At 39.2% G+C, this 119,744-nt stretch overlaps 3 protein-coding genes across 4 annotated transcripts; all 3 read left to right on the top strand.

The window, feature by feature from the left end:
- Positions 1-2,945: 2,945 nt before the first annotated feature.
- On the top strand, positions 2,946-22,650 carry LOC132765621 (protein SSUH2 homolog). The gene is made up of 12 exons (XM_067464780.1): positions 2,946-3,042; positions 3,520-3,598; positions 4,280-4,409; positions 5,780-5,840; positions 6,624-6,748; positions 10,122-10,184; positions 11,552-11,589; positions 14,017-14,112; positions 14,715-14,820; positions 15,689-15,790; positions 18,622-18,711; positions 21,243-22,650. Exons 1-12 carry the CDS (start codon positions 2,946-2,948, stop codon positions 21,381-21,383), a joined length of 1,128 nt encoding a protein of 375 aa, XP_067320881.1. The 3' UTR covers positions 21,384-22,650.
- Positions 22,651-27,615: 4,965 nt separating this feature from the next.
- LOC132769377 (protein SSUH2 homolog) lies at positions 27,616-62,597 on the top strand. Of its 2 annotated transcripts, none has more exons than XM_060766294.2 (13): positions 27,616-28,072; positions 30,616-30,671; positions 39,261-39,362; positions 41,060-41,123; positions 43,856-43,985; positions 45,426-45,486; positions 47,770-47,894; positions 49,731-49,793; positions 52,984-53,072; positions 54,253-54,345; positions 57,555-57,660; positions 58,432-58,545; positions 61,991-62,597. In XM_060766294.2, exons 1-13 carry the CDS (start codon positions 28,050-28,052, stop codon positions 62,129-62,131), a joined length of 1,167 nt encoding a protein of 388 aa, XP_060622277.2. In that variant the 5' UTR covers positions 27,616-28,049; the 3' UTR covers positions 62,132-62,597. The 2 variants fall into 2 exon arrangements, with proteins under 2 accessions (XP_060622277.2, XP_060622278.2); XM_060766295.2 differs by lacking the exon at positions 27,616-28,072 and adding an exon at positions 36,271-36,406.
- A 9,862-nt stretch (positions 62,598-72,459) lies between these two features.
- On the top strand, positions 72,460-117,827 carry LOC132766699 (protein SSUH2 homolog). The gene is made up of 12 exons (XM_060761010.2): positions 72,460-72,622; positions 80,352-80,450; positions 82,737-82,818; positions 85,621-85,750; positions 87,325-87,385; positions 92,846-92,970; positions 96,790-96,852; positions 97,840-97,940; positions 100,775-100,867; positions 102,215-102,320; positions 107,110-107,217; positions 116,087-117,827. The coding sequence occupies exons 1-12, from the start codon at positions 72,586-72,588 to the stop codon at positions 116,231-116,233; spliced, it is 1,152 nt and encodes a 383-aa protein (XP_060616993.2). The 5' UTR covers positions 72,460-72,585; the 3' UTR covers positions 116,234-117,827.
- Positions 117,828-119,744: the final 1,917 nt, after the last annotated feature.

Raw genomic sequence — 119,744 nt, 5'->3', positions numbered from 1 at the left:
CACACAAAATTGCTAGATAAACTAAGAAATATATAATGAACAAACACCAAAAACTGATAAGAACAATCAGTCTGCAAATATGAATTTGACTGTTTATGTGTTCTTCGCATACAACATCTTGTTCGATAGTTTTCATCTTAGAATCATAGAATCATAGAATCAAAGAGACCTCATGGGCCATCAAATCACCCCTGACAAATGGCCATCCAGCCTCTGCTTAAAAGCTTCCAAAGAAGGAGCCTCCACCACACTCCGGGGCAGAGAGTTCCACTGCTGAACGGCTCTCACAGTCAGGAAGTTCTTCCTAATGTTCAGATGGAATCTCCTCTCTTGTAGTTTGAAGCCATTGTTCCGCGTCCTAGTCTCCAGGGAAGCAGAAAACAAGCTTGCTCCCTCCTCCCTGTGGCTTCCTCTCACATATTTATACATGGCTATCATATCTCCTCTCAGCCTTCTCTTCTTCAGGCTAAACATGCCCAGCTCCTTAAGCCGCTCCTCATAGGGCTTGTTCTCCAGACCCTTGATCATTTTAGTCGCCCTCCTCTGGACACATTCCAGCTTGTCAATATCTCTCTTGAATTGTGGTGCCCAGAATTGAACACAATATTCCAGGTGTGGTCTAACCAAAGCAGAATAGAGGGGTAGCATTACTTCCCTGGACCTAGACACTATGCTCCTATTGATGCAGGCCAAAATCCCATTGGCTTTTTTTGCCGCCACATCACATTGTTGGCTCATGTTTAACTTGTTATCCACGAGGACTCCAAGATCTTTTTCACACGTACTGCTCTCGAGCCAGGCATCACCCATTCTGTATCTTTGCATTTCATTTTTTCTGCCAAAGTGGAGTATCTTGCATTTGTCACTGTTGAACTTCATTTTGTTAGTTTTGGCCCATCTCTCTAATCTGTCAAGATCGTTTTGAATTCTGCTCCTGTCCTCTGGACTATTGGCTATCCCTCCCAATTTGGTGTCGTCTGCAAACTTGATGATCATGCCTTCTAGCCCTTCATCTAAGTCGTTAATAAAGATGTTGAACAGGACCGGGCCCAGGACGGAACCCTGCGGCACTCCGCTCGTCACTTCTTTCCAAGATGAAGAGGAAGCATTAGTGAGCACTCTCTGTGTTCGTCCACTTAACCAATTACAGATCCACCTCACCGTAGTTTTGCCTAGCCCACATTGGACTAGTTTCCTTGCCAGAAGGTCATGGGGGACCTTGTCGAAGGCCTTACTGAAATCCAGGTACGCTACATCCACGGCATTCCCCGCATCTACCCAGCTTGTAGCTCTATCGAAGAAAGAGATCAGATTAGTCTGGCATGACTTGTTTTTGATAAACCCATGTTGACTATTAGCGATGACTGCATTTGTTTCTAAGTGTTTGCAGATCTTGTATGTTTATTTTATTTATTTATTTATTTATTTATTTATTTATTTAAACTTATATGCCGCCACTCCCCTGGGGCTCGGAGCGGCTTACAAGGATAGCTAAAATCTAACAAAGTTTAAGAGCAATTTAAAACAATTTAAAAACGACAGTATCAAACATTAAAAGCCAGTCGGAACAGGTATGTCTTACATGCCCTGCGGAAAGCTGGTAAGTCCCGCAGGGCACAAACTTCAGGTGACAGAGCATTCCAGACTGATGGCGCCACTGCTGTGAAGGCTCTGCGTCTGGTTGCTGTTAGACGCAAGGTCTTGAAACTGGGGACTTCCAATAGATCTTGGTCCTCAGAACGGAGGGATCTCTGGGGTTGGTAGGGGGTGAGACGATCCCTCAGATACATTGGTCCCAGACCATGCAAGGCCTTAAAGGTGAGTACCATCACTTTGAAAGTGATCCGGTGCTCAATTGGTAACCAATGCAGCTGTAGTAAGATTGGTGTTATGTGGCATCTCATCGGAATTCCCGCAAGAAGCCGAGCAGCTGCGTTTTGTACCAACTTGAGCTTCCAAATCACCGACAGAGGGAGGCGTTACAGTAGTCCAGTCTTGAGATGACAGTGGCCTGGATCACCGTAGCTAGGTCATCCCTGGACAGGTAGGGGGCCAGCCGTCTAGCCTGCCGCAGGTGAAAGAAGGCGGTCCTGCTCACGGCGGAGACCTGGGCCTCCATTGTCAGCCTTTTTTATATATCTTCAGGTCTCTTCTTCCATTCTAGTCAATGTATTCTAGTAGGCTTGGTTGATCAAGAAAAAAAATTGGTTCTAAACTCGTTTCGTATCTAGGGGGCGCCCGCATTTCTAATCTGAGAGGATTTCCGAAATTTCAGATTTTAAAATTTCGATATTTACGAAATTTCGTAAATATAAGAATCAATTCGTTAATGGCGGACGCGATTGCGCAATACGCGAAAAAAACCTCCAAACCTCATTGCTTCCACCTTGTTTACTTGTGTTTTCTAACCCTGTGATTTGGAAGCAGTTTGATTATTTCCCAGGATAATCCAGATTATTTTCTAAATTACATTTTTTTGCACTTAAAGAACTTAAAGTCTGTATATAATATAATAATATAATATAATATACAATAATATAATATAATAATATAATAATATAATATAAAATAATAGTATAATATATATAATATAATAATATAGTAATATAATATATAATATAATATACAATATTATAATATTATAATATAATATATATATAATATATATTATATTATTATAATATTATTATATTATATTATTGTATATTATATTATAATATATATTATATATTATACTAGCTGTACCCGGCAGCGCATTGCTGGGCATAGAATGATGGTATGAAAAATAAAGTAATGAGAAATTTTGGGCAAGAAGGATGCCAGGAGAAAGAGGAGGGAGGGGGGAATGTGGGATTTGCCAGCTGGAAGGAAGGAAAGAAGGAAGGAAGAAAAGAAGGAAGGAAGGAAGGAAGCCTAGTGCAGCCCAGAGTGAGGCAAGAAGAAGCATGAGGAAAGAGGAGGGAAGCAGCAGAGCAAAGGTGGCCAGCAGGAGAGGAGAGAGACAGGAAATTCATCGGCTTAAGCTGAGGCCAGGGACCGGGAGTGGGGTAAATGCGCAGCTTGCTACCGGGGAGGGAAGAGAAACTGCGAGATTGTAAAACTTGCACCAGACATCTGAAAATAATTACAAAAAATGGGGAAATTATTTCGATTCTTAATTACTCCTCACACTATTCCTGCATGGCTCAATATTGGATCAAAGCTAATTTAAATAGGAATTCATAATGAGTTTAAAATTAACGAATACAATCAAACAATCAAACAAGCCTATATTCTAGCTATAACTGTAATGGTTTCAGCAAAGACAATCTGCCAGTTCTGTATATTCTACTCCCACTACTTTTCTCCTACTTAAAATACCTTATTTTTTGCCATTGAGAAAACTAAACAATGAATGTTGATTGCATTCTTTACTTTCCCAGTTATTGCTCAGAACCACAGATAAAGTATGTTGCTCCTATTTAGCACGTTGCTCCTCATACCACAGAGTAAATATATTAATGCTTTCTTCCTTTTCAGGTGGAAACCATTTCCATTCTCCACATAACGTGGATCTTGTTCGTGATGGTGAACCACCCACAAGCCAGAGAATCCGGAAGTAAGATAGAAACTGTTCCATTTTCAGTTCCCTGATTTTCCCCATTTTTGCCCTTAGAGAAAGCAAGATTAAGAGACACCGATGTGTGTGTGAGAGAGAATTGGATTCAACCATAGAACCAAGGTTTCCCACCCAGTTTTAAATAATTTCAACCAGAGGATACAAATGCTTTCATGACATATAGCTGAACATCAAGTAGGTTTGCTACAACAGTGATGTGGGCAAACAAATGATACTTCATTTTACAAATGAAATCGTAATACATTCTGCAGATGCAAGCTTAAGAAAATTGCCTTTCCCTCCACATATTATATTAATAGCTTTTACAGTAAAAGTCTGAAGTACACATTAGGGATCAGACAAAGTTGATCTCTTAAATTTGTAATCTATTCATTCTAGCTTTGGGGACTCTTTTAAAAGTATTTGCCATAGTTGGCACGTAGTTGTCCTAATAGAAATATTATGATTATTTGCATTTGTTGATTGTTTGGAATGCGTTGGTAGCCACTTTGAGTGTTATAGGCAAACAGTGGCTTGATAGCATTTCATGCACATGAATAGCATTCAGTGTTCACTTTGCATTTTCATCATACCTGTTACATTCATCAGTGTATGTGTTCTAACATGGTTTGCTTTTTCACTCCCACTTATTTTCCTTTCCAACTCTAATTGCTTTTGCAGTGCCCCTGCCATTTCAGAAGATGTTGCTAAAGAGGTGTTTGCTGAGTATGCAGCAAATCACTGCTGTTACAGCAAAGATCCAGCCAAGGAGATGGTTATTTGTGATTCACAATCATTTGATACATATAGAGTAAGTGAAATCATTCCAAATCCTCTCTATGACCACATAGGTCCTATTTTGTAAAAAGTAAACATAAATTGCATCTGCTTTGCATGTCACCAGTTTTATTTATTTGGATATCCTTTATGCAATATTAGCTTTCACTGCTGATTTTTAAACATCCTGATATTTGAAATAGTTTAAGCCTTATTCTGGTGTTTGATGAGGAAGGACATCCTACATCAGGAATAGTCCCTGAAAACCCCCAACCCTTCTTTTAAAAACAAAGGAGAAAAAAGGGCCCAAACATGGAGCAATTCTCACCCAGAATCAATTCAAAATCCACCTCAAAACATGAAAACATGGGCCCATCAACAATTTTTTTCATCAGACCACTTCATCACATGGGTTTCCCTCTTTCTCCCTTGCAAGTGTTTTTGGACATTTGCATCACAATTGATCTAAGGAGCCCCATGCTGTCCATCACATGATGAACACTCATTTCTGGTGGGGCTCCATAGAACAACTATGGTACAAGTATCCTAGAATGCTTAGCCCAGAACACGGGAGGCTTTATAGGAAGCCGTGGGGCCAGCACAGGGGAATGTGAATCCCCCTACTGCCCCTCCTTAGTGTGATGAGGTCCTTAGAATGGGAGATACTTTGGCCCCAGGAATGGCTATTCTATCCATTGCCATCCTGCTGGGGCTCTGTTGGATAGTCACCCCCTCCTTCTTGGTTGCCATGGAACCTTTGCCAACCCCAGCAATGGCATCCAGTGATGGTCAGTATCTCCCAGCAAAGGTAAGGTAACCATCCAGCAGGGCTGAACTGAATCTACACTCCTCTCCAGATTTTCATGGATCTCTCTTGCTTATGGCAGGGAAAAGAAGATGGTGGTGCTAAATCTTGTGGCCGGTGCACCAGTTCAGATTAGAGCCAGTGCATTTGCCCATAATTATCCTGAAAGGAGGGGCTACTCCCAAGCTTCACAACTTTGTGTAATGTGGAATAAAAGCAGAATAACCCAATTTACTCCATACTATGAACCAGAAGTGTCTGGATGTCATTTGGACACCCAGGAATAATTTTTAATCTAACTGGGATTTGAGCTCAGTACAGACAAGCTCTCAGTATCAAAAAGTCGGCAGAAGTTGACATTACATAATTATATCGGACAGTTTCACTGGGGCTCAGAAACTGAAGTTTGTGGACACACTGTGTGTACAATCTGTGTATCTATAGATGATGGAGTAGTAGGGAAAAAGTAGTCCCTGGTTCATGTGCAGTGTGGAGGGTGCAATTTTTAGGGTAGATATAGACCACATTACACTCCATATGCATAGGGTGATCTATATCTGTCTTCTTTCATGTTCTAATGTTTCAAAATGCTCTCCTAGTATCGTTTGGAGACTTTCAGTGAATCAAGATCTTGTAAATGGAGATCAGAACCATATCGAGGTGAGTGCTATGATACTTTTTCAGAATATGTGTTCTTCTCATAATGTGAACATAAGATCCAATAATTATTTCTGTGTTAATCTGCAATAATCAGCCAGCCATAGAAATGACATTGGAAATGGATAGGGCATATGCTATATCATTCCAGTACAGCAATGCCTATTCCTCAAAGTCATCTTGCATTCAAAGATGTTTTCTAGGCCTTTTGTCTCCTTGTGATTTGCTGTTTGTCTGACTCCTGTTATTAATATCTTTTAAGATTTTTGAAGTATATTTGATAGGCAGATGGGAGAGAATTTTCTTGGTGGATACCCTCAAAGCTTTGGACCTTATTGTCAAGGCATGGGGAGGGGAGACTGGTGTAGCCTCCTCTCTATTGTGTTGTCCACATACAAAAGGTTTTTTTCTTCTCGCAATAAATGCAGGGAATATGCATTTATTTTAGCATGTCGTTTTTTTCTGAGCTGGGTAAAATTGTAGGAGCTTTGAAAATTTCCTTTTTGTTAGAAATATGCCAATCAACAAAGAAGAAAGGGAAGGGGGGAGTACTGCATTTTTTTAAATGCAATTCAGGAAAAATATAGGAATTTTTCATCCCAATGTTTACAAAACTTGGATATTTAAATCTTATTTTTCTGATACTTTGACAGAAAATTTACAAGTATTTTTTACATCTTCACTAAGGTTATAAAATACTGGGCAACATGTGGTCAATAATGCATTCAGTAAAGAGCACAGTAAAGATGAGAAATGCTAGTAAATACAATCCCGTCTTTCTCTCAGGTGAACCTGTCGATCCCAGTCTGCGGGCCTATGCTCCTTACCCTTGGGATGTCCAAGTGGAGGTTTCTCCCATGTTTAAAGAACAGAAAAAGAAAGTCAAGGTGCCCCATACATCATCAGTAAAGGTAATGAACAAACACATGAGGGAAATCTTTGTTTATCTGTGCAGGTGAGATAGCTTGATTTCTCTAAAAAGCAAATTGGGATTAACTTTTAGATGAGGAAGTTAGTGTCACAATAGGATCAATATCTATGTAGCTTAGAAGACTGTTTTTCCCTTATCTTTCTATCTTAATATCACATACCGTATATTTATTTAGTTATAGAATCATAGAATCAAAGAGTTGGAAGAGACCTCATGGGCCATCCAGTCCAACCCCCTGCCAAGAAGTAGGAATATTGCATTCAAATCACCCCTGACAGATGGCCATCCAGCCTCTGTTTAAAAGCTTCCAAAGAAGGAGCCTCCACCACACTTATTATTTACTTCATTTCTACCCCGTCTTTCTCCCTCAAAGGTACTCAAGGTGGCCTAAAACTCCGGCAAAAATTCAATGCTGGTAAAACCCAGCAATAATAATAGAACTTAAACAGTTAAAACTTAGCATTAAATAATAATACAAATAAAACAGTATACACATTTTAAAAGAATATAAAGTGCATTACTGAATTCCTCAAAAACTCTCCTCATAATCTTTAATCCAGACCATGTCAAAACTGTAGAGACTTATGCTTTGAATGCTTGTGCGCAAAGCCAAGTCTTCATCTTTTTTCTTAAACCCAGGAGGGATGGGGCCTGCCTGATGTCACTGGGGAGGGAGTATACTTGAAGATAAGCAAAGCTTTTCAGTCCTTTTTCTGAGTTGAAAAAGCCTCCCTTGGCTTATAATGGGGTCAAGGCCGCGCAGCGGAGGCTGGAGGCCATTGCTTGCAATATGTGATATATTTTTCTCTCCTCTTATCTCCCTTAACAGTGTGTCTTCTTTTCCAGTCAAAAGGAAGGGAAGGAGGGAAAGGAGATATATTTCATATCCTCCTTGTTTGTATGGCTCTTTTTCATAACCCACCCAATTTCCTGGCTTTTGTGTGTGTGTCTAAATGTATGTGTATTTTTGTTCCCTTGGAAGTGTTCACTGGCTTTGTAAGCCCTATTGATCTATAAATAGGTTTCTATATATCAGTTATTCCCAAACTTTGGGCCTCCAGGTGTTTTGGATTTCAACTCCCACAGTTCCTAACAGCTGGTAAACTGGCTGGGATTTCTGGGAGTTGATGTCCAAAACATCTGGAGGCCCAAAGGTTGGGAACCACTGCTATATATGCATGTTTCTCCTGAAGTCTTTGCAAACCATATATATCCATTAATCTTATAAAACATTTTATAAGATTAATGGATATATATGGTTTGCAAAGCCTGAAATATTTGTTAATCTCTCTTACAGATGTATAGGCATTTTCCCCTGCAAGACTTTGCAGCCCCTATGTACCTGTATCTATCTATTTATCTATATACATTAATTTTATATATGAATTTCTCTCACACATGTTTGCAAGTCTCTGCAAATCCTATAAAGATACAGATATCGATAAATATATAGAGGTACCCCTCCCTATCTATCTATCTATCTATCTATCTATCTATCTATCTATCTATCTATCTATATCTGTGTGTATTATATATGAATTTTCCCCTCACATGTTTGAAAGTCTTTGCAAATCTTATATAGATATAATAATCTATATATAGAGAGATGTCTAGATAGATATATATGAATACAGGGCTTGCAAATATTACAGGGGGAAATGCACACACACACACACAGATGTCTAGATACAAACATAGATATATAGGGTTTGCAAATATTGCAGGAGGGAAATGCACATATATAGAGAGGATTTGCAAGCATTTCAGGGGGTAATGCATATGTGAAATTAGTGTATATAACAGATCTATATCTAGCTCTGCATTGTTTATATAGGCATTGAATGTTTGCCTGTTACTATGTTGGAAGCCGGTCTGAGTTCCCATGGGGAGAGAGGGTGGAGTACAAATACATTTATTATTATTATTATTATTATTATTATTATTATTATTATGTTATTGTTTATTCCATATTGCTTTTGTTGACCCTACTTTTCTACTTACAGAGCTAGTTTAATGTTTTCCTTGAAATACGGTAAATATTAAAAAAAATTAACTTACTGATGCCCCAATTAGGTATGCATTTTGAAATTTACCCGTAGTTGCTGCATTTCCTACCCTAGGCTTATACTCGAGTCAATAAGTTTTCCCAGTTTTTATGGTAAAATTAGGTGTCTCGGCATATATTTGGGTCGGGTTATATTCCAGTATATACGGAACATAACAGTGAAAAAGATTGCAGTAGTGGCAGTACATAGCTCTTGAGAATTAGAACTGGAGAAAAGGCAAAATGAATTTGAAAGACAATAACCTCTTTTTAAAAGGAGAAATCTATATTGAAATATTTGATGGACTGCGTATACTCATGTTGACTTCAAGGGCAGGTTTAGAAACCAAAATTATAAGTTGAGGGTCACTCTACAGAAAGGGAAAGGGTCTGCTGCTCCTGGCTACTGCTGCTGTCGTTATCCTCCCCAGGCATTCAAACATCCAGAGGAGAATCAAGAAAGACACCTTTCACCATTCTACTCAGAGATCATTCATTTTTTGGATAATAATTAAAATAAAGTACTAACATTGGCCCATGGAAAAGTCAATCCAGGTTTTGGGTCATTTTTTTCCTAATATTGTCCATGACTATATGTAATAGTTATAGGTTATTAATTTCAGCTATGGTATGCATACTAAATCAATGAACATTTGCTACATCAGCACTGACATAGTTTGTATTCAGTGGGTATAATCTATACAGAAATTAAAAAAAATAGATTCAGTCAATTCACTTTTACGTTAAATGTTGTAATTATCTAGTGTATAAATAAACATTTTATATTTATAGGTGTAGTGGTGTTATAGGTGTTATGGAGAGTTGTGCACCTATAATAACTTTATTTTTGTACCCCACCACCATCTCCCTGAAGGGACTCAGGGCAGCTTACATGGGGCAAAGCCCAATCAACACAGTTAAAAAGTAACACATTAAATGTAAACAACAGTATAAAACAAAATAAAACAACAGCATTATAACAATATATAAAACAGGCATCAAAACAAACAACCAATAACAAATTCAATTAATCATCACAGGTGGGCAGACTGGTGCAACAATAATTTAAAGGATAGGATAGGCTAGTAAGTAAAGTGCATAGGTTATATGGCAGCAACAAGGATAAGAGCAATAATAAAGTGCAAGGTCATGATTTTGGGTCCTAGCTGGGGCCAACTATCTATGGAATTGTCTACTCTAAAGCACAGTGGAACATCCACGTCTTTAACTCTTTGGGAGGGTGTTAGTCTTGTAAATACATATAAAAACAGATGAATCACTTTTGATGTGCTTCTTTCTTTGATTTAAGAAGTGTCCATATTGCAGAGGTTCGGGTGAAACTTCCTGCGGTAGATGTTCTGGATTTGGATCGGTGAGTAGTAGTGCATTAGACAGATGTAACTCTTCACTCATGTTGTTTTCCAAGGAATGGAAAAGTAATTTTAGTTATTTCCAAGCCTCTGCAAGAATGCTCTTGGCATGTTTTTAAAAAATATTCACAATATAGGATTTATTCTGCATGGCTGTTGGGTGCAGAAAGCAGCAACTTTCAAATATAAATATTTCTGTGGAAAAATTATAATTCTCCATTGTAATTAAGGCTTGAGCCTGATCAAGATACCTCTTAGCTCATGAACCTGTTCTTCTGGGTCAGAGGAGCATTATGCACAGTGTTGAGCTTTCAGCCATTAGATTTTTGAAGAAAACTTTAGCTCGGTAATAAAGTCTCTGTGCACATGAGAGAGACTCCAAGTTCAGCCTCTGCTCTTTCTAGAGAATGGATCTCAGTCCTTTATATGAAAAGCCTGACTAAGACAAATATTCTGACTGCAACACTGAAGAGTTGTTGTCAGTTGATGTCATCATCATTGGCTTAGAGGGACCAATCATCTGACTTGATATAAGAGAACTTCCAGTGCCCTTTTAATTTTTCCCAGGACAAGATGGTGTTCAGGACTGACTTCTCCTTTTGATAACTAACATCACCTCTGTTAAATAAGTTGGAAGAAGAAAAAGCTCTCATTCAAAAGAGGGGCAGGGACCTTGGTTTGATATTCAAAATGTCTTCCTTTGTTTCTTATAAGTAGGACACTTAACATCCTGAGATCAGATGGTGCATTAGAGAATGTGTGTGTCTGGAGAAACTGTGAGGTGGGTTTGCTGTTCCAGCTAGAGTGCAACCCACATGGTTGCTCCTGTAGGCATCCACACTAACATCTTAGCATGTGTAGCCTAGAATTCTTTCTTTTTTCATGATGTTGTCTCTGGCTATCTTCCCAAAGTCTGTAGACTTGGGGTGCATCTACACTATAAAATGTATGCAGTTTGACATCACTTTAAACGCCATGGCTCAATTCTGTGGAATCATGGGAGTTATGGTCTTTGACATAGCAGACTAAAGATTTATAACTCTCATGATTCTATATGGCAGTTAAAGTGCCATGGCAGTTAGAGTGATGTGAAATTGTATTCGTTCTTCAATGTAGATGCGCCCTTGGGCTGTGTTTCAGAATTGGTTTTGTGAAGTTTAACATGAACACTTAAACAGATACCTAATATCTAAACTCTCCCATAAGAGTGTTACATTTGACTATTTTTATTAAAGCCACTAGTAACAACAACAAAAAGCCTTTATGAGAGACAGCTTTGTTTCCATCTGTAAAGATTTTTAAACGTTTTGGGTTCAGAACTTAAATAGATTTCATTATCTGCTTTATTTCCCATCAAACATTTTCTCAGGTAACTGAAACCTCTGGAGAAAACAATACTACATCCACGTATGTATCCCTTTCATTACATCCCCTCCAATAAATGGTTTTGTAAGACCAGTTGTCTTTACATGTTGTATAATCTAAATATATGGAAGTATTGTTGTGATGTGCTTTCAAGTTGACTCCAAGTTGCGATGTTCCTGTCATAGGATTATCTTGACAAGATTTATTTGGAGGTGGCTTGCCACTTCCATCCTCTAAGACACAGGGTCATCCAGTGGGTTTCCATGACTGAATGAGGATTTGGAGCCTAGTATTCAGACATTCTACTCCAACATTCAGACTACCACACCAGCTCTTTATGGCAGTTAGACACCACTGATGTATTTTCCCTCATAGTAACCTAGTTGAATATCAGTCCCAGCCTTCTCCACACCTCTGCTTCTCCTTCCATTTGTAAAATAATTCTTTAAATATCTTTTCTCCATACAGATCTCAACCCTATACATGTTCAGTGTATTTGCCATGATGTGTTTTATAAATGAATGAAATCCATTTCCCTTTGAAGATGTAGTTGTACTATTTAAAATGACCTCTTCAAAATAATCTTTTCCCTCTATAAATATACCTCAGATAATAAAGTAAATGGCCCCAGCCACACTGCCATATAATCAAGTTTCTGATCCCAGTTTCTGATCCCACATGCAAGCCCCCTTACCACAACAGGGTGACAATCGATCGAGGGAGATATAAATAAAGATGATGATGGTGATGATGATGTTGATGATTTGAATAGTACAACTATGATGCATGAAGTTTCCACAGCAATAAAGAGTTTAAAAGACAATAAAACTCCAGGACAAGATGGATACATAGCAATATTTTATAAAACATTTGAAGAATATCTCTGTAGATCTTAGGAAGCTGTTTTTTGATTTAAGGCATTGGCATTCTGACTGATATCCGAACAGAGGATGTCAATGCCTTGGTCCTTTCATTGCTGGCTGCTCCTTCCTGGCAGATGTCAGGTGGTGCGATATCAGCTAAACAGTGTAATTTCTCCAGTGGTGTTGGCCATAGACATTCTGTGATAATGTGGCATATCTCATTAAGAACCACATCCACTGTTTTAACGTGGTTGATACTATAGACATATACGTTTATATAAGAAGATTTATTATGTGTAGATCCTATGTGAATGATAATTCTAATACATATTTACATGTATATTACTGATCTACTAACAAAAGAAAATAATACACACACACACAACCCAGGAACAAAAATCATGTTATTTGCTTTGAACTGGGTTAAATGACAGTGTAGACTCATGTAATCCAGTTCTTAGCAGATAATCTGAGGTCAGATACTGGATTATATGACAGTATAGATCCAGTTGATGTCTCCTAGGCATTACTTCCTTAACAGAAAATTTGATACCTGAATCTGAAAGAACATGGAAAGAATAACACCATAATAAAGAGCAGTTTGACATGTTTCCGCAACAAGTTTGTCAAAAATTAACAATATACTCATGTGAAATGAAACAAACACATCAGTTTAACCTTAAATGTTGAACATTCTAGACACACTTGAATTTTTTTCCAAAATGCATCCAAGTTTGATTTGTTTTCTCCAGCTTTCACCTTTTTGGGTCTTTTTCATTTTTCCGGATAAACTATGTTTTTTTTTAATTATTTTAATGTGCCGTGAGTAGCTGGTGTGGCAGGATTATATGTTTTCCCCTTTCCTCTCTTGCATACTCAGAAGAGATTCTGGAGGCAGCTGCAGTTTACCTTGCCTGTTGCAATCAGGCACAGTCTGATAAGGAACAGTTAGTTGGAGTAAAATTCCACTCTTTCATACTCATGCTTTATTATAGCCTGACTACATACATACTGCTGCAGCCTCTCACTGAAAGTTGTATTTCTCTAACTTCCTTCACCATATCCCAGTGATATTTTTTCTAAGAAGTTCCAGCTAGGCAGTTGGAAAGGATTAAAACAAGATCTGGATGAGCATGAAAAGACTTTGTGAAAAGGAGTTTCATTCTCTGAGACTTCATTAACTGGGATATGCTTGTGCTTTTTATTTACCATACATAATGCACTGTGACAGAGAAAGTAGAAGAGTGCTTCCTTTTAAATTCTTGGAACGGACTAAACTCTCATCATTCACAGCAGTACTAAAAAATGATTCCCTTTTTGATAAGAATGAAGGTACAGAATTTATATTGATTTGTGGATAAATCAACCAATGTTTTAGATTTTTTAAATTAGATCTCTACACTTGTAGATGAGTATATACCTAAAAGATTGCAACTTGGTGAATGAAGAATGGTCTTGAATTTGAAGGAAATGCCTTAATTTGTTGTCACATATTCAGTTTACTTTTCAAAATGAAGATCTTAAATCTTGTTTTTCCTGCATCTTTCATGTCTTTGTATATTAATTTAATTCATATTTCATTTATATCCAATTAATTTTTTTCTAGAACATGCTCTTCTTGTGGTGGTTCAGGGAGGGAAACCTGTAGCACGTGCGCAGGAAAAGGAAAGTTGCTGACATTTCTTCAGTTAAAAATTAAATGGTAAGCCACATCAGAAAATGAACTGAATGAAAACAAAGTGTCACATTTGTAAATTTGAAAAAAAAGTGAGTTTTATTGCCAGCATGGCAGCTTAGATTTAATATTTAGCCTTATTGCAAATCTTTTTCTTTTATTGGCGTTGGGAAAGGAAACCAACCCATTCCTGGTGAGATGTAAGACATAAGATGTAAGGAAATGGGCTAAACATGCTAAGATTGCATTAGATCTTTGAAGCTAAGCCTGATCAGTCTTAGCATTTGAATAGGAAATCACCAATGAATAGTAGGTTATATTTCAGAGGAAGGATATAAAGAATCACCTTTGAGTATTACTTGCCTAAGAAAATCTTATGAAATCCAACAGGTGATTTGAAGGAACACATATGCATATATAGATATTTCATGTGTGCAGCATATTTGAGATCTTATTAGAGGCTAGAAAGAGGTTGGGGTGACTTAGGGAAATAAAATTAACATAGCAGCCTTTTTATAGGAAGGAAGAATTAGAATAAGCCTGCGTAGTTTAAGACACTTGTTGGTTTGTGGTGAAAATAAGGCAAAGAACTATTGGGCAGTATATTCTCTGTTTTTTTGCTTTTATAGGAAGAGTCACATGTTTGAATTTGTGATGGATCATGGCATTGGGTTTCCTGTAAAACTCTTCAAGAAAGTTAATGGACAACAAACATTTTTTGATGAGCAACGCATGGTAATAAGAATAAGAATATTCTTATAAAAGTGAAAGAAATCCCAAGGTCTGTGAATGAACCTGAGCTAACTTGAACAGTGATAAGAACAATGTTTTGCTTATATCAGCAATGTACTTTTTTATATAGCTCCAAAACAATATTGTCTTTTGCTGGTTGGTGGAGGGTAGTTGGAACAATTCACCTAGAACAATTCTTCTCCTAGAACAATTCACTCTGTGTCTTGTATGTTTTCTAAAATTGATCACATTAAAATAACTGATAGCACTGGATCTAGCTGGAAACTCAGTGCCTGAGTAAACCACAGTCCTCCAGATATAGAGTTACTATGCCAATGTAGTGGAAATAAATAGCTGATGGACTTCATCCATGATTTGTGTATATACGTACCAAGATATATGATATGCTCAGTAGTGACATAAGGGTCATGTAGTAGCTCATTGTTTTGTGAATCTCCATGTTAAAATATTGAGACATTTCTTTGTAGTGTATGTAATGATATAGTCAGCAGTCAAGAATCTCAATATCCGACCTTTGTGTGTTTCCTGATTGAAATAAGGCACACTCAGGTTTGAATTTTCCCAAATTGGCTTGAAAATGTTGGTGTTTCTACTATTATGGAGACTACTCCATGCCATTTTTTCACGTCAAATTCACAGAGCTTCCTGCAAAACTTTGTTCTGCAAGGTGCTTTAATATCCTTCCTCTTCTAAATGGCAGTTTTTCAGTTGCTACTTCTCTATTTGATGTCTGTCACCTATATTTGTGTGTTCATAATTTCTATTTGCAGAGTTGAGAAATATAATTAGAAGTGCTCTGGTCTGGGCTTTTGTTTTGTATTCAAATCTTCCAATGTTGATATTTTCATAGGTATCGCCAGTGGTGGGTTTCTTGGAAAATGCTATAAATGAAGTCTCTCTGGTTGCTGTTGAAGAACACCGAGCTCAGTTTATGACTCCAATACCAGGAGATGTGAGTTCAGCAAAGACTACATCTCTGCATTCCATTAATACTCAGTGAAATTCCTCCTGGTTTTTGGTCTGAAGTAAAATAAGTATTTATTTATTATTTTTAAATGTATTTAAAAAATTTCTCAGCCAAAGGAGACTCAAAGCAGCTAACAATATGTAAATTAAAACATAACCCATACAAACATTAACATTAGATTAAGTATATCTGATAAGCCAGGTGTATCATGATTTTTCCCAACAAAAGCAAGAGTAGCTTCCTTTCATTTATTTTTTAAAAGAAGCCCCCAGTGGCACAATGGGTTAAACCCTTGTGCCTACAGGACTGAAGAACAACAGGTTGGAGGTTCAAATCCAGGGAGAGCATGGATGAGTTCCCTCTGTCAGCTCCAGCTTCCCATGTGGGGATCTGAGAGAAGCCTTCCACAAGGATGGTAAAACATCTGGGTATCCCCTGGGCAATGTCTTTGCAGACAGCCAATTCTCTCACACCAGAAGCGACTTGCAGTTTCTCAAGTCACTCCTGACATAAAAAAAATACTTTTGAATCTAGTCTTTGCATTTTAGGGATTAGTCATGGTTTGTAAATGTATCATGTAGACATATTTATCAGTCTGGCTTTTTTTTCATAAATCTCAAATTAAATTCATGTCCCTATTTTAGAAAACAAGGTGTGCAGAAATACACCCACTTTTTTTTTCTTGTCCAGCCCAGTTTCTCAAGTGGATTTCTAGGAGGAAATGTTGCTTTTTGACCTTTGAGACCACTTTTTTCCTGATCCTAGTAGAAAGATTTGGGATGCAGTAGTCTATGTAACGATTAGTGGCAGATGGAAAAGACTTTTGCTCCCATCTTTATTTGGAGGTCATTAGAGGGCAGCCCCAGGTTCCTGTGGGCTGAGATATATGGGGATGAGGGAAGTATTCTTTGCATATTCTTTTTATTTACAGATATCATTTCAATCTATAAAATTGCATTTAAGGTATAATTACACAAAACAAACTACGACCTACAGACTAAACTAACGCAACCAACATTATTAACAATATGAATAGAGGTTTTTCATGAAACAAATCAATAAAAATATTCTGAAACTTATTATTTGCCTCAGCTTCTCCAAGAAAAACTTTATTCCCATTCATCTGTCTTCCATTCCTGCATCTCCACTTGAAAACTGGTATCCTCTGAAACTCAAGCCTTTTGAATCTTTAACTCTATGGGTAGTTCCAGTACCCTGAACTCCTATTTCAAGGTCTCTCATCTACCACTTTCCAAATCTTTAAAGTTATGGCTTATCTGATTCAAACCGCATTGAGTCACCTATTATAGGTTGAGAAACGCGGTATAGAAATAAAGCAAATAAATAAATAAATATCCAGTGTCATTGGATAGATATCCATTCCAGTCATTCTTAATTCTTCGATAATTTGTTGCTGGTTGTTCGACAAGGATGTTGCCCAGGGGAAGCCTGGATGATTGATGCTTTACCATCCTGTGGGAGGCTTCTCTCATGTCCCCACATGGGAAACTAGAGCTGAGATCACAAATATTTTGTGTGTAATTTATCTTCATCACTGGATGTTGCTGGTTAACACCTTGTTGCCTTCTAAGATGGAAAGTTTTAACTAATTTGGCCATTAGTTCACTTCCTTTTCCTGTGATAGCATACCACCTTGGGCTTATCAGCTCATATATAAACTTTCTTTCTCTATTTTCTCACAGTTAAATATAAGGAAGTAATATATCCAATGGATATATTAAGGAAATACATAGTAAAAATAAACTCATATTTTATAAATAAGGTTACATTTAGCTATGATTTCCCATTTTTCCTATACAGACAGTCCCCCAGTTATGAACAAGATAGGTAGGTTCTGTGGGTTTGTTTTTAAGCTTAATTTGTTTGTAAGTTAGAACAGGTGCATTTTTTAGTCTAGCTCAAGCCAAAATATATCTTTTAAAGCTTTGGATAACACAGGGAAGGGTTAACACCTTGGTGGTATTTGTTTTAATGTCTGTGCCCCTGTTCAGAAGACCTCATTTTCTGTCCCTGCAATAATTGAAAAATTGGCTGGTTGTGGAAACAAATGTTGGAAAGAAAGCTTCAGTGGAGACACCTTTCCCCCATGACAACACTTTCAGGAGTTAATTTCTCTTCCGAAGGGACTGGTTTCTCTCACTACCTGTTGCCACACACTTGTTCTTAACTGTGAGTAGTTTGTAAGTTGGATGTTTGAAACTCAGGGACTATCTGTATATGAAACCTTTTGGGACACAATATAGTTCTTTTAGTTTAATTGAGCTATGCATCATTCAGATAAATGTATTTTCCCCATTGTTGTACTCATCCTTCGATTGTAGACATGTTGGCATTGTTTACAAGTTTAAGAAAGTTGTCTGGGTGCTGCTGTGACTATCTCTAGCAACTTGATGCAATAGAGCACGATGGTTCTTTCCTCCCTTCTCTTCATTTCTATTGAAGTCCAAACTTACATTTTCGGGATATCAGGAACACAAATTGGACAATATGTCAGGATGGCAGAAACATAAAGCATACATCTTCTGACCCTTGCATGGCAGGGGGACATTTCTTGTCAGTTGGTGGCAAACTTACCAGCAAATATCATGAGTAGCACAGGTCCCTCGTCAGAGCCGATGGGGGACTCAACTACATGGTGCCATTTCCAGCCTGTAAGTCCAAGGAGAGTGCATTTTTGTGGGAGGAAGACTTGGGTATGAGTGTGCATTCCTAAGTTCAGCTCTGTAGCTAATACTGAATGTGATTAAGGGCCCTAAAGGTAGTGCACCCCATTCAGAATTGTATTATGTTGATAGGTGTATCCTTCGGATTCTGGAATTGCTACCTGGAATGCTATTGAAAATCCTAAAGCTCAGTTTCCTCCCACAGTGTGCATCCGGAGGCAGGTGAGTGTCCTAAAAATTGATGAGGTATGCTCTAAAGTTGGGGGTTGTCTACAGTATCATGGGTGTGTGGGAACTTGTAATCTCTTTTGTGAGAAACTGTGGGCCCATCCAGACAGGACCTTTATTGTGGTATCTACCGCAGTAAAGGAGGGGCTGTCCAGACAATTTTCTGGACAGTCCTGACTTAATTTACTACAAACCAGGAAAACCTTGCTTTGTAGCGAATTAACTTGATAGTGGATTTATTCTGCACCTTCTTGGTTTCATATATAAGAGCAAAGGTACAGTACTTCTAGATTTCGTTATGATTATAAAGGATGTATGCTATTCTCATTACATTATTACATGTAGGCCAATAAAATAATTAGCACATAATGTTCTGAATGTATTTGAATATAACACTTAAACCAAACTGATTAAAGCAGATAGCATTCATGATATTTATGGAAAAAAACTGCCCAAGTACTTCTGGAAGCAGTTGGAATCTGGTCAGAAAGCTCTGTAGAGACAGGACAGGATGTCTAAGGCTTAAGACACAGGTGAAGCTGTTCTATAAATAAGAGCAAATTTAGTCAAATGTGGACTGGAACTCCCATTATTTCTCACCTTTAGCTTTTGGCTAAGACTGCCATGGCTGCACTTCAACAATTTCTGATAGGTAAGTATAAGATAAGATTTAAAGCAGGATTGTTGCTGGGGAATCTGACCTGTTCAGAAGTCCCATTAATTCAGTAATACTAACTTGGAAGTATATCTTATGGAATTCAGGGTGCTTCCACATATACTTAAAATCTGCACCAAAATGGGTTAAATTATTTGGATCGCTACTTTGGTGCAGGTTCTAGTCCCCATCTCCTCCCACAACCCTGGCATTTCCCTCCTGGGATGGCTACATGTTATCCTGATTGAAATCAGGATAGCATGAAGCCACCCAGAAACCCCCGATTCACCCCCTATAACTTACTGAAAAGATCCCTGGCTTCCATAGAGCCTCTTCTTGCATCCCCATGGTGCACAAAAATGATGCCCGAAGAGATGGGAGGGGTGAGGAGGACCCCCCCGGTGCCCCCATCTCCTCACATGTCATTTTCTTATGCCATGAGGACGAGAAACTCAATGGTGGCCAGGGACCTTGTCTGTAGGTTTTAGGGGGTAAATTGGGGACTGGGGGAGGGAGTGGGTGACCTCCAGGAGCCCAAAGGTATGGAATGGTTGTGGAGATTGACCTCCCAGGAAATGTGTGATGCATCCCAATAGTCCTCACAAGGCCAGCATCATATTAGACCCCAATCTTTCATAAAGATTCAGATCTAATGAGGTGTTTAATTAATGCAGAATAAACCAGGGAAAACTCAGTTTACTCTGCATTAATTCATTTTTACCAGAGGCATCATTTGGATGCCTCTGGTAAAACTGAGACACCTCCTGCATTTTGGGCCTTTCTGGATGGCCCCACAGTGAAACTGAATGGATAATTCTGAATGGAAAAGCATACACAGGATTATTAATTTAGCAAACACCCTTTCAAAAATACTATTGACTCTCAAATCCAATGTGAGAAAGAATAAGAAAAATAAGCAAAACTCTTATCTGAAACTATAGATTTCTTTCTCTTTTTGTACAAAGAAAGAGAAGTTCTTTGCAAACCAAGCCAAAACCAACCAGGAAAAAGTGAAGAAATGTCACTTGCAAAATGGAAAAAGTGAAGAAATAACACTTTCATACATTAAGCCAAGCACACAATTACAAAAACATGCAAGAGAAACCAATGTATTTACAAAAATAAGTATGGCACAAGCAGGCCCGTAGCCAGGATTTCGATTCAGTGGTGGTGGGGGGGGGGGGGGGTGCTGAGTTTGTTTTTTTTGGGGGGGGGCTGAGTCCAAGTGAAAGAGGGTCTACCCTAGCAAACCTTTTGTATCGTTACCCCAATACCCCCATGCATATGGGATATATTGAGTAGGGTGATCAGATCATGATATGAATAAACATAACAGTTTAAATAATGCACTAGTAAGGCCTTTTCGCAAACCACCATGAGAATTTCGGGGGGGGGGGGTGAAGCCCCTCAAGCCCCCCCCCCCCACGGCTACATGCTTGGGCACAAGCATGGTACAAGTATGGCTGATGTGCCTGCACAGTTATTTCACCTTTTTACTGTAAAATAAGCAGAGAGAGGAAGCAGATGCTGTTCTCATTTCCAGCTATCAATTGATTTCCTCATTTTTTTAAAAAAAATGCTACTGCAGGGGGTTGGCACTATGGCTACTTCTCATTCAGAGCGGTAGTAGATCTGGTTAGAGATCTAGATGATAGTATTTTTATAAATCATGTTTTTTCCACATTATTTATTTATTTATTTATTTATCCCGTTCTTCTGTACCTCCGTGGAGGGACTCAGAATGTCTAACAACAAAAATTCAATGCTAAACAATAAATAACATTTTAAAACAACATATATAAAACAATAGGTTAAAATACATATAAGTTAAAATAACTTAAATAGCACAATGCACTTTTTCTCATTACAGAAGCAAGCCATTGAATTACTGCACCTTACCCGGGTGGAATATGAGTGGCATGGAAAACACTACTCGTACTATGTTTATGGAAATGAACAGAAGATTTATACAGAGTACTATCCTAAAAAGTGCTGCTGCACTGTCATATGATTTGTTGAACTTCCAACTAAAATCCCTTGATCAGAATTTTTGGATGCTTGTTCTTTCCCCTCACTTGCTCATAAGAACTATGGAGGATGCTGTTCCTTCTCAACAGAAATAGTAAATTATTATATTTTTCAAGAAGATGGAAACTCCAAACTTACATGTTGCAAGAGAAGATCAAGCTTTTCTTATAACACAAAGGAAAAAACAAACATTCTCCTATATAATTCCTGTGTTCATTGTCTGAATATTATAAAGTGAAAACATTACTATGGGGTGAATTGTGGCCCCAGAAGCAGCCAGTATATTATGGATTTGGTATATCTATATGTTCATATACATACACTTGGATATGGAACCCAAGTTTAAACTCAAAATTTGTTTGTTTAATTAAAAATATTTTAATTAACCATCAGAAGCCAAAGTTGTCACTATTGCAGTCAAATGAGTCTCAGTTTTCATTTGTGAAATGTTGAAGGGCATGTTAAAGACTATAATATTTCCTTCTTTTTCTAAAGGCTTCCAGTCACTTCTAAAAATCAACGGTTACTATTCAAAGATACTTTTCCAAAATTTCTGCAAGCAGATTTTAAATTTGTTTTATAAACATATTCCAAGCTTGATTTCTAGGCATGTAATTCTGTTTGGGTAATATATTGTCTTTAGATTTTAATGTCATTTATGAGTTAATACTCGTACATGCAAATCTGCATATAATTTTATACATATTGAATTTATGCTTTTATATAACTAATTTATGTGTTTTTTTCTACTAAAAACTAGCTATTTATCTTTCAGATGGAGTACTATATTATTGTCTTATATGGTAAATTTGTAATTGGTATTTTTAGTACGTGGTCTCAATTGGTATTGTCTCAAAATGTGATTAATTCTTTTACACAAAAATCATTGTTGATATATATTTAAAAACCCCATTTTGGTGTGGGTTTGGGTATTGTCTGGAAGTGCCCTCCAAAAGCAAAACAGGGCTGGCCCCAAAGAAGTTGGTGTACTTGTTGGCCCTTGAATTTCAGCAGAGTTTAGTTATGTTATTGAGAAAAATTTTCTTGCCATTATATTGTTTCTCTAAAAGAAAAAGTATGGCATTTAATACAGCATCTGTCACATTAATTATATATTAACACAGTTCAATAGATGACTTGGATTTATGTGTAATGATCATTGGAATGGCCTGACCTTGATTGTGGATAACTTGATTTTATGGCTGTAAGAATATTGTTTATGTTTTAATTGCTTTTAACCTTGTTTAGATTTTTAACTAAATATTGGTGAGGCATAGATAGTAAACAGCCTGGGAGAGGTTAAAAAGGGTTTTTCCTACAGAGAAAGTACAGTTAATCAAAGTCAGGTACCAGTCCATTGAGGACTAGACTAAGAAAGCCTTGAAGTGTTGTTTGAACCATTGAAGATTTGTTGTTTGTTCCATAATAAAGACTTTGTTGTATCATTAAAGACTCTAAAGACCATCACTTCAAAAAAAATCCCTGAGAACCTCTCTTTGAGGCACCCCTGGCTTCCCGCTGGGCTTAAAGTATATGTCCTATAGAAAAGTACAGTTGTTACAGGCCCAGTGTGCGACAGAATAGAATCCTTTGTAGTGGGCCCAAAAGAAAAAAAAAATTAAGAACAGCTATGCAGACATATTTAAACACTAAACAATAGTCAAAAGATGAATTGGAATTTGATCAAAGCACCAGAACATACAAAACAAGTTTGGAAAAACAGTAATGGTGCACAAAATTTGTTTCATTATTTTCATTAAAGAGTTCTAGTTGATTAGGAGACAAACATACACACATGACAGCAATTAGAATATACCACCTTGAGATCTATGTAAAAAAAGTCCAGAAACTATACAATAAAATTGACAGTCCTCTATGGGTTTTTTCTTGTCAACAAAAATAAAATTATGTGTGCTTCTCGCATTCAGTGCTTTTTGAAATGCTTTGTTTAATTGAGATCTGATCATCAAATTTAATTTTAAAAATTCTAGTAATATTTTATGGTGATTTGTCATTGTGGGTTTCTTTGGTCAGTGAAGCCAACGTGATGGGCTGTTGATGGTCCTTTAGCTGTCTGCCTAGAGCTGAATTTCCAGAAAACTAGCAGTTTTAGCCAGCGAGCATAAGCACAGTCTCAGTCCATGGCTTATGGGCATTTCCTGAGCATCAGATATACTGAGAAGTGAGAAGTACTGTCTTAGGCTGTGTATTGCCATCATGTGGCAAAAGGTGGTATAGAATGTACTCTCCCTCCTGCTGTCAACACAGTATTTGCCAAGGTAAAAATGTGAAGCAGATGTTAGCTGAAGAATAAATATTATTGTTATGAGTTTACACTACTTTTGTGACCTTCTAGAGTGCAAGAATGTTTCCATCCTTCTCACTGAAATCCTGTAGTAAGAGTAAGATCAACCCTCCTCCAGAAAAAGTCAAAGAGAGATTGGAAAAGCAAACAAAAGAAATGTAACATACCTACACATTCTAATTTATTGATAATGGGTTAAAGAGACAATGGTTTCTTGGCATGAAGCAAAATAGAAATATTCTAATTAAATGGGCAAACTGTTTGGTTCCAATTATAATTTCAAGATTAATCTAATTTCAGGATTAAATTATCAGTTTAATTGTTAATTAGAGAAATGGAAGACTATGCTAAAGAGGCAATAAATTTCACATTTCCTGTTGCTTATTTACTTATATCTTTGTAAATGATTTTATTTGATGTAAACCATTTTAAATTTTACTTTTGAGGAAATGGTTGATGATAATGATGATAGAGATGATAATGATAGTCATGGGCTACTCAGTAACATCTCCTGGATTGACCCCTCCTTCCCTCAAGCCCACTTTGTTGGCCAACAAAGAGGTATTTTCAGCTGCTAACTGAGGCACAGTAGAAAATGTTTCCTATTGGAAAGCAAGGCTGAGACAAAATGTGACAGAGACCCTGCTTCTGATTGCTACAGGCTTGCTCACGGGCAGGAGGTGGACTGGAAAGATTTTTCCTCATGCCCTGATTGGCAACTGAACAGTCTTCCTTCACTTGATGCAACTGCTGGCTGCTAAAGTGGGATTAGGGCAGGCATGGGCAAACTTTTTTGCCTTGGGGCAACATTGCAGGCCAGGCTAGGAGGGGAAGGGCCTGGCAGGGCCAGGACAGGGCAGGGCCTGGGTCATCCCCAAGTTGTCCTCCTGGTATAAGGATGGGGATGCTCACCCCATCCTTATGCTGGGAAAAAGGCAAGATATGTGATGACTGGCCAGATCTTTATGCCGGGAGGAGGGTGAGACAGGCAGTGGCTGAGAGAGTTGTCTCTCAGCTGCAGCATACCTTCCTTGAGCCTTTTTCCTGGCACAAGGATGGGGCCACTCACACTATCCTTATGCTGGGAGGAGGGCAAAACGTGTGGTGGCTGAGAGTGCTTGGGAGGGCTCTCAGCTGCTGCATGCCTTCCTCCCTCGTCTTTTTGGCATAAGGTTTTGGCAGGGCACTGTGCCCTTATGCCAAGAGGACAAGGAAAATTAGAAGGGCCTGACATAATTGCCCAGGAGGGCTGCATCCGGCCTCCAGGCCTTGTTTTGCCCATGCCTGGATTAGGGGCATTTTAATAATAAATAATAAATAAACTTTATTTATACCTCGCCACCATCTCCCCAATGGGGACTCAGGGTGGCTTACATGAGGCCAAGCCCTACAACACAATACAGTAAAAGAAGTCAAAAACACAAACAATAATGTAATAAATTACATAAAACATAAAAATACAGCAAACAATATAAAATTAAAATAAAATCATTCATAACACAGTAACAGTGAGTGGGCCGCATGTACAGAATAAAATACTAAAGCTAAGAGCTAAGAACAATTTTAAAGATGAATTTTAACTTGCATCTTATGTTTAATCTTTGTTTTGTGTATTTTAATATATATTTTGTGGAAATATGTTTTTATATGTATATTTTAAAGAATGTTTTTAGATGAATGTGTTTTAACAATGTTGTAATCTATCTTCAGCCGTGAGGAGAGATAGGGAACGGTTCTGGTCCAACTTACCTGTTCCAACGCATCTCCTCCTATGTACCAACAAGAACGTTAAGATCAGCTAGGGAGGTCCTGCTCTCGGTCCTATCACCTTCATAAGTGTGACAGGGTCTTCGAAGTGATGGCCCCTTAGCCGTGGAATTCCCTCCCCAGTGACATCAGGCAGACCCCATCTCTTCTGGTTCTCAGAAAAAGTTAAAGACATGGCTCTGTATCATTTGAACAATAAGCTATTGTGGTTTCAACACAGTTGGAATAAGAATTATGAGCAAGGATTATGGATTATGGATGGATGAACACTTTATATGTTTTAATCTGTTATTGTTCTATGTTTTATAATTGCTTGATTGTTTTAATTGTTTTAGTTGACAGGATATGTTTTATGGTTATGTTTTAAATGGCATTGAATCTTGCCGGAGTTGTAAGCCACCTTGAGTCCCCCCCATGAGGATGTTGATGGCAATAGTGACAGGAACATGACTATGTAGTGAGAGCGAATATGGAACAGTTATGCATTTTAGTACCTGAGCACAGAGTTTAGTACAGGAACAGAGCTACAGAGTTTATCACAAACACCTGGATATGAGCACATGCAATGCAACAGTTGAACATCTTTTTAGTCCTTCTAACAAAACATGGAACTAATGGAAGCATTAATTTGGATCTGTGAGTTTGGCAACACAATACATGGTGCTCTAAAATGGCAGCAACATCACACTTACACAGAATGGGTCTAGCTAAAATTACTTTGCCCTGGTCAGCTAGCTGGAAGGATCTGGTAGCTGTAAGGTTTTTAAAAAGGTCACACAGAATAAGTCTCAAATTGAACTCAGTGAGCCTTATTCTGAGCCATTTTCCCCATTAGACTAATGCTTCTTTGGAGCAAGGTGATATGGGGAATCTCCCACAAGTGTTAGGCTACAATTCCTTTTCTTTCCTGGAAACTTTCTAGGAATCTTCACCCAATAGTTCATGGAGCAGCTCTGTTCCATGGCCCATCACTGAGTAGCCCTGGAGTAGAGAATACATAGGAACAGCCTGCCAGTATGCATTAAAATACAGCTATCGCATCTTTGAAAGAACACAGCCATCAATGGAAATTCTCCTTGAATTCAGTGTTTAATATTTAGATAATGCAAGCTAGGAAGGTGATATGCTGCATTTTATCTTTTGTCTAATTTATAGATATTGGATAAAAGACAATGTAATAATGGGGCAAATGTGTTAGGTCTTTTCTCTGGTCAATTTAAGAGCAGACATTTGTTTAACCATTCATCAGTACTGTATTGCCATCTAGTGGCAAGAGCATAATGTTCTCCATATTTTTTACAACTCTTTTTGTTGTAAAAAAGAATAAACAACAAAAAGTGAAAAACGCTGTTGATGTTTTATATATGAGTAGGGTTTTCACAGTTCTCATAGTAAACATGATTTTTGTATTCACACATGAGTCATAAAATTACTTTGTAAGTTTTTGGCAGGGCATGCTGAACTTGTTAAAGGAGGAACTGAGTCCCCCCAGGGGTGAGAAAGGCAATATATAAATACTTTAAATAAAATAAATAAATAAATAAATAGTGTTTGTGCCAGGAAGGAGGAACCATTTTCCCTTTAGATGTTGAGGACTAGCATTCCCACATTCCTTTGTTGTTGTGTGCCATAGCCGTGGCTTCTGAAAGTTAAGAAATATCTGGAGGCCAGGACATTTATTTATAGTAAACTATTGTTATGTTCTGTTGCATTGTGCACATCTTTACATAGAGTTGTTAAAAAACAAAAAATATTTTTATATTATTATGTGAATATTGTTGTTTAAACAATTTTACCGAAGAATACATGTTTGGAAATTTCAGAAGAAATTCCCCTATTCTCACGAGTGAAAATTATGCCATGCAATGCCCTGATTTGTCAGGGTTATTGTCCTATTTTTTCCAGCTTTTTCTAAAATTGTTCTAATTTTTCTCTCTTCTGACTTACCTACTCTGTTTATTTCAACTGCTGCAAAATTGAATTCAAAATACAAAAGTAGCTTGCCCTAAATTAACTCAGCGAGGGGGAGAGGAGTGAAGGGGATGGACTTATGCCCTTCCTAGTAGACTCAGGCAAAAACAATGTGAAATCTCCTTATTTGTCTGTTCTTCCTCATTAATAACTTTTGTTGTTTTGACCACACTCCGATGTGGCTTGGCTACACAAGTCCCAGTTTTCATCTTTGAAACGCTGGGTGTTATTTGATATATTTTACCAGCAGTGATGCAATTGCTCTTAATGTTAGGGGGTGTATCCAAAATGTGTATTGAAAAAGGAATACTTGGAACAAATAGGAACATATGATGTACTGAAAGACCATTTAATTATATACTGATGTTCCAATACAAATGAGGAATTCTTGTTACACAATCAACATCCTGTTTGAAGAATAACAGAACTTTTTTTTCAAAAGAGGAAAAAACTCTCCAGTGTAAAGGAAACTCACAGCATTGCAGCTCAGTCAAGTTTGTAATCGTAGAGGAATTTGGCCAGGCGTCTTTAAAACATACCCGTTTCCTTTTTTAGTGAGGCCCGCTTGGAACGTCTTAACTCGCCATCAAAGGACAACTGACAGCAATGGAAAAAGATTTACTTATTGGGTGAGTTGTGATTTGAACTGATTTTGAAAATTAGTGACTATCATTCATGCTGTGATGTCACTGGGAAAGAAAAGTGATGTGTATGAGGGGAAGGGAGCAAGGAAGGAAGGAGTTACAAAGAGAGCCATGTTGCCATGGAGACATTATAAGGCAGGCCTCATAATGGAGAATTGAGAAAGGGACGGGGAAAGAAAAGAAGAAAGAGGAAAAAGAAAGAAAGGAAAAGAAAAGTAAGGGAAAGAGGGAGGGAGGGAAGAAGAAAGAAAAAGGAGAGAAGGAAGGAGCAGAAAGGAAAAGGAAGGAGGGGAAAAGGTATGAGGGGAGGGCAATGGCTCCTCCAACAACTGGGCAACATTGCATTAAAATTAAAATCCATAGATTCACACAGGGTCCAACAGACATTTTGACTCTCATATTCAGTTTAAGAATATGCCTTCCAGTCTTTCATTTTAAAAGCAAGGGAAGGTTTGCCATCTCAAAAGATCAGTTGCAACATGTACATATATATACACACCAACAGAAGTGTTAAAACTTGATTCTGAATTGTACCATGCTAGACAAGGCCCAACACTACTATTAGGTTTGCTGTAGGGGCCATCTCAGGAGGTAGATGTTATGAGGTATGGACTGGAGTCACTTGAGGGGTGCAGGAGGTGCAGACTGTATTGAAGAAGGAGGAGACACAAAAATGATAGTCAAAAATGTTTGTTCAGTGTTTCAGCAGAAAATTGTGATTTTCATTTTTTAAATCCCTGCAGTTTCAATTGGCGATTGTCTAATTTTCTGGTATTTTAGCTATGATATTGTGGTATGTGGTTTGGTAGGGGAAAAGATCCATGGGGGCAACACCGTGAATCATTACCGCACAACACCAATCCTAGGGACAGCACTGAGGCAAGGTATTGTGGCATAGAGCTATGTGTGCCATATCATCTGTTGTATTGTCCCTCAACCAGCTTTGGTCTCATTTGGTTTAAGGGAGGATTACAGTTTCAAAGAATTGCAAAGATACTAATTCTAAGAATGCCCCAGTGTTACTGACCAGTTGGTGTGTAGAACTGGAAACCTATTGGAGATATAGTTGAAAGGGTAACTTGTCCAAGCTTTGTGCAAAGCTAATCTATCTCTAGGGAACTCTTCACATGGGCCCAAATTCTTCACCGGTGTGGGGGGGGGGGGGGGAGGGAGGGGGTTGTTAGTTTTGCCAAAAAGCCAGATGGCTCCCATCATACCCCAGAGAAGTATTTGCATGGTGACTCCACAGTGAAACTGGCATAAACCCCTGCTGCTGCTCATGACGCAAGGCTCCTTGTCTTTCCATTGAGAAAGATGAGTTGAGCCAGCTTAAAGAGGCTACACCCTATGTGATGAGGTGGGGGGAAGCTGGTACAGTGCAGGTCATGGCGTGACAGGTCCCCACACCCCCTGGGCAGGTACCGCCAGGATCACCACCATTTGCAGCAATATTCAGTAATTCTGGCAGCACGTGTGAAGAAAAAAAATCAGTATTCATCTTGTATCCCACATGTACACCCACACACACCAACAAATACACACGGGTATCCCTCTATACATATAGCAGAGATGGGGGTTATGTGGTCATTCAGATGTTACTGAACAACAATTTGTATCACTGACAGGCTAAAGTTGAAAAGAGAGGCAGTCCAAGGATAAAGGGAGGACTACTTGTTTTCAGTCTCTTTACACATTTGCTTCAAAATATTGGTTTACACACTGGGAACCTAGAGTTTAGGGTACATGTGAACAGCCCCCTGGGCAGAAGTTGCTTTTAATACTATCACAGGTATATTTTATACCTGCCCCCATTTTTTCCAGTTCTGCAGATACAGTCCTGATTAATGCTATGCCCCATTTTGTATCATGGCTTTTAAAAATGCCAATCTGCTCTTTCTCTTTCCCCCCTTTAGTCCTCAGCTTATTTCCTGCTCTTTTGTTGGCTAGCTAAGATCTACATTTTGGACTATTATTTGCCTCTTGCAAAAGGTTTTTTTTATTGTGGTATCTTTATTCTTCTTGTTATGTTTTAAATTCCTTTAAATTGTTCAAAATGAGTACTATTTTAATGGGATAGTTTCTCCCATGTTTTAATTTAGTATTACATTTTTAGTATTACATTTTTGTATTACATTTTTAAATCATCTAAATGGTGAGCTATCTTGAATACTATGTTGGGCAAAATGTGGGCTATTAAATAAATAAATAAATGTTGCAAATTGGATCATGGGAAATTCCAGTCTTTTCCTTCCCTTTCCCCAGTTTGTCCAGCTACATGGGTATATGTGCTCATTTTAACTGTGGAAAATCCCATCTCTTCTTATCTGTACATCTGAGACCTATAACTCTGACAGTCACAGGATAGGAATATCCCAAAGCACATTGTCTGCCTGGTCCAACCCATGCTTCAATGGCTTCACCTTTTCACCTCAGTGAGCACCAAAAGGCTGCATGGACTCATCATGGGCAGTCACACTCTCGCTCAAAAAATGTTTAATGGTGCTCTTTGTTTGTTTTTTCCCCACCAGAGATAAAAGCATTGCAAATTACGGAAGCGATGATCTCTCCCCAGGGATTGCACAAGGTATGACAACAACACAGTGTTTTAGATAGCCTTAGGCTGCGATAAGATCTTGAAGTTGTTTTCAAGTACAATTAGCTAAGGGCCAGAGAATTCAGTCTGTTGGGCTTTTTGTGACAAACGAGAGAGGAAACAATAGGGGGCTCTCGTTATGTACACACTGACTTCAATAGGAACACAGCTGGACTTCATTTTATGTAGCATGTAATTGACAACTGAATAGTTCATGTTGATGTGGTTTTTCCTGGGCGAAGGAAGCAAGGGATGAAAAGAGAATGTCAAATAATATTTCTATCAAACACAAGACACAATGACACATTAATTATGAAAACAGAAGAAAGGTAATTACAATATTTACAACAGGTGTTAAATTGTAGCATTCGAAGGCAGGCACAATAGCCTTGCAGGAGACCACATATACCCCCCCCCCCCCAAACACACACACACCTGTTCTTGCAAAAGATATGCCTTCCAAACAAAGGGACATATGCCCTTTCAATTGTTTTTGAAAACTTTCACAAAATTTTGTTTCGACCCCCTGGGAGTCTCAAGGATGCAGGGAGACTCCAAATAGGGTGGAAATTCATTTCATGCCACTTAGAGATTCTTTTGGGATATTTCAAAAGTTTTTTAAAAAAACAAAAAATACCCTTGAAGGCTTATGAGTATAACAATAATGGCTGTGAGAGAACTTTGTCCATCCCTGTTTTAAAATAATGCTTAACCAAACTTTTATTTAACATTTCACTTAGGCAGAGACTTTATCATCTTGCACTAACAGTTGCATGACTATAAAGATTTTGACCCTTTTTTCTCCCTGAAAAATATTTTGGAGTTTTTCTAAGAAATAAGAAAAGTAGCACAGTCAAATGAAATGTACTAACTGGATCTCATAGGCAATCCATATATGTTGTAGCTAATTTCTTCTATAGTGAGTACACTGATGTAATCTTCATTTGTCCAAACTAACCAAAGCTAGGCCTAATCTGGATGGAAATATTTTTTCAAGACAAGGATCATTGAAACCTTTCAAATTTGTACATAACACAAATTTGACTTTCATAGCCGTGGGACCAGTACCCATGGTTTCACTTACTCATGTCTGAAAAATCTACTCACTCTAGGCATTTTCTAGATCTTCAAGGCCAGATGTTTGCCATAGAGGTGTGCTTGAGTATTTTAGACCTGCTTCGCAAGTGCAGTTGGTGGCGACAAGAGACAGGGCCTTCTCAGTGGTGGCTCCCCAACTCTGGAACTCTCTCCCCAGTGAGAGAGAGACCTCTCTCAGCACCCTCTCTCCTGGTCTTTAGAAAGAGAACAAAGATATGATGGAAACAAACTCTTGACTAGTAAAGTAACGCAGTACAAGATGTAAATATGAAATATGTGTAATCGACATCTGGAATGGCCCAGTCTATGACTTTGGATCATGTTATTTTAATGTTTTTATTAGGTGTTTTCAAGTTTTATACTTCATGTTTAAATGTCCTATTATCTTATGGTGAATTTGTTCTATTGTATTTTATGCTTAGTCATATGCGTTTGATTTATGGTTTGGTTTATATATGTAAGGCATTTAATTTTGCCATTATTTTTTGTAAACCACTTTGAGTCCCCCCAGGGATGAGAAAAGCAGTATATAAATACTGTAAATAAATAAATATGCTAGAAAGATATTCTCTCTATGCATTTTCTAGAGAGAATATCTTTTCTCATACCACTGTGTGATTCTGTGGTATATTACTGCTAGAAGTTGTTCATTTCAATAGGGTTCATTATTATCCACAGTTTTGCATTTCCATGGTAAGTTTAGGATCCCCACACCACACCTCAGGAAACTGGTGGTTATAATATATAAAGCATTTTGGTATATGTTACAAGGTTCCTAAATACAATGTTGTTTAAAAACAAGATGGGTAGAGCAGTTTAACCATGGTTGGAAGAAAGACATTTTACAATATGAATTGCTTCTTCCTATTTAGGTTCCCAGATTTCCAGTCTTGACAGCCTGTTTCCCCAATCACAGAATTAAATGCTTTAAAAATATTCTGCATAATTTGTAAATCTGATTTTTTCTCCTAGCTCTTGGGCCTGTGTAATATTTTACCATGGATACATTTTTTTTATTGTTCAGCAGTGCTTAGTTAATTTTCTTCTCAAAGAAAGTAATGAGTGATTTTAGAAATCTTCCTGATGTAAGGAAACCTTTGAAAACTACAGTTTTGAGAGACTTTTTACAGTTTGGACTTCTTTTGGACAAAATCCATGTCAGATTCCCTCCTCCAAACAGTATTTTAAGTGTAGAATATAATATTTCTAAATTTTTAAAAAATGCTGCTTTTTCTGTATAAAAGTCCAGTGTGAATTTTGCACAGAATAAGTCTCAAACTGCGAAATTTCTCCTGTAGTCAGGATTATCCTCGTTGTATTTCCTGACCCTCAAGGAACATCATTTTCACCTATTTAAAAATATTTTTACAATATTCTTTCATCGCTATTTTTAAGAAAGGGTCCTCTAATTGTCTTTCTGTGGAAAGTTTGGATGAGAATACAAATTGTGCTAGCAAATAACTTTTTTTGCTGTTGATTGTTGTTTGAGAAAATTATTCATTAAATAAAAAAATATCTAAATGTTTGCAATTGGGGTTTTTAATTTGATTTTACTGGCAAATATTTATTTACATTACTGTGGTATGATATTTAAACTCATAACTTTATGTTAACAATGATAGCCATCAATGTGCAGTCATAAATCACAACTTTTTGCAAAAGAACTAAATCAAAGGAATATCCTCTTTTGTTTAATGGTAACTGTAAAGCAACTGTAAAGCAAAACCAATGGGGGGAGGAGAGCAGAAAAGAGAAGAGATTTATGTCACAAGGTTCTATACATTTCATAGAAATAGGACCACTTTGCAGCCCTGTTTTACCTGAATTGCTTGTCTAAAAATACCAATAGGCCTAAGCTTACCTTACCGTACTATTATGACGCAATTTCTGTATGACTCAAAGGAACCCTTTGTCAATATAACCAGCTACCAGTCTGAGGCATAACCACTTTCTGTTTACCAAACTGAAGCTGAGGCAAAATTAAAGAATGCTGAAAATTAAGTGGTTATTTGGATTCTTGGTATAAATGAAAGCCGGAGTGCTTCGTGCACCTCAATTGTACCTCAATCTTTCCTAAAATCAATGTGTTCTTTCTTATTAATTATATATTTTATAATCCTGGAAGTGCAGATCACAAAGTGCACAACTATAAGAAGCCATATCCAGAGGATTATAATTTTTAAGACTAGCACAATAATGCTGGAAGGGCCATCCTTAAAGAAAAATACTAGCTACATTTGCCTATATGAATAATTTGGCTAGAATTTATCTGGAATCCATTTGTCTAAACCTAATTTGTAACACTCAGGAATAACCATATCTTCTTCAACTGATTTTCATCAATCATATGGATAATGTCAAATCTTTAATGTCAACTTTGCAAACAGGTGTCTGCCTAAGGGAGATGAATGACACGAAGTCATTTTCTGTACTAAGGTGCCCTTGAGTCCAAAGATGTGGGGCTAAAATAGCCTCGTTCAAACCATTGTTGGGACCCCTTGAAAAATAATTGTATGATTCTTAACCTAACAAAATAGCCACCCTTGGTTTTTGCATCAGGAGAAATGCAGGATAAAAATAAATGAGAAATAAATTAGCATCCAGAATTCATGTTCATTCCCCACTCCTGACTATCTAATAACTGGATTGGATTTCATGCGTGTGTGTTGGGTCCCTTTGAGTTGTTTCCAACTTATGGGGATCTGAAGGCAAACCTATTGCAGGATTTTCTGAAACTGATATTGTGTGACTAATAATAATAATAATAATAATAATAACAACAACAACAACAACTTTATTCTTATATCCCACCACCATCTCCACTAAGGGACTCGGGGAGGCTTAAATGGGGACCAGCATAAACAAAGAATTAAAAGTTACATAATTAAAAATATAAAAATAAATAATATAATAAAACAATTAAATCCAGAAAAGTGAAAACACCATAAAACATATCAATCAACATCAACCACGAGTAACCAGAAAAAATGGGCATGTTCAAATTTGAGATGACAGGGCAAGGCTTGTGCAAAACACAGAACAATGTCATGGCTGGAAGTAAAGTGCTGGAAAAAAACAAAACAATAAATTATGGCTAGGGAGATCTGATCAGGAGTTAAACCGTTATTCAAAGGCATATTGGAACATCCAAGTTTTCAAGTGTTTACGGAAAGTGGACAGAATAAGGGCTAATGTAATCTCCCTGGGGAGAGAGTTCCAGAGTCGGGGGCACAAAGCAGGACCTGAACCATGAAGGGCTTTATAGGTAATAATCTGTACTTTGAATTGGGACTGGAAAATTATTGGCAGCCAGTGGAGTTGCTTCAGTAGAGGCGCTGTCTGCTCCCTGTAACTAGCCAGTTAACAACCTGGCTGCTGACCTTTGCACCAGTTGCAGTTTCTGGGCCGTCTTCAAAGGCAGCCCTACATAGAGTGTGTTGCAGTAATTCAATCTAGATGTAACCAACGTGTGGACCACTGTGGGCAAGTCAGACATGCCCAGAGTCACCCAGTAGGTTTTCATAGCCAAGAGTTTATTTGGTCTCTAGAATTGAAGTCCAGCCATACATGTATGAGAAGACAGGAAAGCTTAGAGAAGACAATGATGCTGGGGAAAAGTAAGGAAAAAGAAAGAGGGGTCGACCAAGGGCAAGATGGATGGATGGCATCCTTGAAATGACTGGCTTGACTCTGAAGAAGCTGGGGGTGGTAACAGCCAACAGGGAGTTCTGGCGTGGGCTGGTCCATGAGGTCACATAGAGTCAGAAGCAACTGAACAAATAAACAACAACAAAACAACAAAAGATCAAGGCTACCTGACAGAGGTTTCATTTTTATTAGCAACTTACAGCTACATATTTTTATATTTGCTTCCCTAATGAAACCTATTAAAGCAGTGAGAATACTTTTCTTAACTACAGTTAAAACTAGAACAAACCACATTTTCCTGAATTCAAATGTAATAAGTTTCTGTGAAATTGAAAGTGGATGTTTTCAGTTGCTTCCTCACTCCCTCCCCAAATCATCAGGGTGCATTCAAAGGGGCATATTCTCTTAACAGAAAGCCACGATTTCCCATGATTTTTGAATATGAACAGCTTGTACTTCCCAAGCCCTGCCCCCTTCTAGTAGGAGTTCAAATCAAGAGAACCCCTTCTTGCAATGGAGCAGATAATTTAAAGTATAATATCTTCAGAATGAGAAAAATTCTTGGATTCACAAATCGTTTCACCCAACCCATCTGTCATGCACAAGTAACAAAAAGTCACACAAAGAGTTGCATGTAACTTTATCTTGCTCAGCCACATCCTCCCATGCAAGAACAATGTGAGTTGTGAAACGCTGCATACTTCATTGGTTCCCCTTTCTGAATGTTCCTCTAACACATTCCTGTGAATCAGGTGGTGTACCTCACAGAGATGTTTACAGGGAGGTGGAGTTACGTTCAAATATTTACACATCCTCAAACCGGTAAAAATTACTTTGGTCATAGTAACAACAGACTGACTGATTGACTGGCACTCTCTGAGCTCATACGCTAAAGTCCTTTGCAACTGGAGTATTTCAGGAATCTTCCATACATGGAACAGAGTATTCAAGAGGCAGCTGGAACTTAACAGGCATGCGAGGTATGTGAGAAGAGAGCTTAAATTCAAACAACTTTGAATTGTATAAAGATAAATTCATTAGCTGTCTGTGACCAAGCTACATTTTACTCATTTTGGGGTGTTGTTGGCAAGTGCTCACAAATGTGAAACACTGGTCCAGAGAACTCCAGTATTGATAACAGCACAGCATTTTTTCTAAGCACAATGGTTAGTTTAGAATTCTTGAAGAAGTATCATTTTTGTGTCTGAGTAGGCTTACTTGTGTCCCCTTGCCTGTCTTCTTCTCTTTTGTACTTCTAGAACTTCACAGAAATGTGGAAATGAAGCTGCTATAGCTGTATTTCTTTAAGTAATACCGAAGATGCTGCTTACGTCTTGAATCAGTACTGAGCTAGATGAGGGCTAATAAAAGGAGGCTTAATTCTCTGCTTGGGGAAGAGACAACCTCTAGGGACTGAGCCTATTTTTCAGTGCCGTAGCACTTCTGGTACCTAAATAAACTGATTTGCAATTTGGGGTTTTCGTGGGATCAGCTTGTAGCTATAATCATGGAGATTTTATCCCAGATTAGGCTGGTACCACTGCCTGCACCAACTCTACATGGGACTACCTTTAAGGGGCCTTTCTTTGGTCCAGATTCCAGAGAATATAATTCTAATGGCCTTTTGCTATTAACTTGCTTATTTCAACATACCTTTGGTATGCCAGACCCAGGCCCGTAGCCAGGATTTTGATTTGGGAGGGGCTGAGTTTGATTGGGGGGGGGGGCTGAGTGAGTGAAAGAGGGTCTACCCTAGCAAACCTTTTATATTGTTACCCCAATACCCCCATGCATATGGGATATATTGAGCATAGTGATCAGATCATGATATGAATAAACATAACAGTTTAAATAATGTACCAGCAAGGCCTTCTTGCGGACCACCATGAGAATTTGGGGGGGGGGGGGAAGCTGAAGCCCATCAAGCCCCCCCCTCTCCAGCTATATGCCTGGCCAGACCCAATTAGTTACTCCTGGAAGATTGTGAGCAGTCCTTACTAATTTTTTCTCCTTTTATATTGATATTATCACTTTAACTGTTCTTAAATTATATTATGTTAGCTAATTGTCTTAACAAAAACAGATCCTGTCTGGTCATGGAAACTCTGTAGAGTCTGGTTTGGATAGTACTTCTCTGGGAGGATGAAGTAGTGCTTCTTATTGAAGAAACATATCCCCAATATTTTAAGGCATCCCCACATCTCCTCCCCTATCCACTAATATGACGTGAGAGAAAACTGCATCAATGAGATGTTGTGAGGGAAGATGGAACAAAGAGAAAGAAAACGGTCAGATCATGCATAGGATCATGGTCATAAAGCCCCTTTATATACATTTGTTGGATCTACAGTTGGCCAGGGCATGGGAGTTGGAGCTGGGGGTAATTTTATTGTCCCCAATCTACTAACAGTAATGACATCACCACCTGAGATCTTTTGAAGCCCTTTATGGTCAACAGGCACCAAGCTATAAGAGTTACATTGGCAGTTACCTTTCTACAAATGTTGACATCAGTATTGAAATACAATACCATTTGTATTGAATGGAGCAAAAAGTGAGGATTGTGACATTTGCAGGGATACCAAGATACTTGTTAATAAACTCAATTGTACACCTGCAAAACATAGACCATCTACAAATGTCACTCTCAACTTCTGGAATGATTATATCAGTGCTGCCTTCAAAAAATCTTGCCAATCTCTTCAGAAGACAAGTGGACAAACATCAGCATTCTGGGAGAAACATTGAAGCCATGATTCTCCATAATAAACTTTGCTGGACTGGCCACGTTGTGCAAATGCCTGATCACTGTCTCCCAAAGCAGTTACTTTATTCTCAGCTCAAGAATAGAAAATGAAATGTTGATGTACAACAAAAGAGATTTTAAAATGGGTGTAAAGCCAAGCTTTAAAAATGTGAGCTAAATACCAAAAACTGAGAAGTCCTGGCACTTGAGCATTCTGACTGGAAGTAAGCTGCTACCAACAGATGGGCTCAACGCCAACCTTAAAAACTCTGGCATAGACACTGAGAACTGGGAAGCCCTGGCCTGTGAGCGCTCCAGCTGGAGGTCAGCTGTGACCAGCAGTGCTGCAGAATTTGAAGAGGCATGAATGGAGGGTGAAAGAGAGAAACGTGCCAAGAGGAAGGCGCATCAAGCCAACCCCGACTGAGACCGCCTTCCATCTGGAAACCAATGCCCTCACTGCAGGAGAAGATGCAGATCAAGAATAGGGCTCCACAGTCACCTATGGACCCACCAGAATACTGATCCTGGAAGACTATCCCACTCGGCCAATGAGGGATCACTGAAGTAAATAAGCTACCAACAGTGCTGTGGATTTTGAAGAGGCCCAAATAGAGAGCAAAAAGGAGAAAAGGCACGTCAAGTAAGCCCTTCTTGTTACCACCTTCCATCTTGAAATCTGTCCTCAGTGTCACCAGAATAGGTCTTCACATTCATTTATAGATCCACCGCCAAGATTCCAGCTCTGGAAGACAATCATTCTTGGCCTTGAATGGTTGCCCATGATATATTTATTATAAGACCAACTCTGAACTGAGAGAATTATAGGAGTATAGATTTGTAAGAGACACCAAGAATCATCTAGTCCAATCATATTCTGTCATGCAGTAGAATTCTGAAAGATGACTATCCTGTTTCTATTTTAAAACTTCCAAAGAAGGAGACGCCACCATACTTTGAGGCAGTGTATTCAAATACCAAAGCATGTTCCTAATTTACCAATCATAGTGAATAGCATACACAAAGCTTGAAAATGCCATTTTTAATTTAAAAAAACCCTGTTTATTTAAACATCTTTTGTGTTGTAGGTACACTGGGACATTCTTCTCCCTTTGAAGAAGCCTCTGCACCCCCTTATGAGCTGATGGAAGAAACACCTGCAGACGAAAAGAAAAAATCAGAAGATTCTGGTAGGAGATTCTCTGCTTCGCACACCCACACACACTACCAGACCAAGACTCTGGGTGAAATGGATGAAAAGCCATGCAAACACAAGTGAATAAAATTTTCTTGTCAAAATTTGAATTAGTTCTTTGTTAAATTGAGGACTTTATTCCCTGGAGGACCCTACTACACAACATCATGCAAAACCTAATGGACAGGCAAAGCTACTAGATAGCCCCAGATCATGCTATCATTTTGGGACTTACCTGACGCAATGAAGTCAGGACACTTCTGTGGTTGTCTATGTAAAACATTTTTAAGGGAGGGAACTGGCACAGTGGAAGTGTAATTCTTTCTCTTCTTCTCTTCTTCATTTGTACTTGGAACTCCGTGTGCGGCAACTGGAGTAAGCTGAGGAAAAAGGGAAGAAATGGGAGGGGCAGTGAGGAAAGCTGATGAAAAATTGGAATAAATTGGGGATTAATTGGGATGGCCTCTGCCAAACTGGGACAGTTGAAGATATAAAAGATGTGGTCAGTTTGCTTTAATAAGGTCTTCACTATTTGCCAAGTAGGCCATCAGCAGAAGTCCTCTAAGGCATTTTGTGAGAATGATCAGAACATATTCAAAAGGGGAAAAATCAAAGAGAAAATTTTCAAATGCTTGGCTATCTCCTCTTCACACAACCACTTTACCTCCCTTTGCTCCAAGGATTTGAAAGTATGATCTTTACTTTCCTTGCCTCCTTGGCCTATTCATTGTTGTAGCCCAGCTGCCTGCTTGATCCCTTTTTCACACCACACAGATCAACATTAATAATAAGTTTATTAAGAAAAGAGTAATATAAAAACAGTTTCAAAACAGTGTTCAAAATAAGCATACTAAGCATTCACTAAAGTACCAGCAAAACCCTGTATGCAACAGCAGGTTCAAAGTTACATCCGTGAGCTAGATTTCCAGGCGCTTATCAAAAAGCAATGACTAATTTTGAATATAAACCCCAAAGATCACTGAAGGCAAAAAATGAAGCAAGAAACTGTAATCCAATGGTTCTTAAATTAGAATTATATACCAAAGCTTGAAAACATGAACATGACCATAATTCAAAGGCTTGATACTTGAACTGAACTATAACCCCAAAGGCTTAAAACTTGAAACAAACTTTATAATAGAAACAAGAGACCTGGAACTTAAACAGAAAAACAAGATAGAGACCCAAGAAGAGAACTCCTAACTCAGAGTTCCCAAGACAGGCAACTTGACACGTGAAAATCCAACATTGATCCCCCCACTGAACATTGATTCCAATTTCTTAAGAATACTCTGTCTTGTCCATGATGAATTTGTCTCTGTTTTGCACTATCCCTTGTGAGCTGTAAACACTGGGCTACCTGTAACCCTCCTGTCTTCTTCACATTCCTTTCAGTGTTAATCCCTGGACAATTCTCATGAGAATCACTGTCTGAGACATTCCCATTGTCTCGAAAAACACCTTTACTTTCTTCCACAGAAACACCAGGCTCAAACAGAAAATCCACATCCTCATCCTCAGAGGCTTCACAGGCCTCAACACTCATCACCAATTGATTTCTATGCTGAAATATATCACAGTGTTCACTACACAGCTATTCAGTATATGAAAACATTTCATAACTGCATGATCTTGATAAAGGGTAATGATATACAAGTATCAAACATTTTGTTTTTTCCCCTTATAATTCAGGTTCACATAGCCCACGCTCCGGTGAAGAACAGGATGAAATCCCTCCACATCTAAGAGATCTGAAGTAAGATATGTTCTTTAATTCTGTATTTTTGTTTGTTTGCCTATTTGGATAATCTTGTCATAGTTAAATATTGTATTAAACCATCAACTGATCTGACCACCATTGCCCTATCCAGGCATTCTAAGTGGAATTTAACAAAACAAGAGAGGAGAAATGCATGCTAGTCCTTCCCCTTCCATTGCCACTTGCTTACGTGTCATTGTTGTCATGTCCTTTCAAGTCAACATTGACTCATGACCACTCTGTCTTAGGACTTTCTTAGCCAGATTTTTTAGAGAGGAGTTATTATTGCCTCCTTCTTAGATTGTGAAAGCATAACTTTCCCAGTAAAAAACCTGTAAATTTCCATGGCTGAACAGAGATTTAAACTTTGGTCTCCTCTAAGTTCAACATTTAACTCACTACAAGGAGCTGGCTTTTTTTGCACATAGTTTAGGGTTGTGAATTACATAGCAAGTCTCCAAACACATGATACTTTTTGCTTTAGACTATTCATTTTTTTTCTGAGTGGTAAAGAGATGGGAAAGGGGCTGAATGGCTACAACACCTCCCTCTTTTCATGTTTAGTTGACTCCTACATGGAGTACCTAATATGCTTCCTCTATATCACTGAAAATATGTTCTGTAAACTGAATGCATGGAAGTCTAAATAAGACATGGGGATGTGGATATATTTATTAAACACTAATGGCATTGAATTTTTCCACATATGTGGCAGTGTCACAGAAAATTTTGACTTTGGTAAACCCGTTAAAGCAGTGGTTCTCAACCTGTGGGTCCCCAGGTGTTTTGGCCTTCAACTCCCAGAAATCCCAGCTAGTTTACCAGCTGTTAGGATTTCTGGGAGTTGAAGGCCAAAACATCTGGGGACCCACAGGTTGAGAACCACTGCGTTAAAGCAATATTCTGAATTATAGGATCCCTGTGCATTGAGCTGAACTGACAGGGATTCCATAGACACGTGGCTGTCATTCTTGGTGGAACATATTTGTGGGGAAGGGTATATGTACACCCCTATATTTCTACCACCCATTTTCATGTGTGGTTATCCTCTTTTTTTATTATCCTCTTTTTTCCTTAATAGTGGCTCTATGCCTTTAGTAATTTCATGTAACTTGATGATTGTGTCTTTCCCTTTTGCAAGAAAACAACAAAAACCCTGGAGATAGTGCATTTCTCCAGAAAATTCACAATTGACTTATTTGTGCAATTGGCTCACTTTTCACCTTGTTTGTTGTTGGACAGCCTCTGATATCGCCATTAATGGCCAGAGTATCTTCTTGTACTAGAAATCTGTGCTCTTCTGGATGTTGCTGGACTCTACCTCTATCAAACACTACCAATTGCCTAGCATAATGGGAGATGTAGTCCAGCAACATCAAGAAAGCAATAGACTTCCCACTAGTATCCTAAACATTTCTTCCTTGGAGTGTTCCATTATGAAAAACATAATATAAAATCTATGTGAAGAAGTGTACGTACATACGACACCATTTCTACCAACTGGTTTTCTACAATTTCTCGAAGATTCTATGTTATACTGTACATTATATGTGGCTGAACAATTCACTTTGCTTTTAAACTTAATTACGTTTTTGGAAAATGTCTCTGTCACATTTATTTAACATCCTAGTTTACAAGGAGGCTAAATTTAGTATCATAAGAACATTAGAGCAGTTTGAAGTAGTATTTTAACAGACAAAAGCACAATGGCATAGTTAAAACAAAACCCAGAAGCAGCAGAATAATAATAGATTCAAAACTGAGAAAAACAGTGTTTTGGCTTCTTTTTTTCGAAAGGTCACCAGGAGAATGAGGAGGCAAATAGAGCACATGTGTGGACAGATACATGCCCATGATTTCAGGATGCAGGCGAGACAGGGGTTATGGATACAAGAAGATACTGATATTTTAGCTGCAATATTGCAGTATCGTCAAGTATGGGATGACACAACGAATCACTGCATTAAATGACTCCAACTCTAGTGATGTCACTGATGGGGTGAAAGAAGATAACTCTTCAGATATCCTTGGCCCAGCCATTTGGGCCTTTGATAGTAAAGACTGTTATAGAAAATCTCCAAAATGGAAGAGTATTTAAAAATACAAAGCAGGACACTCAACTGAGCAGTTAGCTCACAGCAAGCAGATGTAGTGTAAGGAGGCAAAGATGCAGAGTTCAATCCTTAAAGTTTCTTGATCAAAAAGATCAGGCCTAAGCTTCTCTTTGACTCAATTATTTCTAAAGTTAAAAGGGGGGGGGGGCACTCCAAATATTACATTTTCTCAATCACACAGAGTAGAGAGAGGTGGAAAAAGAAGAAGTGTAACCATGAGGTTTTAAAATGAAAGGGAATGCATCCTAAAGAAATGCAATTCTACATCATCAATTAGTTTGGGAGGAGGGGGAGATACATCAACAGCCATTCAAGAGCCAGTGGGATAGGGATTCTCTCAGCCTACCCTAATGCTATCTGGTTGCTTCTCATTGAGGACTGCAGACTTGAGCAGTGTGTGCTTGAATACCAAAATAGATGAACACTTGGAATATCCAGACACAATCTTTAACTGCTGACCTAGTTAAGAATGCTGGCTATTGGATATGTACTTTTTTTCTCCCTACAAAGGAAATGTTGTGAGAAAAAAATGTATTCCTTCATGAAATGCTTTAAATATTAGGGACATGATCTTCAATATTTACTGATGAAATATGTCTCAATTTCCTTTCCCAGTGTCCTCTCAGCTTCTGAGCAAGACATGAAAGAAGCCTTTCTGAAGTATGCAGCTCGCAAGTGTTGCTATAGGACTGCTCCTGCAAAGCATATGAAAGTCCGGAATCTCACTCCTCTCAACACGTACAGAGTATGTAGTGAAGAACCTTTTAAAAGTGACCAGATAAATTGTTAATTGGCAGACAGAGTAGACAATAGGGATCAAAATTTTCTGGATGGCTGTAATGGCAAGGGTTCAGCCGCCATGTTCCTTTTGCCTGAAACAGCCCACGTGGCTGCCAGGTGCAGCTTCTTCCCTTCTATTTGGGAGCTTCCTTAACCCTGTTGCTCAAACCCAGACTCTCTTGAAAGGAATAAAGATAAGGACCCCAGGAAGGATGTTTCCTTAACCCTGTTCATCAAACCCAGGCTCCCTTGAAAGGAAGAAAGGCAAGTGTCTTAGGAAGGGTGCTTCCTTAAACCCCTTCCTCAAACCCAGGTCCTCTTGAAATGAAGAAAAGAAAGGATCCCAGGAACCATTGCCACCAATGGGTCGGATCTCCCAAGTTCTTTTGGTTTCCTAGCCGAAAACAGATTTTTCCATTAGCCAATTTTCGGGAGGCTTCCGAAAACGGATCTGATTACCCAACAAAATTTGGGTACCAAAAACAGATTGCCATCCAGCCGAATTTTACAAGCCTATTGATAAGTGATAATTGTACAGTCATTAATATTTTGTATATGATTTGCATTAGTTGGCTGATAAATTTCTTGTTAAAATTTTGTTTTATTTTCTATGTATATTTTTTCTTTATTTTTTCTTTTTCTTCTCTTTTTTCTTTAATTTACACAAAAAATATAATTTATCAGTTTAAATTATTTTAAAAATTAAAGTTTTAAGCTGTATAGACTGACCAAAACTGTAAGCAAGGTACATCATTAGTGTTTAAAATCATACACGGTGTGGAGAAACATCCATTAAAGGTGAAGTATAGGAAATCCCAAACAAATGAAAGGAAGTCCTTCTTCAAACACTACACATATAAACTGTGGATTTTGTGACCTTGTCTTGTGCCAGCATCTTGGAACAGCTTGATAAGCATATTAGATAAGCACATGGAGAAAAGGGCTCCTCCTGATGGTTACTAGTCATGTACATTACATATTCATCCATTATCAGAGTCAAACTCCTGCTCTATAATAACTGTTTGGAATATAAGCAGGAAGATACTCATGTCCTAATAATAATAATAATAATAATAATAATAATAATAATAACAATAATACCACCACCACCAACAACTTTATTTTTATACCCCGCCACCATATCCTCGAAAAGACTCGGGGAGCTTTACATGGGAATCAAGCCCAACATACAGCAAAATTTACCATCTAAAACACAGTTAAAAACATAGTAACACAGTTAAAACATAATAATATATAATGTAACATTAATTAAAACAATTGAAAATGGCAAAATATAGAAACATCGTAAAAGTGTATCAAACCAACCTGAACAAACAGATTACTGGGTTCCCATTAATTTTATTTCACTGTAATTAATGTTCTTTTACATTTTTCCCCCTTTCAGTATCGTCTGGAAACTTTTACTGAAACAAGAGAGACATATGTGGCCAGTGGGTTTTATAATGGTGAGTTGTGTGTGAAAAAAATAAATCAGAATCAACTTGAAGGCACACAAAAACTTCTATATACCAAATTAAGAATGATGTAGTGATTGGAGTGTTGAAATGAAGAGACCCAGGCACTTTCCACATTATATAGCTATAGTATCATGATTTAGCTACCATCCTATAGCATCCTGGAGATCTATGGCATTCTGGCTTGAAATTTTAGATGTCTATGTTCCAAATTCTAAATATGAAACCACCAATTTCTGGGTACCACAGGAAGAAACCATGACAGTAGAAGTGGAATCATAGTGATATACTGTGATCCCTGATTTTGATCAATATTATTTTATTTCTCAAATGCAACTTTGCAAAGATGTTTTCTATACACTGTCTGATGTCCTTGAAGGACTTGTAAGTTATGGCAAAATGCAATTAAGTAAAGTTAACAAATTGTTAAATGTATTCAAACTGAGAAAGGAGAATGGCTTGTTCCTAGTAGCAGCCATAGGAGCAGCTGTGAGCTTGTGAACAGCTGCCGACAGGATTCATACTTCCTCATATACAACTAGTTACAATGGAATTTGTTTCCATTCATTTCAGAGTGTAAGAGAATAGGTCATCCTTCCTCTCAGAAATGGAAAAAAATGTTTATATCCTCTATGGAAGGGAGTGAATTATTTCCTATTGCAGGTCATGCATTTGAAAAATTATTCTGTGCCACGCAATTGTAAGGAAGCTACAAACTGCAGGCTTCTTAAGGTGCCACAGGATATGTTGTTTTTCTTATTGTAAGAAAAACACATACCTTTGGAAATTAATCTCATTGTACACTTCCCATAGCATGGGAGTTATATTCAGACATTGCTCCCGCAGGAAGGGCAAAGAAGGGGGAGAAATGGTACTGAAAAACAGAATGAAACAAAACCCACTTAGACTTCTGAATAGAGCAGTTTGATTATTGTTTTAATGTATATCCTGCTTTTCTATGTACAGCTAACAGCATCAAGGTTAAACCTGCAATATAATTATTCAAAGTTTGTTAGTGTGTCCCAGCTGAGATGGACTTTGTGGGAAAGGACAGCTATGTGTATCTTCTTTTCTCTCTTCCATTGTTAGTGGTTTTGTTCCATTCTCTCTCCTCTTGTTCTAAAACAGTAGTTCTCAACCTGGCCTACAACTCCCAGAAATCCCAGCCAGCCCTGTTAGGATTTCTGGGAGTTGAAGGCCAAAACATCTGGGGACCCACAGATTGAGAACCACTGTTCTAAAAGAAATAAAGACACCAAAACATTCTAAGGATGATGTAGGGAAATAATGATAATGAATAATAAACTTTCGTGTATGGCGCAAGACATTTTGCTGCCCAAAATGAAGGAACAAATGCTGCCTCCTGAACAATGTTGTTTAGTAGGAAAGAGACAGACAAATTGTTTATAGGTGGAAGCATGTATTGGCAGCAAAGGACTTAAGTAGGCAGTGGTGGGAGCAAAGAAGCAGATGCCAGTAGTGTGTTCTTGATCATCATTAATTCAAACAAGTATGCTGTGCACTGCTGTAGCCAATAAAAACTGGGAGGCAGAAAGTAAGTTATTCAAATCTTCCAGTCCTCCCCCATTCTTTCATTCAGCCTCATTTTGGTACCAGGTTTGATCTCATATATGTAAGAACAGGTTTGATAGTTTGCACCTAAAGTTAGTAACAGCATAGGAACTAACATAAGTTATAAAGATAATCTTATGTGTTGTAGAATTTCTCAGAGGAGACAGCAGTGATAATTTTAATTTTTATTGCTCTATGGAAAGCAATTTAACTAGAACCTATGGCTACGATAAAACTAATACAGATTGGGTCTTTCTTATTCAGAAACCTGAAATCTAAGAGTCTCCAATATCTGAAACATTTTGCACCAGCTGACCACATCGACCTTCAAGGTGGCAGCTATGGTGCTCTTGCTCCGTCATCTCTCAAATCCTTAGTCTTTTTTCACATTTTATGCACAACACAAGATATGAGACTGGAGAGAGATTCATGCTCTATGAAACAGTAGAATCCAAGCCTGGTGTTTGGTCCATATCCACTCCTTTATACACACGAATGCAATTTGTATTCCAAAATAATAATAAAAATAAATTTCCAAAATATGAAACACTTGGGTCTCAACCATTTTGTATAAGGGATACACAACCTATATTGTGGCTGAAGAAGTTCAGAAATATCTGCCTATTTTGAAAAATAAAATAGATAATTTGAGTTACTTGTGAAACATAAGTTCTCCTGCTTGATGTACACATATTTTTCTAGGTGGATTTGTTGACTCTTCAGCTGTTGCACCACCACCTGCTCCATGGGATGTTATAGTGGATCCACCTCCTCTATTTACAGACTGTGAAATGCATCTCCCAATACCACACTCTTATTCAGTAGAGGTAAAAACAAAACCAAATACGAAACAGCTCATGCTCTGCTCAGGATTTTAAAAGAGATTTGAAGACATTTGCTCTTCATCATTTCCACCATTAAAGTTCTTCAAGTCATTGGGTGGACAAAGGTCAGTTTTTAAAAAGTCTACTGATTTTCAGTTGGTGGCTTGGAACCTATTCATGGGTTACAACCTGACCCAAGTGTAGAATTATATCACTTTGATACCACTTTAACTGCCATTGCTCCATCCTCTGGAATCATGAGATTTACCATTGCTTCATCCTTTGGAATCATGAAACATTTAGTACTCTGCCAAAGAATTCTAGCACCTCGCCAAATTAAAAACCTCAGAATTCCATAGCATACAACTACAGCAGCTAAAGTGGCATTCAAATGTTATAACTGTGTAGCATGAAAGATTCCCAACACAGTACCTGCATGCAAAGAGAGTGCTAATGAAACACTTAGAAATGCAATGAAAACAGAACTGAGTTTTGTGAACCCAGATAGGAGTCTATGAAAGAGAGGCTGTTCTTAAGAGCACCGTACTGTCCAAAAGTGTAAAGATTGGTTCCTTGCTATTAGTTGTCCCTGTTATCAAAACTGAAAGTGAAGCTTCAAATATTGTGTGTTTTTGTCGCATGGCTAACAACGATGAAAATGGAATATAACTCTTAGAGAGCGTAGCCATAGTGCATCTGCACTGTTGAATTATTTATTTATTTATTATAGTTATTTGGATCCAGGCTTAATTCTGTTTGCCTTGTCACTGATAGAGGGCCATGGGGTCCATCTCAGGGCTATCCTTGTGAACAGGGGTAGAGTGGAAGAAGGAGCTGCCATCCTGTAGACAAAAGGACAAACTACTTGTCCATTTTTGGATAGCTCTTGTTTTTCTCCTGTGTCTAGGGGGAGGAACTTCTCCCAGGAGTCTCTGAATAATCAGAGTTAAAGCATTGCACAAAGAGAGATAAGATACTTTCTTCCTTGATGTTTTTAAAGATACCTGGACTGGCAAACCTGGAGATTATGCAACCATAAACCAGCTAGAAGATTCTCAAAGTTACTGTCCCTTGTTTGAAATCAGTCAGTTAAAATGTTCTGAAACAAGCAGTCTCTAGACTGATATCAACTGCTTCATCTTCATCTTCTGGTTCAGGATCTTGGCACAGAACATTGTTTTTACTCTTTGAAACTGTGAGAAAATATTTTAGTAAACATAGGTCCTTAAAATAAACAACATGGTCTTTGGACAAAGAGCTGCTTTTACCGCTTTACATAGGTTGGGTGCACTTCAAGTCAATTGGGCAACCTGCCCTGCAAAAAAAGATTTTGTATCCACCCAACAAAACAAAGAAAGCTACTTCTACACAGGGTGTGTCTCTTTTAAAGCAGGCAGAAATAATACTTTTAGATGGCATTGCTATATACTGCAAAACCCTAGGCTAACTTCTTAGTGCAACCTAAGTCAAACCTATTGCCGTGCGACAAAAAATAAAATTAAAATAAAATAAAAATTTTCTGTTGAAGTGCTACTCCTTTTTTATTTCAATGAGAAGTAAGCACATACTACTTATTCTGAATGATGCTCCATGACTCCATCGGGTTTTTTTATAGAGTGGAAATGAGCAAATGCTAAGCAATTAGTTTAGTGAGGCACTTATGCTAATATTAAGCATTAAGTATATCCATATCAAGGGCCAAAAATGTGGTGTAATGAAGATTGGAATAGTAATACAGGACCCTTCATTTTGTAATGATTTACTGTTTGTATCTGAAAAATTCTCACCATTTTGACTTTATGATTGACTATATGATTAATTCTCTGCCTTTCATTTCAGAACTGCCCAAACTGCAAAGGACGTGGGGCAATTAAGTGCCTATCTTGTGAAGGCACTGGCAAGGTTTGTTGAAAAATTACAGAATGATTATCCATGTTTTTGGTCTGTATTCATTGGAGTAGAAAATGGACACCAAAATTGCTCTTATGAAAAGGCCACATCCTATAGGGTGGCTTAATTCCTAGTAAATAAGAAACAAAAAAGAACAAATGCACATTTTAAAAGACAATTGGAGAAACAGAAATGGGAATTTCCACAAAACAAACAGTTCCTTTTCAGCAGCCATTTTCTCCTCTTAATGATCCTGTGAGTTCTAGAATTCAATTTTATATTTAAAATATTTGTTGTTCTTGTCATTATTATGATATATCTTCAAGATTATTCTGAGGATACCTTTGCCTTGGGAAAGTCATAGGCAACAACAAAGATGGATGGAGGACAAACAATGTCTGGCTCAAGGCGGGGCCATGAGGGGACCAGAGCACACACAAACCCTCATACACAAGGCTGTATATTATATTTTACTTTGCTGCCACCAATTTATTATTTCATAGGCCACCTCCTTCAATAGGGTGTTTAAAAAGTCACACAAACTCTTCAGTTGAAATAAAACAGGAATATGTTGTTTATTTTGTTCTTGAACAGTAAATAAGCGTAATGGTTTCAAATAAATTGTCAGGCTTTACTTTTTGTCAGAGAATATTTTGAATCTTTTGAATCTTCTTTTCTCACCAGCACTCTAATCACTATAGAGGCCTAACATTTCCCAAAACTCTTCCTTCCCTCCTTCCCCTTCAAAACTCCTAACTCTTTTTCAAACACCAAACTCCCAACTGAACTAAACTATGGCTGTCTCAGCTGCTTCCCTTTCCATCGGGCTGCCCATCTCCAGTTGCTAAGAAATTCCCTCCAATTTCATCAGCCAATCAGACTGTGCTTCTGGCTAAGAGGCTGCCCTGCCTGAGCGCTCTCCCCCCCCCTCCTCTCCTTAGCTTTTGCAAGCCAGGCCTGTTTCTTTTAACATATTGCATTGTGTATTTACTTTGTTTTTATTTCATCTTATTTTATTTTTGGTGTTATTATCATCATTATACTTTATTGATGTATTTTTATGTTGTGTGTATTTGTTTTGCTGTAACTGTTGGGCCTGGCCTCATGTAAGCCGCCTCAAGTCCCCTTGGGGAGATGGTGGCGGGGTATAAATAAGGTATTATTATTATTATTATTATTATTATTATTATGTTAAAAGAGTATGAGTTTCAACTACTGGATCAACCACTGATGCTTTGGAGAATTAAATGGTTGAATTATGTAGATCTGTTTCTCTGCCAGGAAATCATTCAAATAGTCATAGGTTACTTGTTTATGTGCTACGGACTGGTTATCCTCTATGCAAATTGGCAAATTAGTGCAAATTAATCTTGGGTCCATTTTGGTCTCCTGTAACAATGAATCAAGAAATACCGAAGCCTTCTACTGATTTTTTGCATCCAGCTTCCATTCTTCTATCTTTCATGGCCTTCCTTGATAAATGTTTAACTAGCATAATTTACCATATTTTTCCTGATTCTCCGAATAAAAAAGCTATGGTTGTCAGCTTCAGAACAAGCTAAGTTCATAAACTATGTTATGTGGATATGTTGAAACTCAATGTATTCTGAAGCTGGTAAACATATTAATTTCCTGCTTTGGCTGAAACCATGTTTTTCATGTAAAGATGTGAAATGCCAAACCATTTGTTATTTTAATGCTAGTTGTCTCCTTATGTGCATTTGTGTTATCTTGACGAAGAACCTCATATATAGAACATGATTTTTTTTTGTTTTCACTAATGCATTTTTCTAATTTTCATAACCTATAGCACATTAAAACTGTTATAGATGTTGGAGGTTGTATATAAATGTTTGCCTCTAATTTATTTAAAATGTATATTTGTAATTACGCCTTTGTTATGGCAAGATAACATTTTGATTTGTAATATTATCATATTTCTGAAACTACCCCTTTATGAATAATGGGATAGCAAATATTAATTTTGTTGCTGTGTGCCTTCAAGTTGTTTCCTACTTATGGAGATCCTAAGATGAACCTATCATGGCAAGATTTCTTCAGAGGAGTTTGTCAAGTATTTCTCTCAAGCTAAAAAGTATAAAACTTGCCTAATGTCACTTACTGGGTTGCCATGGCTAAGCAGGAATTCAAACTCAGGTTTCCAGAGCTATAATCTAACTCTTAAGTCACTACACCAAGCCAACGCTGAGGAAATATCACTATCTTTTCTGATAGTAAATCTTTACAAGTTAGAAGAGCCACTGATAAAATTCAGCTACTAGCAGATTTGTGAGATTCCTTCAAGATTCATAGATATAAAACTTGTATCCCAGAAATAACCCGATGAGGACCAATCACTTAAGTTAGCTGTGACATGCAGACAGACATCTAGAAATGAAATATGGAGCATATTTTATTATGGAGTTATTGCTAGACAGCAGAATGTCCCATTGCTTGGCTGGGACCCTTTATAATCCACTGCAGTGGTTAGTCCAAATGCTTCTTCCAGCATGTTTTGTGAGAACAAGAAATGCAAAAGCTTTGGAAGAAGTTGCTTGATGTTGTTTTGCTATTAGTAAAGAAGAAAGTGTAATAGTGGGGCACTGGGCTGTGTGATGTGGAAGTGCATCTTTGACATTTGGCAGGAAAGAAAGGTGTCCTGCTGGTGCTCCAGGAGAAGTTACAGGGCAAGTTCAGCAAGGGGATACCTTTTGGGGAATTTTTAAAGGATATTTTATTTCTAGAAGAAAAGAAATTCCTAAAAATCAGGTGATGACCCAAACGTTATGAAATTTGGTGGGCTAACAGTGGGTGATGTGTTCTCTAAGTATGCTGATTTTAATCCCAATAGCCCTAAAAATGATGGGAAGGGGAAACCAAGAAGCCCTTCCCCATTGCCACCAAAGGGTTGGATCCAGCCACATTTTTTGGCTACCCACTCATTTTTGGGGGGCATGTGAAAATGGATCCAGGGGTCTACCGAAACTCCGCCAGCAGAAACAGATTGAGGTTCAGCTGAAACGCACAAGCCTAATATCCATGTTTGAACCTGCAGCCAAGTTTCAGTGGATATAAAGGGACTACTATAATTATCTATACAAAAATTTAGTTTGTGCCCTGTGGTGGAAATCATAATAAATAAAATGAAATAAAATGAAATAAAAACCTTTTTTTAGATAATGTTTTGTTTCTTTAAATGTAGAAAAAATGTTCGGCATGCGGTGGGAGTGGAACCAATACACTGGAAGACAACAGCATCTGCTCGTGGTGTTCAGGGACAGGAGACAATTGGTAAGTGAATAGATGGCTAGGCTTCTAACCAAAATCTCATTTGTATTGTTGTAGTATGACAGAAGGCAATATTTGGCAGCTCCTGGTAATTTTTTCAAATATAAATTGATAGATCTAGAATCTTTCAATAGAGGAAATTTATGTTTTCTTTGGGTTTGAAAAGGGATTGTTACATCTGGAGAAGTCAGGGGCTGCCAGGCAGTATTGGGAGCTGTCTAGAGACCCAGGGTATGCTGTGCCCAGCCTCATGGTGACAATTTTTGCAGGTTCTACCAAAATCTCCCATATTCCTGTTTCACAGATGGTCTTTTAAAGCTATGGCTGAGATCCTGGATCAGGGAGATGTAGCACAAAGTTCTGCTAGGTGGAACTATGTCACGTGTTTTTCCTCAGCTCTTCAAGCCTACATTTTCTGAAGGATGGGGTTGGCACTGGACAATTATCTCCTACTCCTTTTAATCAGCCATGTTGGTGTGGGCTGCAGCTGGTAAAAGCTGGGTTTGTGAGGGTATTTTGATTTTAAAGAGCATTGGTGGATAATTCTGACCTCCTTAATGGGCAAAGAAGCAAGGATAAAGAATTACTTGCAACTTCATCACATTAGGGAAGTGTATGGCAAAAATTGTTCTGGCAAAGTAAAAACTCGGTAAGCAAAAGGTAATGCTTTCCCTAACAAGGTTACTTTTGGCTCCTCCCGCAATTTCCCCTTCCACAAATTGGGGAAACATTTCATTGTAAACCTGGGAGCAACTAATGCTATCGCATTACAGAAATGGCCAAACAACCAGATGATTAAAAAATATATACACCTCATGACCACCTAATGAAACATTTTAAAAGAATGCTGGTCCTCACATTTAAAATATGCAAAGAATGTTATATCCTACATTTGAAGCCAAGCTAATGTGATGGCAAGAGTGGCTTCCCAGATTTTAAGTGTAGCACTCAGTGGAATTTAGTAAAGGGATGAAGTGGTTAGACACAATTAGCATGTATGCCTGCATAAAACTTTAACAGCCCAGATTAAAAAGCTTGAGTGTTGGATAGGTTCCAGGACAATATTAAATATCATGGGTTAAAAAAAGAAAATCTAATTATCTGAACACTAAAGAATTATGCTGACTGTGTTTTCTAGGACTTATAAAAGGTATTATTTATTTTAATATCCCCATATATGTAGTTGCTTTAGTTGTCGTAGCAATGGATGGCTGAAGTGTTACCGTTGCAATGGGACTGGTGTCTTGCTATTTCATACGGAACTTACAATCACCTGGTAAGTTGAAAAAGTGAAGCAAGTTAATCAAAACTCTCTAGTCCAGTTACCTGAGCTGTAGCATTTAAAGGTAGAATTCAAAGACATGGGTGTAGAATCAAAAATATAGAGGTGGAAGAGACAACAAGCGCTCTCCAATCCCTCACCTTACCATGTAGGAATGCACAATTGAGGGTTTTAGTCTGGAAGATCAGTATGCAGAGCGATCTTGCCACACCTTAGAGAATAACTGAGAAAATGAAGAACTGAGAACACTTCACCACATGAGTCTGAGAAAATAGACTTGCTTTAGCAGACATTGTTTTACATGTTTTCTCACTTAGGACCTCTTCACATGGCCCTTTCAGGCAGTATAGTTGTGCTGCCAATTGCTGGTGAAAGGGAAGGTGTGTGGGATGGTGTGTGGCATCCCACACACCCTCCCTCCTTCCCCATCACATGGTGGGGACAGAACAGGGTGTGTCTGCACTCTGTCCCCATCTGATGGGAAAAATGGCAGCAGTGCACAGCAACGTGCACCAACGCACATTGCCCCACCATCTTTTCCTCCACCATACGGGGAAAAGGTGAGGAAAGTGCGGGTAGCTCTGTTAGAGCTACCCAAATAAACATTTTCCTCCTTTTAGTGGAGGAGGAAGTGTCTTTTGGCACTTTCACCCCAATTTGGGAGAAATATGGGCTGGGCTTGCCATGCGTCATGTGATGGCACATGTCAGGCTCTGTTTTTGCTGTGCAACAAAGCGGCAAAATGAGGCAAAAATACCCCGTGTGAAGAGGTGGTTAGCCTCTGCCTCACATGTAGCATTTGAGATCTCTGGTAGTGTATGCACTGTGGATTCACAAGATGTACATAAACTTTGTGTGTGTTATTCTTATGAAGGAAAACATTGTATTCTAAAGCACTATTGAGCACACTCTTCCTCCTGGTGACATACTCTCTTCGCAGATTTGCCAAAACATTTAAGGCAAATAGAGTATTTTTAACAGTTCTAATCATAGGTTTCCAGAACTTGAATGCATAGGTCTCAGAAATGTAAGGACTTGAGGGCACAGCTCATTGTAAGAGTAGCAATGTATCATGGGGAGGGGGGTAATAAGTTCTGCAACTGTTGATGTGCCCTGCCATACACATTTTCCCCACTTGCATGATAACAAGGATGTGCTTTCAGCTTAACTCATAATATATTTGGGCATATTATTGGCAGCAACCATTCCTGATTGCATTATAACGCTAAATATTGGCATACTGAGAATATACAATAATATAGATGGGTTCCTGAGTGAAATGTATATAACAAAAATACCACTTGTATAACATAAACAATGATATAATTCAACAACAGTATATAAAATGCTGCACTGTTAACCTCACAGCGACAGCAAACAGTATGGTGCAAACTTTTAGTACAGTCGTATTTTCTTATAAGTAGCTTGAGTAACAGCCTACCACAATTCAACAACAATATATACACATGCTGCACTAGATCTAAACTTTTAAAGGACACAACCAGACCGGAAGTTGATAGATTGATATGGCCACTCACTCTTACAAACATGTCTAATCTGGCCATTAGAACAGTCAGGAAATACTGGAATCTTATTAGAGACATCCCGGTATGCGAGAAACCCCCATTGATAGCACACAAAAGGACTCGAAATATTGGTGATATATTAGTACACTCAGATGTAACCCACAGAACCCCGTCCCCTAGGTCGGTTTTGGTCGGCAACTACCGTTGTGGACACTGTTCAGTTAGTTCGCTACTGGTGGAAACTAAAATTCTCGTACATCCACATCTATCATTTGAGTTCAAATTTTCCCATTTTGCGACCTGCACCTCAAAGGGATTAGTTTATTTACTCATTTATAGTTGCAATCTTTCCTATGTGGGTCAAACTCGCAGAGAGATAAGATCTAGGATTATTGAACATAGGAGTAAAATCAGAAACCATTCCAGGGAGTCTATACTCTACAAACACTTTGATGATTCACACCATAGCCCAGAACACTTTAAGTTCCATATCCTTGAAATGGTCACTCATTCCCAACAAATTGATTTCCACAACAAACTTCTACGGAGAGAAGCATACTGGATTTTTAGATTAAGGACAGAATACCCACATGGTTTGAATGAAACAAATTTGTACAATTGTTACACATAATTTCTGGACCTTTACTGTACTATGCATCCCTTCTTAAATACATGGAGAGCACCCACAGTGCCATCTGGTGGTTGCTGTTCACAACCCTTGCTCCTATGGCTTTAACTGACCTTCACCTGAAGTAGTTCTTCCCCTTTAAATGGAGGAATACCAAAGACCTTTCACATACTCGCAGCCAGAACTAAACTCAAAGCAGAGTATCTCGTGAGTACCCTCTCTTATGTGTAAATACTGGAATATTTCTACAATATAACCATTCTTAACTTAATAATTTACAAAACTTACAGCCACATTACGTTCCTTTTGTATAGATACCAACCCAAAAAGATTTGTATCTCCCATGGAGAACATACTTTCATGTGCATAATTTTGTAAGTATTTAAATGTATTATCAAATGTATTATTTTTCAAGTGTATAACTTTTGGAAATACTAAAGTGTATTGTAACCTATGATGTTTAGTGATACAGATGTTCTATATGTATGCTACTGTAGTTGATTTGTACACTTACAGTCCACCAGAGGAAGGCCTGAGGTAGGCCGAAATTGGTCGTGGTCGGCTGTCCCACAAGCTACTTATAAGAAGACACGACTGTACTAAAAGTTTGCACCACATTGTTTGGTGTCGCTGTGGGGTTAACAGTGCAGCATGTATATATATTGTTGTTGAATTGTGGTAGGCTGTTACTCAAGCTACTTATAAGAAAATACAACTGTACTAAAAGTTTGCACCATACTGTTTGCTGTCGCTGTGAGGTTAACAGTGCAGCATTTTATATACTGTTGTTGAATTATATCATTGTTTATGTTATACAAGTGGTGTTTTTGTTATATACATACTGAGAATATGTCAGTCACTACCATCCAGTAGAGGATTTCCTCACAATTTAGTCCACAAATATAAGGGAATAAGTCTCATTGAAATCAGTGGACCCTTTTTTCAGGACATGTGTATATTTTAGTCATTTAAGTGGGCTGATATGTGTTGTGCACAAATGATATGTGAGCAAAGCTCACATATGACAGAAGTATGTTTTGCGCCACCAGGAAGAACAACATCTTAGAACACATTGCAGATAAGGAATCTGGTCTCCCAATATACCTTTTGCAAGAAGCAACAGGAGAAGAAATACTTTGTGATGAAAATTTTGCGGTAACATACTCTTAACTTAATGACTTCTGTTTTTGTTTTGTTTTGTGTGTACATCTCTCTGTGTGTTCATATACAAAGATTATGGAAGATAGCATCTATACCTTGAACACTGACAAAGACACATTTTCTATGCAATTGAAGACACTCGATCCTTTCCATGACACTATGGGCAACCAACATAGAATACCTTGAGGATCTATTCTTTGGCTTTTCCATATTTTTTCACAGTCTGGAATTGGAACTTTTACCTCTAGATGAATGAAAGATAGTTAACATTTTGAAGGTACAAAATATTTTCATTGTGATTCAAGGTATAGTTACCATATAAGGAGTGTCCCTATGGATGAAAGTCAAGAGAATAAAAGCTGTCTCTCTCATATGCCACCATTGCACACAGGAGACCAGAATTGTTGAAAGACATTCTGATGTCAGAACTATGGACATGTCTCTTGACATTTTTCAGATCACAGGGAAATTAGTGGCATTTGAGATCTGATCCACCATCCCAAATTGGTTTCTCACCACTGTTCTACTAGAGTATGAAGTAGAAAAGAAATATTCTGGACACATTGAAATGCCACACTCCTGAAGCAGGACAAGTTGCACCTACCAAAAGTTCCTCTTCAGCACATATATTTCTAGTACAGAAAGTTTGTCTCCTTTCCTGTACCGTAATTCATAAACAATAGTGCCATCACTTCTTGGTACTTCTGAAGTACTAAAATAGAGATCACAAATGAATGTGTAACAATGTTCCCATTTGTATGCCAGGTATTTCCCATTGTTGATTTCCCAGAGTTATCCATTGAAGACTACTCAAGAGCATGTATTGAACAACATCGAATGCAGTTTTCCTTAGGAGGTGTTCATCATATCCTGAAACAGGTGGGTGAAATTAAATGAATGAAATATTTAAAGGACTGTTTTTTCAAATATTATCTGTAAAACGTTTTTTGATATGTATGAGTCTGAGTATAGATTGGCATTGCTCTATATAAATTAAATACCATTCTGGTGGAAGCAGGCAATAAATAAATAAATGAAATATAATTGGGTAGTGTGAATACTCTCTCTCTCTCTCTCTCTCTCTATATATATATATATATATGCCTTCAAGTCATCTGTCACAATATTATGAATTGCATAGGGTTTTCTTAGGCAAGAAACACTCAGGGATGTTAGTCTTTGCCTTCCTCTGAATATAGCCTACAGCATCTGGAGACCATTCATACTATTCAATTATATTTAATATATTTACTTTCTCCTAGAGTGGTATTCAAATTAATTTATAGTATGTTTTAATTGAAACAGAGCTGTTAAAAACCATATGAAGTTTTAAAGGTATTAAATAGTACCTTTGATTAAAACGGTATTTTAAAACACTAAGCAGTTGAAACACTAATGTACACAATGCATCTAAAAACATAATGCCCAGTTAGATAGCATCTTGTCTCCCAAGGCTGAAAACCTGTTTAAACAAATAGGTCTTTGCTTGCCAGCAGAAAGATGACAAAGAGTCGGCTGTAGATGTTATAGTAATGGACAATATAAACTTTCTAGGTTTTCTATCTGACTCACATTGCAAACTCATTAAGGATTTGGTTCAGTGGGCTAGGTCCAGGTTGCACTACTGGCTATTTTGAGTAGGTCAGATGGAATTAGGTGTGTTATATCTGACCCTACCATCTCATCAGACACCGCCTCCCATCACACAACATTAATCTATTTCTGGTGGGGCTCAGTCCCTGAAGAGAGGTGCAATCATGTCAGGAGGCAGCAATGGCAACATGGGAAGCTTTCCAAGTTGCTTTGAAAACAACAGGGGCAATCTGGGTGATGATGCTTCCCTCCATGGGATGGGGTGAGTGGAAAGGCAGGTAATGCTGGGTGTCAGATGATGGACTCCCCCCATCGGGCCCTGCCAGAGTCACCACCATCTTTGGCAAATCCAGGAGTAAATGTCATGAGCCCCCTAGTATGAGAGGTACAAAAGATGTTATTTCGTGTAACAAAGGGGATGGAACACTTTCTGGAGCAGTTTTTAAAGGGGTTAAAATAAGGTATCTAAAATGCCATGAACAGAAAGGGCCAAGCAAGTTTTCAAAATATATTATTATTTTGAGCAAGCAAAAGCACTTCTAATGCACAGAAAGGTTTTCGCAGCATTTCTAAACCTACATCTGAAATATTGTGATGTATTTACACCCACAGTTGTACACATTGAGAACAAGATTGAACTTTAGAGTTTAGCATGTTCCTCTATGTGACTTTTCTATTGCTTTACACTGCTCCAGAATTGCCACAGGACTACTCTCATTGCCTCATCCCTACTGCATCTTAAGATATCTGCAACCTGAACAGCAAATATTGAAAAACTTTTGAACCTTGCCCAGTGGCAAGAAAACTTATAATATTTTTCATTCCTGTGTGCAAAAATGAATATGATGATGATGATGATGATGATTGATGTGTTTATTTATACCCAACTTTTTATCTCCACAAGGAGACTCAAAGTGGTTTAGACAAATGAAGAGACAAATATCCTTGCCTTTCTGTGACATAGGACAAAAGCATGAGTCCTCTTTGTGCCTTCCTGGGTCATTCAGAGATGCAGAAGTGTGTATCCTGACCCCAAACCAGTGCCTTTCATCAGTAATGGACTGGATGGGGGCAAACAAATTGAAACTTAATCCAGACAAGACAGAGGTAGTCCTGATCAGTTGGAAGGCAGATCATGAAATAGGAGAATAGGGGTCCAGCCTGTGTTGGATAGCATCACCCCCCGCCCCATGAAGACAGAGGTCCACAGTTTGAGGGTTGTCCTGGAGGCCCAGATATCTGAGGTGGCCAGGAAAGCCTTTGCATAATTAAAGCTTTTGCACCAACTGTACCCATTCCTTGAGAAGCCAGATCTGGCCACAGTGGTACATGCCTCAGTTACATCCCCTCTGGATTACTGGAACGTGCTCCACATGGGATTGTCTTTGAAGAGTGCTTGGAAAATTCAGCCGGTCTAAAGAGGTTGCTAACTGGGACTGGCTACAGAGAGTGGACAACCTCCTCAGTGCAGTAATGCCTCTGGCTGCTGGTCTATAGTTGGGCACAATTTGAAGTGCTGGTTATGACTTTTAAGGCTCTAGATGTTTCAGATCCAGGCTATTGGGCTGGCCACATCCCCTTGTACAAACCTGCCTGGACCTTGAGATCTTCAGAAGAGGCCTTTCTCTTGGTCCCACCTTCATTGCTGGGAATGAGAGAGCAGGTCTTTTCAGTGGTTGCCCCTCGACTCTGGAACTCCCTACCCAAGGAAGCCAGGATGGGCCACTCACAGCTGTCCTTCCAGCAGCAGGCTAAAACCTTTTTATTTAGGAAGGCTTTTAAAGATGAAAGTGTCTAAGATCTAGTCAGGGGATGATGTGGTTTTATATGTTTTTATGGATTAAATCTGAATTTGTATTGTCGAAGGCTTTCATGGCCGGAATCACTCAGTTCTTGTGGGTTTTTTCGGGCTATATGGCCATGTTCTAGAGGCATTTCTCCTGACGTTTCACCTGCATCTATGGCAGGCATCCTCAGAGGTGAGGTCTGCTGGAGCTGGGAAAAAAGGGGTTTATATATCTGTGGAATGACCAGGGTGAGACAAAGGGCTTTTGTAAGTTGGGCTAGGTGTGGATCTTTCAACTGCCCACCTTGATTAGCATACAATGGACTGACTGTGCCTGCGGCAAACTCTTCTTGAAGGGTGATTAGATGTCCCTGCCTGGTTTTCTCTCTGCTGTTTTTGCTGTTGCCAGATTTTGTTCATTTTCATGGTTTCTTCCTTTCTGTTGAAATTGTCCATGCTGGAGCTGGGAAAAAAAGGGGTTTATAAATCTGAATTGTTTTAATACTATTGAAATTTAATGCTGTTTAATATTTGTATATTTATATATTTTAAATTGTATGCTGATGTTTTTATGTTAAGCCACTTTGAGTCTCCTGCAGGAAAGATAGAGGAATAATAATAATATCCTATCAATGCATGGGCATGCTCTGATTAAATCAGACTGCATAGGAAATGGAGAAGAAGCTTCCATTTGGTCTTGAATTTTTTGGTCTTGAATCCTTTATAACTAGCATAATAGCTTTCTGCAACTTGGACCCCTAAAACCTCATTGGACTGCAACTCCCATTGCCTGGCCAAATGAGATTTATAGTGATTGTACTCTGGTACTTCTGAAGGGTGCTGGATTGAGAAGATTTGCATTTGGATGTAGGTGATTCCCTAAATGTAATTTAGACTAATTACAAATCTAATTATATTGTTATGTTATTTTTTTTCTTTTTGCAGAAACAAACCATTGAATTTGTGCCAATTACAAAGGCTGAATATGAATGGAAAGGAAAACTCTATTCCTTCTATGTTTTTGGCAAAGAGAAGAAAGTCTATACCAAAGACTATCCAGCAAAATGCTGCTGTTCAGTCATGTGACACAGATCAACAAATGTGGCATTTCCCTACCAAGTGATGCATCCAATTTCCATTATTTGTCCTTTACAACATCTTACAGGATTTCAATGTGTTCAGAGATTTTGTTCTCAGGATGATATATTATTGAGAGATCCTTCCACGGAAGTATATGGCTGGAACTGCTTTGTGATAGTCTTCCAACAACTGTTTTTGGATGCAAATGGAGACATTATTAGTTACACTATACCACAAACCACCCAAGTCAACTATTTTGTTTTCTCTGTGCTGTACATTAGAATACACGATTATAACAATTCCATAAACATCTTGTTGAAGGACATGATGTTGCACAAACCTCTGTATTGATTTATTCCCCTCTTGGTTGAAGGTTGAAATGGTTAAAATACCATTTCTTTTTGTGGAGAAAATATTTTCAAATAACCTTGCAAAACAATAAAGTATTGAAAGATGGATTGAGACATATCAAGACACCCTTTGTTGATGAACATGATTTTTTAAAAATATTCTTTAAATTTGAGGTTGAGGTTTCAGCTGCCAAGTTGCTTAGTGTAATGCTACATAATTGAAGCCTTCAAGGTGTAGCTGTGTTGAAAATTGCATCTTTTAGTGCAACTGAACATGGAGTTCATTGGGGAGAAAATTAACCAGTTTAGAACTTTGCTCCAGTCTCTGCTGATTTGTAAAAGCCAGAGTAGAAATTAGTTTTCCCTCATTTCCCTGAATAGACCAGGCTACACACTTCTTTTGGTTATAGAAAGAAGTTTGCTATGGCCCCTAGGAAACAAAGAACTTGTTGAGCTGATGGATCCTAGAATATTTATGTCTTCTTCACTGAGGTCCATACATCAGCGACTTAAGGATCACTGTTAGTTAGCCCCAATTTGAGCAAATACAATGTCCCAGTTATTTAATTGAATCAAGACTTCAGTCAGGTCTATCCAGATTATATTTAAATTAGTTTAAAAAAAATATTGACGGATGTGAATATGTATTGGTTTTAAAAGCTTTTTAAACTGACTATGTATTGTGTTATTTATTGCTCCTCCTAGTATCAAGGCTGTGTTGGATAACAAATAACTATTATAACAATTACAATTATTATTATTAGTATTGGTATTATTACCAAATCCTGTTGATTCAGTGAATCTACTAGAGTAATGACATAGGATTTATACGAATATCTTTTTGTGCATAATCATATAAACTAATAATAATAATAATAATAATAATAATAATAATAATAGCAACTATATGCATACTAATATTCACATGACAACAATGCTTGTTCCCAACCACCTCCAGTAAAGTTGATCTAGAATTAGGATTATTCTTCCTGCAAGCTAGTTTTATAATAGGCACTCAAACATAGAAGTCTCTATGTATGATTTATGTATCTGAATAATTGAGGTCATTCCATAGTTTATTTTCATGTAGTAATTCTCTCTATGTAACCAGGGTCCCCTCTGAGCAGAAATGGTAACCTCTGAAGTTCTTGCTCCTCTTATGTTGGAGTTCCAATATTACTAGACTCAAGGTGAGGGTGTGGGAGGAGAGATTGAGAAGCATGCTGTTGGATTTAAAGTGGAGGGCAATCATAGAAGCGTTGTAGTAGACCACACAGGAAATAACCAAGATATGGACTACCGTGGCCAGATCTGGCGTCTCGAGGTATGGGTGCAGCTGGTGCACAAGTTTTAATTGTGCGAAGGCACTCCTGGCCACTGCCGACACCTGAGGTTCCAGGGTTGGTGATGAGTCTAGGAGCACTCCCAGACTGCGAACCTGTGTCTTCAGAGGAAGTGTGACCCCGTCCAACACAGGTTGTAATCCCATACTCTGATCTGTCTTCCAACTGACCAGGAGTACCTCTGTTTTGTCTGGATTCACTTTCTACTTGTTAGTCTTCATCCAGTCCATCACTGATGACAGGCATTGGTTTAGGCGCAGGGTAGCATACTTGGCTTTTGGTGAAAAGGACTAATATGTCATTTCCCTTGAAATGTACTGTGATTGCTCTACATCACCTTATTTTAGGTTATATAGAGCAATCACGATACATTTCAAGGGAACAAAAAAAAGCGGGGAATACAACTCATAGAATAATAGAATAATTTACTTATAAACTAATTTATGAAAGTCATATATACTGTCCCAACAACATGTCTGAGATGGCAGAATTCTCAGCCCGTGGACAAAATTATACAGCCCAGCTGGCAGTGCAGGTCTAATAACTGGTTGTATGTATGTTTTGCATGACAAAATTAGAATACTGTGTGTGTGTGGGGGGGGGGGGTGCATGCAAACTTGTAGATAGAGACATATGCCATGAGGTTGACCATGCTGAACTTGAAATTATGAAGTCTATGCTATACCAAATTTTGGAAGAAATTTTCCAGAGTCAAAATGACGGAAAATGAGCGCCTCCTAATACATTTTACTCACACCACTAAATAATATAAGTGTAATCTTATATATTATGTTTTGGAAGTCAACCCCACTAAATTTAGAGGATATGGGACTGTGAGAAATCTTTCAACACATGGCTTTCTGTTCTACTTCTTGGACAGGCAATAAACCAAGAGGTGTGATGGACAGATGCCAGCAGTAAAGGTCAGTAGATCTGTAACAATGATAATTCTACTAAAACATTGTAGTCTGGAGGATTGCCTTATGTAACTGGCACAATACAGTTATAAATGCAAGAAGTAGACATAAACAACTCTGTCCACTATGAGAACTAAAAATAATACTATCTGATGGTAATTCTGAAGACAAACTAGGAGTTTTTCTATTCTTTCTCCAATGGATCTTATTTTGTAGTTTGCATTCAGATTTCACATGCATCCAAACTTATCAAAGTGGAGTGCTCTCCTTTCAAGTCATGACACATTTATAACACTTTGAGGTGAACTTATCACATGGGTTTATTGGTAGATGTTCTTTAGGTATGGTTTGCTTTTGGCTTCATGTCTGATTCTGAGAGAGTGTTAACTTGCCCAAGATGAAGCAGTGAGCTTCCATGAATGAGTAGGAATTTGACCCCTGGGCTCTGAAGTTATACGACCTCTTCAAACGTGCCGATGGAATTGCCATGGATCATGGTGATTTTGTTGTATTTGTCCAGGGATGTGGAGAACTTGTCAGCAACACGGAAAGCTTCCTGTGTTGCTATGGTAGCAGCAGCATCTTCCCTTTTACGATGGAGCCCCACTAGAAGTTGCTGTGCATCATGGAATGGGAGTTGGTAGGCTCTGTAGTAAAAGGATAGGTGAACTGGCACAAAGCACTAAATTCCCTCTATCTGATGAGGCCAATAGTAATACTTGAAACTACTAAATTCAAGTTCTCAGGTTCCTAACTACTGGAAATGCAATATGGAAGGCATGGGAAACTTCTAGAAACCAGCTGTCAAAGAGGCCCTCCTCTCGGTCCAATCTCTATCTCAAGCCCAGTTGATAGGGAAGAGGGAGAGGGCCTTCTCAGTGGTGGTGCCCCGGCTCTGGGATGCCCTTCCTAGAGAGATTAGACTAGTCCCCACTCCACAAGTTTTCAGAACAAATCTGAAAACATGGCTATTCAAAACAGGCCTTCAACCATGTTTAAAACCCAGTTTGTTATATTCAAAGACTTAGGTTCATCCTAGCACTTTACAAGACAGATGTTAACTATAGTTTTTATATCTACAGCCACTGTTGCATTTTATTTAATCTTTTAAGTCGGTGGGGTTTTATATGACATTTTATATAGTTTGTACCTTGTTGTATTATGTGTTTGCTCTATTGAGTGCCTTTGTGAGCTGCCCCAAGTCCTTTCGGGGAGATGGTGGCAGAATATAAATAAAGTATTGTTATTATTATTATTATTATTATTATTATTATTATTGCAAAACAGGCTGTATGTATGAGGATTGGAGGATGGGGGGGGGGGGGGGTTCCAGAGAACATTATTTGAGTGGGCAGAAGGCAGATCTCATTATGTATGCTTCTTATCATAAATTGATGTAAATTAATTTTCAGCCCAAGAAAGTCAAATTTTTTTGCAGGGATAATTTTCCATGTTGACTGTCTATGACAGTAATCTTGTGCTTTTCCAAGAATGGTGTGACGTATTTCTTTCAGGAGTCACACTCAGCTCACCTTGACTAGTATCTAAGCTTGAGAATTGCCATTGCCCAGTGAGAATCAAGATTGCAAGAAAACATTGGGCCCCCATTGTTGTGGGCTATAATCCCCAATGATTGGTTGTGCTACCTGAGGTTGGCTGAACTGCAGTCTGACAGAATCCGAGCATGTAAGGATATGGGATGATGAGACAAAGGCATCCAGTTGGTCTCCTTCATAGATTCCCCCCCCCTCCCCCGCCAATGTTGCTATAAAGACCTTCAACAAAATCACCAATTAGCTAGCATTCTGTTGGTTACATGACCTGAGTGATGCCTGAGTATTTTTGGAATTCTCTCATTTACATGTTCACCACAAGTCCTCTGCCCACCCTTCCTGATGTGAGCCACTCTGAAGGATCCACTGAAAATTTTTCTGCAGTGGTGGAAAAGGGGAAAAATGGTAATCACTTTCTCAGGGTTGCCCTCTTTCTATGATCCTCCTGCAACAGTGGGTGGTGTGTTGGATACAGAATATGACATGCCTCTAAGGTGTAATCCTGGAACCCATAGGATTTCAGCCTTACATTTACAATCTCTTCACGTATTGGGTTTCATTAATGTCTATGGCCTTCTTATTACTAGCACTTTTTAAATAGCAGGTCATATATCATAGTAAGCCTGGCATTTGTCCCAGTTTATTTTTTTAATCTCCATTGCAATACTGTTTTGATAAAAATCAGAATCCAGTGTTTCCAAGAAATGTCATTATGTTGGATACTTATATTTATACCTTATTATCTTATTGTCTCACTGTAGTGGTTCCCTTTGCAAGAATGAAACATTGCAGAATGTTATTCCCTCCTAGGAATCAATAACAATGTTATCAGAATGTAACAGCCGATTTTGTTTTGTTCTCTTTATATGGAACTGTTAGTACACTTTTTAAGGGTGTGAACTGAACTGGCTGATCAGGCTTTTAAAAGAGAACAAAATTAAGAGAACAGGTACAGGTTGCTTATCCAACTGGCTTGGGATCAGAAGTGCTTTGAATTTCAGATATTTATTTTTTATCAACATATTTCATTTTTACACTTCCATATATATTTATCAGTACTAGAGAGTATCAAACAGCTCCTATGTGATATACGGCAACATATAACCATGAAACTAAATATGGTATGATAAAAACCTGTGAATTTCATCTTTTTTGACAAAAGATCAACATGCAGTAATCCATATTCTATACTGTTTGGTGGCTTGGCCCGATACAATGTACAGTAGAAATTAGCATGTTTGCTACTGAGATTATTCACTTATTGGAGAGATCAGGGAATATCCTGCCATATGTCTGGGAACAAAAAGATTCATATTTTCATTTCTAAAATTTAATTCCATTTTTTTTGTCGTGTCAGGAGAGACTTGAGAATCTGCAAGTCACTTCTGGTGTGAGAGAATTGGCCGTCTGCAAGGGGATATTTGCTCAGGGGAAGCCCAGATGATTTGATGTTTTACCATCCTTGTGGGAGGCTTCTCTCATGTCCCTGCATGAGGAGCTGGAGCTGGTAGAGGGAGCTCATCCGCCTCTCCCCGGATTTGAACCTGCGACCTGTCGGTCTTCAGTCCTGCCGGCACAGAAGTTTAACCCACTGCACCACCGCAATTGCATATGTTGCAATCACTGAAATGTCTATGTTGAAAATTTGAAAAAACACCTACATTGTTCACAAAATATTGCTACAAAACAGGGTTTTAATTTTTAAGTCAGCAAATCAGCTGCATAGGCCCCATCTGTACTGCCATATAGTCCAGTTTCTGAATCCAGATTATCTCCTTTGAACAGGATTATATGACAATGTAGACTCATATAATCCAGTTCAAAGCAGATAATCTGGATTCAGAAACTGGATTATTTGGGAGTGTAGATTCACCCTTAATGTGGTTACCAGTGTTTACTGTTCTGGATATTTATATAATACTTTATGTAACATATTTATATTCCAGACCATACAGTCTCTGAGCACCTTTCAATAAAATCAACTTGAACAATTTAAAATGCAAGATAATAAAAATTCAAGACAATAAAATAATCAGACCATTTAAAATAAGTTAAAACAATATAAAGCCATGCATCCCACTGGATGAAGTCATTAGATTAGTAGTTTTTAGTTTTGCTCTATAATAAAGCTCATGTTGGTGCTAAGTGAGCCTCCAAGAACAGGGCATTCCATACCTGTGGTGCTATAGCAGCAGGGAAGGCCCTCTCCTATGTTCTTCATTGCTCACATTGGCAAAACAGAGAGGAGGGGCCCTACAGGAGATCTTCATTCGTATTACAATACGAGCCCCGTATCCATGGAATATAAGTTCTAACACTCTCAAAGAATATCCGAAACCACAGATAATGGTTCTTTCCCAATTTACCTGTCCGAACGCATCTCCCCTTATGAACCCTCCAGGAGGCCCTGCTCTCGATCCCGCCTTTGTCACAAGTACGTTTGGCAGGGACGAGACAGGGCCTTCCCCCTTGAATATTGAATGCCCTCTCTAGGGTTATTAGATTGGCCCCTTCCCTTTTATCATTCCAAAAGAAAGCCAAGACTCAGCTCTTTGAGCAGGCGTTTGCAGATGCAATATAATAGACATAGAAAAAAAAAGAAATGGAATGACTGAACGATGCTACTGGATGATGCTTTTAACTATGTGGCTCTAACTGATACATGTTTTTATTGATATGGATTGTTTTATCTTATTTTATATTTGAATTAACTGTTTTAATTGTATTTTATGTTTTTGATTTTGTCTGTAAACCACCCTGAGTCACCTTTGGGCTGAGAGGGGCAGTATATAAATGTAGTAAGTAAGTAAGTAAGTAAGTAAGTAAGTAAGTAAGTAAGTAAATAAATAAATAAATAGTGACCCCAATATTTTGACTATACTTGGGCCAAAAGTATGCCACAAATCACACTGGAGGATTTAGAGAGGACCAAAAACTTTTCTGGGATGGAACATGGGTAAGTGAAACCATGGATATCAAATCCAAAGATAAGAGGATTATAGTATTTTAAAAAACCAAACTTTCAAATCTGACAGGTAGCTGGACACCCATACAGATGTATGAGTTTCTAGCTATCTGACATATTTGCTTTTGACTTGACTGTCAGAAGTTTGTTTTTGACTTGACTGTGACTACTCTTTGTAACACTCTGATCTGGGTAAAAGTAAAAGCAAGCAAGCTAGAATTTTGTGGTTTCACAGCCCTCAGTAAAGACCTACTCTGTTTCCTTATTTTGTATCATCCCCAAGTGTGCACAGGTGTTTCTAGCTTGACTCCAAGACAGTGAAGGAATACATCCTACTGCTTAGCTCAGTGTTTCTTAAACTCTACTCCTCTAAGTGTTTTGGACTTAAGGTCTCAGAAATACCAGTCAGTTTCCCAGCTGTTGGGAATTGTAGGAGCTGAAGTTCAAAACATCTGGAGGAACAGAATTTGAGAAACACTGGCTTAGCCACAGTAGGGCTATTTTGCATGGACAATACAGTTCATGTCTGCCTGCTTGTTTGTGTCTAGATCAGGACTGATTCACAAAACTGGTGGGAAATTCTTATCTTACTAATATGTTAATTGACTGCCCTGATGCCAGTCTATACACATTATGTCCAACGGTTTTGTGAATTGCCAATGTTAATACTGTAATTTTTACAGTTAGTGCTTCCTGTAATTCCCTCTGAACTCAGTTCTTATGATTCCCTCTATGACTATGGCTGGCAACCCTTTAGTGACTCACACAGGCATAAATCCAACTTAATCTGGATAAGATTTTTTTGTCTTTCTGAAGGTCGGAGCCCTCAACTGATCATAAACTATGATCAAATTTCCTTTTTAAAGACACATTTGGCCTGATGCAGCTCTACTAACATGGTCATTATTGTTGGCATGGGGATAACAGAGACATGTCCAGTTTCCTATTGTTGGATGAACTGCAGATATGTGTTCATTTGGGATTTTGAAAGGACCTTCAAGAAGCCAAAGAAAATATTTGTTGTTGCATGTCTACTAACAAAAACCTAACCACAGTGTGAGTGAAAGTTGCAAAAATTTCAGGTGTAGAACTAAAAGTGTAGAAATGGGAAATTTTCTGTTCTACATAACCATTAGAGGAGCTACCTTCAATTTTCATCTCAGGAACTGAATTCATGCTCGAGATCTCTGATTCTGAGTCCTGATCCATGTGTACTCTCTCTCTCTCTGTGTGAGTGTGTGTGATTGGTGATCCATGCATTTGACAACACAGGGTGTAGTCCATGAAAGCTCAGGCAACAAAAACTTGCTAACATTACGGATTAACACCGGCAAAGTGGGCTAATGTTATACAGTTTTCTGTAACATGTTAATCATAGTTATGTCAGGAAAAGAGAGAGGATTAATTGATGCAAAATGGATTTTCATGGGCACCTGCCTGATAAACATCAGAATGAATTGTAATGTCAAATAATTTCCCTCTAAGCACTGTATTAGTCATGCATATTAGCAGTGACAAATAGGTCAGGGTACATGACTATATCAAAAGCCAGGTGCTATTATTTACTGAAATGCTGCCAGAATGATAGCAGCTATTGTGATTCTTTTTGATGCAATGAGAAGCCTTCCCTTACTTTCCCGTGAAAAATTACACTAGCTACAAGTCAGTCTAGATTGTAATTCCCTCTCATTTTATACGTGATGGTAATTATTCTATCAATCCATCTTGATTTTTCAGTGTATGTGGATTATTATAATACATTTGAGGATTTTAGGGTTCATGGCAATCAAAAGGATGTTCCTAGTACAATGGTTCTCAACCTGTGGGTCCCCAAGTGTTTTGGCCTACAACTCCCAGAAATCCCAGCCAGTTTACCAGCTGTTAGGATTTCTGGGAGTTTGAGGACAAAACATTTGGGGACCCACAGGTTGAGAAGCACTGTCCTAGTATGTGGTTAGTCAGATCAGACGCTAACATGGTTTGGTCCATTTCAGGCCTTGTATTTTTAGTTGTGGATTTCTTCTTGTAATGCAAACTTGAAGTACTGACATTCTTATCTGCAAGAAATGAGCATTCATCTATTTTTATCATTTCTAGAAATTGATAATTGTGTCAGGAAACTGTGCTTACAACTGGGCAACTTGGTGAAGGAGAAACATGGTTTTTTGCTCCTGTTCCTTTTGTTGATTTTAGTGCATGCCCTCTATATATACAGATGGGCTCCATTATGAACTTCCTCATTGTAGGAATCTATTTATACTTGGTAGCAATTTCATGTGCATTTTGTTATGTGTCCAATCATTTCCATTTCTACAACATTTTGTGTTCTTTTGGGTTTTTTAAAAAGAGATAAAAATTATTTTTCTTATCCATAACCATCTCTAATTGTGACCTCAAATGCATATGCACTTTCTCTTAAAATAAAGGTAAAAGTTTTTCCCTGACATTAAGTCCAGTCATGCCTGACTCTGGAGGTTGGTGCTCATCTCCATTTCTTAGCCAAAGAGCCAGCGTTTTCCGTAGACACTTCCAAGGTCATGTGGCCAGCATGACTGCATGGAGCACCGTTACCTTCCCACTGGAGTAGTACCTATTGATCTACTCATATTTGCATGTTTTTGAACTGTTAGGTTGGCAGAAGCTAGGGCTAATAGTGGGAGCTCATGCTGCTCCCTGGATTCAAACCTGTGACCTTTTGATCAGAAAGTTCAGCAGCTCAGCATTTAACCCACTGCACCACTGGGGGCTCCTGCACTGTCTCCTAACACATACATTTTGGGCATATATAAAAGCAGCATTTGGGATAACTTCAGAATATACATGGTTTTGGATGCAACTCTGCAGAATACATACATGCTATCTACATAATATTTGAGCCAAGAACTATCTCACAAAAGAGAGAGACATATACTATTTCAAGAATGCCTCTGCTACCATCTACACATATAGTTAGAGAAGTATGAATTAGGTGGCTAATGTCATCACTAATGGCAACCCTGAATGTGTACAAAACAATTTTGTACAATTCAACATTATTTGGCTAGAAAGGAGGAGGGTACAATGATCATATGCAGCTGAGATGAGGAAATTTTGCGTCTGTAGAATCTGAAGCAGAAGTCAGTGTAGCTCTCAGGTTGCATCATGTAGCCTGGTGTTTCTTTTAGTGACAGATGAATCACGGCGTCCCATTGTTTTATGAAATGGGAGTGGCTGTAAGGGCTGGTCTCTAGGGATGTCTAAGTGTTCCTAACATAGAATTCCTAGTAAACAATACATGTGCCAATTATTGCAGAGAGAGACTTCTTCTGGACATATTTACTTCATCTGGCACCATGAGAATGGATCTAGAGAAAGCTGGAGATAAAGACAGTAAGTAAAATGACAGAGGCATATGCTCTTCTGTTACTATGTCTGGCATAGCAGATAAGTCTCCAACTGTATGTTTAGCCAATGAAATACATGCTGATGTAGTGTCTCACTTAACAGTATTTTATCACTGGTTTCTTGCTATATAATGATTTTTGACATTTTGCTATAGTTAGAAGAGTACTGAAGTGTGACTGAAAACCCAATACAGGGTTGCCTTGGAGGGCCACATCTGTTGGATTCATTTCTTTGGCTTTCCCTATCTTTGCAATTCTGCACTGTGTTTGTTCTGCACTTCTGACAGCATAACAAGGTGCTGAAAAAATATTAGGGCCCAGAAACCAGTTCTCTAACATAGGAAAGTGTTGTGTGTTTAAATCAAGTATCTTAAAAAGATGAAGGAAGTATGAGTTCATTGTGTTCATGAAGAGTTTGCAGAAAGTTATCAGCTACACTTCACGCTCTTGACGTGTCTGAATAGAAGGGGATTCAATGGAATTTTCACCCAGGTAAGCGTATACAGGAATGCAGATTGGATCCTGATGTGAGGAAGTGAATATTTTTATTATTTTGATGACAAAAGGATTGGAGCATTCAGTAAGCCCAGGAATATCACAATCTTGGTAAAGCTAAGCTGAAAAGCTATTTTCTTTAGCAGTTCAAGCTGTGTGTGAAAGGCAAAATAATCTTCTGATGTATTAAAAAAGATATAAAGTGTTTTATCATGTTCTCTGTATGGCTAATCTTCCTTTGTAATGAAATATTTTGCTTCTTCTTGTGTTGTTACACATCTCAGCACATGTAAGAGGCAACTTCTTACATGCAATAGTCTCTATTTACAAAGGATGCTATTTTATTTGCTTGCAATAGCCTTTCCCTAGGAAAAACATCATCCCTGGTTAAGAGCTTAGAAAAATTACTTCCAGGATTACTAGTTCCAGAATCCATAGTCAACATGTTGAAGCTATGCTGGCTTGTGGTTTTGGGACTTTTAGCCCCCAAAATCTTTTCCCACTTGTCAGATGACTTGCCTTTTGGGAGATGGTTAAAGTCCATCATCACAGAAGTAAAGTGTTGATAGTCTCTATTCACCACCTCAATGGTGCAGGATGCAATTTCAATATCCCTGTCAGTCTTGTATGCTGAGATACCTCCAATGATAGAATGCCCAACATATCTCCAGGCAATGGGTTCTGAACTATTAGAATGCTTCTCCTAAGGTGAAAATTAGGTTGTTTCCCTGCATTTTTCTATCTCTTATTTCTATCTCAATTCTTTACATGATAGCATTCAAGTAGTTGAACTCTGATGTCAAACCACCCATTCAGTAGCAATTAAACTAAAACACACACCAACATTTGATTACCTGCTAATATAACAACTACCAGTCTTTAGAAGTCAGGTTTGTACATGGGTCCCATATTGGAGAAATACCATGTATCAATCAATCAATCAATCAATCTTTAGTTTAATTATTTTATTGTTTTAAATTGCATAACTTTTTGTAAGTCGCCCTGAAATCTTTGTTATAGTGCAAGCCATACCTATTTTAGCACATTTTAAAAGGGTTCCATTGCAATATATTCCTTACGCAAAGACACACTGGAAAAAAGTCTGCTCAAATAGTTAGTGCTCCTCAAAACCTGTATGGAACAGAGACTATCCCCCTTCAGTCAGAATCCTGAATGAATGAACTTGGAACAGTCATTGATTTAAACAACAAAGGGTTAATCCCAACTGAAGTATATCCATTGAATCAATGGTTGACTTATGAATCTTTACACATGTCTTCTCTGTTTGAGACTAACAATATGATCTAAACCATTGCCTCTCAAGTCTCTATCTCCCTCATGGAGTTGTTAATATGGGGATAATATTTTATTTATTTATTTACTGTATTTTTGCCCCTCTCTATCTCACCTTGAAGGGGACTCAGAGGGGCTTCCAGTCTGGCAACAATTCAATACCACAACAAACAAAAACATACAAATACAATAATATGGACCACACATGCCATCCTCTGAGGCTTTTGGATAAAAGGAGGATTATAAATGTAATAAATAAATAAATAAATAAATAAATAAATGATTTGTGTTGCACTTCTAGCATTATGTGTTGTATGAAACATGTCTTAGATCAGCTCCTTCTCTCCTGACCTTCAGGAAAAAAAACTTAAGTTGTGGCTTTGGGACCAAGCTTTTGACATATAAGTGGAGCAGTGCAATTAAGTAAATATGAATAAATGGAATGGCCCTGGATTACGTTTTGGATGATGTGATTTTAATTGATGTTTTTAATAAGTTAATTTTGAATTGTTTGGTTTTAATTGTGTATTGATACATGTGTGTTTGGCATCAAATTGCTGCCTGTTGTAAGGTCACCTTGAGTCCCTCCAGGTTGAGAAAGGAAGGATACAAATATAGTAAATAAATAAATTTTAAAAAGAATAAAACAAACAATTTTGTTATGTTACATTTACAAACACAGCCTACTCTAAAAGCCAGTGTAGAGTAAGTGCAGTACACAAAAGCCATGTTCCTATTTTTATTTCTGAACAACTGGAGAACATGAAAGTGGCTGTGCAATTTTGGGCGATGATACATTGGGCTGAGACATGATCTATCACAGCACTGAAATGCTGCTGCAAGATTACAGTTATTATCATAGATTAAATCAATGGTCCTAAGTGGGAAATGGCGAGGTCATTTTCTGGCTTGTGTGACGTACATGATTAAGGCGATATATGGACTGTTATTTCTGTGTATTTGTCATATGTTCTGTGCAGCTGCAAAAAAGAAATAATAAAAGAAATAAACCTTGTGACTTTAATCACAGAGGTGAGAGGCAAGATTGCAATGGTCTCAGATAGAACATGCAAAGCATTGCTTCACACACTGTTTTCCCCTTTAGCAGCACACTGCTTTTAAGAGTTTAGAGCCAGGTTGGACATCGGCAGGATGAAAAAGGGTATACTTGAAATACGGTATGCTTCAATGCTTGATGTACCTTGTATATAACGCACCTACACACATATTCAAGCTGCACATGGGAAAATTAAAATAACAAGACTACAACTACCACATACAAACAGCTTACAAGGATTTGTAGGTTTTTCAGGCTGTATGGCCATGGTCTAGAAGCATTCTCTCCTGACGCTTCGCCTGCATCTATGGCAGGCATCCTCTTACAAGGAAAAAGGGGAAAAAACTAACTAGAACCATATATAACTCTAATGGCAGGAATTGCCTATCACAGTGTATGCTACATAAATTTACATATAATTAGCCAAGTAGCTGAGGCATTAAGGAATCCTGTTAGTGAATTTTGACTAGAAAGAGTATTCTGGTCCCAATACACACTGGTCCCACTGTACATAGGTCTTGTCTCAATGTGCATCAGTCACTTTGCTTACCCACCTACATAGTAACAGAACAACTGTCCCTTACTGGATACAGATGTTGCAGAGCTGCCAAATCCTAATTCATAGAATCATAGATTTGAAAGAGACCTCAAAGGGATTGGGAAACTTCCACAGTCACTACATAATCCCTAGAGACTATCGGCCTCATCACAATCACTTCGCAGATGAAATCTCTCACATAAGAGCTGACTTAGATGATGTCAGCTCAGCCAAAGTCAACAGCAACTCTATGAGTGGGATTACACTGGATCAATTTTAATTGATGAGTACTGTTGATGTGAACAAGCTGTTTGGGCATTTAAGGAAAACAACCTGCTTTCTTGATCCTTGTTCCTCTTGGCTTGTCATCCAGGAAGAAGATGCAATTAGATCTCAAATACAACAATTTTTAATGCATCTCTCAGGGAGAAGAATTTTCCATCCTGTTTTAAAGAAGCAGTAGTTAGACTGCTGCTAAAGAAACCCTCCCTGGATCCCCCAGACTTTAATTACAAATCAGTGTCTAACCTGACTTTTTTGGGAAAGGAGTTTAAGAAGGCAGAATCACTGGGTTGAAAGAGATGGCAAGGGCCATCCAGTCCAACCCCACGCCATGCAGGAAAAGGAAAATCAAAGCACCTCTTTAACAGATGGTCATCCAGCCTTTGTTTAAAAGCCCCCACTACACTCTGAGGCAGATAGTTCAACTTTTAAACAGTCCCTACAGTTAGGAAGTTCTTCCTAATGTACAGGTGAAATCTCCTTTCCTGTAATTTAAACCCATTGCTCAAAGTCCTAGTTTCCAGGGAAGCAGAAAACAAGCGTGCTCCCTCTTCTTTATGGTATCCTTTTAAATATGAATGTCATAAGAGAAGGTTGAGAGGAGACATGACATTGGCTATCATATCTCCTCTCAACTTTCTCTTCTGCAGGCATAACATGCCCAGCTCTTTAAGCTGCATCTAATAGAGTATAGTAGAAAAGGGATATCTTATAACCATATAACATTGGTGAGAAAATCCATCTCTCCATGCCCCCTCCCCCAAATATTATTGTAGAGATGGTTGCTAAACTAAGAGGGGACAGGTGAAACTTGGCTAGGATACTGGTCTAGAGGAGAGGTATTTTCTAAAATAAAATAACATGTGATCTTAGTATTCGTTCCGATTTTTGTAGTACAGCCAAGCATGGGATAAAAAATCAGAACTAATACTAAGATCATGTGTTATTTTTATTTTAGGAAATACCAGATTTTAAGAGGGTATTTTCAGAAATTTCGTGGAGGCTATGTCATCTAGTTTGGTATTCTTCTGTAGGCTAGTAAGATCAAGTACCTTAATTTGGGCTTATGTCATGATTAAAGAATTGTTATTGGCATCTATATCCTCATCACAAAAATAAAATCAACTTCTATGGTCTAATGTGTAACCCCCCCCCCCCCTTATATGTAGAAGAATAAAGAGATTATTTTTGCCTCCATGAAGAATTGTAACTGTTTTCAGCAGAAAGGACTACTTTATCAAATTGATGAATGATGGCATTGATTCTCTTTTACTAATGTTAGGGTTGTACACTGTTAGACAATGGCATTTCCTGGAGCTTCCACAAGTAGTTATTTTTCTTCTGTGGACTTTAAAAAGCACATAAAACACTGTAGCATTGTGGCTAAGAAGAAACAAATTGTTTCTGCGGTAAGCATCAGGTTCACTTATTGTTGTAGCTCAGCAGGAACATATTTTTTTGGAAATGCACATAATGGAAAGAACATCTGCTGTCTCAAGATTACTCTTGGTCTACTTTTAAAATAGAGGTTGTAAAGTTTCACATTAATAAGACAATGCTAATTATCACAGTGTTTGCTATGAAAAATAAACTGGGACTACAGAATTGAAAACTAAAAACACAATAGTTTTCATTTTAAAACTAATCTAAGTGTGTTTGAAATAATAAGAAGCCACTTTTCCTCTCTTAAAAGAGATTCAAAGTGGCTAAAACTGCATATAGGGTAATCTGGAGGCACTGAGGTGGGCGGGCACACATTTCTTCCTTCTGCCTGAAGTCCTGTATGCCTCAGGCCATGCCATGGCAGCTGCATAGACCTCTCACTGCATTATATTAAATTCCGTTATAGAGCTTCCATGACTGGGAATGCTGATAAGGCTAAGCCCTCAGTCATGAGAGCTCTGCAACCATTGTAAACTGAACATGATTACAGAGTCCCATATATCCTTTATATGCTATGTTTAATATATCCTTGCACATAGCAATGTTTACAAACATATTTAGTTTCATCCTATGAATGACTTATCTCAGTAGGGGCAGTATACACTTCACTTGCTGCAACTAAGCGGTTGAAAATTAGTTTGGAAGACTAGAGATTTTATCACATCAACCCACAATTCCACCACAGTTGCATTCGTGTAATGGATACATACCTGGTTGTGCAGTTTTGATATTGCACCTCTTTAGAGTAGCACAATGCTGTTCCACTCCACTACTTCATCACACTAGAGAGAATGAATCCACTTTAAATCTGGTTTTTGCCTCCTGCAGAATTCTGGGGTTTGTAGTTTAGTGAGGTTGTTAAAGGCTCTTCCCTAAACTACAAATTATGCAGGAGGCAGCAACCAGATTTATAGTGGATTAGGGGGTGCAGGGGTGGAGGAAGACACTGCTATCCCATCCTGGACTGTGTGTGCACGGGGAGTGTGGGATGGCTGTGGAGATACTGTCCTGGATCTTGCATAGGGATCTAGGATGGAAGTCCTTACTGCCCCAACACTGGGAAAGGTCTGGATCTTGCTGCATGATTTGAATCTTTCCTGGTGTTCTTTTTAACCCCCTAGTGCAAATTCCTACACTGCATTATATGGCAGTGTAGATGGGCCATAATTATGCTGAATCAGTATTCCATGGTCCCACAATTATACTTCTATACACCCTTGTAAGTGCATTTTCCTAAACCACTGAAATTCCTTTATTTATTACTAACTTTTTTATTTTTAGTGCAATTGTGCAATTTCAGCATTAATAACAAAAGTGGCAAAGATGTATACAAAATAAAAGGAAGATGGCCAGCTTGGGAATAGTGAGAGGGGCACATAAGAGGGACAGAGGAATTTTGTCCCCTGATGTCATCCTGCTTGCACAGAAGTGGAAAAGACCCATCACATTAAGGTGATAGGAATGTAGTAGTATTGGGATTTATTGATGAGTTTTACCTGTCAATATCCAGGGAGGGGTGCAAATTGGTTTCGATGAGATTGTCACCAAAGGTGATGGACCTGCTGCAGTGCTGGTTTGCATGTGATAACTCCTATGCTGTATAATTATAAAAATGCCTATGACCTCATTTGGGCACACAGAATTCAGTACCAAATGCAGCATGCCCCCTAAATATTTCTCCCTGTTGCCTTTAGTGTGTCATCATTACAAATTATCTTCATTCTTTCCCTGACACATTAAACCTCTGGCATGTGAAATAAAAACATGACATATTGTGCACTGGAGAGCAATTTTCTATGGACGCTATCTCAGATAAAGGCAGCAAGAGTAGGGCTGAGAAGTGCAGGCAGGTACATGACACAGTAGTTCATACAGATCAGATTCTCAAATCCAGACTGCAGAGATCCAGATACTACTCCTTGCCCACTCCCGTGCTTTCCTTGTGTGTTCTTCATGAAGAATCCTGTTGCACATTAGTCCCCTTGCACATTGGTCATTTTATTGGCTCCCTTGTGCAGTAATATCCCACAAACCCTTGCTCAATATGAACATTGCAAAACTGCTTAGTTTTATATTCTGGAATCATAACTCCACTTATGAAGATGTAAGTCTTACTGTGTATATTTCCTAGTTCAAGATGATGGAAAACCGCTCCCTGTGACACCTAAAAAGACCCCCCCCCCCAAGTTGTTGTTTTAATCAAAGGCCAGAAAAGCTCTAATTTAAAATGGGTTTTAAGAAGACAGACTGAAGTTGCAATACTGTATCTATATCTTTCTTGCAGGGTTTTTGCCATTATTCATAAAGCCCCCTTCTACACTGACATATAATCCAGATTATCAAAGCTAATAATTGACATTATCTACTTTGAACTGAATCATCTGAGTCTACACTGCCATATAATTCAATTCAAAGCAGATAATCGGCATTTTATATAGCAGTGTAGAAGGGGCCAAAGACTCAATTTAAATCATTTTCTCATCTCTTTTTTTTTTATCTCTGCTATTATCATTTTCAAAACCTCACAATATTCAATGACTTAATTGATCTCAAGGTTCCATTTTGCCTTAATTGAACAATCTGCTTATTTGCTTATGTCTCCAACAGCTAGTCTGGATCTGGAATCAGAGCCTGAAAGCCCTTTCCTGCCCTCTAGAGATCTGTTAGAACCACTTGGCCATTATGAATGGACATTTCGTGACCATGGTAAGGGTGCATTCTCAAACTTTTTCAGGGTAGGGAATATGAATGTACTGAGCTTGTGCCAGCTTCAGGATTATCAGGAGAGGGCCCTCTCTTAACCTCAGAGGCATGTTTAGTGAGAGTATCAGGATCACAATAGGAATAAATCTCAAAGTAAAGTCAACAGTAGTAAGGAGGCAGAGTGAAAAAGGACCAGGAGTAATGGAGCAGCAGCAATTTATACTCCTGAATCTAGTTAGTTAGTTAGTGTGAAATACAGTCGGCTGATTGAATTGATAGTTGAATCATGAGCCACCATGTAGGTAGGCCTCATGGAATCAATGGATGTATTCTAATGAGGGCTACTAATAGCATTCAGGCAGGCAAGGAGAAAATAGTAGGCCTAATAATTGCTCTGTAGGAATTTAGGTAAGCAGGTGGATTATATTATAGAGATTACCATATATACTTGAATATAAGCTGAGTTTTTCAGCTGAAAAACCTCCCTCGGCTTATATTTGAGACAAGGAGAGTGGAGGATTTTACCTGCTGAGGAGGAGGAGGAGGTGAGGAAGGCCAGAAGGTAGCCAAGAGAAGAAAGGCTGCTGCTGTTGCTTCTGCGGGGAGGGGACTTGAGGAGCCCATTTGCCATCCTCCTCCTCCTCTTGCCACGCTGTCGCCACCGCTTCATCCTCTTCCTCTCCTTCCTCCTCTGCTTCGAAAGAAGGGGAGGAAGGAGAAGAAGAGGACAATGCTCACCCTGCAGCCACAGTGCTGCTGCTTATATTTGGGTCAGCTTATACTTGAGTATATATGCTATATTATATTATATTTTGATTTAAAGCCTACTCTGTGAAATGGAGGCAAGAGAGAAATCGTTCTTTGCTGCCATGATTGCATTTGCAAGGAACTGTCCAGCTAAGCTGTTTTGAGTGGACAGAGGAATATTACATACTAGTCCTCAAGGAGAAATCCCTGACCATTCAGCAACCCACTGTAAAGAATTTGCAAGACACTTTGCAGATAAAGTCACTCAGATCCATTCCTAATTGGATGCCGTAATTGATATCATTCCAATGGATGTAACTTTGGCTCCTGCCTGTCCAGTCTTGATGGATAATTTTCAGTTTGTGCAGCCTGAGGATGTGGACAGGATCCTTGGAAAGGTGAGAGCTACCACATGTATTCTAGATCCTTGCCCTTCCTGGCTGATCAAACAGGCCAGAGGGGGACTGCCAAAGTGGTGAAGATGGTGGTCAATGCCTCCTTAGAACAAGGTAAAGTTCTAGCTTGCCTAAAGAAGGCAGTGGTGAGACCTATATTTAAAAAGCCAACCCTAAACTCCTCCGCCAGTCTCCAGCCTTACCTTTCTGAACAAGATTTTTGAGCAGGGATTTCTGGATGAAATGAATTATCTAGACCCATTTCAATCTGGTTTCAGGCCTGGCTATGGAACGGAGACAGTTTTGGTTGCCTTGGTAGATGACAGAGAGCTAGACATGGGGAGTGTGTCCCTGATGGTTCTCCTGACCTCTCAGTGGCTTTCAGTACCATTCACCATGGTATCATTCTGGGTCACCTCACCAGGATGGGGCTGGGAGGCACTGGCTCTGGTTCTTCCTGGAGCGCTTACCCAGAAGGTGGTGTAGGGGGCAGGGAGACTCCTGTTGGAACCCTTGGCTGTTGACCTCCAGGTTCCATTTTGTTCTCCATGCTGTTTAACATATACTTGAAACTGCTAGGAGAGTTCCTCCGGAGTTTTTGAGTATGGTACCAGCGCCCGTAGTTTATAGGTCCTTTGATAATTCTCATCTAGAATTTTTTTGCAAGGAACTCAGACCTGTTATTTTTCTCAGCATCTATTGCTCAGCTTGTATGATGAAAACAAAATGGCAGAAACTCATTTCAGTGTTTCCAGTACAGATATAGAAATACATTATTAATGGACATTATTAAAGACAGTTCAGTCCAGCAAAGAACTGAGCATATGAAAGATATTGTGCAGGCAGGTTGATAAATGGCAGTATTTAATAATGACAGAATAATAATGGAATAATTTTAAGACAATGTTCTCCTTGACGACTAGATATAAACAACTGCAGTTACAGATATCTGTCATGTTCTGTTCATAAATCTTCCATTTAGCTGTCAAATGCCAGAAGATCGAATGTATAATGATAACACTTCTTGTTTTGAAACAAGCATTGGTATTATAAGACATTTTCCATTAGTTTCCAAGTCTTCTTTGATATTGTGCCTGCTTATATGAGAAAATCCTTGAAAAACAAAACTAATTCTTCTTTAAATTAGGAAGGAAAAAATTAGTTCCACCTCCAGAGATGACGCAGAGGTTCAGTATACAGAGAAACAACTCTGTGTTTGTGGAATGCAGGTAAGAAATCTCTGTTTAATTGTAATCCTCGAAAGTTGCTAGCATCATCATGAACGGATGCCAATGCAGGTGTTGCTACCCACCCACCGGCTGTAAGGAATTGTGGGAGCTGAAGTCCAAAACACCCAGGGGGCTGAAGTTTGCTCATGCCTGGGCTACTATCTCCATTCAGTAGCCCACAGGACTGGCCAATGTCAAAAATCTCTTCATTTTTCTTACCTGGAAAGATTTTATTTGCTTGATATCAACTAGACCTTTACTGACCTATGCTTTGGAATGAAAAAAACATATTGTAGGATTGTATGAAAAATTATCAATGTGTCTGGCTTCCTGTCTTGAAGTTATGGATTAATAACCTAGAGCTGCGGATCCATAATTGCTTTCTTTAGACTAGAAAAAAAAAACTTCTGCTTAATTTCAAACTCAGCCAGGTGTGATAAAAGGTGAATTTAACAGTCCAGTCCAAAAATACTGAAGGAAACTCATCTTTGTTGACTAGAACATACTCAACAGCTCATCAAAGATGTAAGAGGGCTACCACAGTTTGTAGGGAAATCTGGCACAGCTGTGCTGTGTTCAGTCTCTCCCCCCCCCCCCCCCCTTACACACACAGTTCAGGTTTTCTAAGGGACAGTAATAACAATGGATAAAAGCAGTGTTTCTGCATCAACAAAAAGACAAATTTAACTACTTTTCACACAAACAAGCTGAGGAAAACCAAAGTACAAGAAGTCCCTGAGTTAAGGATATCAGACTTACAAATGACTCAGAGTTAAGAATGGGGGAGAGACAACAGGAGCCTCCGGTGGCGCAATGGGGTTAAATCTTAGTGCTGGCAGAACTGAAGACCAACAAGTCAGAGGTTTGAATCCAGGGAGAGCATGGATGAGTTCCTTCTGTCAGCTCCTGCTCCCCATGCAGGGACATGAGAGAAGCCTCCCACAAGGATGGTAAAACATAAAAACATCCAGGTATTGCCTGGGCAACGTCTTTGCAGACAGCCAATTCTCTCCTACCAGAAGTGACTTGCAGTTTCTCAAGTTGCTCCTGACAGGGGGGGGGGGGGGGACAGAAATTGAGAGAAAATCTATCCTTCGGAAGGGAAATTCACTCCTGGAAGAGTTATCTGAGTCCTCTTGGGAAGAGAGGGCAGCCTGATGATGATGATGATGATGATGATGATGATGATGATGATGATAAAGTATAATGTTTGGATTATTGATGTTGCCATACTGGGTGACAGTCGCATTGAGGAAAAGCCACAGGAAAAACTCAGCCGTTATCAGGACCTCAAAATCGAATTGCAAAGGCTCTGGCATAAACGAGTACAGGTGGTCCCAGTAGTCATTGACACACTGGGTGCCGTGCTAAATGATCTCAGCCGGCATTTGGGCACAATAAACATTGACAAAATCATGATCTGTCAACTGCAAAAAGCCACCTTACTTGGATCTGTAGCTATTAAACTCTGATCTCGGAACGGTTGGACAACGTGACTGGATAATGACTGGTAATGAAATGCGGAGGACTTATGGTTTTTATTGTGTTACTGATGTTAATTGTAATGAATTTTTACCTGTATTAAATGTTTTAATGTTTAAATTATTTTTGTACTGTTGTGGGCATTGAATTGTGCCATTTTGTAAACCGCCATGAGTCGCCCTCGGGCTGAGAATGGCGGTATAGAAGCATAGTAAATAAATAAAATAAATAAATAAATCTGCACACTTCATTGGAAATACATCACACAGTCCTAGATGCTTCGGAAGTGTTCGACTTGTGATTTTGTGATATGAAATCCAGCATATAGATCTAATTTGCTGTGACATACTGTGTTTTTGTGACAGTAACATAATAATAATAATCATAATCTTCATAATACCCATCATCATTGTTGGGAAAAGGAGTCTCAAGTGAAGCTTTCTCACCAATCTTTGTTTCCACAACAAGCCAGTTTTCAAAATCCAATTATCACAGGCACAGAAATTGAAGTGAAATCTTCCGAACAGGGGCCAGACAAGAAAAGAAACAGCACTGGGTGTTAACAGGTCCCTGTGATATCTGAAATTTTATTTTTGGCTGGAGTTCCAAATTACATACAAATTTAACTGAAGAACAAATCTAGAGAACGTGTCTTGTTGGTAACTCAGGATCTACCTGTAGTTGCAAAAAAGGATAAAAAGGAGACCGTGTGACTACAAATGTATTTTTGCGGAAAACAAAAGGGATCATGTGAATCCCATTTGGTTGTGACTGTACAACAAGCCAGACTATATATAGAATAGGTCCCAAAACAGATATACCCTGGCCTTTTTTTTTAAAAAAAAAATGTATACTTTGAATAGGATTAAACATTACAATAGTAAATTATCACAAAATGGGAATAGAAATTCAAGGGAGGGATTCCAACTCTGTGCTTTGATAATGTGAGCAGGGCATTGTAGCACAGACATGACAATGTCAAAGCCTTATGATAAAATATTAATTCAAGATGCTATGTGTAACTCTGATTAACTTATCATTATCACATTTATTCCTCAATATAAATGTATTTACTTAGCTTTTAAATAATCACCATGCCTGCTATTAGCTGCTAAATAATGTATGCAATGGCGGGTGGGTGGGTGGGTTATAAATTGCGTATCTTGACTGTCTTCTGGCTTCAACACAAATGCCATCTCTTCTGTGTCTGTCATGCAAACTAAATAAATTGGGTTTTCTGGATCTATTATTTATCTTATCCGTCACAGGTATACCTGTGTGTGTATGTGTTTTCGAAATGACTGTGTGTTTAACCCGCAGGATCCCCCAAATGACGGAAGACACCGCCAGGAATGCGCTCCTCAGCTTCGTCAATTCAAAGTGTTGCTATGGCAACAGAGCAGTAGGAGAACTCGTCATTCAGGAGCTGAAGCCTCAGAGGTTGTGCAGAGTGAGTCCCCACCAGGTCCAGATTACATTAAGTTAGGCAGGTGAAACGGAAGGGTTCACAAAGAACATTATGCTCTCCTCCACTGGACTGATTTCAATGAGAGTTTGCCCTCTTTCAGGTCTCAAGAGGAGTTCTTGAGCTTGAGCATATTTGGAAGATGCTTTCCCTATTGTGAAGCCACTTCTCGAACATCTTCAACGTAACCGGTCATGGTCACCTAGTACTGGAAGATGCTGAGATCACATTTGCTCAGAGACATTCAAGGGCCCTACAATGAAAATACTCAGCAATAGCACCAGATGGACATGTTGATTTTTTCTCTCTCGATTGGGACTCAATATAAACATTTAAACATAAACAGCTATAGAGCAACGTTTCTCTTACAACCCCCACCTCCCCAAAGATCCAAATCCCCCCTTAAAAGTTTCCAAATATTTGGGTGTGAAGAAAAGTAATCGAAAGCATCAGTTTTGTGAATTGTATCACTTATTCCCACCCTGAATTAGGTGATTAAGCCCTGGAAAAACTTGGAAATGTAAACAAACTGACTTTCAGAGTCAGATTTATAGTTTATTTTTGCACCAACTTTAGTGCACTGAGGCCTGCCTGAGGTGTATGTGGGCACAGCTACCTTTTCCACCTCTACTACACATCCTCATTCCTGTGAAAAGGATTTTCCATATTCACACAAGCTTTAAAATGTAGCTGTCTATGTTCTGACCCTTAAGGGCTGTGTTATTTGGACTGTATAAATATAGTGTGATACCTGCACTTTTGTACATTCAAATTACAAGCTTGGAGTTGCATGGTGGTTAGTGGCAAAATGGTGGCTTTACCTATCAGATTTTATTTCTTCTTTAGAACAGACACATTTTTCCAAGTCTGTGCAACTGAAAATTTGAAAATGTTTAACCACATGCTGAAGTCATGCATAAATGAGGCCCCTTCTACACTGCCATATAATTCAGATGATTACACCAGATAAACTACATTATATGCTTTGAATTGGATTGTATCAGTCTACACTGCCAGATAATCTGGGATAAGCAAATAACCTGGGATCAGATCCTGGAATATAGGGCAGTGTAGATCCAGCCTGAGTAATCATAAAGCATTGTCTTGTCACTTCTCAATTCTTCTGTCATTCTTTTGAGATGAATTTCTAATCTTTGAACTAAGGGCCCTTCCACACCCAAAATATCAAGGCAGAAAATCCCACAATATCTGCTTTGAACTGGGTTATCTGAGTCCACACTGCCATATATTCAAGTTCAAAGCAGATAATGTGGAATTTTATTCAACTGTGTGGAAGGGGACTAAGCTAGAATGCAGCCAAAGCTACCATTCTATCCTATATGGTAACAAAATGTATCCGCATGGGGAGAAGATTTCTTTTTATTGGTTCACTTTGGCAAAATCTGGCATTGGTTTGGTTCTCATGATTGTAACATGCAACCTTTTGAAGACAGCCTCTTGCTGAATAAGATTTAAAGTGAAAATATTTCCTATAGACAGACAGTCCTAATATCATGGCCCAAAAATAGCATGTAATTTTAAGGTTTGTTTCTCCACAGTATCGACTAGAGACCTTTAATGAAACAAGATTATGTGAATGGACTTTTGAACCTTATACCAGTAAGTAGTTCAGTGGATATCTTTGACTGCAGTCAAATCAGTGAGCTCCAAAATGGAGGGTTTAGTCTGTTTTAATTAAATTTACATCAGACATCCTCAAACTGTGGCCCTTCAGCTTGGGCCTCTAACTCCCAGAATTGCTGATCATTGAGCAAGCTGGCTTGGGCTTCTTGGAGTTGGAGGCCAAAACAGCTGGAGGTCCACAGTTTGAAGATCCCTGGTTCACACTAGTATCCATTTCATAGTCAATGCAAGCTAAAATAGGATGATCATTTGCTTGATTGGTGATGTTCAACATTTTTAGATTTGATGATTTTTAACATTTACATATGTGTGAACACTGCATAAAATTACTCACATAGTGCTACTTGGTAGAGAACCATTATAACCATTAGCATTCTAGCTTTCATTTATAGGCAACCACTTAACACATTGGTTTGTGATAGTGGAGGAACAGACACACTGGAAATAGATTGTTTGTAGTCCAAACAAATACTTGTATGCTGACCTTTTTAATTCCAGGTCAATCAAAACAATTAACAACCCTATAGCAGGAAATTCCGTGAGCTTAGTATCTTTGTTGAACATTTATATATATAGTTCATTTAATTCAACTTTATCTGGTATGTGCCCACCAGGTGTCTCAGTTTTCAACTCATTTCTTCATCAGAAAGCATAGTTAGTCCCTAGAAATTATATTAGTTTTAACTCAAAATATCTGAAGGGTGCCAAATGCGAATAACACTTATTGCTTCAAAGTGCTGATGCACTCTATAGAAAACAAGTATTTTTTTTACCACCCAGAGGACAAGTGTTCTTAACCATACATCAAGGGAACCACTGACCACATCGGGAAGTTGATGAAGAAACATAACCTACAAACTATCTACAGACCCACTAAGAAAATCCAGCAAATGCAACGTTCAACAAAGGACAAGAAGGATCCTCTCACCTCTGTAGGAGTCAATAGTATACCATGCAACTGTGGACAAGTCTACATCGGGACCACCAAACGCAGAGCCAAAACACGAATCAAGGAACATGAAAGGCACTGCTAACTAACTCAACCAGAGAAGTCAGCTGTAGCAGAGTACTTGATGAACAAACCTGGACACAGCATATTATTTGAGAACACAGAGATGCTGGACCACTCTTAACAACTACCATGTCAGACTACTCAGAGAAGCCATTGAAATCCACAAACTTGTAGACAATTTCAACAGTGAAAATGAACAAAATCTGGCTACCAATATTTAAAAAACTCAAAAATCATAACAACGCTCAAAAACAGGGGAATTCCAGACAAGAAGCAATCAGAAACAGCTAATCACCTCCCAACAAAGGATTCCTCAGGAGTAAGAAGCCATACCTTGAACCTGTCAGGACATTAAATGCTAATCAAGGTAATCAATCAAAACATTCACACCTACCTCAGACAAGAGTTCTTTCTCCCACTCTGGACATTCTACAGATATATAAACTCAATTTTTCTAGTTTCCAACAGACCTCACAACCTCTGAGGATGCCTGCCATAGATGCAGGTGAAACATCAGGAGAGAATGCTTTTGGAAACATGGCCATGCAGCCCGAAAAACTCACAACAACCCAGTGATTCTGGTCATGAATGTCTTTGACAATACTCTATAGAAAATATTATTGTCAGTTATGTCTTTTACAACTGCGTGAAAAGACCTAAGTAGGCATCTGAAATATTTTTTCCAATTTTTTGAGAAATCAGCTATTGTGATAGTAGACAATACTATTCAGGTGGGAACAATGCTGTCACTCTTTCTATATATACTTGCTCACCCACACCCACCTATTCATCACCACCATATGCTTGGAAGCAATGTTAAGCTTTATATATTTTTATGAGGCTAACTTTTAAAACAAGTCATTTTAGTTATGTAGCCAAAAGGTGTAAATAATTTTAGTTCATACTTTATTTATTTACCATATTTCTATCCCGCCCTTCTCACCCCAAGGGGGATGCCATATCAAAGTATAAACATAACAAATTATAAATACATTAAACAGAAAAATCATTAAACATAAGACAATAATATATAAATACAATTAAAACAAGATTTAAAACATCAATTAAAACAACCACATAGTTCATCATCAGAGTCCATGAGCCATTTCAGTTACAGTCACATTAATTCCCAGTTGTCTATTGCATTGTTGCTAGCTTCTGAATGCCTGGTTCCAATTTACTTTTTTTCTGAATGCCATGAGAGAGGAGGCTGATCTCACATCACTAGGGAGGGAGTTCCATAGTTGAGGGGCCACCACTGAGAAGGCCCTGTCACTCATCCCTACCAGCTGCACCTGGGAAGGAGGTGGAACTGAGAAGAGGGCCTCCCCAGAAGATCTTAATTTCCGTCCTTTATTGCATTAAAACTGACAAGAGGCTAGAGGTGTAAGCGTAGTGTGCATTGTTATTGAAAATCAGAATGTATGTTCTGTTCTCTGCTTGAGAGCATTTAGAGCATTCATAACTTTGGGTATGTAGTCTGTTCCTGTGTTTGAGGATCTGTGTCAAATGCTTCATGTGTTTTCTTTCACAAATGCTTGGAAGTCTCTCCTCCAGTTTGTCTTTTTGCTGAATTGGAGGAGGACTCAGCTCTTCATCAGGCTGAAATGCTGAAGGAGGATGTGGTTACTTCATAGTCTGAGGAATACAATCTCTTTTGGGACTGGCATGGCAGAGAGAGGAGAGGGGCATAGTTTGGCTGACCCAAGATTACTCAAAGTGTTATGGGTTCATGGGAGTGTCAAAATGATTGTCTCAAGATTTAGTCTTTCATTCTAGCCATATTCATTTTTTGTTCCATTAGTGAATATGTTATTTTACATGTTCATACAATTTTCAGGTTGGGCTTTGTAATTTGATCCAGAAAGAAAGATTTCCAGCTACTTTGGTGGGGGAAGGGAAACTCTTTGAGTCCCCCTCAGCATAAATATATAAGATACTAAAATGTAAGAATCTGAAGTGTAATAATTTTCGCAGATTGGTAATAAACCTCTATCAAAGTACTTGGCATGACACTATTGTATGGATCAGCTGAGAGTTCCTGAAGATAACATTGTGGTCAAAACATTCTCTTTTACAGTACAAGGTTCATTCTCTCCCTGCCTTGCCATCCTGTGTGTTTACGAAGATTTTTGTGCTGTGCTTGGTACCCAGAGGGAGTCATTATTATTTTTTAAAAGCAACTCTTGTCTAGCGCGAGAATTCGCAGTATGTGAAATACCTCAGTGGCTGTCAACGATGTCAGGCTGAAAGCCTCAGAAAGAATGAATTCACCTATTGATCCAAGAAAGAGGAACAGGTTATGCCAAAAAAATAACCACCCATAATCTCTGCACAATTTGACAGCCTTCTGTATAACTTGAGTATTTTGTCTGAGTCTTGACTTCTGTAGTCAAATGTGCAAATGTAACTACTATGGCAAAAGAAAAAGGTTAAGTAACTAGATGTATAGCTAATTTAATTTAGGAGTTTCATGTAAAGATAAATTAGATGAATTAATGTAACAATCAGGAATCTATAATGGAACATAGTGCTAAAACTTGTCCAGTGATATCTTTGGAATTGATGTCACACAGAGCGGTAATGCATGGTGTCATCGTTGTGAATATCCTCTTGTACCAGACCATACCACAATATGGTAGCTAAAATAACAGAACATTAGGCCTGGGTAACAACGGAAAAATTTGTTTCTAAAATCGATTTGTATTTGGGGGTTTTTTTGTTTCGATATTTAAAATAATTACAAAATTTTCCCTTAAAAAAGTTCGATATTTACGAAATTTCGTAAATGTGAAAAAAATTACAAAACATTAACGAATTGATTTCCGAAACAATAACGAATCGATTCGTTAATGGCGGACGCGACTGCGAAATATGCTAAAAAACCTCCAAAAACTTCTGAAGCTTCCCTCTCCCTCTGTTGTTGACTGTTGGTGTGATATTATCATTTTTTTTCACTAATTAAACAAAAAACTTGCCCCAGACATGCGGAAATAATAACGAAACGACCTCAGAACAATAACGAAACGAATACAATAACAAAATACGAAGCATTTACAAAACTTTTTAAAAATTCGTTTTTTAAAAAAATTGCTCCAGAATGGTTCGTTATCGTTTTGTAATTGAAAAAATTAACGAATTATTAACGAATTACGAATTAACGAAACGAAACCGCCCAGCCCTACAGAACATATAAACAAAATCCATGACAAAACAAAAAAAATGAAAATAAAAGCATCAATGGAAACAATGGTGTGCTTGTAGTATCTGCAGGTGAAATCATGAGATTTGAAGTCATTGTAATTGAGTAATAATGACAGCCCTGACCAGAATGCAAGCTCATTAGAAGGTTCAAAAAGTAAGCTAGCATAGAGTTTTAGCCTTGGTGAAATATTGCTATAGTCGATGTCATTGTGGTTAAATCTAATTCCAGATATATTTTTAAATTTTAAAATACATTTCCATTGAGACACTGCACATTTTTTATGGAGTGTCATTTTGGCATCACCCATTCTGATAGTTTTACCCCATGCAGTTCTCACCTCCCCACCCCCAGTGATGTCAATGAACTTCCCTTCTTTTGTGGTGATACCTTTATTGGCAGTGTATTAACAAGTCACCATGTTTCTCCCACAGAGAAGTTAGCTTGCTCATCACCTGCTTGCAAGTGCAATTACTTTCTCCCTTCCTTTTCCAACCCAATTCGATCAGAGAGTCATGTAGTGCCACAAAGTAAAATGTCTGTCCAGTGTTCATTCTCAGTGAGAAAACCATCAGTAAGAAAAGCAAAAGATGAAACAACACCACAGGAATGAGGGGACAAATCTACCTTTTTCTTTCTCTTCCATGTCATCCTTCAATGGCTCTTTCTGTTGTCCATAGTAAGAAATAGAGATAAAGATAAGTATAGTCACATGATGGTTAGTAGTTAGGAGAAACTCATGTCATCAAAGACAGTGACTGAACATCTGGACCTGGAGCGTTCCCTGTGGTTGTGATAGGAGGGGTCTGTATGCTGCTCTGTGTCACCTTCGGGCTGAAAAGAACAGGATAAAAATGCTGTAAATAAATAAATAAATTGTCAAATATAGCCTGTTAGATACATTTGCCTCAGAGCTTTTTTTTTTTCTAATTTTGGACAAAAAAAGAGGTTTCACTGTACTTAAAACAAGATCAGGATCACAAAAACAGTCCCAAGTGCTAATTCTGGCCTTTTTAAACTTTTGCTAGATCAACTAACATATTTCTTGGTCAGCAAAAAGGCTACCAGATGGGTGGGCAACCCACCAGATTCCCAGGAACTCTTCAGCAAGTTTGATTTCAATGTACTGAAATGTGTTGCACTCTGAGCTGTAATGTGGCCCCAGTGTATTGTGTCTTCTTTGTAGCAAAATGTCATCACTAATGCTCCTTTTTCCTGTCAGATACTTTGGTAGATGGGCCACAAAATGGCACATCCCCGAGACCATGGGATATTAAAGTCCTAGCACCACAGATGTTTCAGGATGATACAAAAAAGTTTCGCGTACCTCATTCTTCTTTAGTCAAGGTAAATAATTTCTTGTTGGCTTGAAATCAAACTATCCTTCATAGATTTCAGATGGCACTGGGTAAATGTCTGAAAGTTATTCAGTAATATTGAATAGTTGCCATTGTCAAGGAACATTTATGAAGTTTTTTCTATCCTCCATGCCTCTTGTGTGAGTGTGAGATATATAATCCTTTCTGTGTCTGTCCTCTTGGCATCAGAGAAACGTTGATGCAATAGTTAGTGCTAAAGAGATAACACATTTTCTCTTTCAGTGGTCTTATTTATTATTATTTATTATTATTATTATTTACTTTGCTTATATACCGCTGTATCTCAAGCCCGAAGGCGACTCACGGCGGTTCACAAACAGTAAAAACAGTAGAAACAGCAGTGGTTCCATACAACATATAACAATTGACTTAACACATTATCCATAAATTACTAATAAGCAATTACAATGCACAATTATTACAAAAAACAACCGTACCCAATCTTCTCATCATCCAAGCGTAGTCCAGGTTCGTCATCCATTGTTCCATTCCTATGTTCCATTACCAGATTGCACTAAATTACTCAAACGCCTGCACAAACATCCAGGTCTTCACCTTTTTGCGGAATACCATTAGAGATGGTGCTAGTCTAATGTCCGTAGGAAGGGCGTTCCACAGCCGAGGAGCCACCACCGAGAAGGCCCTATTTATTTATTTATTTATTTATTAGATGCACTTATTGACCGCCATTCTCAGCCCTTACGGGTGACTCATGGCGGTGTACAGTACACATAAAAAGACAGTTACAGAGGCCAGTATCAACAACATATGACTATACAACAAATACAAACTACATAAAAATCCGCTTCGTCTCTTAGTAGAATCATAGCCAGTCTCATCATCCTTATACCATTCCAGTTCTCATTACCGTAATGTTGTTGCTTAGCACTTAATTAAATGCCCTCTCGAACAGCCAGGTCTTAAGGCTTTTTCGAAAGGACATGAGGGAGGGCGCCTGTCTGATGTGTGCCGGGAGAGTGTTCCACAGCCGGGGGGCCACCACCGAGAAGGCCCTCTCCCTCGTCCCCGCCAGCCGTGCCTGTGATGCAGGCGGGATCGAGAGAAGGGCCTCCCCAGACGATCTCAAGGTCCTCGTGGGCTCGTAGGCCAAGATGCGGTCAGAAAGGTATTTTGGGCCGGAACCGTTTAGGTTCCGTTTATCTCTCGTCCCCGCCAGCCGAGCTTGAGAAGCAGGCGGGATCAAGAGCAGGGTCTCCCCGGAAGATCTCAAACTCCTCGTGGGTTCATAGGCAGAGATGCGGTCAGATAGGTAGCTAGGGCCGGAACCGTTTAGGGCTTTAAAGGCCAACGCCAGCACTTTGAATTCAGCCCGGTAGCAGATTGGTAGCCAGTGGAGTTGGCGCAACAGGGGGGTTGTATGCTCCCTGCGCTCCGCTCCTGTTAAAATCATGGCTGCCGAGCGTTGGACTAGTTGGAGCTTCCGAGCTGTCTTCAAAGGCAACCCCACATAGAGAGCGTTGCAGTAGTCTAAACGGGATGTAACCAGAGAGTGGACTACCGTGGCCAAGTCAGACTTCCCAAGGTATGGGCGCAGCTGGCGCACAAGCTTTAGCTGTGCAAATGCTCCCCTGGTCACCGCCGAAACCTGGGGTTCCAGGCTCAGCGATGAGTCCAGGGTCACACCCAAGCTGCGAACCTGCATCTTCAGGGGGAGTGCGGCCCCATCCAACACAGGCTATAACCCTATGCCCTGTTCGGCCTTGCGACTGACCAGGAGTACCTCTGTCTTGTCTGGATTCAATTTCAATTTGTTCGCCCTCATCCAGACCGTCACAGCGGCCAGGCACCGGTTCAGGACCTGGACAGCCTCCTTAGTAGCAGGTGGAAAGGAGTGACAGAGTTGGACATCATCCGCGTACAGATGACACCGTACCCCGAAAGTCCGGATGATCTCCCCCAGCGGCTTCATGTAGATGTTAAACAACATGGGAGACAATATTGAGCCCTGTGGAACCCCACAAGACAATGGTTGTGGGGTTGAACAGGTGTCCCCCAACAACACCTTCTGAGATCGACCCTCCAGGAATGACCGGAGCCACTGCAAAACAGTACCTCCAAGACCTTGCTTTATGCTGGGCTTTATTGATCCTGCATGGCAGGGGGTTGGACTAGATGGCCCATGTGTTCTCTTCCAACTCTATGATTCTATGATCAGAGTATCACACAATGGTGTTTTTCAGGGAAAATTATTATTATTATTATTATTATTATTAATAATAATAATAATAATAATCAACTTTATTTATACCCTGCTCCATCTCCTTCAAGGGGACTCGGTGCGGCTTACATGAGGCCATGCCCATCAGTACAATACACAACAATATAACACAAAAACATAATAAAACCAAAAAATAAAATACATGAAATGCAAAACATTGTAATCAGCAACACAACAATATAAAATCAGATATTAAAACACAAAAGATTTTGCTGGGCAGGGCCAAATTCAGGATAAAAATTTAAAACACTGGGAGATAGGACAATGTCAACATCAAGAGGAGGATCCAGGATGAGGAAGGGTTTAATTGCATGAACCATAAGATAAAGTGCTATTGAGGTCATTTTGTGAAAAGGTTTTGGTCAGGAAGTATCTTATGTTCAATTACTGAAGGCACATTGGAATAATCAGGTTTTCAGATTCCTCCTGAAGATTGCCAGCGTGGGGGCTTGCCTAATATCTCTGGTGAGTGAGTTCCAGAGCCAAGGGGCCACCACAGAGAAGGCCATCTCTCTTGTCCCCACAAGTTGCACTTGTGATGTGGGCGGGAGCGAGAGAAGGGCTTCTCCGGAAGATCAAAGAGATCGCCTGGGTTTGTAAATGGAAATAAAGTGTGAGGAGGCTCCATTAGGATATCTCATTTGGTTCACTGAAATGAATAATCTTTAACTTAAATTGACCTGGCATTGTACTGGATTTTCTGAAATTTCTAGACTACTGAACTATTGATGAAGTTTTATAGATAATGATATAGAGACAACTAAGGTTGAAGGTAATTTGACCATAGTAAAAGACTAAGAGGACTACAGAGTCCTGTTATTTGTACATTGCATACATATTTTCAAACGTTTCTTTCACTTGATTTAGGTAACACATAACCTGGAATCCAGTGGGTAACATGCATACAATTTATATTAGCTCTTTGTACAACTCCTCTCTCCTAATTCACAGGCAAATGGCAGGGTTGTCAATTTTAATTGTAGCAGATGACCATGTAAAGTTGAACATCATACTGTTAGAAATAACCTTATTTATTTCTCTGTAACTTTTCAATACTCCCTCCCCAAAATCAATTGCTAAGGTGCAAAAAGGTAGAGCCATTGAACCAATGGCATTTAAATAAGTGTTTTTATTTAACAGTTCTTTCAGTGGTTCTGTTCTAATTGGAACTATCAGTTAGATTAAGTTCCTGGGCAGCAGACTAAAAAGAGAAAGAAATCATCTTACCATTGTCTTCTTCTTATAACAAAATGCATTATATTACTGTTTAAATTTTGGTGGCTGTTGCCAAATATGCATTTCTGCATATAAATTAGTATGTGCAAATGCTATGCAAATTTGTATCTTCTTCTGTTCTCTTTTTGCTTATGAATTTCTCTTTAAAGAAATGAATTGGGAAAACCTATCATTAGTCATCTGCTTAAGGAGCTATATATGCTTTATGAAATAAAATATCAACATGTGTGTATTCTGTTTAAGAAAGTAACAAGCAGTTTTTGAAACTGCTGTAAAGAATAATGTAAATATATGCCTTTTTAAAAATTTCAGGAATGTCACAAGTGTCATGGACGTGGGCGATACAAGTGTAGTGGATGCCACGGTGCAGGCAGAGTGAGTTTTGTTGTTTCACTCTTCAATTATCTCACCTTTTCCTGGAAACAATGAATCTTTTCCCCATGTAGTGAAAGACATCTGGTTGTGATTACATATACATTTCCTCAGCTATCCATCTCTCATTTAGTGTGCTTTGTTGGGCCCATAGAGAGGGAAACATTTGAAAGTCTTATTGCTGAAACATGTATTCTGTGGAAATCTTATTATGGGGAAAGCAGGAAAACAACAGGGAATATTAATTCCCCTTGACATCTAGTTTGATTTATCTAGAGATACTATGCAGTCAGCAGCTGTATACTTGTGGGCACTGAGGATGCACCTACATTGTAAAATCAAAGCAATTTGACACCACTTTAACTGCCATGGCTCAATGCTATTGGATCACAGGAGTTATACTTTTGTTTATAAATTTGGCAGAGGATGTTTTTTAACTTTCTCTGCCAAACAGTACTGGTATCTCACCAAACTACCATCACATTGAATCATGGCAGTTAAATGGGTGTTAAACTGTATTCAATCTACAGTATAGATCAGTGGTTTTCAACCTGTGGGTCTCCAAATGCTTTGGTCTTCAACTCCCAGAAATCCTAACAGCTGTTAACCTGACTGGGATTTCTGAAGTTGTAGGCCAAAACACCTGGGGACCCACAGGTTGAGAACCACTGGTGTAGATGATCCTGGCTCTGCTTTCATTGTCATTCCTACTTCCTAATTGTTAGCACTTGCCAGTACAGCTTCCTTTTCACCTAAATCAAATAATTTCCAGTGGCAAAAACTCTACCATTTCCAATTATAAATGCAAGCTCAGATATCTCCTTTGGCTGATATCTTCACTAATCTAACTAAACACATTTGAGAAGAATAATCATAGTCCAGTGGTATAGGAAAATGGCATCCTCAGACAGATATTTTTAATGGAAATGCTTGAACGTTAGTTGTTTCAGGATGCAAATAAGGGTGTTCTATTTATTTTGTGTCCCTTAGATGAGGTGTGTTACATGCAGTGGAGCTAGGCACAAAGCAAAAGCAAAATATCTGCAACATCAGAAGCGGTGCCAGATGTGTTCGGGTACTGGTCGTAAGAGGTATGTTTCTTTATTAGAAAAAAAAATGAGCTAATTCCTGCAGGCACCAAAGGGAATATATATATATAGAGAGAGGGCTTCTGTGAAATACTGATTTCTTAAATCACGATCTATATACCATCGGGAAGACATACGCAGGGTTATCTATTTATGAAATGGAAAACTCAAGGTATGCTTTTTGGATTTTAAAAAATAGTTTCAAGTATTGGATGGTTGAATCTTTAGATATAGAATCTGTGGATATGGAGGGCTATCTGTACCTACCCTGACACAAAACATTTAGTACTGAATTAACAAATTTTCTTTGAATATTTCAGACATAAATGAGTCTTTGTTTTTTTTTTTTTTTTAAATCACAATTATATAGACTGGTCACCATCTTCAATTCCCTTGTTTAAAAATTAAACACTGAATTCTTGCCACTGTCACAGTGCTGCTTCTAGAGGTTTTCACCTAGACAGTATGATTCAAATATGGATGATAAATATTTCAAGAAGTTGCCAACAAGGCTCTGGTATATGTGAAGGCAATCTCTCTCTCCTCAAAGCCATTGGAATACTATTTTTTGCATCTACAGAGACTTCTTTACATCTGACATTTCTTATGCAAGGTTGCAGTGCATCTTATAAATTGGCTGCCCAATAGCTGAATGAATTGTCTTTCTAATGATCTTTAAGTGGTGTGAGATACCTCCCTATTCTATTAAACTGTTTTATTAGGCCCCATTAAACTTAAAATAACAGAAATAGCATTGTGGGAGAATAGTAGCAATAATTTAGAAGTGGGCATCCATTGGGGCTTTCAATGTCTTAAACTGCTTTAATAAATCAGCAGTTAACTGCTGCTAATCTGTGTCATGTTGATGCTCCCAAATTTGCCAAGAACAAACATATGCCTTCTACATCTGTTGTAGGCACAATTATACATTCCTTGAAAGGGTCACCTAGCCTTCTATAGCTGTGTGGGGAAAACAGCCATTATGTACAGATGTGCATTTAATTTCTTTCACTGACATCTTTGTTTCCAAATGATCTCTGCTGCTGTCACGAATCATGCACTTTGGCTGAGTCAGAAAGTTAATTAAGATCTAAACACACTTTTACTCTGTTAGTTCCTGAACATTTATTTTGGTAGCTAGGGCAGTACAGAACAAAAATACACCAAACTGTGTCTGCTAATACTCTCTGTCCTTTCCTCCCCCTTTGCCTTTGGATAGTGTGTTCTCTCTATGTTTAAGTTTCCTTGACTTGAAAATAAGTTTGTGATGAGATCACTAGTCTCCATTAAATATTTTCAGTCAAATTGGAGACTATGAAGAAGTAATCAGGATACTAGGGCTTGGAGGACAGCTATGGAAACAGGTGATAAGATCTTCATTAAGATGTCTGTCTGTCTGTCTGTCTATCTATCTATCTATCTATCTATCTATCTATCTGTCAAAGGAAGGATTGCCTCTGCCAGTGTATTTCTATTTTCTGTGTATGGCTGTGAAAGTTGCAGAGTGAGGCTATAGCTATACTTATATATAGGTATAGCAATATAGAACTGCATTATATGGTCAGCCTAGACCTAGGACTTCATCCCACAAGCAGGGTAAAGCAGGGGGCACAGTCTTCTTTGTGTGACATTTCATTGGGTTCCTTCTTCAAAGAAGATTGAGAATTTACTCACCCACATCACACAGCATTGCCTTCTCCTTTTTATAGTTCAATTATTTAAAGACCACCACCACACTTTTAAAAACAGGCATCCCTTTTGAAATACCACTTTCCATGGGATCATTTCCCTTAAAATCCTACACTAAAGGAGACAGGCACACTTTTTAAAACACTTATTTCAATGGGACCCACCTGTTTTTAAACTAGTAATAGAAACAGGAGGAGCATTAGCAAACCGTTCACATGAAAACCCACACTAAAACGTCGCAAAGTAATCAGAGAAATCCACCACTTTCCATCACAAGGACAAAGGCTCATTTTAAGTATTTCTATGCACAGGGAAAGGAGTGGAGTCAATGTCTTTGAAATCCTCCCATTTCTATACACTGTAGAGACTAACCACTGTAAGAAGTCCTGCTTGGTTTGATGGGATGTGCACACTTCAAAGTCAGTCTTTGAAGTGTGCAGAAACAAGTAGAAATGGAGAAAACTTTCATATGATGAGGTTCCCATATAATGCAGTTCAATGCAATTCAAATTGTGTTATATGGGTGTACATTCACCATACAATGCTGTTCAAACCGCATTATTTGGAACTGCAGATCCAGCCTTTAAAAAGCTGAAAGGAAGAAGTTCAACTAATGCTACATACTGCGGACTGCTAAAATAAATGAGTCTGTTTCATATGGCAGTGTAGAACCAGCTGATGCATCCGAAGTGTAGCAATCTCAGTTTTGTCATTTTGGCTTATAGAATCATAGAATCATAGTGTTGGAAGAGACCTCATTGGCCATCTAGTCCAACCCCCTGCCACTAGAATGAATTCAAGTAGGTTGTACACTGCCATATAATGCAGTTTCAGATTGTAGCTGAACTGAATTGGACTGGATTAAATGACACCATAGACTCCTGTGATCCAGTTCAATGTAGTTAAATTGTATTATTTGGCAGTGTAGATACAGCTATCACGAGATAAAACAACTCTATAGAAGGGTTTAAAATGCTTAGTTAAGTTGAAAGCAAGAGCTCTCTCTCTCTCTGTGTGTGTGTGTGTGGGGAGAATGAATCCTACACTTTATACCTGGCTTTTCAAATTTCCTCTCGTAGTATTCCCATTTAAGATGGTGTGGGTTGCATTTAGAACAAATCAATAAATGCAAACTTTACATCTAAAAGGTGCAGCACATGTTCTGGAAGAGGAAATAAGACCTGTACAACCTGCCAAGGAGAGAAAAAGTTGCTACACTTTGTCCAGCTGATAATAACTTGGTATGTTTTTTTATTATTATTGTTGTGATTATTTTTGCTGTCTGAAATAAAACACAACACCAACAAAAGGCTTGCAGGATGGTTCAAGGATGGTTTGTGAACTAAACAGATGTGGTAGTACAAGAGACACCACAGGATATATTACTATTCTGTGCAGTCTATCTTACAGAAATGAATAATCAAAGATGAGTAGTTCCCTTCTTTTCAATCAATATTAGGGTTGCATTTTACGAATGTCAGATCAAGGGATATTTTTGGAAACCACCAATGATTCATAGAAATCTACTTGAAGAGGCAGCAGTGGCATGTAATGGCTAAATGCCACTTCAATACTGCACCTGTGCCATACAGGGAATTGATCCTCAATGGCTAAGTATTCTGAAAGGCTTCATATGGGATGACCTAATTCAAAGGAGTGGATTCATTGTATCAGGGGTCTACTAACTGAATGGTGTAGGAGCTGTATTTTTTAAGCCAAGTGTATGAGAGCCAGCGTGGTGTAGTTGTTTGAGTGCTGGAGACCAGGTTTCAGTTCTCTGTCATGAAAACTCACTAGGTGACCGTGGGTGAGTCATACACTCCTTCTTTCATCTGCAACATCAATTGAGGTACACAATATGGTTTTCAATAGGATCCTAGACATTATACCATTGTATCTAAGAATCCCCATATGAGGCTGATGGAGTGTGACTTGCCCAAGCTCACCCAGGGATTTGAGCCCTGATCTCCAGAGTTTCATGGCTCATGTACACAGGCATTAAAATATGGATATACCCTGAGTCCATGTCTTGTTGTTTTCATGACATTTCTGCACTTCTTGAAAGTATCATGGGTTAAATCTAGTTTTGCTCTTTTATCTAGTTTACTCTGCGTTTAGGAAAAGTCACACATTGCTGTTCACATGGGGCATCATAATCATCGCCTTTTCCCTGAGCACAGGGAATAGGAGGTGTGTCATTCCCATATCATCACTGTTACTCTTCCAGATGACTACCCAGCTGTGTGACGTCTTGGCTATCATGATCTCAGTATGGTTCAATCATGTAGACTCTGACCCACCATTGCAGTATGTTTGGGAGGGCATGTGTGTGTCTGCCTCTGGACCCAGCATTTGAAACACTACGTCACACTGGGTTTCAGAATTTAAATTCATATGGAATTCTAATATTTGTAATTTAGGGAGATAATTCTAAATGCCTCTTTCTAAATTGCAACTCCCAGAATTCCATAGGATGAAGCCACAGCAGGCTTAGAATAGCATGAACAAGCCCATAGGAAGATCTGCAGCCTGATTTGTACTTTGATAAATGCTCTAATATTGTATTCTGGACTTTTATCACTTTACAGGAAAAACAATGTATATGAATTCATTTCTGAACATGAGTTGAACTTTCCAAGGGAACTGCTTAATAAAGCCATGGGAGAGAACATATTTAAAGATGAAAACACTCTGGTGAGTTCTCTACTACCACCCCTTCCCTTCAGGGCCAGGGCAGATTTTTTTCCCCTTTAGTAATAAAATATTTAGTGGGGAAAATTAAGAATCAGTTGAGTTGCTTAAGACTATAATTGGTTTATTTCTACTTTTTACTTTCCTGCTGCCTTAATGAACATGTACTCAGACATCCCATGAGATACTAAACCAGACTGGAACTGTAAATTGGACCCAACTACCATTCCTTATGCATTGGGATGAATCAAATGTATCATTACGCATTTGCAGACTCTACTTAGTGAAGAAGAGATATGAGATGGTTCTTAGGCAACAATGACTGCCCAATAAATGGGCAACAACTTTTATTAATTACAAACAGCACATCTCAAAAGAAAAAATGTACGGTGAGAAGAAGAAATCTAGTGGCACCTTTGAGACCCATTTTTTTTTCAGCATGAACTTTCACAGAAAAAAAAATAGATGTGGAAGTCCATGCTAAAATACACCAGTTGGTCTCAGAGGTACCACTAGATATTTTCTTCCCAATGTTTCATATTCTTTTTTATGTTATGACAAAGTAGCATAGCTTACTGTACTACTACAGAGGGAAATCTATATGGCAAAGCATACATTGCCTCTCTCTCTCTCTCTTTAATGAATGCCTTTACCAAGGCAATGGTAGAAGTTTTTTCTCTTCATTTAGCCAATTGGGTGAGCTATCAACTCAGCTTAATTCACTTTAAGAACAAACCTACAGAACCCATCTTGTTCGTAACCTGGGGGCTACTGGTAATAAAATACTATAGTTATAGCCTATTCCAAGACACCCCCTAACAGTCTGATAGCAGTGCATGCTGAGTTTTAAATTAGATGTTTCTATCAAACTTACACATCAGACATCAGAAAAGTGAAGCTTTTATGCTTATGTGCTCATTTATTACGATTATCCAGGGTCTAGAACTGTTGGCGATAATTCAAATAATTTAGTGTTAAGACCCTTTGAATTACCAAAAATGTGCCATGCCCAGGAGTTTCACAGCCACTATGTTCATATGATTCATATGCCGCTGAAGAACAATGAGGAGGGGAGGGGGGATAAAGGAGACCAAAACAATTGGCAAGAAAAAACGCCAGCAGCTCAAACATCAGTTGGAATAGTGAATAAGATCCTGGTCATAAACTGCGGCATGGAGGAAGGGAGGTGTTCCGCTAGCCGAGGGGCCCCCATAGAGGTCGTGGTGGGAAGGAGGAGATGCGGGAAAAGGAGACCTCAAATTCGGCTTAATTCGGACCGCTTATCCATATTAACAACCCCCAACCGGTCTCCTAAGGTAAATTGGTGTAACCGGGTGAGCGGGCCCTCTGGCTTGAAGGTGGTGTTGTTGAACGCCAGATCTGTCAACGGAAAAACGACCTGGATCCAGGACTTAATCCTGGAAGAGCAGGCAGATCTGGCGTGCATTACGGAGACCTGGTTGGATGAAGCGGGGGGCGTAAACCTCTCCCAGCTCTGTCCTCCAGGCTTCTCCGTGCAACACCAACCAAGAGCCGGAGGACGGGGAGGCGGGGTCGCAGTGGTCTATAGAGATTCCATCCGTCTGACCAGGAGTCCCATCCCGCAGACCACAAATTTCGAATGCGTCCACCTAAGGGTGGGTGACCGGGACAGAATAGGGATTCTTGTAGTGTACCGTCCACCTCGCTGCACTACAGTCTCCCTGCCTGAGCTAGCGGGGGTGGTCTCGAGCCTGGTGGTGGAGTCCCAACGGCTTCTTGTGCTGGGGGACTTCAACATCCATGCCGAGGCGACCCTCACAGGAGCGGCTCAGGACTTCATGTCTGCCATGGCAACCATGGGGCTGTCCCAACAAATAACTGGCCCCACCCACTGTGCTGGACACACATTGGACTTGGTTTTCTGCCAGGGATGGGAGCAGGGTGGTGGTGTGGAGGAGTTGTCTATCTCTCCGTTGCCATGGACCGACCACTTCCTGATCAGATTCAGGCTCACTGCGCCCCCTAACCTCCGCAAGGGTGGAGGACCTATTAAGATGGTCCACCCCAGGAGGCTTATGGATCCGAACGGATTCCTGACGGCTCTTGGGGATTTTCCCGCCACCTCGGTAGGTGACCATGTCGAGGCCTTGGTCGCTCTCTGGAATGGGGAGATGACCAGGGCAATTGACATGATCGCTCCGGAACGTCCCCTCTCAAGTAACCGAGCTAAACCAGCTCCTTGGTTCACTGAGGAGCTGGCAGCGATGAAGCGAAGGAAGAGGGAACTAGAGAGCGTGTGGCGCTCGGACCCAAGCGAGCCAAATCGAGCACGGTTTGTGTCCTTTTTAAGGGCATATGCCGCGGCAATAAAAGCCGCAAAGAAAACTTTCTTTGCGGCTACTATTGCGTCTGCAAAAAACCGTCCGGCGGAGTTGTTTCGGATTGTCAGAGGTCTTTTAACTCCCCCTATTTTAGGTGGGAGCCCTGACAACTCGGCAACGCGCTGTGAAGCATTTGCTCGGTTCTTTGCAGACAAAGTCGCTTTGATCCGCTTTGGGCTGGACGCCACATTAAATGCAGTCTCTGTGGATGTGACACAAGCACCTGCTTGTCCTATTTTGATGGATTCTTTTCAGTTTGTGAAACCCGAGGATGTGGACAAGATACTTGGAGGAATGAGGCCTACCACGTCCATCCTAGACCCCTGCCCATCCTGGCTTCTAAAAGAGGCCAGAGGGGGATTGGCTGAGTGGGTAACGGTGGTGGTTAATGCCTCCCTTCGGGAAGGCACGATTCCAGCGAGCCTAAAACAGGCTATTATAAAGCCGCTGTTGAAGAAACCATCACTGGACCCCACTAAATTTGACAACTTTCGGCCTGTTTCCAATCTTCCCTTTTTGGGCAAAGTCATGGAAAGCGTGGTGGCCTCACAACTCCAGGTATTCTTGAGAGACACGGATTATCTGGATCCGGCACAGTCTGGCTTCAGACCGGGACATGGTACCGAGACGGTCTTGGTCGCCTTAGTGGATGATCTCCGCCGGGAGCTAGACAGGGGGAGTGTGTCCCTGTTGGTGCTTCTGGATCTCTCAGCGGCCTTCGATACCGTCGACCACGGTATCCTTCTGGGACGCCTTGCAGAGATGGGCCTTGGGGGCACCGCTTTGCGGTGGCTCCAATCATTTCTGGAGGGTCGTACCCAGAAGGTGTTATTGGGGGACTCCTGTTCAACACCACAGCCTTTGACCTGTGGTGTTCCTCAGGGCTCCATACTGTCCCCCATGCTGTTTAACATCTACATGAAGCCGCTGGGTGAGATCATCCGGAGTTTCGGGGTGCGGTGTCACCTGTACGCAGATGACGTCCAACTCTGTCACTCCTTCCCACCTGCTACTAAGGAGGCTGTCGAAGTCCTGAACCGGTGCCTGGCCGCTGTGACGGTCTGGATGAGGGCGAACAAACTGAAATTAAATCCAGACAAGACAGAGGTACTCCTGGTCAGTCGCAAGGCCGAACAGGGTATAGGGTTACAGCCTGTGCTGGACGGGGTCGCACTCCCCTTGAAGGCGCAGGTTCGCAGCTTGGGTGTGACCCTGGACTCATCGTTGAGCCTGGATCCCCAGGTTTCAGCGGTGACCAGGGGAGCATTTGCACAGCTTCGGCTCGTGTGCCAGCTGCGCCCGTATCTTGGGAAGTCTGACTTGGCCACGGTGGTACACGCTTTGGTCACATCCCGCCTCGACTACTGCAACGCTCTCTACGTGGGGCTGCCCTTGAAGACGGCCCGGAAGCTCCAGCTAGTCCAGCGCGCGGCAGCCATGTTGTTAACCGGAGCGGGACGCAGGGAGCGCACAACGCCTTTGCTGTCCCAGCTCCACTGGCTGCCGATTAGCTACCGGGCCCAATTTAAGGTGCTGGTGTTAACCTACAAAGCCCTAAACGGTTCCGGCCCAAAATACCTCGAGTACCGCATCTCGGCCTACGAGCCCACGAGGACCTTGAGATCGTCCGGGGAGGCCCTTCTCTCGGTCCCGCCTGCCTCACAGGCACGCCTGGCGGGGACTAGAGATCGGGCCTTCTCGGTGGTGGCCCCCCGGCTGTGGAACTCCCTCCCTGCTGTAATCAGACAGGCGCCTTCCCTCATGGCCTTTCGTAGGGGCCTGAAGACCTGGCTCTTCGAAAAGGCCTTCAATTAAGTGCTTTGTTTTCCTGGAATGACCACCGGAATGGACTATGACTACGAGATCGATTATGATTCAAACAAGACGATGCGGATTTTTAGCTTAATTAGCTGTGTGTTAGTAAGATGTATGTTATAGTCCTAACCTATTGTAATTGTTGTCTTTATGTTCTTTGTTCTGTACACCGCCACGAGTCGCCTTCGGGCTGAGAGTGGCGGTCAACAAATGCAAATAATAAATAAATAAATAATAATTTAGATTCAGATTATGCACATTACAAGGAAATGGACCATGCAGTCACATTTGGGTTCTGCAGCTCTGGTTCTATTTCTCTTGTAGATTTTGTTCCCAGAACTGATACAAATGACTGTGAATTGGAAAATGACGGATAATGGGTGGCGTGCTTGTTCTCATTCCATCTTGTTGGGCAATGTGTTGTGCAAAATGCCCTGGCAGATTAAGGAAAATAATCATTACTTTAATGCATATGTTGAATATGTTAATCAAACCAGGACTGTGTAGGTTCATGAGCATGACTGGAAAGGTGAGTGGAGGGAGGAAAATGAGTGGAGATGGCTGTGGACTGAAACTGCTTGTCTTTCAAGTTCTTTTTTTTCCCTGAATTTCAGGTGTATCCTCTTGTTGACTTCCCTTACCCTCAGATCTTGCAGGCATCACAAAGAGCTATTGCTGAACATAACGCCATATTCAGTGGCACGTCTCGCATTCTGCAGCAGGTACATTAAACAAAAAAATAGTGAATTTGTTTCTGAAAGCATTTTCATTGTACTGAATACCAGGAATTTTGAACACACAAGAGAAAAGGATTTGTGGGAAATGGGTAGAAATGATAGCTGAAGGCATCCATAATAGGGGAATCCACTCTGGGTTTTCTTCTGAACTTTCTGTGAAGGAAATTAGGAGCACCGGGATTGTGATGCAGCTGGCTGAGTGTCAGCTGCATTAAGATCACTCTGACCAAAAGGTCATGAGTTCGAAGCCAGCCCGGGTTGGAGTGGGTTTCCAACCAATTGTGTAGCCTGTTGTCGACCTTTGCAACCCGAAAGACAGTTGCATCTGTCAAGTAGGAAAATTAGGTACCACCTTAAAGTGTGGGGAGGCTAAATTAACTAATTTATGAGGCCATAAAAAGACTCCAGCAAAGCACTCCAGCAAAAAAGCATGCGGGGAATGCGAAAGTACTTCATCAGTGTTGCAGATGGACGATGAAAGTGACAGCTCCCCTGGTGGCCAGAAAAAGTTAAATAGCCTCTGTGTATGTTTGTATATGTTGTATGTCAAAATTGGCATTGAATGTTTGCCATATATGTGTACACTGTAATCCACCCTGAGTCCCCTGCGGGGTGAGAAGGGCAGAATATAAATGCTGCAAATAGATAGATAGATAGATAGATAGATAGATAGATAGATAGATATATAGATAGATAAATGTTGTTGTTCATTCGTTCAGTCGTCTCCAACTCTTCGTGACCTCATGGACCAGCCCACGCCAGAGCTCCCTGTCGGCCGTCACCACTCCTAGCTCCTTCAAGGTCAGTCCAGTCACTTCAAGGATGCCATCCATCCATCTTGCCCTTGGTCGGCCCCTCTTCCTTTTACCTTCCACTTTCCCCAGCATAATTGTCTTCTCTAGGCTTTCCTGTCTCCTCATGATGTGGCCAAAGTACTTCAACTTTGTCTCTAGTATCCTTCCCTCCAGTGAGCAGCCGGGCTTTATTTCCTGGAGGATGGACTGGTTGGATCTTCTGGCGGTCCAAGGCACTCTCAGAACTTTCCTCCAACACCACAGCTCAAAAGCATCTATCTTCCTTCGCTCAGCCTTCCCTAAGGTCCAGCTCTCACATCCGTAGGTTACTACAGGGAATACCATGGCTTTGACTAGGCGGATTTTTGTTGCCAGTCTGATGTCTCTACTCTTCACTATTTTATCGAGACTGGACATTGCTCTCCTCCCAAGAAGTAAGCGTCTTCTGATTTCCTGGCCACAGTCTGCATCTGCAGTAATCTTTGCGCCTAGAAATACAAAGTCTGTCACGGCCTCCACATTTTCTCCCTCTATTTTCCAGTTGTCAATCATTCTTGTTGCCATAATCTTGGTTTTTTTGATGTTTAGCTGCAACCCGGCTTTTGCGCTTTCTTCTTTCACCTTGATTAGAAGGCTCCCCAGCTCCTCCTCGCTTTCGGCCATCAGAGTGGTGTCATCTTCTTATATGAGGTTGTTAATGTTTCTTCCAGCAATTTTCACCCCAGCTTTGCATTCATCCAGCCCCGCACATCCTCGCATGATGTGTTCTGCATACAAGTTAAAAAGGTTGGGTGAGAGTATGCAGCCTTGCTGTACGCCTTTCCCAATCTTGAATCAGTCTGTTGTTCCGTGGTCAGTTCTTACTGTTGCTACTTGGTCCTTGTACAGATTCCTCAGGAGAGAGACAAGGTGGCTTGGTATGCCCATCCCACCAAGAACTTGCCACAATTTATTATGATCCACACAGTCAAAGGCTTTAGAATAGTCAATGAAGCAGAAGTAGATGTTTTTCTGAAACTCCCTGCCTTTCTCCATTATCCAGCGGATATTGGCAATCTGGTCTCTTGTTCCTCTGCCTTTTCTAAACCCAGCTTGAACATCTGGCAACTCTCGCTCCATGTATTGCTGGAGTCTTCCTTGCAGGATCTTGAGCATTACCTTACTGGCATGAGAAATAAGGGCCACTGTATGGAAGTTTGAGCAGTCTTTTGCATTTCCCTTTTCTGGTATGGGGATATAAGTTGATTTTTTCCAGTCTGATGACCATTCTTGTGTTTTCCATATTTGCTGGCAAATGGCATGCATCACCTTGACAGCATCATCTTTTAAGATTTTAAACAGTTCAGCTGGGATCCCGTCGTCTCCTGCTGCCTTGTTGTTAGCAATGCTTCTCAAGGCCCATTCAACCTCACTCCTCAGGATGTCTGCTTCTAATTCATTCACCACACTGTCAAAACTATCCTCGAAATTATTATCCTTCCTATACAGATCTTCTGTATAGTCTCGCCACCTTCTCTTGATCTCTTCAGCTTCTGTTAGGTCCCTGCCATCTTTGTTTCTTATCATACCAATTTTTGCCTGAAATTTACCTCCAATGTTTCTAATTTTCTGGAAGAGGTCTCTTGTCCTTCCTCTTCTGTTGTCTTCTTCCACTTCCATGCATTGCTTATTTAATAATAGTTCCTTATCTCTTCTGGCTAGCCTCTGGAATTGCACATTTAGCTGGGCATATCTCCCCTTATCACTGTTTCCTTTTGCTTTCCTCCTTTCTTGGGCTACTTCCAGTGTCTCAGCAGACAACCATTTTGCCTTCTTGGTTTTCTTTTTCTTTGGAACGTACTTTGTTACCGCCTCCTGAACAACGTCGTGGACTTCTGTCCATAGTTCTTCTGGGACTCTGTTTACTAAATCTAGTCCTTCAAATCTGTTCTTCACTTCCACTGTATATTCGCTAGGAATGTTAGTGAGATCATATCTAACTGGTCTGTGTATTTTCCCTGATCTCTTTAGTTTTATTCTAAATTGTGCAATAAGAAGTTCGTGATCTGAGTTACAGTCAGCCCCAGGTCTTGTTTTCACCGACTGGATGGATGTCCGCCATCTTTGGCTGCAAAGGATGTAGTCAATCTGATTTCGGTGTTGACCATCTGGTGAGGTCCATGTATAAAGCCGTCTTTTATGTTGCTGGAATAGAGTATTCGTTATACACAGCGAGTTTTCCTGGCAGAATAAGGACAGGTAATGTTTGCTACTGCATAATAAATCATCTAAGCTTAGGGTGCACCTACATTAGGAGCACAGACATTTTAGTTTTACAAGGTCTTATAGCTTTCTGTGCCAAAGAGTGCTGGTACCTCATCAAATTAGAAATCCCGGGACTCCATACCATTGACCAATGGCAGTTAATATGATGCCAAACAGCATTCATTCTGCCTTGTAGGTGCAGCCCTTTCTCAGAAGTGAAAGCTTTCTCCATAGACTCCTGTCAAGGAAAACAAATATCAGGATATTCAAGGCACAGCAACACCCAGCACCCAGTACACATGTATAAGCAAGTACACAAATAAAGAAATGATGGAAAGGTGAACATTATATGCCTCAAATAAAGATAGCCACTCACATTCCTGTCACTTTCTGAACTCCTTTAAAATTTGGAGTGAAAGCTATTGTAGATTCACTGCCTCATTAACTTGGAAACAACCATCTGTGATGGCCCAGAGAATGGATACTTCCCTGGAGGAAATTCTGTAGAGAGACCGAAAGGCAAACAAAGCAGCTGGGTTAATAAAGGGAATGAGAATTGGGGTAAAGATACCCTTTTATCTGAGTTTATTTTCCAACAGAAATCAATCTCTCTCTCTCTCTCTCTCTCTCTCTCTCTCTGAGAGCAGCACTAGTATTAGGAAGTGTGATGCAACCAACCGAAAGGGAAGATTTTGGGGGTCATGAAAGAGCAGCAAATTGCTAGTTATTTTGTTACTACCATATTTTCTTTACTGTGGGAGATAAATAGAGGTGCTTGGTGAGTTTCTTTCTCTTTTCCCATTTTCAGTTTCTTCTTCCTAAATAAATTGGTTTATTTTGTACTTTAAGCATTTTGATATGGACGAGGAAGTGACACCACTTGGTATTTCATTTCAGGTGGAAAATGGTCTAGTCTGGCTCAATCTATCTCCAAGTTACTATTAGTTCTGTACTGGAAAGGAAGAGAGATAAAGATGGTTAAATTTTACCCTCAGTGGTCTGACACTGAATAATCGAAAGTGGCAATTAATGTCTAACCTTTGTTACAGTATATAAAAGTCAGTAAAAGAACAACAATCAGGTTAAAGAAATGTTTGGCCCTCTATCTTGTTAGGTAACTTTGATCTGTCTGCTGTACCTTTTGTGAGTTTAAAATGAATAGACAACTTATTTGGAATTCCTCATAAAAGGTTGGCCTAATTATTTCTGAAGTCAATTTCTGAGTTCTGGACAGGGCTAATAGCCTTCTCTGCAAAAAGTGCTGGTGCCTAACCAAACTCCAGTTCCATAGCATTGAGACATGGCAGTTCAAGTTGGTGTCAAGCTACATAAATTATTTTAAAATGATTGAAAGAGGGTTTTTTTTTTAATTCCAATATGTCTTGGAAGAAAAAAATAAACCCACAGGAGGGTGGGAATAAAGTTTTGCAACTGTTGCCTGGAATTGCCAGAAAATAGTATGGGAAAACAGAAATGGAATAAAAAAACAACAACAATCAAGAACTGCAGCAACAAAATACTGCAAACTTCTCATATTTTTGCCCCAGCTGGAGAAGCTTCTTTAGTTTAGCTAGGGTCTCTTCATTAAAAAGAAGTGGTGTAAATTAAAATTGAAAAGTAATGTGTATTGAAAGAACATACTGCATGATCTTCATTTTAGCACCAGGTGGCAGAATGTCAGTGTATTTTCCATGTAGCTGGCTCACTTCTGCATCCTCCATAAATGCTTTGTGTTAAAAAAATTAGAGTCAAATATTTTGACTCAATGCTTGGCTTTTTCCCTAGAAAAAAAGCCACATGTTCACCTGACAAATAGACACGTTGTCTCCAACATTCTCTTATTGCTAAAATATAATCAGTTTATATCTAAGGGCTGAAATTAATTGCCACAGCAATACTGATTATAAAGTCGAAACTTGACATCTTTCCCCTGAAAAACCTTGCAATAACCGTATGATATAAGACTGCTGGTTACCAAACACAAATATTTTAGTTAGCCTGAAGTGGTCGTCAGTTGTTAGACATTGCAGATCTAATTTTCTGGTGTTTCTCAGGGCTGACCAAAAATCACATATTAACTTTAGAAATAGTGACTGTTCCAAAGACCAAAGAGAAATTAACTAATGTCATGGTTACAGTATTCAAAATTAACACTTACTTTCTCCAGTTGTCATTTTGAAAAATCTGACTGCCAGAATACATGGCTTTATGGTAAAAAAAAAAAAATCTCCACCTCCCATTAGTCACCTTATTGCTGCCTGAGCACCTGCATCAGAGCAGAGAGGACAGTGTAAGCCAGTACATGAACCAAATGATCTTCCTTCTTTAACATTAGCCACCTCATCACACAAGGAGTTTTTACAATGCTGGCGCTCCTCTTTGATGACAGTTCTTGATGGATCCCATCAAATGTTGCAGGTCAAGGCCCCACCCCATCTGTGGGTGAAGAGGTGTTGCATTCTACCTTCCTCACCACCATGGTAAGGGAATTGACTTGTGGGTGGCTACAAAGGAGATACTTGCAGTTTTCAGCTATTTCTCCCATCTGATGGGGGAAACGGCCACATGCATTGCCACATTTTCCCCTGTTTGATAGGGGAAAGGACAGGGCACCATTGCAACACCTGGGGACCCACAGGTTGAGAACCACTGACTTAGCTTTACAGAGGCAAAATACATTTGTTTGGCACAGAGATATTTTGCCCAAATTGTGGGAACCTTAGCATGGAAAAAGTGCTCATTGGCTTAAACCAGGGATGAGAATTCAATAATCCTCCATGTCTTGAATGTCAGCTCCCTGTATTCCTCTCTGTTGATTGTACAACTTGAGCTATTGGGACCCATGGTTCACAGATGAAAACTACTGGCCAAGAAATATCATAGAATATGACCCAGATGGCAAAGGTTATTAATGATGAAGAACACACAAGTTAGGAGAGGACTGCAGCAGTTTGATTTTGTAAGATGCTGCCCTTCTTGTCCTCCTCTACCAGTTAATTTTTGTGCTTTGACCTCAGTATGTACAATTGGAGGTAAGATCAGGACAAAGGGACAAAGTGGAAGAGAGAGGAACATTATAAAATGTTTTGAAAAAGTTGGATGACAGAAGATTTAGGGATAGTTGGAAGATGTGAGTTCATCAACCTGTGGAGGGATGCAAAATGACTACATCTAGCACAAATCACATCTTGAGTAGACCCACTGAATCCATTGCTGAATGGTTTCAATGGGTCTACTCTGGAAGAGGCTAGCAATTGGATTTAGGTCATTGTCTTATTCCTGTTCTGTATGAACTTTCAGCAGCCTGTCTCAGCATGTGGTACAGCCTGCCTTCTTGAGAAAGAGAAACTTTGAAAGATGGCTTTATATTCCCATTGGAAGAGTGGCTTGCTGTCAAGAGTTAAATGAGGGTGCTCAACTATTCCAGCCTCCCTGGGTCCAATGTTCATCTAATCCCTGACATGTGCCCAAAATGAGTTCAGCTTGCTAGATCAAAGGAACATGCAGCTCAGTTTCTCCGTAAGACACCCATTTTCAAGTTAATTAGAAGACTGTTACTAATTCTGAAGTGATAGCTTCAGCCCAAGGTCATACAAGCTGACAGTATTAGGCTGGAAACATTGGAACTATTTAGCTGCTGGGTTGTTGGGGAAAAAAAAACTTAATTACCTACATCAAGCATGCTGGGCACTGGGTTCATAGTACATAGTTGAATATGCTATATTGTACAATAATGCTTCACCCTTCACTTCAGCCTTTAATCATGGCAATGACACATACCAGTGATATAACATTTAATACTTATTAATGCTATTAGGAATGTGACCCAGATGGACACACACTTTAAAACTTCTATCATGACCCCCTTGGCTTTAATCTATTCTGTGTTAAATGGTGCAAACTGTAGATGGTTCAGAAGAAGAGAACTGTGACTGTATAGTTTGAATGTTGAACTATGACTCAGGAGACCAGGATTCAAATCCCTGTCCAGCCATGGAAACCCACTGGATGAACTTGAGCCAGTCACATTTTCTCAGTCTCTCAGAGGAAGGCAAAGGCAAAACTCCCTTTGAGGAAATCTTGCTCCCAACTAAAAAAAAAAACCAAAACAACAATGATAGAGTTGCTTTAGGGTTGCCATACATTGGAAATGACTATAAGGAATGCCACAACATGCTCCATTTTGTAAAATCCACGAGAAACATATTTCCAGCCTTAAATTGAGAATAGAATATATGGTAGGTAAAACCCCTACCCTTGCCTTGCCTACAATTTATTTGCAGATTTGGTTTAAAAGAAGTAAAGTGGGGTACAAGAGTGGGGTAAGGAACTCTTTCATTTGATGTAAGTTGTCCATAAAAGCCCAGAAAGAGAATTTGTGTAACTAACTTAGATAGTAAGTTTCAATATAAAAATAGAATTATTTTATTCAAAGTTTCTTTGCTTTTGCATGTTTTCCAATTTGGAAAAGCACATATTTATTGCAGAAAAATGCAGTGAGACTGTGTTTTCAGGTATATATTCATTTTGTGTTTAGCACAAAGAGTCCGCTCATATCAAAGATGGTGTAAATAAAAGTGAAGGGCTTTAAAAAGTCTCTGATACCAAGCTTTCAAGTGAGGAGAACACTCTGTGTCTTAACCACATCACATTTCTCTCATGTTTTTATGAGAAATTTTAAAAAGCAAAAGAAAACCAAAATGGAATTCCTTCTGTAGAAAAAACCAAACCAAAGAAAATGGAGGGCTTTTATCCCCCTCCCAATACAACAGGGACCAGAAATGCTTTACTTTCTGATGTTGATCGTGTATGACTTGCTCAAGGTCACCCAGTAGGTTTCTATGGATGAGAGGGAATCTGGTGTCCTATGTTGATGTCTTTAAAACTGGGTGATGAAGAAGAAGTAATAATCACAAGCTTGAGCGGTAACTCCCATCAAGCATTGCCGGTGTAGTGAGGAAAAGTGAGAGGTGCCATCCTGCAATGTCTAGGAGGCCAAAGACTCCACATTTTTGCTTTATACGTTAAAATTCTAGTATGCAATGGGATCTTGTGGCACCTTAGAGAAAAAAACTCAGAGCAAATGTGATAGCACTTCGAACTGCCTCTAGAGGCCATGGAGGTTGAAGCCTGACCTGCAACAGAGGCAGGGAGGGAATCCAGATAGTTCAGCCAGGTTAAAAACGATTTGGCCTGACTGGGTTGTCACCATTATAAAAGAAAGGTGGGAAACCATTACCTATCCTGTCAATCCTGTTGCTGGAGCAAACAGCCAGAGTGCTGTTGAAAGCTACTGTCCATTTCATGTGACCAGGATAAGGAGGGAGGATGTAGCAAAGTTGCCCAGAGATGGTCAGGAGCTCTTCAGGGTTCTCTGGACATCTGCTGCAGGGACATGGGCAACACAGTCATAATCCTGCTGAGGGCAAGAAAAAGTGCATTAGAGCTGGTCTGCTGTCCTCACTCTTCCCAAAATGTGGGCTTGCTCTGGAATGTCATTAAAATGAAGTTTAAGCCTTGTACATCACATAATACTGGTAACTAGCTCGGTAAAATTGAGATAGGTTTTGTGTTGCAGCTATACCCATCCTGAACTGTCAACCTGAGTACATCAGAAAGCTTAACTAGAACTGGAAACTAAAACCATAAAACCAGTAATGGGCATTTTTATAGTCCCTTCTAAGTATGTTTTTGCTTAAAAAAAAAAAGGTGACCGAGAGTTTGCATGTTTCTTTTCTATGGGAAAGAACTGTGTCATAAAGATTTCCTTATATTCAACATTTTGTATTGATCTTTCCCTTTTCCTTCTCCTGTAGCGACAGACTGTTGAACTAATTCCTGTCACTGAAGTCCACTACCGGTATGCCCAGAAGATGTATCTTTATTATATCTATGGAGTGGAAAACAAAGTATATGCCCTGGACTACCCAGAAAGATACTGCTGTGGTTGCACCATCATCTGACAATAGAACACATTGTGAGGCTGTTTCCTGGGACCAAGTGAGCCATTATCATGGCACGTGAAAGCGGTGTGGAAACAGGGGCTGAGTGCATATGGATTCCCCTTTTAGTACTAGGGTGCACAATGCTATATTGTTATATTACTTGCTTAATGTAGGCATTTATTGATTGTAATTTGGATGCATCTACACTATAGAATCAGTGGACATCACTTTAACTGCCTTGGCGCAATGCTACAGAATCCTAGGCATTGCTGTTTTACATGGTCTTTAGCCTTCCCTGCCAAAAGAGAGCTGGTGCCTCATGAAACTATGACTCCCAGGATTCCATAGCATTTGAACCATGATAGTTAAAGTGGTATCAATCAGCATTAATTCTACAGTGTAGTCATAGTTTCAGCAGTGAATAATAATGTATCTCCTGCTTAACATGCATCAGCTAGAAAGAGACATTTCATCTGGTGGTATAAGTGAAGGAGGCAAGATGAATATCAGTAAATTCTGTAACAATACACAAAACTTTCTGAAACAATGTCAAAATTCTGAAAATCTCCACTTAATTCAATATTCTTTATTGATTGATGCCGTTTTCTTTAAAATTTGTATTGTTTTAGACCAATAGAAAGATGGCAATGCCAAGGTGGGTGTTTGATCTTGTTCAGAATATTTTTTTTAAAAAATGTATATAGAAATATGCAGCATGTACCTTCTTCTCCAAAGTTTACACATATAGTGAAGTGATATCTTACAAGAAGGTCTGTGGAGTATTTTATGTCAATAGAATGTTCTATTAAAATGAGTACAAGATCTTTTTATATGTCAGAGATAACTGTATGCAATAACTATCTCTGAGCTTTCCATTTGCTGGGCGTATAACCATTTGATTTAAAAGGGAGCTGTGGAATTAGGCAAAAAGTATCTACCTGTGTGTCATTTTAAAGTAGTTTTATATAAACTGGGAGTGGTCAAATGGGTATTGGTTTCATACAATTGTGTGTTCTAATGAGATGTAATCTGTTCCAATGGCTGAAGAGCTGGATTTAGGAGACCCTTCTAATGCATAGATCCAGGCATGTGTAAAAACCAAAGCTTGTAAAAATTCCTAAGCTGCAAGAAAATAGATAACCCATGATGAGACATTTCTTATGGATACCATCTGCCATCATGAAAACCATCCATTTCAGCATTTTGCCAGTTTCATGTGTCACAAATTTACCAGAAAATCTCCATAGGATTCACAACAATAATACAGGAATCTGACTTATATTTATGTTATTCTAAGTCTATCCTATGTTGCACAGAAGAAGAGTAGATGGCCATGTTTATTGCTTTGTACTTATAATGCATAGATTAATAGAATTACAAGCCCTCGGTGGTGCAGTGGGTTAAACCCCTGTGCCGGCAGGACTGAAGACTGACAGGTTGCAGGTTCGAATCCGGGGAGAGGCAGATGAGCTCCCTCTATCAGCTCCAGCTCCTCATGCGAGGACATGAGAGAAGCCTCCCACAAGGATGATAAAAACATCAAATCATCCGGGCGTCCCCTGGGCAACATCCTTGCAGATGGCCAATTCTCTCAAACCAGAAGCAACTTGCAGTTTCTCAAGTCGCTCCTGACACGACAATATATATATATATATATAATTACAGATCTGGAGCATTTAAACCACAGAGAAAGCATCCTTACAAAATGGCCATTTTAAAACACTGCTCAGAAGCCTGAAATGGAGGGGGATCTGGCACCTGCTGAAGAAGACTATACTTTTAGACAGCTCTTGTCATCAGGAAAGTCTTTCCCCCAATTTTTAGGTGGAACCTTTTTCCCTGTAATTTGAATCCATTGGTTCAGATCCTGACCTTCTAAGCTGCACAAAAGAAATTCACTTTATACTCTGTACATTTACCATCCAGATATTCAAAAACAGTTAGCAGGGGGAAAATCTTGGGGTGGTTTTTGGCAGTGGTATGGATGGATATGCATGTGTGTGTGAAGAGAGATGAGGTAGGAAGAAACTCAATAGGAAGAAACCTCACTATGACAATTTTGTTACTAGTCTCTTTCATTTCCTCTGAGCAATAAAAGATTTTCCACAGAAAATACATCATTGGTGTATATCATTATTAGCAAAAAAAATTCTATAAAATGGAATGAGAACATTCAGTTTTGGAGTTTAGCCACTAGAGGGCGGTCAATGCAAAAGAACATCTACCCACCAAAATGTATTTATTTATTTATTTAGGTAGAGAATATACAGTATGTGTTCTGCTATTCATATTTGCTGCCTCAATTTATATTTGAAGTCAAGCAAGCACACACATAACTTATTTTCATATACGTTTAAATATGCATGGTTTGGGTGTTATGGCGCTATTGTGTTAAAGATGTGCAGAAACAAATGCCCAATGCCAAAACATTGTATAATGTAGAGCACATTGTGAAGGCAGAACATTGTTGGGCTGAAGATAACCCAGGAATATTATGTTCCTTATGGTACGACAGGATTCTCTTTTGCAAGGATTCATCCGCCATTAGGAAGGGTGGGAGAACTATCAGAAGGCAGATGCTGTGGAAGAGGGAAACAATACTTGAAACTGTCCAGATACCCCCCCCCCCACCTGACACTGATATTTCTTTCATTTTCCTCATACACTTTTCAGTTTACAAATGCCTAGAGACATGTGTAGTTACTCAAGCATTTACCAATTCCAGGTGATGAGGAGAAAATGCTAGAAATATAAACCAGACATATCCAGCTACTTCCCACCTTGGAGCTTGTATTTTTTTAGGGTTGTGCAATTTTTTCGTTCATCATTGTAAGTCATATAAAATTAGTTAAATTCATACTTACGACACAATATCAGACGTGAGGGCATGCCCCATGCCAAAAACTTAAGAATTGAAACTTACCCAATACTTTTCCATATTAATTCTGTAAATCTTGGAAGCCTCCCAAAGTCCATTTCATTTTTAGTGCAATAAAGTAAAGCCAAAAAGGCTGCCTTTCCTCTTTAAATTAATGGCCTCTCGCCATTAGGGGAGGGAAGCAGCAGAGAGAAAGCAGAGTTCACTGGGAAAGAGACTAAGGACTGTCACTCCTTTCCACCTGCTACTAAGGAGGCTGTCAAGGTCCTGAACCGGTGCCTGGCTGCTGTAATGGTCTGGATGAGGGCGAACAAATTGAAACTGAATCCAGACAAGACAGAGGTACTCCTGGTCAGTCGCAAGGCCGAACAGGGTATAGGGTTACAGCCTGTGCTGGATGGGGTCGCACTCCCCTTGAAGGCGCAGGTTCGCAGCTTGAGTGTGATCCTGGATTCATCGTTGAGCCTGGAGCCCCAGGTCTCAGCGGTGACCAGGGGAGCATTTGCACAGCTTAGGCTCGTGTGCCAGCTGCGCCCATACCTCGGGAAGTCTGACTTGGCCACGGTAGTCCACGCTCTGGTTACATCCCGCTTAGACTACTGCAACGCTCTCTACGTGGGGTTGCCCTTGAAGACGGCCTGGAAGCTTCAA

This window comes from Anolis sagrei, chromosome 2 (genome assembly GCF_037176765.1).
Source record: "Anolis sagrei isolate rAnoSag1 chromosome 2, rAnoSag1.mat, whole genome shotgun sequence".
Lineage (NCBI taxonomy): Eukaryota > Metazoa > Chordata > Lepidosauria > Squamata > Dactyloidae > Anolis > Anolis sagrei.
Note: the sequence above shows the minus strand (reverse complement) of the source record. Positions and strands in the feature narration are given on the sequence as shown.

What these genes read in the sequence shown, in the direction of transcription:
- LOC132765621 (XM_067464780.1), top strand. Translation starts at nt 2,946, where the DNA reads ATGAGGAAAGAGGAGGGAAGCAGCAGAGCAAAGGTGGCCAGCAGGAGA. An exon ending in AATCATTTGATACATATAGA is followed by an intron (nt 4,410 to 5,779) that starts GTAAGTGAAATC and finishes ATGCTCTCCTAG; the next exon opens with TATCGTTTGGAGACTTTCAG. An exon ending in CCCATACATCATCAGTAAAG is followed by an intron (nt 6,749 to 10,121) that starts GTAATGAACAAA and finishes CTTTGATTTAAG; the next exon opens with AAGTGTCCATATTGCAGAGG.
- LOC132769377 (XM_060766294.2), top strand. Translation starts at nt 28,050, where the DNA reads ATGGAAAAAGATTTACTTATTGG. An exon ending in CACACTCTTATTCAGTAGAG is followed by an intron (nt 47,895 to 49,730) that starts GTAAAAACAAAA and finishes CTTTCATTTCAG; the next exon opens with AACTGCCCAAACTGCAAAGG. An exon ending in TCAGGGACAGGAGACAATTG is followed by an intron (nt 53,073 to 54,252) that starts GTAAGTGAATAG and finishes CCATATATGTAG; the next exon opens with TTGCTTTAGTTGTCGTAGCA.
- LOC132766699 (XM_060761010.2), top strand. Translation starts at nt 72,586, where the DNA reads ATGAGAATGGATCTAGAGAAAGCTGGAGATAAAGACA. An exon ending in GAAAGCTGGAGATAAAGACA is followed by an intron (nt 72,623 to 80,351) that starts GTAAGTAAAATG and finishes TGTCTCCAACAG; the next exon opens with CTAGTCTGGATCTGGAATCA. An exon ending in GTCCAGCTGATAATAACTTG is followed by an intron (nt 100,868 to 102,214) that starts GTATGTTTTTTT and finishes ATCACTTTACAG; the next exon opens with GAAAAACAATGTATATGAAT.